The sequence below is a fragment of the Periophthalmus magnuspinnatus genome, chromosome 23, assembly GCF_009829125.3.
Source record: "Periophthalmus magnuspinnatus isolate fPerMag1 chromosome 23, fPerMag1.2.pri, whole genome shotgun sequence".
Taxonomy (NCBI): Eukaryota; Metazoa; Chordata; class Actinopteri; order Gobiiformes; family Gobiidae; genus Periophthalmus; species Periophthalmus magnuspinnatus.
Genome location: NC_047148.1, coordinates 5489143 through 5615370, shown reverse-complemented (window position 1 = coordinate 5615370; position 126228 = coordinate 5489143). Strand labels below are relative to the sequence as shown.

Genomic DNA, 126228 nt, shown 5'->3' with positions numbered 1-126228 from the left:
CGCAATCACCACCTCCTGCCGTGGATAAAAGAAGCTGAAACCAGACATTTGGGGCCAGATCGTCTGCTCGTCTTCACCCTGTTTCCAGGACCGTCTCGGACCAGAAGCTCGGGGCCAGATCGTCCGCGTGTCCAACATTCCTGCTCTCGCTCGTTCCTGCCCCTGACTCTGCGCTCCAGCTCCGGTACAGTCCACTCCTTGTCTTTGCTTCCTGTCCTGTCTTGGTCTCCGGCTTGCTTCCCGTCTCCTGCCCTGGCTCCCGCTCTTTGGATTACCCCTGCTCGGTCCTCCCCGGTCTCGTTCCCGGTCCTGTCTTGCTCCGGTCTTGGCTGTCTCCGTTCCCGCTCTGGACTACCCCTGCTCGGCTCGTCCTGTTCCCGTTCCCGATCCTGTCCCGGTCCTGGCTTTCCCCGTTCCCGCGCTACACAACGCCTGCCTGGTTTGCCTCCTGCTCCCCTGTAAATAAACACTGTAAATCTGCCCCGAGTCTGCACTCTTTGGTCCGCACCTACACCTGACGTTACGACAGGGTTGCACTTTAATGAATGGACAACAACAAATTAGTTTTAAAGGGGCAATGCATATTAAAAACAAGAAAATGCTAATGTCCATCCAACTGTACCTTGTTTATAGGTCCTATATTACAAAACTGACTCTTGTGAGCTTTAAGCCATTGTACTATAACATTTTTACCTCATCAAAACCTAGAGAGTACCTAGAGTTCAGTTTTGTTTAACACGTTTTAGAAACCCTTTATTATTTGTCTACATCCCCAAAGCTCAAAGCTGCTCTGTTCCACCTTGTGATGTCATGTAGTTGCAGTTTTCAATTTAACAGCTACCTTTTACCTTTAATTCAGTAAAGGTTGGCAATTCCACAGCTAGGTATGTTTGTGATGATGAAACAACATTATTAACATAGATCAGAAAATAGTGTAATATGGGCCTCTTAACCAAAGCCAGCCACACAACCTGTTCACATGAATCTGTTTATATAGTGGAGAAAACGGGACAGGACACACATGGGCACTTTCCATAGAGATAATATCTTAATTAGCCATGCATGCGAAATGGCCAGACAATATTGTTATTCACAGTACATACTAGATCAAATAAGTAGTGATAATGTGAATAATAATTACAGCCTAAATAGTCAAACATTCTTAACTTGTATGTATTAAAGGGCACACTTTATACTTTATTCTGATCTATGTTATAATGTTTCCTCATCACAAATACACATGGAGTTTTGTTTCATTCACACAAATCCTACATATTTAGGATAAGTTCTCTGAAATGGAAAACACTCTGTTACACCTTGTGATGTCGTGTAATAATACAGGAAGTACTCCACTGTGTTTTTAAACTCCATACACCACTAGAATCATTTGGTTTATTTCAGTCCTGAAATAGGGCTGAAATAATCGTAGCTGTTAACTTGAAAACTACCTCTACCGATGACATCAGAAGGTGGAACAGAGCATTTTGAGCTTTGCACATGTACACAGAGTAAAGGGTTACTCAAACATATGTGAATGAAACAAAACACAATTCAGGTATGTTTTTGAAGAGGTGACATTCTAACATGGATTAAAGCTCACAAGAATCAATTTTGTGTGATATAGGACCTTTAAGAATGAAAAACATTTGTTTTCACACCCTTGACCAAAGGCATGATCCACCAGTGTTTTAAAGAGACCTCAGTACATCCTATTTTCCCTGTATATATCTTCAAAGGGAAATATTATTTTTCTTCACATTGCATCAGTGCGACTTGTCCATGTTTATTAAAATGGCTCTTGCATCTCAGAAAGCTCGGTCTTTGATCCGCTCATACTTCACTCTTATCGTTGACATTTCATGCAAGCTGCGACCCATCACCTGTTGCCCAAATCAGAGTCAACTTGAAACACAAGTATATTTATCAAAAAGAACTACCCTTGAAACTTTAAAACCACTGTCCCCTGTCTCCATTCGAATGCCTTGCAAAGTCAAGGTTATAGAGCAATGCATTATGGGCTCCATGCTGCTTGCAATGGAAAGCAAATCAATAGACTGAATACTAGACCTGTCCACTGCCATACGCACACATCTGTAAGCTGGGTAATGGCTCGAAATGTGGAATTAATTTAACGTCCAGTGTAACACCCCCTTTAAAGAGCCAGTGGTTGTTCTAATGTTCTTCAAAGTCAAAATGAATGAATATGCCAGTTCGTCTGTACCCATCTCAGATATGGATCGTTGGCTTTCTCATGGCCAGTTTCAATTTATGGTTTAATTAACGTCTTGCAGCCAAAAAGAGACTCTCTCATATGTTCCATAGCAGCTGGGCCCAGATATATTATGATATTATGGGGTGAAAATGAAAAGAGGAGATTTTGACAGAGATAGTGTGTTACTTGAATGAAAAGCATATTGGGAGCAGGTCGGAGGCTTATATATTGAAAGAACTCCAATATTTTATCCCAAGCAGCCCCTTAGGTAGAAGTGTAGTTATCTGTCACATTTACTCAATATTCTTTAAAAAATATAGTAAATCTCTGCGTACTTGATATTTTTCCAAGTACCTAGTAACTTACTTGAGTAAAGTTTTCTGTATGTAAATGAGAAAAACTTTATGTTGACAAACTATTTTAACATTTCATTCAGAAACAATGCTCTCTCTCCCTTCTGTCAACGTGCCACTTAACATGTTCTATACTGAGAGTATCATCTGATCATCTGCCTCATTGTCACCATGGAAGCAGCATGACCATCTGCCACCTCAGCCTCTCCATCTTCTTGTAACATCTCAGTTGCGTGCCACTGAAACCCATTTCGAATGGACCAAAATCCATGTCTATTGCTTCAATAATCAGTTGGGACAAATTGAATTTGCACACAATTAATGAAGACCTATTTTGCAAAATCAACTTTTTTAGAGATTTTAACCATGTTATAGTTGTTTCCCCTCAACATTTACTCACCTGAAGTTGTTTTTGGAGTTATACGTGAAGGTTTGCGCAATCTTCAGTCGCTTATTTTTAAGACGCCATATTGCCGATCAATCCCTGTTTTCACTGCCACTGGCATGGTGGTATTTTTGGCAATTTTTGGTGTGAGTTATGGCCTACAGTAACCCTTCTGTTCAGAAAATAAACAATAAAAAGAACTTTGGCATGTTTCCTTGCACCAGATTAAAGATTGTGTTTTACGGTTTTGGACTGTTTTGTGTAGGGAAAAGCCCAACCAAGGACCGGAGTTGAGAATTAGCACTAGCTATACACTTTATATGAGTCGTATCAGCTGCACGCTCTGTATGACTGTTGAATAAATAAATAAATAAATAAAAATAAAACCAGATGGCAGCCAAAATGATCCATGTTCATTCCATGGTGCCTATAATCGTAATTTAACCAGTGCTCATCACAGATATGTTGTATTTGCAAAGCAGTTAATTCCTTTTTGATTCAGTGCCATAATAAAAAAGTCCCTGCTTCTATTTCAGCTGTTAGTCCATGTGTCATGTTGCCAATGGTGATTAAAGCTTTAAATTTTGCTCACTGGTGAAACTGACTCTATATCAGTCTATGGTGATTAAGTCGTCACTGGAGCACAAAGTCATCTCCTCTTTGTAAAAGGCAGCTCTTCATCTACTGACATGTTTTCAATGTATAATGGGGATTTATGTGACTAATGCTGCATACAGACACCACTTACTGTTGGCCATAGGAGTTGATGGTGTCCTCGTTGGCCAGTACAGTGCCACCAACTGTAAAAATACTATCTAATATTCTGCTCCCATATTATTGCTGAAAATATATATGATCTTCGTTTTTTTGAAGGAACATTTCAAGCATGAGTGACATGCATATTTTACACACACACACACACACACACCCCCCCCCCCCCCCACACACACACACACACACACACACACACACCCACACACACACACACACACACACACCCACACACACACACACACACACACACACACACCCACACCCACCCCCACACACACGCCAACACACCCCCACACACACCCCCACACACACACACACACACACACACACACATGAGATACAATGGCATCTGATATTGCATAGGAAATTGTTGTCTTACCTTTAGTTTAAAAATATAAACTTCAAATAAACTACATCATTCTACACAATGGCCAGATTTATGTTAATGCTACTGCCCGCTGGGAATAATCATATTTCCTGTAATAATTGTAGTAACACCACACTCTCCAGGGAATCATAGATCTCCCAAACAAAGATGAATAATAAAAAGATTAGATTGGCCCATCAGAGGAGGAAGCTGCCATTTTAAGATCTGGACTTAAGACTTAATCACTTTATCTGATTGATATTTGAAGTCATGAATCTCAATTAGGCGCCAGTAGGAGCAGTATAAACACAGAAATGATGCTGACTGTACTAGAAAAGTGTCAAAACTATAAATATAAGAAATATACGATAGCAGATAAATGTGATACAGTATATTTTTGCATGTCATATAAATGAATGAATAACCATACTTTTATGGTCAGTCCTGTTCACAAGTGGTTCCCAGACTGTTTTTGTTTCTTTAGTAATTATAGATCTGTTTCCTAGTACAATGCAAATTATAACTATATATATTTTCTGTTGTAATAAGGATGCAAATATTTTACATTCAAATACCATTCAATTCCACTGTTCTTTTACATCTGAAATCATTTGAAGTACGTCCTTGCTGTACAAAATTACATGGATCTCTCTTTTAATGTGGTTCTCTTCAAAGGTTCTCTTCAGCCCCCGATGTTTTTCCTTTTTTAAAAATCTATTTTTCCTTCCTTGTGGAGTAAGGTCCAAGGACAAATGATGCCCTAGGATTGTCTCATCGGCTTGTCTCATATTTCTTGATGACAACAGTAGCTCCACTGATCCAAAGGTTGACGGTTCAAATCCCGCTGTCGACGTAAACAATATCGGTTAAGGGGTCAGATGCAATTCCAGCCCCCTACAGATGAATGGGTAAAAAACTTAATCCACTATGCCCCCAGTGTCTGCGTACACTGGTGTGTGAATGAGTGAGTTGTTCCTTGATGTAAAGTGTGTTGAAGGTGGATTCTTGTATATACTGTACGTAAACAGTGGAAGTGCTTTCAATGGCTTACCTGCTAACCTGCCCTTAATAACATGAACATTAATAGGTATGATATATTATGCAGCATTTTAGATTCCAAACTTGTAGCTAAAATCTTTTATAATTAGATACCAACACAGCTTGAATGTGCCACAAACTCGGCATAAACCAGACCTGTGAATGCAGTTATTTCATCAAAAGATAAATTGCTGTGCACCTCGGGTCAACAGAAAAAAAAAAAAGAATTCTCTTCTTTTTAACGTGTCAGCAAGTATAACTATCCTTGAGTATGCTGAAAATGCAGGCCAACGGGTACATTCACTATCACAATTTAGCACCCAGAATAAAAAGAAAACACATGCATTTGTTTAATGCACTGCTAATTATCATTTTCGACAAAACTGAAAGGAAAAGTGCTTATATCGCAAAATACGCAATGTGTCTTTTAGTGTCATATGATCTAGTTTAGCTGATGAATTCACAATCAAAATGTATATCTTTACAGTATATTCTTTGTCTATTTAAATACTAGCCGTTGCCGCACCCCCCTGTCTTTGTCTAGCTGAATGAATATGGAACTGACTGAACAATGGTCCTTTTTAATCTGCTCAATCTCTGCTTGTATGTTCTCTATCGCCTCCTTCCAAGCTTTTCAAAATGGCTGCCCCTTTTATTCTGCACTTCCCTTTCGAACCTTGGTTAGAAAGAAACCAAGCAGTCACTCTGGTTAACCACAGATAAGAAGTTCCCAATTCACTTGTCTTATCTCAGGTATAAGAACAGGAAACCACGAAATTGTCCATTAAGCTTCTCTGATGTATTGTTCCTTTATAAGTGTATCAGCAATGAAGATCAGCTGTGCAGTGAAAATTTCTCATTATAATCTTTTTTGCTCCCTAACACTTGCATAGCTCCATATTCAAATTCTTATGGAGTCTGTAATATAAATACCTATGTAAAAACAAGGGTTGGAGTATTCATGCAACATTTTTATGGTGTGCACAGTGTTTGTCCCAATCGTTTGAGCGGAAAAATAACAATATAGAGAAGAACAAGCCTTGGATTTACATTTGTGCTTTCAAGATATCAAGCATGCTTTACATTGCATTACTGAGCCAATGTCAAGCTAGTATTGTAGCCAGAGTTGCAATGGGGCAGACAACTGAAGCAAGGCTGTCGATCCATGCCATCAGCCCCTCCGAGCACCACCAACCACTCGCTCACACACCACATTTCTTCGAGGCAATGTGAGTGAAGTGCACTTGGTTTTCCCAGAGGTCTCCCATCCAAGTACTAACCAGACCTAACCCTGCTTAGCTTCCAAGATCCAGACGAGATTCAGCATTCTCAAGATGGTATGGTTGAGCAACATAGAGAAAACAGAATGATTGCTGTGGTAAAAAAAAGAAGGTTGAAAAGAATGCAGCATACGGTTCAAGGCTTATTAACCATTAACAAAATCCTTGAATTGCACTACAGTTCACTTTCTATAACAGTGGATGGAAGTAGAAGGATTGTTGGGGTAAAAAAAAACATTAAAATAAAGTTCACGGGTTATATTTAGCCTTATATAATCTTTACACCAATGATAAATCAACCTCTGACCTATCTGAGTATGAACCATCAACAAAATCCTTCAAATCTACTGACTAAAATGTTACTTTTTATAATCTTTTAAAATTCTAACCTACAGCTTTTACCCCCATCCCCACAACCTCCTTATCACCTGGGGTTACTCAGTGGGAGCTCTAATCTGTAATGCAGTTTGATAATATATGAAATATTCAGTCTCTCCTTCCTGGTTGGTTTTCCATGGTGTCATATACGAGCCTTGAGCTTGGTTCTTTGTGCATCTGAATTGGTCGTACCTCCAGTGTGACAGGGGGTGGGGGTGGTGGGGTGGTGGGGTGCTGTGACGAGGATCTCGCTTGACAGGTGCCGCTACCACACGCTTCCTCTCACCTGAGGCACAGCGCCGCCCTTCACCGCCATCTGCCTGTCTCTCTCTCTCTGCTCTAATTGATTTGTCCTTGGATAGAAGTGTCTGTGAATACTTATGGATGGGGCCATTTTGACAGATGCCCCACGTGAGAGTGTGTATCATGCAGAAAACGGTGGGGACTTGTGTATGCGGTGCTCATGTTAGAACTGTCATTAGGAAACATGGAGCAGATTAGACAAAGCCAAAGGAATCTTATAGACAAGATAAAGCTTTTTTGATCCCATAGTAAAGACATTTCAATTCTATGTATTTCTGTAGAGCTAAATGGATCGAATTCTTGGAATATATTGTCATGGGAAAAAAACGTAAAAGTCCAATATTACGCAAAATAGATTCTCACGAGCTCTAAGCCATGTTAGAATGTTGTTGCCTCCTCAAAAACATACCTGGAGTTGTGTTTTGTTACGTTCATGCATGTTTGAGTAATCCTTTATTATTAGGCTGCCTACATCTCCAAAGCTCAAAATGCTTTGTTCCACCCTGTGATGTCATGCAGTGGTAGTTTTCAAGTTAGCAGCTACCTGTTACCTTTTTCCTCAGTAGAGATTGGAAATTCCAGGGTTGAAATATAGGTGTGGGTGTACAGAGTTTAAAAACACAATGGAGCACTTCCTGTATGACCACATGACATCACAAGGTGGAAGCACATTGTTTTCTGGTTGTGAGAAGAAGTCAACCTTAATATGCAGGACTTGTGTGTTAAACACATGTACATAAAACACAACCCAAGGTATGTTTTTCAATGAGACAACAACATTATAACTGATCAGAAAATAGTGTAATATGGACCCTTTCAATTACCCTGATATTACTTGTTATTACCCTTACGCTTATTGTAGCCATATTATCCAATAGTGATCTGGAAATTGCACTGCTGTACCAAGGACACCGCCAGCTCAGTACTTGTTATCTAGTCTGCATCATCACTCGTAACAATGGAAGCGTAGCCAGACTACAACATTCAAGACATTATTGTCCATTCATGCAACGGAGTATTTTAACCTTTGAAGACATAGGCCACATTACAAAGACACAGCTGGCGGTGCATTTTCCCTATCAGTATTTTTTAGCAGATTTTTCTCATCCTTTGAGGTTCACTGGAGTCTCATTTGTGCTCTCTAGTTTTACACCTCTCCTGTGCCCTGCAGTAGCTCCTTATATAGACCAGCTCTTGCTGTCTGTGGGGAATCTCTTGTAAACGCTTTAGGGGGTGGCCTGTGTGCTGCTTAAACACAATGAGAGCTGAAATCAAATCCTGAGTCTAATTTTCACAGATATTGTTTTGAAAAAGTAGTTAGATCAAGTGAGGACTTACTTGGTATTTTTTTTTTCTTAAAGGGTCCATATTGCTATTTTCTGTTATAATGTTGTTTGCTCATCAAAAACATACCCGGAATTGTCTTTTGTTTCATTCACACATGTTTCACACAAACCGTGCACATAGGAGTTCTTGTCTAAAAACAGAAAACACTCTGTTACACTTTGTGATGTCGTGTGGTAATACAGCAGCTCCACTGTGTTTTTAAACTCCATACACCTTCACCAGAATCATTTGGATGATTTCAGCCCTGGAATTGCCAATCTCCACTGAACTATAGGTAAAAGGTAGCTGTTAATTTTAAAACTACCGCTTCATGACATCACAAGGTTGAACTGAGAATTTTGACCTTTGGGGATGCAGACAGCCTAATAATCCAGGATTACTCAAACACGTGTTAATGAAACAAAATACAACTCCAGGGATGTTTTTAAGGAGGTAACAACATTCTAACATGGCTTAAAGCTCACAAGAGTCAATTTCAAGTGAACAATTTGCTAGAGGACAATGATATTCCTGAAAGAGAAAACTTGTAATTCCCCTAATCAACTGGCTCTAACACACAAGAGTGAAGTGGTATATTAGAACAAGAAAACATCAAAATAGATAGATTTTACCTCAAAGTTACAAAGTTGAAAATGACTTAATAAGTAAGGAACAGGGTCCATTTTAATTGCAATAATAAGATTCTGTAAGGCCTAATTGTCCTGCTAATTAAATAAATCCTTAATATGAGATACCCTCTTTCTCCCATGTGTGTGGCTCTCACTGCATTAATTGGTCTGAGCTCAGGTTCTATTCCACAGTGCCCTGATCAAACAACGAGAGGATTAATGTGTTTGTGTCTGTAAAGGTTAAATACCCGTTCAAATATTAAAGAATAATTAAGCCTTTCTTGACTTTGCTAATGAAAAACAATAAAAGGTGACCATCTCTGTGTAGTAATTTGACATTTCTTGGTATTAATAACAGTACAACAGTATCGGTAACACTGGGGAACGATGGAGGTGCCATAATGCCAATGAAAAGTCCATGACTCTGTAGTTTTGAAAGATGATTTCATGCTTCAGCCTATTAATATATATGAGATTTTAAATTTGTTATTTCAACATAAGGTTCAAGAAAGCTCCATAGTCATGACAATACAATTATATCTAAATTTTGTTCTGGTTACTTAATATTTTTTTTTTGTCACCTTCTGAGTTATAGCAATCAAGAGTTGGGAATTGTATCACTTAAAAGTTTATCACTAAGAAATAGACTTCATATATTGCTCAAACATCCCTCCAGAATACAAAAATCTCAAGAGTTCTTGCTGAACCCTAAGGCAACAATAACACAGTGGAAATTGTATCCTCAGATACTATTTCTCTGAACTGACAGAGCTCCTAGAATGGTGGGAGGAAATCGTGAGGCTACTAACAAATAAATACATAAAAAATAATTTATGTAATAAAATAAAAATGGTCTTGCCCCAGTACAGATATATTGTAAAAGCAGCACACTGTTGTCCTTTGTGCTGTTTGCAGACTTACAAGAGTTTCCACGCAAACCAAGACGTAAGATATGGAGCGCTGTTAGTATGCTAGTTGTTCTGATCTAGTGTATGGTAGAATGAATACATAAATAATTAATACAACACAGCAATTTATAATAAACATTTCAAGATCAAGCAAAACCGGATACTTTAATGCCACAGTTGCTATTTAATAATCTGGTAACATGTTTTTTAATGTTTTATATATTTTTATTTTGTTTTGTTTTTTGTGTGTATCGTATTTCACACAGGGAACCCAAGAAAACAGACAGTCTAGGCACCCAGGTATTTCCTTGTATAAATAAAGATAAAGAAAGAATGAATTAGGATACTCATGATACAGGTATTATGCACCAGGTAACTGATAAATATATTTTGACGGCTGCTAACTAGTTCTGCTTTTGTGTTTCTAAGACAAAAGGCATTCTTATACTACCCAAATAGCCCCACTGCATACAAAAAATGATTTAATTCCAAGTTTAAGATTCAATTGTTCTTTCTAACCCCCAAGGCAACAATAACATAGTTGAAGCTGTCTGGCTCACTTCTGGATGACTGAGAGATTACACCAACAGTGTAGCCCTTGAAGGACACAGAGGGAGACATTCACTATTTGAATGTTATTGTACGTTGACAATATAACCTTCATAGTACTATGCTTTGGAGCTGGAAACCACACAACATGCCCAAGAGATAGTACATGTTGAAAACGCCTCGGAAACATTTGTAAGCTCGTTTTTTTCCAGTCTATGTGGTGGTCTAGTGTTAATAGCCATGTCTGCTTCTCTCCCCTACGGCTCTCCTCCGATCGCCCCCCTCCTATCAGCGATGATAAAGAGTGGGGGGATTCAGAGCGCTGGTCCCACTGTAGCTTATTTCTTCAGCCGGACGCCCTGAAGAAGAGGGGGTGCAAGTAAATAGAGGCGGTTTAAGAGGCTCTATTCGGTGAATGGATGGATTACGTGATTATGGTGAGCCCGGAGGGGTAGCTTCCGACGTGTTAGTCCAGGTAACCAGCTGAGGAAGAGGAAGGGGGAGGGTTAGAAATATAGTAGGAAGTATAAGAAACACTTAGGAGACAATATAGTAGGAAGTATAAGAGACAGTTGGTACTCCTACCCAGTACATTTGAAGAAGCAGCTCTTTGGTTGATTTTTCTTTGGTTGGTTGATATTTTCTCTGACTTTATAATCTAGAGGAGAAATGACACAAAAATTTGACACAATGGTAATGTTATTTTGGTGTATAGAAAGAAGCAGCTTGATTTATGAAATATGGTGTACCGCTAAGACTATTTTTGGTGCATTAAAATGTTCTAAACCAGTAATTTCTTAATTGCATTCTAAAGTCACCATGAGGGCTATCTCAGTAATTTATGAAATACTGTCAACATGTGAATATTTTGCATGTTTTACTCACAACAAGAAGGTTCCAGGTTCGACTCCAGGTTGCTCAGCCCTTTCTGTGCAGAGTTTGCCTCTCTCACTGTGTCTCTAGGTTTCCTTTGAGCATTCCCCCATTAACCTTGCCTGGGATCCAGAATACACACTTTATGGTAAATCTCCTTCTTTTCAAATGGGCGTAAATGACAATTAACCAAGTACATACATGATCTGCCACATCAAAAAATAAAGGAAATAATATCATAGGGGGCTGATGAACATTTTTGGAGTATTAATGAGTGAAGGACTAAACTGTTAATCTGAGGTGAGATAAATGTGATTTTATTTGTAGCTCACGGGTGACCAGTGAGCTTCGTTTTAACAAGTGTCACTGATTGCGCAATCACGCTTGACCGGGCTTGAGATGCAATGGAGGACATGGGGACCAGGCTGATACCAATCTGTATAAAAAATACACAGCAATATCATTCTGCATTTATCAACTCAACCATCAACTCAAAACATGCACAATAGGTAAAGTAGTCCGGCCAAGTTCAGCTCAGTATCTGGAGATGAGTCCAAGCATTCTGCTATCAATCATAAAGTGAAAGAAAATACTCAAATCTCATATTGAATCTATGCATGCACAGTGCGTAATATATCTAGCTCACCTACAACTGTCACTTTATCACTCTGCTGCTTATGGAAATATTATGCATCCGATTACAACTACACCTCCAGTAATCACCAATGATGCATGTGGCTGCTGATGACTGACATGACAAATCTCCCTGTTGTTGCCACCGAATCGAACCAAATTTGGGTTTGAGAGCTCTGTGAGATTAGAGTCTGACACATAGTTTGTAGGCACTGAGTTTGTCTTCATCGACTGCTTGTTTAGATGATATTTAAGGAGCTGGGCTGTGTAAAACAGTTAATTAGCCCCATTGATTGCAGTGCTCACCGCTCTTTGTCATGCTGTCAGAGGAGGCCTGGCTCGAAAGCCTGATTTTATTGATATTTCCCCATTTCCATGTGAATCTTGTATTGATTTCATCTTTAATGACCCGGGTCTTATTTGATAATACAAAAAAACATTGGAAAAAGAATGAAATGCAGGAAAGGTCAGATAGAAATGTGGGCAATACATTTGGAATTTATGATTAGTCTAGAGTTTAGCAGTTCACATAAATTGGCATTCTGCTTTGAAGCTCCTGTTTCTTAACAGCTACGCTATAATGTTGTTTCCTCATCACATACATTACATACCTGGAGTTGTGTTTTGTTTTGTTAACACGTTTAACACACAAAACCTGCGTATTTAGTTCTCTCAAACTGAAAACTCCCCCCTTGTGTTGTCAGGTGGTAATACAAGTGCTCCAATTTATTTTTAAACTTCATACATCTTCAGTAGAACTAATTGGATAATTTCAGCCCTGGAATTCCAATCTGTACTGACCGGAAAGGTAAAAGGTAGCTGTAAACTTGAAAACTATGACTGTGAGACATCACAGGGTGGAACAGAACATTTTGAACTTTATTGATGTAGTAATAATAACAAAGGATTACGCAAATATGAATGAAACGAAGCACAAATCCAGGTATGATTTGAGTTTGTTATGCAGCATGCTGTTGTCAATAATAGCAGACTTTTCATTGTATTTTCACTTTCACAACAATGTATATACTAAATAGACCAAGACTATTAGAACAAAAGTGATGCCTGCCATTGTGTATATAAGGAAGACTTCACCGCCTGACCCAAATGTGTAAGAGTGATTATTGAGTAAGGAGGATAAATGGGAGCTGAGGGATAGTGGTTGTCACATAGTACCAGTCTGATGTTGATCTAATTTATTGTGATTTGTGCAAAAATGTTTATCTTCTGGACAGTTAAGTTCCAGGTTATATTTCTGTCTTTAGGTGGCGAGAGGAGAAATTGTTGACTAAGAAACATAACTCCGAAAGATAACATGCTTTTCCCATAAAACTGACCTGCAAAATAGATTTTCAAACTATCCCATTCTCAAATGAACCACTCTTGGTATAAGGCTTAACATCTCTGTAGTTCTTTCTTTAGGTCTTGATCAATTGTCCTGAGTAGTCCCTTTTCCGTCTCATTTCCCGTGTTAATTTGTCACAGGGACCTCCAAGCCCCGAGCACCATCTGTGAAGCTTTCATCAGACACAGAGGAGCGACTCTCCACATATTTAAGCTCAGCGCGTGGAGGCACTTTTACTCTACAAATCCTCTTGTCCATATAAATCAATGTGCTTTCATCAGAGCTAATGACTCTTGGTTAGGCCCCTGTCCCCCGCAGACCACTCAGTAGCTGTTATTATAGAGTAAGTTGGTGCACACTTCCAAGTCCATTAATGAGACAGGAGGGGATCTAATTGTCAATTTTTGATTCAAAAAGCTAAAAAATTAAAATTTATTTCTTAAAACTAGTTAGTTCTTCTTGCTTTTGATGAGGAAAATTAAATTGCCAATAAACTATACAAAAAATAGGGGTGTGTGCAACAGTGGATGAAGTGCTCAATTTTGTTACTTAAGTAAAAGTACAGATACAGAGGTGACAAGTTACTCAAGTCAAAGTATCATATGAAAAATCTACACAAGTAAAAGTGTTAATTGCCTCTTCAAAAATGTACTTAAGAATAAGTAAAAGTATTTCACATGTGTTAAGTATTTTTCACGTGTTAAATGTTGTGATATTGATTAAAAAATGATTCATATTTTGGTCAACAGCTGCAATACGAATCAATTTAATATTTTTTCTTATGAATTTTATGTATTTATTTGTGTTTGCTCAAAGCCGAAGCTGGAACTTGAAAACTTTAGTCAGAATGTGACCACAAACATGGTAAAAAATAATCCCTCAAATCATCTGAAAGTACTTTTTACTTTTCAGTCCAGTTCAAATATGTAATGGAGTAGAAAGTACAGGAAAGTAAAAAGTATCCACTGTAAAATTTACTTAAGTAAAGTACAGATACCTAAAAATTCTACTTAAGCACTGCACTTTACTACTTGTACTTCATTACCTTCCACCACTGGTTGTGTGTAAAGTAGCGACCGATGAAAGCATGGGCATTCCTCATTTATGAGGAATTGGCTTGGATGAGCAGCAAAACGTCTTCGCTCCTACAACTTTTCTATCCTGTTGACAGATTTTACATTTTGCTTTTACGATGGATCAGGTCTGGACAACTGAGGGATCACACTGACTTCTCTATATAACAATTTATCTAAAAGTTTCCTGGTTGTTTATTAACTTGGTGGGTGCTTTTCTATACTATTCATTACAGAGATTTGCCTTGTAGTGTCTGAGGGAATCAAACTTGTCACCTGCCACTCAAAAAATGTTTACTGCAACCAGTGGTGTAAAGCACTGTACATATGGGATTGTTGTGGGCATTTGTCGAATGTCTCTACCCTCTCTCTCCCCATTTCACTCTACAGTTGTCCTGAAAAACAAACAAACCTTATTCACAGCATCTCTTTCAATATTTTGTACAACTATTTAAACTTCTCCAACCTCTCTACTCTGTACCATAATATAGACAATACAGATCAAAAAAGAAGTATTCATTTTCGTGCCTCAAGTCGAGCTGCCAACACAAGCTTCATGTTGCTTTCCCTTCTCCACAGGAAGACCTATTTCACATATTGTATTGTATTGCATTGTATTTTTCCCACAACTGACAATTCTGCAATAAAATCCTTTTCTTCAGAGCAAGGTTGGGTTCCCTGGAGCTGACAGCACTGGTAATCCCATGACTTTACCTGCTGAGCCCACCAGCGCCCTGTAATAACTGAGCCCGATCCTGAGCAGTGAGCTGGATCAATACAGGAGACCAACACTGCCAAATCAAAGCCCTTACCAGAGACGTGTGTGTGTGTGTGTGTGTGTGTGTATGAAAGGAACCAGTGTCACCACATTATGAAACCCACTGCAACTCTTGCTACTGTCACAGAAGGAAAAAAAGCTACTGTGAACTCTATCTTCTTTGCCAAAGCTGTGACAAACTTTGCACAGTTATATTAGAGAGCCAGAGTTGTGCTGGATGTTGTTTTGTTTAAGGAGACAATTTATGCAAAATCAACTTTCACAAAATAATATCTAAGAACAAACTGTTGCAAATAGCCGTGCTGCTACTAAGCCATTTCATATAATGCATCACTCTCTAATTTCGCCAGCAGAGGGCGGTCTACATGCACAATATTCATATTTTAGAAGCTATACAATTCCTGCAGAAGGGACTAAAGATATTTCAAAAACTTAAAAAAGGCATACGATAAGACTTTTTTTTTTTGCTTTCACCTACCTCCTTTGACCTAAATTTCAACAAGCTGCAAAATCTAATATCTGCTGCTAATATCAAACAAAAGAACCAGCTTTAGCTTCACTGCTGCACTAACACTAGGAGTGCCCCTCTTCTAGCCTCAGCTCTCACATTCATCCTCAGCCCTCTCTTTACAGAAAAACCCTGGGAGCCTCTTTGTCCCCCGCCACCACACCACTTTTGTACATATTCTGTTCCAATTATCTCGAGTGTTAAATCTGTACCGGGCTGTGTTGCTGAATATTTTATACCCCTCATTAGGTTTGAGTTGAAGCCCTCCACTGCTGCACTACAGCCCTGTACACCTCCCGTCTTCTACAGCTCAGACTGGAGAAGATGATTCGCCGGTGTAAGGATCGCTGTTTCTATGTGACAATAGGTGGGAGCACGGCGACTGGTGAAATCATATGGGGACTTCGGGCATATAGGGCTGTGTTTGTAACAAGACAGAATATATAAGCTTACTTTAAATTGCAGATTCTAAAACAAAACCAAAAAAAAAAAAAGGGAAAAAAAAGGAAAAAATACATGTGTCCATCCAAATGAAGAGCCTGGCACAACTGAACTTCTATCTGTGCCTTTGTTTATCTCATTTTTATACAAAGGCAAGGCAAGGCAAGGCAAGTTTATTTGTATAGCACAATTCGTACACAAGGTAATTCAAAGTGCTTTACAGAATAAGAAAGACATTAAAATCACACAAATCAAACATAAATAATCACAAATAATCATCATAAAATCAACATTAAAAGAGAAGAGTGCAGAATAAAAACCTGTCAGTCATATGCACAGCTAAACAGAACTGTTTTGAGTCTGGATTTAAACATTGTCAAAGTAGAGGCCTGTCTCACATCTTCAGGAAGACTGTTCCAAGTTTTAGCTGCATAAAATTTAAACGCTGATTCCCCATGTTTAGTCCTGACTCTGGGCACCAGCAGGAGGCCGATCCCTGAAGTCCTCAAATTGCGAGATGGTTCATATGGCACTAACATATCGGAGATATACTTTGGACTTAGGCCATGGAGAGACTTATACACAAGCAGAGCTGCTTTAAAGTCTATTCTTTGAGCTACAGGAAGCCAGTGCAGAGACCTGAGCACAGGACTTATGTGCTCATACTTCCTGGTTCTAGTCAGGACCCGAGCAGCAGCGTTCTGGATGTACTGCAGCTGTGTTAAGGCTCGTTTGGAGAGGCCAGTGAGCAGGCCGTTACAGTAGTCTAACCTACTGGAGACAAATGCATGGATAAGTCTCTCTAAGTCTGGCTTTGACAGTATACCTTTGATTTTTGCAATGTTTTTTAGGTGGTAAAAAGCTGCAAAGTTAAAGCAAAAATAACGTGTGTATATATCTTATTCATTATATAGAAAAAGGAACTTCAGCAAATACTCCTGTCAGCTTCAGTATGACACAGTACCCAAACCTTGTGTATGCAAAATAAAGAGATTGGCCATTGATGAAAATGTTAATAATAATCTTTGAGAACATCTTAGGAACAAGAGGTACAAACATTTCTGTAAACCAATTTGGGGAACAGACCTAAGCTCATCTTGATTGACAGAGTTGAAAAAGAACATGAGCACCATACTGATCTTCATAAAACAACCCCCAACTGAAGATGTAGCTAAAATATGTACTTTTTGATGGAGTCCGTCACCTGCTTGTCTCCATAGAGATGTTATTGCTTTCCCTTATGACATCTGTCTCAATGGCAGACGAGCGGGCAGCATCCCTGGCTAAGTTAAAGGTCAAATTTATGGAGAGGTGACTGAGGTACTGTAACTTTTCACATTTGGATTGTGTATGTCTGATTCAGGGAGTTCATTTATACCCATTGTCCTCAAGTAACAAAACATCACTGAATATATGAATGATGAATTTACAGTTTTAATATATTTATTCACTTGTGACTGATTGTCTGTCATGTTATTGCCTTAAATGTGTATTGATGCTAAACAGCTGCAAAATAAATCTATCTATGCCTACAAATAATGTCACCTGAACCTGAAAGCCTACATGTGCAGAGAAACTCACTTGCATTCACGTCCTACCTCTGACTACTGCCTACTGTATTATTAATACTTTCTTTAATGCTGTATTCTATTCTGTAAAAGTCTTTCTCAGTAGAATGGTTTGCTGAAGATAATGTTTTGCTTTAGTTGTGCTGGGAGCTCCAAGGTCACATGTATTAAACCATCAATTACAAACCTCCTGAGATTGTTTTTCCACTAGTTGTCTGCTGTCAATTTGCTGAATAGGAAGTGAAAAATATAACAAAAGTTAATTACCAGTCTAGATGAGTCATTAACACATAATTGGAGCTGTGAATGGAGGTTTAATGAATGGAAAATTGTCATCCATTCAACTGCCTTAATCAGCCCATTTTGTCCATAATAAGACACAAGTCCTGGATGTGATCTTGGCAACTCTGATGGATCATGTTGGGGTCAAACTAGTTGTCATATGAAGTTATCATTTAAAAAAGGCCAATTGGGATATTTGCCCAGTGGTCAATGTCGGCTTCTATGTCCTATTGTTCTGTTTGTCCATTCCAGGTGCACTTTTTAAACATTTGAGGTGGATGTAGGCTTTATTTTTTCAAGATGGAGAATATCCAACCAACTGAGAAAAAAAACAAACAAAAAACACCCAAAAACACCCATATATCCAGAAAATGTGTTGACGTGCTGACACTGCACAATGTACCCCACATGGTGCAGGAGTTGAACCCACAACCTTCTAACTGTGAAGTGAAAGAAAGAATCAACAGTAACACATAGAGGGCAAGTGAGCCGACATGTACTTATGTGTTATGTTTACTATCTATTTCAGTCAAGGTATTGTGTATATTCTCAAGGGCAGCACCGTGGGACAATAAAGTATTACTTATTTCACCCAAGACTCCCATCTAATCCATCTATGATTCAGTGCAGTATACCACAATGACCCATGAATAAGATATAACAAGGAATGATTGGCAGTAATATCATATATAAAAGGATAAATCGTCAACAATCATGCCATGAACACTAAAGGTTTTCAGTGCATTTAATACAGACATGGTGATTATTAATATGCAGAATTCGCTGTTATTACCATCTACCCTCAAAGATATGTTTTGATCTAAAGGCACTGAGCTGTCTTTTGAAAAATATAAAACAGAAGAAAGAGATTCATATTCATGTTTGCATGTTTTGTTTTCTTCATGTTGTGACAATAAGTGAGGATTTAAAAGAGTAAACAACAGTTACATGGGTTCATTAATCTTCTCTACTGTAAACACTAATGGCTGAATAAACAACGAGGTGATCTCTCACTCTATTTTAATGAGGAAGACCAATTTCCCCTGTGGCCATGTGTTACAGTCCCTGATGCCACCATTTACACCAAATTATATTCGAGACTTTGTCTGGCAAATCCAGAATATCTCTCTGTATTTTTTATACACATTGATATCGTTCTGATCCCCATGCCCTCTATTGCTTCTCAAGCCTGGACAAATATGATTGTGTAATCAGATCCATTTTTTTCAGTGACACATGTGAAACAAAGAGCTCATTGGTCAACTATGATTAACAAATGAAGTCTAATTGATTTAATCTCAGATTAACAGAGGTTAGTGCTTCACTCATTGATTCTGCAGAAATCTGCAATGTTTTTCAGCCCCCAGTGATATTTGTAACTTGATTTTTCCCGATACTGGTGAACCATGTGCGTCCCCGACTGGCTAAATCCACCTGTATTGAAGCATTGAAGAAGTGTGTATTCTGGATCTCAGGGAATTTACTGGGTATTTTTATGCCAACTGAATTATTATTGGTTAGACGCAACAGTTCTGAATGTTCCATTATGTAGTGAGTGGCCAGGTTGTCGTTGAAAATGAGAATTGGTTCTCAACCGACCTACCTGGTAAAATAAAGGTTAAATAAAATAAATAAAATAGTGTGCAATTTCCCCATTGTAATATAAATGCATGAATAAAACTTGTGTTAATATTTTAACCTTGAGGATATCTGATATTGTTTTATTTTATTTTAATTACTGATTACAGGTACATCATGTAGAATTTTCAGTCTCCATGGAGATGTAATTGCTTTGCCTGCAATGTTCCACAGTATGCCATTAATTAAACTACGGTAGTTCTTCTTACATTTATTCAGTATTTACAGTACATAGCTCAAAAATACATTGAAAAACACACATTTTTACTGTAAGTATGATCGCCTCTCCACAAATTTGACCTGTACCTTGCCTTGGTGACATCTCCCCCATTGGTTTCCATGGTGGTAGATTAATTTATTGCCATTCTGTCAAACATTCCAGTCAAAGAAACAAGCATGTGGCAGAGCCTTTAGAAATAAACTACATAGTGAGAACATCTTTAAAGGGCCGATGTCACACTGTTTTCTGATCTATGTTAGAATGCCATTTCCTCATCAAACACATACCTGGAGTTGTGTTTCGTTTCATTCACACATGTATAACACACAAACCCTGCATATTTAGGTTTCTTAAACACTGTGCGCTCCACTGTGTTTTTAAACTCCATATGTCTTCATTAGTATCATTTGAATAATTTTAACTCTGGAATTATCAATCTCTACTAAATAAAAGGTAAAATTCAGCTGTTAACTTCAAAACTACTGCTTCATGACATCATGAGGTGGAACAGAGCATTTTGAGCTTTGAAGGTGTAGAAAGGATAATAAAGGAATAAAAGAATAATTCGAGGTTACTGAAACGTGAGAATAAAACAAAACTCCTCGTATGTTTTTGAGGAAGTAACAACATTTTAATGTGGCTTAAAGCTCACAAGAGTTCATTTTGCATAATATAGGATATGGGACCTTGAAGCCTAAATTTTGAAGGGGTTTTAGACATCCTCAACTTTGAAAAGAAACTTAATTTAATCATATGCCAACGAACCTGTGGATTATAACATAGCATAGCCTCCTGCTGCATCAACCAGTCAACATTCAATTACTTTTATACACACTGGGATTAATCATTTAGAACAGCATGATTGAGTACAGCAAATTAAGGCCTGGTATCCAAACCACTTGTGTCACTCATACAAGGTTGGATGGGAGAATCTGTAAGTAAAGGAGGATGTTAATATTATGCATAAAGGCGTTAGTGACAGCAGTGCCACCTTGAAATCTCTCATTAATTCTTCAGTTCAATGAGCTGTGGATCTACATAGATTGACAAGGGAAGAGGAAGCCCACCCAGTGTCTCTCTAATGCAAAGATGTAAAGCAAAACTACACTCAAGTTTCACCCATGCATCGTAATTATGCACAATATAGGCAAGATTCTCTATCTAAAGTGTTAAGCTCTCGTGTGATGTACTACGGTCACTGTTTCTGACAGGTAGCCACAGCAGCCAAAGAATGGGTCAAACGATGAGGACACATTTCCCTATGGTGACGATAAAATATACTGTTACTATAGTTGAAACAAGTGAAAACTATGTGTAAACCTGACTTATGTCAATTTTTACTTCATTTGTTAACATGTTAACTGTGTTCTTCTCTCAAACAAAAAACACTCTGTTCCATGTGGTGATACAGGAAATGCTCCACTGTGTTTTTATACTCTGTAGAACCTCAGTGGAATTATTTGGATGATTTCAGCCCTGGAATTGCCCGTCTCTACTGAATTAAACATAAAAGGTAGCTGCTTCATGACATCAGAAGGTGGAACAGAGCATTTTTGAGATTTGGAGATGTATACCAACTTATAATAAAGGGTTACTCAAACATGTATAAATGAAACAAACTCCAGGTATGTTTTTGAGGCAGTAACAACGTTCCAATATGACTTAAAGCTCACAAGAGTAATTTTTTGTAATATAGGACATTTAAGCTGCACTATGTAACTTTTCTGGAGGAGGTTATGTCACTTGTTTGTCTCAATTGAGATATTATTGTGTTGCCTGGTCCTGGAAATGAATGACTGCAGGATAGAAAAGTGAATAATACTGTGGGAAAAGGTATAAAAATCGTATGGAGAAAGGCTGGTGGTCGTCATCCAGAAAAGTTACATAGTGGACCTTTAAGGCTGAACTGACTAACTGTTATTAGGGAATATTAGGTTGCATCCAATAACAACAGACATCATTGCTTTTAATATATGAAATCATTGTTTATTTTTTAAACAAATTTCACCAGTGACAAATGCTGAAGACAAGGCCTCTTCAATGTCTTTATGGAGATAAAGCAGCAATTATATTACACATTTAAACAGTGCCTGAATTTTCAGTGAAGATAACAAGGAAGAATTGAATTTACAATAAATAAAAATGAGCTTTATGAACACAGATGTCTTTAACATTAGAATATAAACAAGACATTGGACATTTAGATAGAGCATAACATAAATTCAAGTGTTACAGAGATATAATTTTACATATGGCAAGAAAATTGTAAACCCAGCCTAAAATGAACAGGCTTCATTGGGTATGCATTTGTATAATCAGTGCTACTAAGCGTCTGAAAGTTTGGTGAGTCAAAATCACCTCAAGACATACATTTGTTGAAATTAAATTCGATAGTACACCCAGAAGATTCACAATCAGAGTAAAAAAGCCCTTACAAAACATCACTGTAAGTACAAAGAGTGAAAAATATTGTATTTTTCCCAATATAAAAAGTGCCACATTGAACGAGGCAAGAAAAGCTGCTTCATATCAATGAAACAAGTACAACATACTGTATGATGGAGTAAATGCTGACACAATACACACATACATAACTGTGTTGGTTTTTGAATTGCATTCGTTTGAACCAACATGCTACAAAAGTGTCAAAAAGCAGTGAATTAGAAAAGTCATTCCACAGTGTACAAAGTTGAGGTCTAATATTAAAGGTGTACAATGTAATCTTTCCGCTGGATGGCACCCCATCTACTCTTTTTCATGTAGATGCCATTTTTTTTTTTTGCCTGGAATAGTTCACAGTATGACATTTATCTAACTCCCTGGAGACAAGCAGGTAACGCCACCAGGTCAAATTCTGGTCAGATCTGTGAAGAGGCGACCTTGCTCACTGTAAGAATGAATGTTGTTCAAGGTACTCGGGGAAACAGCAGCTCAGATTAGAGTGTTTGTCCACTGATCCGAAGGGTGGTGGTGCGATTCCTGCTCCCACTAATGAATATTGTTGTTGTGTCCTTGGGCAAGACACTTAACCACCTCACCTCAGTATCTGTGGACACTGGTGTATGAATGTGTATGTGAATGGATGAGTGGAAAAGCGCCATATAAAAATATGACCACTGACTTTTGAGGAATAAAGCCACAAAATAAATGCAAAATAGATACATTGAATGCCATAGACTGGAAATTTACTGGCAAAGCAGTAACATCTCCACAGAAACAAGCAGGTAGCGGACCCTCCACAGGAAAAGTTACATAGTGCACCTTTAAATAGTACACTTTCGCAGTAACGGTTGATAACTGTCATTTTGAAAGGCGGTTTGGAGGTTTTGGGGAGCGCAGAGGCTACACTGTGGTGACTGAGAGGAAGGCATTATGTACTTTAGAGTCCTCCTGCACTCTGGCTCCATGGCTCATCAGCTCCTGAATAGTCATCCAGTTATCCAAGATCTTTTTGTTTCGCTTCTTCAGCATCTTCTTGTGGCTGAGCTCCAAAATATTGACTTGGTTCTTGGCTTCGGCACTGCTCCCAGGCCCCTCCCTCAGACACTCAAGCCGACTCTTCTGCATGAACTCCCTCCTTTTTCTCTGCTCCCTCGCTCTGGCCAAATGCTGCTTACGCTCCTCTTTGCTCCAGTATCGTCCCATCTTCATCTCACTCATGGCATCGTCATCAGTGGTCATGCCTCCGCTCCTCTCCTCTCTGATCCGCAGTGCCCTCTCTCTCAGAATGCGGTCGCGAGCAGGTCTTCGGGCGACGTATCGTGTCCCATCGGCTCGAACTTTGACCTTCCACTCCAGGCGGGGTTCCCCAGGGCGACCTCCGCGGTGACCTGGCTCTCTGCACAGGCTCAGCAGACTCAGCTGGCTCTGGGAGTACTCTAGGGAAGAGTGCTGTTGGAGCAGCTGCATGTAGCTCTGAAATGAAAAGAGGAACACTTTTAACACGAAGAAATGCATTTTGGTATTTGAGTATTCTGCAACTGCTATATTTGCCATGATGCTGGTCTTAATATTAACACCAACAAAACAACAAAATCTTTAAAAAGTCACAATAATTGCTACAACTCATGCATACTTAAATTAGCATAAATTGGCATGCATCTAAAAGTGCATCCTCACTGGGAAAGTCTAATAACAACACTTAAAATAATATGCTATCATTTTTTCAATTATTGTGCTTGCATTGGAGACACCACATCACCAAGACAAGGATTTGACTATTAACGGAAACGATAGACAAAGACTACAATTATGTCATAAATTACAATGGCTGATAAATGATCAAATATTCGCCTGGCTTAATGTAATGCAAACCATTAAGCAGTTTTTCACACTAGCTAATCTGAATCAGTTACTAATCAGTTGTTGAGGTTCAATATGGATTATTTTTCTTGCTGCTGAGGCCAATAAACCCACCCACCTGCAGTTGTCTGGATCCTCCTTGACAGTGATACGGACTGGTCTGATATGCTGATGAATAAGGCAGGCCCCTCCTCTCTCTCCTCCCTTTCTTCTCACACCTCTCATCATCTGCAGGTAATGCTGGGTCTGACTCGGATCTGGATGGGTTGCTTTGGTCCGGACTGCTGGATATAACTGTTCCTGGATTCGCTGATTTACTGCGACTAGGCGTTCCATGGAATTTGGAAATGGGAATGGGGCTTGATGATGTTGATGAACTGAGGTTTTTCTGGTTTGTGAGGCTGACCTGTCTTTGTAAGGAATGGTCCGGTGACTTTTCCATTCCTAAAGGTGTTGATCTTGCACTTTCTGCTGTATTATAGGCACTGGAACTATCCTTTTTCCTCTCGTTATCGGATCTTTCTGGATGTTCGTGGATGTCCGCCAATCTTCCATGCCGCTTGAGTCCGTCCTTGGGGCTTTTTCGACCTGGTGATGCCGTTTGTGTGGGTTGGCTGGACTGACGTAGCTGGTGTGCTTGCATTATACTCTGACACTCCAACTCAATACTTCTTAGCTCCTCGTTTAGCATCCTTAGCTCATGCTCAACTCCTCCTTCACTCTCTCCACTGTTCACTCCCTCTTCGTCGCCAGCGCTCTGTTCCGTCAGACTACATTCGATGCTATGTCTTATTGAATACACACCACACTCCACGCCATTCCGAATCTGGCATTTCAGCTCTAAAAGTTGTTGGAAGCGATTTTCCAAACCTAGCATCGGGCTGTTGCCATTGTCTTGTGTTTTTGATTGCGTCTTTGGAGGTTTGTTATGCGGATGATCTGCTAACCATCTCTCTCGTAAACATTGAGCAGGACTTTTTTTCTGTATTCTGGACAAAAGAGGCTGGTGATCAGGACTGTCTGTGCCGTGTCCAAACCCGCTGTCCTGGTTGTTGGAGGAACAGGTGGCGGTGTCTGTAGTCATCCCCTCCTCAAGTTGAAGCTAAGAATATACAAGAACATCACATTTTGTTACTATACTATTGAAGTACATTAGGATAAACAGCCCCAACCAATACTATAACTACAACTATAACTTATAACTTTGCAGTTCCCTAATTAATCAATTTACCATTAACGTGGGATTAAACACCTAAACTCCAGCCAAATGAGCTTTAAACTGAGCAGTGCGTGGAGGACTAAAGATGAGACAATGGGGGAGGAAGGGGATCTGAAGGACTAAAGGAGAGAGTGAGGGGGAGGGGTCTGTAGGACTAAATGGGAGAGTCTATCACTAGAAAGATAGATGGATAGACAGTGCGATAGATACTTTATTGTTACCCATTTTGGAGACATATACCTATCTAGTGAGACGGGAAGAGGGCGGGGACTGAACCAACTTGCGATTCAAACTCCGCCCCTGCAGGAATGTGCCTCTCATGATATCAGAGGCATACGATGGCATAGTTTTCTTCTAATACAGTGACAGGGTTTAACCATAGATGGCAGCACACATTGACAGTTTTAGACCACAAGCTGCACTTTAACCCACTTTTCACTAATATGGCAAAAAAGCCATTGACAGGTTTAGAGTTTGCCCCACTTTAATTGTAATAATTGTAATGCTATAATTACTCTTTCTAGTTCTCTTTCATTTGCTGCTGTAGTGATCCATTAACAAAACACTGCAATGCTCCCGTCGAAATGGCTGACATCTTCTCACCCATCTTCTACATTGTTTTGTGTCTTTCCCCTTGTCTCCTATTTCCTATCTTCTGTCAGATACGTTGTTGACAGCTCCGTGCTCCTCACCTCTTTTCTTCTGTCAAACTTCTGTTCTCTGTGTTTTCTCCTCTGCTCCAGGATCTCCATCTTTAACTCCACCAGTTCTTGTTGGTCGTCATCCAACCACACCTCCTCCTCCAACTGAAACCATAACATCTTGTCAGACTGTGGCATGTTTTTATGTTGTGCGCAGGCTCTCATGTTGCCATAGAGAGGGAACACGGGTATGGCAGGTGTCTGTGTTTATTTAATGTGACAGGTGCGGACAGGTGTTTTTGTGAGTTTACCTGCAGCTCTGGCCTTGTCACCAGTAAGATGACGCTCCTTGTGTCTTCACTTGACAATAGAGCCACTGCCTTTTCCCTGTCGTGCACTTCACAGCCATTGATCTGTTTCAAATAAAAATGGAAAATATATTAAAAAAATTATATGTTAGCAGTTTGAGTGTGTGACATGTGTTTTCGAGATCATACGTGCATATATGACTGTTTCCACAAGCTACAAAATATTATTACTGTAAATTATAGATCTTGGGAGGCTGATTTTCAATTGAATTCAGTTTTCATTTCAAATTATCTTTGCAGAACCCACAAATCAGCAGTCACCTTGCAGGGCTTCACAAAACTGTTCAACTAAAAGAACATTAGAAAATCAACCAACAAAACAGTAATTGGTCAATATAAGTTGAGCTGTTTGCCCAACAAGTGGAGGCTAGCTGGTTTCATATCTTGTTCAAGTATTGTTCTTGTGTTATTTGCTAAGACACTTTGCCCACATTGCTGCTCAAATTAACTAAAAATCTTTGTACCTAATTATCTCCAGAATTTTAGCTCTACTTGTATTCTTAAGGGTAAAATATTGCTGCCTGGTGAGCCAATACTATTCTTTTACTTTTCCTGTACTATACAAAGCCATGTCTGGCCTCATCTCTGTCATTTCCAGTGGGCATGATTGACAGGTCAATTAACCAATCAGACAAGCCATGGTCTGTACATATTAACACATGACTGAAAAAGAAAGAAATATTGCAGACATTGCACCAACACATCAGAGCCTTTAATGTTAATCTGAGTTTGATTTAAAAGGTTGATTTTGTTCACTCATCACAAATTCAGAACTGCACATCTGTCAAGCTTGGACAGACAATTCTCTACATTTTCCAAGAATCACAAAAACACAGCTTTAATTGCATATGGGTTCTATCCGAGCAACAACCTATAACGGTGCAAATTAGATTTAGCTAACAGCTGTAATTTTATCATTTTGCAATACTTTACAGCCACTTTTAAAACATATATACTCCAAAAGTCATCATCATTTGTCAAACTTGAGCAGACATTTCTTCACATTTTCCACCAACCACATAAACACAATTTTTACCATTAGCCCTGTGTGCTTCCCTCTCTCCTCCACTTCATCCTCTGCCTGCATTGTGCCATGACATCTGGCTGAGTGCGAGTGGGCGGATTGCTCCACTATTGCAGAGTCAAACTTGATGAGAATCTACTCCTCCATCCAGACACACAATTAAGTGTTGTTGGACAGGTGGCGTTCATCTTTTCCTCTCTGGAGTAATGGGGCTGTCAGGACCAGATAATAGGAGCAGCGCTATAGCCGGCCCCATACTCAGACGATCGCTCAGACTATGCTGGGGTAATGGTATCGCGTTCAGGGTTGAGATGTTGGAGCGGTGTCAAACTGCCTAATGCCTTGGTATTTGTCATTGATTTCCCTGGACTTATTAACCAGAGATGCATGGTTAGCAAAAAGGTTGATAAACAGGTTTGGTGGAGCATCCAAATTAAATCCAGGTTTTTGAAACTGGCCTATGCATGAATTAAGATGTTGCAAATACCCTGTTGACATTTCTTATGTGGTTATGTAGAGTTTGTCATTGGTTGCTTCTTGCTGTGCTCTGGCCAATTGATTAGCTCTGATTAGTATTGTTTCTTAATTGATTATGTAATTTAATACAGGTTGAAAGCCTGACTGCATAACCTTTTAGCTAAAAAATATAGTAAAGTAAAATCTTTTTATTTCCATTCTAGAGTATTTTAAAGCACTTAAAACCAAAACTTACACGGTGTTACTTTAAATGTTTCTTTTTGGGAACGTTTTCTTTCCACCAAGTATTTTAGGACAAGTGGAGGAAATCTATCTCACAGTGAACTATAGATCAGTGATTCTTAACCATAGGTAAAAATGGTTAAGAACCCCTGCTATAGATGACCATAAATATAATAATTTCAATTAATGTCACTTTATCAAAGTAGTTGATTAGTAGAGTTAGTTTCAGCTCAGTTATAAATAACCTTTAAAAAGAATCTAGCACATTTTACACATCTTGCTTACAGGCGCCCAGAGTCTTTACACAAACAGAGATGCTTACCTGTACAATCCGATCTCCCTCTTTGATACGGCCGTCTTTGGCAGCGAGACTGTGAGGCTCCACCTGCACAGACATATGAAGGAAATCCTTCATTATAAATTCTGTTTCTTCGTGTTCCACTTTGTTTTCTGTTATGTGATGTTTTGTATCAAGGGTTTTTTTTGAATATCTAGTTTATATCGAGGTGAGAGACTGCAGTTTGTCAAAGTTTACAGTTTGAAGTTAGATTGACTTTTGAGAGAGAGAAGAGAAGAGAGCAACAAAAACAAGGCCAGTCCAAAAAAGGCATTACACATTAGTTTATAGCTCAAGAAATGTGAATTCTAGATGAAGGAATCAAAATTTCATATGCATCCCAGCGGAATTGCATACACTGCTAAAACTCAGCTATCATTTCCTTGTCTTTGTTATTTTTGCTATGAAGATCTAACAAGAAAGCTACAGAGGGCAGAAATAAACCTTTATAGTTGAAAAATGAAAAGCAAATCATGCCTTTCCAGAGTCAACTAACCCTTCCGTACTGTACACATACATAATAATGAGGCATTAGCATTTCTATCCCACCTACAAAAATAGACGCGCTCGACAGTGAGCGACGGCTTTGGCAATTTGTCGAGAGTTGGCAGGTGCGAGGAGTTGTTTTGTGCTTTTTGTTTTAACATTGTTTTTGTTGTAAGTTGAGACAAAACAGGTGCAAAACCAGTAGAATGGCATCTAATACTAGGCCTGTCACGATAAATACTATATCAGCTTATTTCTCAGTGCTAGAATGTTAGAAGGAACAACTTTTTGGAGAGAAACATTTATCATGGGTTATTTTTCTTTTCCCTAGTGGGCAACTTCTTGTTATTTTTCCTGTTCTATAATTAAATTTGAGCTTTAGAAGGTTGAATGAATAATTTATATGATTCATTACCCATACAAATGAATTGCAAAGTGATTAGTTTAGCTATTCATTTAGATGTTGTGTCAGTGGAATATTACAGCTTCAATATTATTGTTTATCGTCTATATTTTGTTAAGCAATGCATCGCGCTTTGAAATTTGTTATCCTGACATGCCTATCCAATACAAGGTTCATGTCGGTAATATAGAACATCATAGTTAAAAGTGCACTGTGTAACTTTTCTGGTTAAAGCAAGACAAGGCAAGTTTATTTGTATAGCACAATTCATAGACAAAGTAATTCAGAATGTTTTACAGAATAAGAATGACATCAAAATCACAATACAACAAATCAAAACATAAATAATCTTACAAAAGACCCATTGATCCATTGTAGGGACAAAAATATGGACAAAATATGCAATTACGGCAATTTTAAAAGAACTACTTTCACTGCACTGAATATGCAATTTGCAATTTCAAAGACATGCTATATTTTCATGTATGGAACCTTTTTAAACATAAAAGCAGCATAAAAGATGTGAAATCCTCAGTATTTTCAAGTTAAAAGCCCCATTCACATTTCCTCCTCCACTTACTCCTAATGCATTTGAACTTGCACCTGGAGTAATGCTATTCATTGAGTAGGATGTGCCTTGAAAATCTCTGTCATTGTTCCTCATTAGCGGCTTCACACGAGAGACTGTTCATTCCAAGTCAAATCAAATGTGTAAAGTGCCTCTTCCTGCTTCGTTTTGAGTGTTTGGTATTCAGGCCTGGTATCAGTACAGTAAGAAAGTGTCATTTGCCATATGGTGAAAGTAATGGTGGCTGCTCAGAGCTAATTAAAGGCTTCAATTAAAACATGTTAGAGGAAGAATGGAATCGCATTTCAGACGCGACTTCATTTTTAGGTTGATAAATTTGTTTTGAATGAGTAAATGTTTTCTTTCTTGCTTCTTTAATCAGCTTCTGTTTGCAAAAATGATTATTCAAATAGGATTTTATGTTATCTTTTAATAAGCTACTGATGCACATGACTGCGCCTCAAACACAAATTGTTGCAGTATTTTCCTGTAATCATTTCAAAGTGTCATTTTGTAGTAATTAAAGCTGTACTATGTAACTTTTCGGGTAACAGGTCTGCTACCTGCTTGTCTTCATGGTGATGTTATTGCTATTATTATCTATCTCGAAGACAAGCAAGCCAAGTCACCTATAGAGAGGTGACTCTGCTTATATTTCAAGGCATTTTTGAGCAATAAAAATAATGCTGTTTAATGGCATAAACTCACAAAATATCCAAGTAAGTGGCGGATCCTCAGAAAGATCCTTTAAGTCCATACCTGGCTGACGTAAATGGCCATGTCTTCTTCGTCGTCTGTCCGGTAGCACAGCGTTAGCCCCAGTTTCTCCAGACTGTTCTGTCGACACAACTCCACCTCCTGTTCAACACAAACAAAAACATTTCTACAGTTAGTTTAGTGTTTTTGTGAATGTAGCTCATGTTTTGACAGTTTTGGTGCTCTGTAAATAATGAGCTAGAAACGTGTTAAATATGGTGACAGCAGCCCAACTATTTTGGTCTTGGTACAGGCGAATCGCAGTAGTATAAACAATTGTTACAAGAAACAAATGGGACCGATAACAAGGGAATATCACATATGTTGAACCCAAAGACTGTATAAACAAGTGGACTAAGAGAGTGTGATGTCACTCAAAGTGTTCGGCTTCAGTCAAGTGAAGCTCATCAAGGCTAGCTGTTATGGGGTGAATTTGAAGCCGAGGTTCATATTTGGAATTCTGACTGCGAGTATCATAGCAACCAAAGAGCCAGGCTGTTGAAGGTAACACCCCTTCCCGCCCACACCATTAGTTTAGCAGTGGGTGAGTGGGTGCTTGGCAACGCTGTCAATCAAACCTATTGCTAATGCTAGTGGGAGCGGCCGACGGAAATAAGGCACTTGATTTGCCTGTTATTAATTTCCATATCTTGATTTTCAGACAAAATAGTAAAGTTCACACATGCGAAAGTAGCAGTTATGGAGAGAGGAGTGACAGTTTTTCAATGTAAAGTGAATTGGAGCCAGAGTCGATGGTGCCAGAAGAGCGTCCATGTTCACTCCCTATTTGAACACCACGGCTAGCAGGTTACCTATGTCCATTTATGGTTGAACCTGATTATTTTTGTTAGTGTGTGGGTTAATTCATTTTCCATAGTAATCTTGTGCCTTATAAAGTCATTTATAGTTACAACTACCAACAACCATTCTTTGTAATTGAACAATATCACCTCTTTTTGGAACTACTGTGTCAGAGAAGATATTGTACTTTTGTTGATTTTGGTCTCATGGGTATATACAGCAATCATAGAGACATTAATAGTCCTATATTACGCACAATTGACTCTTGTGAACTTTAAGCCATGTTATAACGCTTTTACCTCATCAAACACACCCGGAATTGTGTTTTGTTCCATTCACACATGTTTCAGTAACCCTTTATTATTAATCGGTCTATATCTCTATATCTCTAAAGTTCAACAGCAGTTTTACCTTTTGTTAAGTAGAGATGAGAAATCATACACAATTCTCTGTTAAACATGTGTGAATGAAACAAAACACACCAGGTATGTTTTTGTTGAGGAAACAACGTTGATCAGAAATATAATATGGGCCCTTTAATGATAAACCAGGTCAAACAATCTATAAATAAGTAAAAGTCAAATTCCGCTGCAGATTTCACACCTGCCCTTCCTCATGAACCCAACCTTTTTCTCAACACCCCCCTTCCCCTTCCCATTGGAAAAGTCTTCAAATTTAGCCTGATCCCACCACCACCGCCGCTTCCTTTTCATCTCTGCTGTGTACTAATGTAATCACACTAAGATAACTCAACTGTGCGGTAATCCTTATTAACCCCATGCCGCTAAATTCATTTCATTGCTGTGAAGTTGTGAGGGAAGGGGGAACCCAACCTAACTCGCCTTTCCATGGGGTAAACCCGATAGCAGAGACTGGCAGGAGAAAGTAATTAATTTCTGTGGCATTTAACCCCCTTGCGCAGACAACCCTGACCTTCAAAGCTATGGGTCCATAATATTGTTGTGTTAATCTCAACAACCAGGTTTTTGCATACCACATGGATTAAGCTCTCCCTGCATGTTAATACCCTGATTGTTTGGAGGTAAGCTTAATTTTAGGTCTGTCTGATGGTAATGTGAATCCTAATGATTTCCAGATGTGCTGCCACTGTAGAGAGCCTCCATTTAGTTATAATTGGGTCATAATTTGGCACAGTGGGCGATAAATGATACACCAATATAACCATGTCAAAATCCTTTAATAGATTTTACTATGCATTACGACAAAGCGGTCTCATTATTTAGAGTACGCTGGCCATTTAAGCGCATACTGTATGAGGATATATTGAAAATGGGGGCTGTTGCACCTTTCACTGAACATTGAACATCTGTTGCTAGCATTGTAATGAGGTAGGATTCAAAACAAATTGATGCTAAAGCTAATGTTCGTTGGCTCATTGTCTCCACATTGCCCATGATGAGGTCCTTTCAGCTGTCAGTATTTCACGCAAATAGTCCTTGAAATGAACCGCTGCTGTGCGTTCAGTGTGGGTTGTTTAACATTTTTCACACAAATGAGTGCATTTAGTGAATATAGCATCATAGTAACAGGAGACAGGCTTTGTTCTCTGAATGTCATGGAAACCCATTGCAATTAATGAAATAAGATTATGAACATTAAAGGTAAGTACATTACACAGATGGGCGACAGACAGCGGAAATTAAGTAACTCATTCACAATTATGTAGCCAACTTTATCAATATTGTAGGGCAAAAGGAAAGGAAGGAAAAACACAAAATTTCTTCTTGTTGTTTATTTTCTGAACACAAGGGCTACTGTAGGCCATAACCCACACCAAAACAAGAGCCAAACAACAGCAGTCTCAATTCACTAAAGCCAGTCTCCAAAACAGACCAGCAACTGATGAATAGAACCTTCACATCAACTTGCTCGCATCGCATGGCAACCAAGTATTACACACAAAAGCAGTTACATTAACAACAACATATAAACAGTTACACGAACAACAAAAGGTGTCAACGCTGAACTAAACACAAAATATCAGATCATTACAATATTATTCTTACTTGTGTACTGTGTAATTTTGGTTCTCTCAAACAGCCATATTTGAGAATGCCAGTTTTGTTTTGATTTCAGAAGTTAAGCAAGGTTGGACCCACTGGAAGTACCAGGGTTCCACTACATTCTGTTCTTCTGCCACATTACTTAATATGAATGTGGTGTTTGAAGGGAGCTGTGAATACAATAGCAACATATCCCCGCCGTATAGAGTGAATGGATATTGTGCTGTGAAACACTTTGGATGTCTTGAAAAGTACTCTACAAGCACAATGCAAGCTCCCTACCACTAAAGACAGGTGTATTATTGGAGTTACAGTACAGGTGCAGAAATATTGGTTAGACACATTCAGTTTTCTATGGTGAAATCAATTACATTTAAAATACAATATTGAAGCTCTGGACATTTCTATAGGTGAAATGGACAGCCAAATTTTCCATTAAGAACGACTGTGAGATGAATGGTCCCCAGGCAATCTCCATCTGGTAGGCTACAATTTAACCAGATTAGCTTCTTCTCACAAAATGATAAAAGGTCTAGTTTCAATCTAGTTTTATTATTGAGTTGTTGGTCTACACGATCTTCCAGTTGATTATTATCGATCGATTTCATTCTCTTGTTGATCTTTAAAAGAAGCGCCGATCTTTGCAATTTCAAACATCTGACAACATGTACTTTTAAAACCCACGCTACAGTTTGAAGCTTTCATATTAGTGTCAGAATTGACATGGCAGTTATAATACGAGCAAAACCCGTCAGTCAAAATTAATGTTCCCGGGAATAGCAGTCTTATTGCATTTTATCCTTGAGGAAAAGCATTGATGTTACAGCGGGATACACTCAGATAGGCAGAGGTAAGGGTGCAGAGTTGGCAGGTGGGGGCAGGGACCATGACTTTGTTCTCATATAGTACAGCTATTACAACACATACAAGTCATCCACCTCTCTGATACGCTGGGGACTTTTTCATTTTAGACAGGTTTAGTTCAACAGACCACAGCTGGCAACACAGGCATCCTAATGACTAACAACGCGGCCCAGTGAACCAGGAAGTGCCTATTAAACCACAGGAGATCACCAACTGTAGCATACGCTGTCCATTACTGTCACCAAGTATGACCCCTAAGGCCCACTGTCTCACCTTGATGCATGTGTCAAGATACAGACAGAAAAAATAAGGAATTAAATGTTCTTGTGTAGTAGTATTGAGGATGACAGCATACAAAAAAACATATTGAAATTCTGGAAAAAAATATAATGGCAGGTGTTAGATCAAGCACACCTGTAGTCTACTGATAATAGTTCAGTGAGTTTTAGTGACTAAAACATGACATACTGCTGAACTGGAGTTATTATTTAGATTAGAACATGCCAAAGTCCTCATTTATCTAAACATTCATGCCTTTGGACAGAGGAATCAAATCCGCAACCTTTTTGGTACCCGCCATTGCCAGTTTGTGAATCTATAATTTGTTTCAAACTGCATCACTATTGATGTGTTTCTGGACTTTTAAATTTTGAATTGTAGCTATAACAACAGTGCTAATCTGGATGACTCTGAAACTCATAGATAGTATATTTCATGAAATAAAATTCTGCTCATTTAAAGTATCATTACTGACTGGCTTTTATCTTATTTTAAATGCCTTATTATGTTTACTGAATTATCTGTTTATACATTAGCTCTTAAAGGCTGCTTTATACTCACAACAAAATCCACTTTAGCGTCTGATAGATTTCCTTGAGAGTATTATTGTGTAGCTGATAAAGTCTTAAACATAACATAACATAATAAACATGCTTTTGTTTCCCTGTGGTCTTGAATTTTCAATGACTCTATAAATCTACTCAAGTACATCTGCAAAATGGTACGGCAGAAAAATTTTGAACAGGCTGAGATGAACGAAACTTGAAACGTATAGATACAAATTGTATTATTGTTGTTTTTACTGTGTTTGTGACCTGTAAAGTGACCTTGGGTGTTAGAAATATGTATGTATGTATGTATGTATGTATGTATGTATGTATGTATGTATGTATGTATTTTTGTATGTATGTATGTATGTATTATTATTATTATTATTATTATTATTATTATTATTATTATTATTATTATTATTATTATTATTATTATTATTATTATTATTGTTATTATTGCTGTTGTTGTTATTTTTTACCCTTCACTTGTTATATGTTATTTTGATAGTATTTTCTAAAAGTGGTTATCTTCATTAATCCCAGAGTCTCTGCAGTGCACTGGAACAGAAGACATGCTGCCCACTTTCTAAAGAGCTCAGCCAATTCTCTTGTATTGTGCAGATAGGGAATACTATTGTTGGTGAAGGACTCCTGAGTACCATCTATCAAACTGGCCTTGGATTATCCGGAGGGAGAGATTCTGAATAGACTGGAAAAATGTACCAAAGCCCAAATATAACAAGCCATGCCTCACTAGCTTTGTAAAGAATAGTACAACCACTCACAAATGTTTCTCTTGTGTGTGTTTTTTTTCAGTACCCCCCATTAGTACAAGGCTATTCTTAACCCTTTATGAATTACTAATAATACAGATAGACCTTTTAAATGGAAATTATTACTAAAGCTGGTGTTTGATTTCAAAAGGACAAAGGAGGTAATTCATTTCCAGCTTTCACAAATGCTTTGGCACATAGCTAGTATTCGCATGCATGAAATTTTGAGTCTACAGCACATGTGTCAAACTCAAGGCCCAGGAGCCAAATGTGGCCCGCCATGTCATTCTGTGTGGCCTGTGACAAGGTAAATTTAAATGTATGACTGTCTTAAAATGTCAGTTTATCAGGAGTTACGCAGTTACACAGACATATTTTTTTTATATCTTTGCAAATTGAGACAAACCATTTTGCTGATGTGGCCTTTGGTGAAATTGAGTTTGACATCCCTGGTCTACAGTATGTCTACAGTCACACAGCCAACACAAACATATGTCAAAGAGTTTTATATATATATATATATATAAAACACACACAGCTCTTTCTTCCTGGTTTGGGAATGATAAAAATGCTTCACACTTAGATGCATCATGCAGTAGTCCAAGTATCTAACATAGTACTGCATTTGAGTGTGAATTCTGTTCTCGGCATAAACATCATTGGTTGAGCACTGACCCACAGGTTGGCGGTGCAATTCCAGCTCCCACAGATGAATGACACTTAACCCACCTTGCCCCCAGTGTCTGTGTACACTGGTATATGAATGTGTGAGTGACTGGGAGAGTTGTTCCTTGATTTAAAGCAATATGAGTGCCTTAAAGGTGGTGAAGCGCTTTATAAATACATGACAATTTATCATTTACGGTATTGTTGCTGAGGGTAAACTAAAATGTTCTGCTTTACGAGAATTATGTTGTATGCTCCAGCTCTAACACACAATCGTTTCATCCATTATAGGTATGAGAACTCAAACGTTGATCACTGGTTTGGATATTCACAAGGCTAACTCATAGGGAGACACATTCAAGTTGCACCAAACATGTTTCTCTGCCACAGTGAACCAGTACTATACCTCTCTGGTCTTCTTCTGTCAGGCTTCGGTTGGCACACTATCATTGCAGTAATGTAGCAACTAGAGCTAAAGTGTAAGAATATAACAGTGCTGGAGCAACCATTTAATTAGACATGATGACTTTAAACCAAAATGACAAAAGTTTAAGTAAAGCTACATAAAATAACAATCACTTTTGCAAACCTCATATATGTATTCTTCAGTTCGGTCTCCATCCGCTGGCGTACTGGAGATGTATTCGGGACATTCATAGAACTCATGCTCCATTGTGTGGATTGAATGGCAGCTAAAAATAAAAAAGAGATATAATTAGAATGTATTTTAATGCCACTTTGTAACAAAACTTTTAAATTGACATATATGTACTCTGATACATCTGCTTTACCTCATAAATCATCCATGCTAAACTGGTAGCTTTGTAAGACTAATTGATTGCATGTCCTGGCTAACAAAGACCTATAAATAGCTGTACAATGGAGCTAGTGCCAGAATGCCTGCTCCATCAGACCATTGGCTTTTAATCGGCCCGCAAAAAGTCCCATTAAAGAAAATAGATGTAGAACGCACAGGCAATTACTGCATACCGCTTTGGCACTGCATAATGATGTCTGAGGACATACTACAACACAATGGGAATCTAAAAGACTAGTGCGCTAGCCTACAGGAAGCCTCTAGTTCAGATATAAATTTGAATTTTAGAAAACATTTTAAGTTTGTTATTACAAAAAGTCAGATTTGGAGAACAACTATCACAGCTTAACTTTCACACATTTTCATCATGCAGCATTACAATGTTTTTGCCTTTATATGAGTAAATTTGAATGAAGGTTTATCTTATCAGCTGAACTGCATCTGAGATTATGACATCATCAAAATCAAATGTGAACACGACCTATACAGAAGTGCTTTTTTCACAACCCAATTATGTCACACCAGCCATTTTGCATTGATTGCTATGTGAGCAAATGCTATAGAGCCATGTCATTCATCAAGTATATATTAGGGTTAGGATTAGGGGTAGTTTTAGGAACAGGTATTTGGTTAGGTTTAGGGCTTTGGCACATGTATGCTAACCAGGTATTAGCAAAACTGTGACAATATATGCAATGCAGAACATAACCTTGATTCAAAGACATGTGCAGTATAATGAGTGCAAATTGCCATGCACTTTGAAAGTCCTTATTTGCCCTCACCTGTCAGACAGCAGGAATGGACAGATGTCGGGGACAGGTGGGGTGGCTGGCCTCAGCTTGGCCAGAGCCATGATGTGTTCGAAGGTGATGTCCGTCTGTGTGCAGCGGTCCACCACGCACACGTCCGGAGGGGAGCTCGAGCGGGACAGGGGGACAGAGGAGCGAGAAGGGGTGTGGCGCAAAACCTGTACAACAATAGGGTCTCTCCTGAGGGCCTCCACCACCGCCCCCTCATGGTCAACCTTGGAAAAGTCACGGCCGTTCACCTGCAAGAGGAGATACACGATTGTTAAGAGTATCGTATTTGGACTAATGTAGTCACGGCAATACAAGGAAGGTGTTATCAGTGCCTACCAACCTAGATAGAGGTTGTTGGACATAGAAACGCAGCATAACACCTATACGCCAAACCAAGAAAGAATATCCTTAAAGGTGCACAATATAAATTTTCTCTTGGACGATCCACCATTTGCATGTCATAGTTGCCTGGATTGTTATTGTTAGGCCTGTCACAGTAACACATTTTAAAGTACTATATATTGCTGAAGAAAATATAGACTATAAACAAAAAATACTTAAACTAATTTAGGCCACTGACACAACAACCTTAAAGTAGAATTATCCCAAAAAAACTATTCTAAGTATATGAAATGGTTAAAAAAAATCTAATGGCAATAAATAAATAGCAGAATGATTTGCTTCTATAATGAGTCATAGAAGGAATTTATTCAACTCTCCATAGGTCAAATCTAATGGTATAATAGGAAACATGAAAAAAAGTTCTAGTACCAAGAAAAAGTCTTCCCAATAAATATTGACCCCCAAAAATGATTGTTCCATCTGTGTCATGTATTGAACGATAAGTCGATATAGTATTTACCTTGACAGGCCTATATATTGTATCTATGATCATATTCTTGTAAAACAAATCCATTTATATTTCTTTTACTTCACTGTTTCTCTCTTACGGGAAGCAAACTCAGATAAACCAGTCTCCACTCTGGAAATCCTTGAAGTTGTATTGTTAGAAATATCACTGTCTCTACAAATAGAAAAGAGAAGCTGAAGAAAGACCTTGCACATTATATCTCCCAGTGTGTAAGAGCCTCATTTAGAGCAGCACTATCTGACAGACACGAGTGCTCTTTTGCTAACAACCTGTTTCACTGTCACACCTGTCTCTGCTGCACAGGATCCAAATAAAGCAACTGCACGGGATTATTAAAAAGGGCATTTGTGATGCTACTCTTCATAGAAAGTGCACATTAGAAACTCACTTTTACTACATTTTTAAAGCAGAATTTCTAAAGCTGTCCATATATTTTCATTGTCCACAGTAACAACTATATAGATTCAGTATGTTGATGGCAGCCTACCACTTGTTCTTTATTGGTGGTGGTAAAGCTGTGTATCCTGAACATAAATTATTTTAAATACATTTGCCACAAAAGGCCTACAAACAAGCCATACTACTGCAATAAAATGGCTAATAAAGTTGCCTTATGTAACTTTTGAGATGGAGGGTCTCCCACTTGAGTCTACTTATGGCCACAGAGATGTCATTTCTTTGTCTGAAATGTTCCACAGTATGGCATTAAACTTATTTATCCGCATGCCGACACGCAGATGATGCCAGGTCAAGTTACAAGTCAGACGTGTGGAGAGACAAGCCTGCTCATAGCTAGAATTCAGCTTTTTCAAGGTATTTCTGAGCAATAAAAACACCTGTAATTGAATACATGAAAATTAGAAAATTGAACACTACAAAAAGCAATGTTATCTCCACAGAGACAAGCAGATGGCAAACCCTTCATCAGAAAAGTGACATAGAGCATCTTTAAATCTGGTCCTAAACAATGGCAACAAAACATATCGACACATTTGTATTTGGTGTAATTACTCATCATTTGCATTGATCAGCCCTACCTAGAGCCATGTTTACATTGTACTCCTCACAAAACCATTAGTGTTGTTGAACAAAGAATCATTACTCGACTGTCATAGTTAGACAAGGAGCAGATGCTGGCTCTCTCCTCGGGGAATGTGAGTTTTTCAGAGTGGCGCATCTTGGATTTGTGAGTTCAGACCAGATTTTACCCAAAGGGACCAGTGGAAATGAGGTGTTCCTGAAGTCACATGACAGCTGCCAATTTAAAGCCAGAGAGACGAGACTTGTGCCTGGGCTCCACACTGACATTCCACTCAAACCAATTACTCTGCTCCAGTGCCTAGCGCGGCTCTCAGGCTAATTTTCACTCTGTCACATCTCCTCATTGATTGTTTTTATTGATTCTGGGGAGTCTTAAAGTGTCAGGAGTGTTTGTCAAAGACTTAAATTGTGGAAGCAGGACATTTCTGTGGATCATCCAAAAAAAAAGCATTTATCTATAGATTTCAGAGAGTTTCTAATTTCAGTGACGGATTGTGTTTGGAGGTGGGTGCAACAGTTTGAAATTGATTTAAACATGAACTATTTCCTCCAATTACCTCAAACTACATCTGTTGTGCTACACACACTCTTCATTTTATATGGAGTCAGGGTTTTGCTTTGGTGAACATTCTCACATATTACGAGATAGATTGTAAACTTTATTACTAACAATTAATCAGCCAGTGTTTCTATTCATTATACTGGTGGTATTCAGCGTCAACAAAAATGTGGTTCATTAAAACATACTTGTAAATACAATTCATTCGCAACTTTTATCCTAATTCAGAACCAGTGTAATTGGCCAATTGTTTTTGCTTGTTGACAACAGCAGTCTAGGTATGGATTTGGATATAAGATAAGAGGACCTTTATTTGTCTAGCAATGGGGAGATTTCAGTGTTGCAATGCAAAGTAGAAGAAGAATAATTAAGGGCCGTCTTGAATCAATCTACAAGATGTCTTTTGCCAAGATCAAATACTTTACTTCTAGCCATCACAATGGCCATTATTTCACATTCACTGTATCGTTCAAATACCTCATACACAAAACCTAAATGCTTCTGAATGTGCTTCACTGTGTTCTTCTCATTGCTCCTAGACTGGTCTCTGCTTTTGTGCATCACTGCATAGGCATAACACTTGACCTGGGGAATATTTAGCACACTTCCTCCTGGATAATTAGCGCTATCACATTATTCACAAACAAAGCGTGCAATGGTGTTCCAGTTACTTCCAAAACGTCAAAGCAGATTCTGTATTTTGTGGAATTTGCAGAGGAATCACTGTTCATTCAGCTTTAAATATCTGATTGTTTTATACACAATAAAATACATTTTATAATCTCATTATTTGGTTGAACACACTAATCTAACCAGGAGGACATGTCTAAAAAAGTAAAAAGTGCATTGTGCTCCCATTACTCCCAATATTCTAATACACTGATGGCTTGGACACCAATCTGTGATTTGGACTAATTGGCGTAATTGTGCTGCAATACCCCATATTTGACCTTTCAATTGGTCAATCTTTACTTACAAACTAACTACCAAAATAGCTCTCATATGTGCACAGCCTGGCCAAAAAAAGTCGCCACTAAAAAAAAAACCAACACACACACACTCTAATATTTGGTTGGACTGCCTTTAGCTTTGAATATGGCATACATTTGCTGTGGCATTGTTTCTATAAGCTTCTGCAATGTAACAGTAACCAGGTTTATTTCCATCCAGCGTGGCATTCATTTTTCACCAAGATCTTGCATTGATGATGGAGTCTGTCCTCTGCATAAAGCCTTCTCCAGCACATCCCAAAGATTCTCAGTGGGGTTAAGATCTGGACTCAGCACTTGGTTTAACACACTAATTTAACCACGAGGGCATGTCTAACAAAGTGCAAAGGAAGTTCCACAACATGTTTAAGTTGTAATGAACCCCAGATGGAGGTATTTGTCTGGCATTGGAGTGACACACCTGCCCCTGACTTTACCTGCTGTTCCACTGTTCAGTATGGGCCTGCTGATGAGCTAACTGGGAGCTGATTAATGTCCACCAGCTGTGACAAAGACTGTGGATAATGGATCAGAACGAGCAGATTTTATGTGGCGCCTTCCTGTCTTTCACACATTTGGTACATCATATACACTGCATTCTCAAATCCTCGCACTTAATTAAGCCACAAATGAGATGATAAAGAGAAGTAAACAGATGAAATAGGAAGGGAGACATTGGTGCTTAGGAAGAGTAATGACCACTATTTGGATGAAAATAAATAGTTTCATTTTGTCGACTTCAACCACTGGGAAAAATACCAGTACATTTCCATGGATCTCAAGTTAAGATCTCGATTGAGTTCGTAAATGGAGAATTACACAAGGACCAAGAAAAAACAACTAAAAGTATGTTGGCATATAAACACTGTTTTATCCATAGGTTTTGAGTGATCACCGTTGTAGTTGCAATTTATAATTAAAAATAAAACATATCTTTTGAATGGTCAAAAGTCCTCAAAATGGGTTTTGAGAAGTGGTCAACAAGTCCTGAAAATGTAAAAATGGCTTATTTGTACAAAATATGATTAATTAAACAGTTGAAATTTGAATTAAGTTGTTTCCAGCTCATCAGAGCAGGTGGTATGGTTACGAACAGATACAACCCTGAGACAGCTCTGCATCAGGGTAATGGGACTTGTGCTGTAGTAATTAATTGTGATTTTTGCTAATTACAAATACATTTGCATGGTTAGAATTATGCTTAATTACTCAAATACAAGTTGATTCAATTCAGTTCAAGTTTATCTATAAAGCACATAGACAAGCAACAACTTCAGACCAAAGTGCTTCACATAAAAGTGAAGAACTTGTAATGAGTTACTTTCCACCTCTGGTTTGGAGTGTGTGGACTAAATCAGTGGTAAAATTCTTCTATGTATTACCCCACCACTATTAAGAAGTAATTCCATTTTGATTACAAGTTCTCCCTCATTACTCAAGTGTGGCCGAGCTGACATCCAGACAATATCGAGTGATTACGTCATCCACATCTTCCACCCGCGCCCTCTAAGACCACTATAAATATCCTATAGAAATGACTGTGGTCCCTGGAGAGAGCTATAATGAACCAACAATGCAGTGTAACATTCATATACAGCTCAAGTTAAAGGTTAGCGATGCCAATAAAACAGTTCCCAGGGGCCTTGAAAAGCATGTCTTCCTGTCTGTCCTGGTACTATACGCCTCAAAGGTCGGAGTTCAAAGTGAGGTGTATACAGTGGGACTGCAGCATTGATCCACAACTGCAGAGGAAATGTCATACAGTAAAAAGCAGCTATTAACTGGTGTCTTTGTTTTCTTCTTCTGGGAGGATGTTTTCAACCTTTATTTGAGAAAACCAGCGGGAATTATTATAGTATAACAAGCTTAAACTAACGTACCTCTGTATGGTATTATCTGTTTATCCTTAAAGGTACAGTATGTAACTTTCAGGAGGTGGCACGTCAACTGCATGATTACACAGAAATAGAAAAGCTATCTATTCTATTTTTTTGGCTTAAAAGTTACATACTGTGGCTTTAATGTATTAGTGATTGAGGGTGGCTGGCCCTATTCCTATCAACATTAAGTGGGAGCATACCCTGGATATTGGCCCTAGAGTCATAAATGCACATAATAGGATACAGTTGTCAAAAAATATCTATATTTTCAAAACAATAGTATCAGAATAAGTATCAAAAATTAAGAAAAACACATATATATTTTCTGTAATACTGAAAACATGCCCAAAGGTTTGGAGAAATCCAGATTGATCAAATCATCCAAAACCATTTTTGGAAGGCATGTTGGTGAATTCTAATAAAATCAAACCAAACATGGCTAAATCAATGTTAGTTACATTTGTTTTGTAGTAACAGTGAACTGTATTTCCATGTAAAAAGCAAGACTGGTTAATGGTTTACATTAGCATAAATGTTTAGGCTAGAAGCAATATGTTGTTCATATTTACTGCACCAAAACAACTTCAGGCAATGCAGCCATCAAACACTGCATTCAAAGAGGAAAACTGAAATACGCAAACAACCCATGGCTATAAGAAATGTGCTGATCTAAGCTTTATAGATCGATACAAAATAAGTTTGTAACTTAAATTAACCCTTTGCAAGATTATGTAAATTTGTCATTCTCCACTATTGTTCTCCTTTGGACGTGTGGGAAATACAAATCCTTATCAATAAATTTAAAACCGGTTTTGTGGCATTATTTTAATACGATTTATCAAGTGTTGCAGACAAGATGGCCAAATGTTGTTTCCATTCGATCCAAAGAGCGATAAGAAAAGCCACCAGGAGATAATATGTGTGTGTTAGCTGTATATAAAGAGATAAAAGCATGACAGAAAGCACTCAACCTCACTGCTAAATCTGACAGATATGGTGTTATTTTGCACAAATGGAGGGAAAGACACATATTACATCAGCCCCCTGCCTACTTCAAATAGCAATACAATAAACCGGTTTGTGTAAAGTGTTTGCCTACTGCTCTGACAATGGCGGACTGAACAATAAGCCACCTCCTTCCTTTCAATCAAAATGAGATGCACTGCTGCCTGTCTTCCCTATGCTTCATATCCTGATGTTGGCAATGCAATTTAAGGTGGAATTGTTTATATGCCATTCATAAAAAATAAAAAAATAAAAAATCTAGTGAGTGAAGCAGCTCAGGTGGCGCCTTAAAATAATCTCAGCAAATCTGATTGCATTTCTCTGTTCCCGCTTGGAGGATGCCATTCCTGTCTCATTTCAATAATGAGAGTGGAACATGCAATATCAGGCTGTGCAAGGAGAGATGGATGCATACATTTGAGGAGGTGCTACCAGTGGGCCATGTTCAGTCAACTATAGATCCTTTTGACCTGACCCAAAACTGAGATGGGATATACTGCAATGATATTTCTGCATATAAATAAATGCTATAGGAATGAAATGAATAATATAGAAGCAATGGACTTTTGTTGTATGGTTGTATTTGTCATATTTTTGCTGGCAAAACACTTATTCAGTCACAAATGTTGGTGTTGAGATTCCACAATAGCCACATCCACCCAGGGACAAACTCAGAAATATAAACCTCTCTCTTCACCACCAAATACATACTCGAACACAAGAGGGTGAAGGGATAATGTCCAACATCTTCTTGCTATGTGAAACCAAAATCCTTCTCCTAAGGGAATGGAAAACTTTACCATAGTTGCTATCCAATTGGCTTAGTTTTACTAATTCAAGTTGTGATATTATAGAAGAAATATATGGGGAAACACTGACTAAATACACAAGTACAAAACATTACGCTACTATTGATAGTTTGAGAACATTTCTTGTAAATATGAAAAAAATCCAGATAGTATATGCTTGTAAAATGAGTAATAAGATTTGTGTATATATGAATGTACAATTAGAATAGAAGTATGTAGCTACTATTTGCAGTCTTGGAAAGGCTTTGAAAGTAGGATTATCTTTAAACACCTACACCTGCTGTTTTTGTGTTGGATACTGATCACTCGAATGAAATACATCCCACTATTAGTTACAATTACATCCATCTGAAGGCCACCTAAATGGACTTCTATGCTGTAAATTACCAGCGTGATGGTTGGATCATTTTAACCTATTTTTAGCTGAGTAAGACTTGCCCACTCCATCCACCCACTCACATTCAGCAGCTGAGGCTCTGTACTCGTGGTGCATTATAGGCAGCTAATAGGGAAAAATACATGCGATTTGGCACTGTCCACTATTCAGACCAGGAGTGTTAGGATGAGATGCAGGTGATGAAAGAGGTGATAATTCATACCATTTGATCCCATTTTCTGTCATTATATCATTCGCTCCACACGGATGCTTTCAATTACACTGGGATTTTCCGGGTTCAACTTCTATTTGGTCCGAGGTACATTAGTAGGAGTGGATGGTGCAGTGTGAAAAGACTACATTATGCCGATAGGATATCTGCCTGGTCAACTGAACTTCTACAACAAGAGCGTTAGATCCCACATGTTACTATTGGACATGTTGGGTCATAGAGCTGAATATTTTTGGAGGGAAAAAAAAATGCTGACGATCATTAGATTTGTGGTCGGGAAGCAAACCAACCACATATATGCCTTAAATCATCACCGGCAAGCACTATATAGGCCTGTGCAATAATGTACAATTTTGTGACTTATGGAGACAGAAGCTAATTTAGCAATAGTTTACTCAGCATATAAATAAAGACTTTTTAAGGGAGATGAGGGAAGCAAAACTGCTATATAAGCTATTTTTGGACTTTTTATCTAATACTTAAACAGATGGATGTTCTCTTTCAAAGTTGGATGGATGTTTTCTTTCAAGAGTGTCTATAGATTAGACACTCAATCACTTCTTCAAGCTGGGTCAGTAACATAGAAAACTAGATACAGTATTTTCATCACTTTTCGTTTCCAAAGCTCCTGACTTGACTAAAAACACACATTTACATTCAGTTTTGTTATGCATTTTTGTGGCCTTTTGGCTCTTTTCCAAACAGACACTGTTGACTGTGCACCGTAATGCGCTGCTGTTTTACATTTCGGTATCGCACCAATTAATCAAAGTGACAAGGTATTTAATGAGAGGCAATTAGAGTGTTAACCAAAATGCAAATCGGATGGTGCTCGCATGAGGGGCATCAGTGTGTGTGGTGGATAGATATTGGCATGCTAGAGGATTGTGGACATATATTACATGGCTCTGAAATAAATATCATTTGCAGAGTTGCCAAGTCCACTTCCTTATCGCAACTTCTATTTTTAAAGTCACTTGCAAATTCCAAAAGTCACAGGCTGCAATTTTTGGACTTGCTTTTAACCACATTTATGTCAAAAAACCTTTTTCAGATTAAAAACCTAAAAAAATCTGAAATATAACCAGTTAAAGGCTCCACTTTCTGGAGGTGGTGCATCACCAACAGGATTACATGGACATCAGAACATTTTCCATGGAGATACATGTTTTGTGCCATACTGTGGAATATTATAGTCCAAGGAATAACATTTCCATAGTAACAAGCAGGAGGAGGAACTCGACAGATCAAATAAGAGTCAGGTTTGTCAGCTGAGTGTAAGGATTAAGTTTTTCAGTGCAAAAAAACTAGCGATGTGGCTAAAAAGTAACATACTGGGGCTTTATGGATGCTTAATGTAAAATATGCTGCTGACATGTCCATGTCAGCAGTGCTCATTCAGCAATGACACAAAACATATACCGGTAGTTGCTTCTATTTTGAGATTGTTTTCATAGGGCTGAGTTTGCTTGTTTTGGTCTTTTTTCAAAGGTCGCTTGTTGCTCTCTGAAAACGAGCAGTCTGGTCTTGGTACTTACCATGCCAGTGACTGTCATGTACAGTCTCCAGTGATGTATGACCTTGATGTATGTCCTTCACAATTTTGTGCCAAGAACAAATTGGCAAAAAAAAAAAAAAAAAAAAAGCAATTCGCTGTGCACCAGTGAGAATAAACGACTACACTAAAACATGGATTAAGTATTTCCTATTGAGATGGATGCTAGGCTTGCATGTGTCAATCCTTGCCTCTGTATCTGCGCCGTGTAGATTAGATTTAATTCTCAAATCCAGCTTCAGAACAGAAATGTAAGAACACAACAGTTTTGAAGATGAGAACAGTCATTTCAGCCTCAAATTCACCAGATTTTTTTTCTCCTCTTTCCTTAAGTCCCCATTTTCCCTTGATGTGGTAGGTTATGTTCATTGTACTGTATCCTGGTGGACTTAAAATGTGATTATGTTGGTTCGCTTTAGAGAGTTAGAACAGGTTAGCCTTCAAAAAATGCTTATGATATTAACATTAAAGTTCATTTTGAAAGAGATGTAATCATCATGAGAACAAAATTAAAGATTCTTTTAATACATTTGTGAAGTCAAACAACAGACTGGTGGTGACACTTGAAACACATTTAAACAACCAGTCACAGCTTGCCATTGTGTAAACAGGTCTAGTCCATTTAAATTCAATATTTTGCCATGTGGCCTTCGAGAGTGTCTTGTCACATGTGTAAAGAGACAGGCCTTCCCACAGGGACTTGACATTGAATTATAATTACGAGTTATCTGTCATCTCAGGTTGACAAGTGAAGGAAACAAAGACGGAATATTTTTTTATGAAGTGACATTTTGCATTGATATCTAAAACTTTTTCACTATGACTATATCTGTTTTTGTAAACACATCTTTTTAAAATGGTTGTCGGTGTCAATCTAATCTATGACTGTATCAGAAATAGTATAAAGCCGTTATTCTTCTGTATTGTCTGGGCACTGCTGTCTGTTGTCTGTCATTCTACACCAAGTCTTTTCATTTCAGTGGTTGCTTGAATATATTATGTATTAACCAAACAACAGTGAATGCTGCACACACCCTTATAACGTACTTCAAAGCTTGGAGACTTGTGCCTGTCAATCCCAGCATGCCTTGGGATCATGAGAGTGAAGAGAAATCAAAGGTTATTATCAGTCAGCGGATGCATTAACCATCTTGTTTCCTGGAAGTTCTTTGTCCAAACGCAACGCTGGCTTCCTTTCAATTAGGCGTCATGAGTACACATATATCCAACCTCTACAGCATCGGCATCTAACTTTTAGCACGTTCTTTTGATCATATGATAATTATGACTCTGCCATTCCCATACAGAAAAACATTGCTTTCTTTTGTTTTTTTAACATACAGATTTGTTTTTCTGGTTATACAGGAAAACACGACTGACGTACCTTTTACATTTGAGAACAAAAACATGTTTTGATCCACTGATCACACACAAACCTTAGGATTAATATTACGTCTGTAGTTGCACTGTTTAGGCACGTCATTCTCTTATTCAGTGTTATTTTCAGAAAGATAAAGTATGGAGTTTTTAAATCCATTGCAGTCCAATAACTTTCTTTCTTGAGCTAAAATGTGTTTAAGTCATAACCATTACTTGCTCCTTCCAACTAATTCACCAGTATTTTTTCCGCCTACCATCCTTTTGACAAAAGAAGTTGTTAACAAAGGTAGGCAGAGTAGCACTAAAGATCCCCAAGAGTATAGGTACTGATATTTCAACATAAGCGTTCACTGCCACCACCCTCTGGAGCTCACTCCAGCAACCCATCAGGAACTCACTACAGCACTAAAAACTCACCTGTTCAATCTGGCATTCCCCCTATGATTTCCACCGTTGTTTTTACTGTCTTCTTATTGTTTGCAAAGTGTCTTTGAGTGTCCAAAAAGTGCTATATAAGTCATATATTATTATTATTTTAACATTACTCAAGTATAGTGGTCCAACAATTGAATATAATGTAAATATAAAACAAATGTTCAGATAAGTTAACGCTGTTAACATGAAGTTTTTGTCACTTTTGGTCACTTGAAACACATTGAGAATAGTACAAGTAGCACTCTTCTCTTTTAATGTTAATTTTATGATGATTATTTATGTTTTGATTTGTTTGTATTGTGATTTTAATGTCTTTCTTATTCTGTAAAGCACTTTGAATTACTTTGTGTACGAATTCTGCTATACAAATAAACTTACCTTACCTACCTAGGAGTAAAAGTATGGTGAATGAAAACTGAAAAGTATCATTTCATACACTATAGTAGATGTAGTAGTATTTGAGTACCAAGCACATCTGGTTGTTTGGCTAATACATGAAATTCCTCAAGGGTTATCACAGTTACAATATCAAAAGGCATGCCTAAGAAGTAGCTAATTTATTCCCTGCTCTTATTTACCGCCCGGACGTCTGGCGGTTTCCTTCATTTTGTGTCATAAAGTGAATAATGCTCTCTGGAAGGTGGGCTCATACATCAGGGCCGTGTTCATGTGTCTATGTTTAACTAATAGGCTGCGTGTCCTGGTGGCATGGGTTATGACAAACTACATCAACAACGCATTCATTTCCTCCAATATCCCGGCAACCACATCACAATTAGCATGATCCACGAGCCTGCATCCAGCGCCTATTCCTGCCGCGCCATGTTGCCAATGCATAAATTAGCCTTTTCTTTGTCACACAGAGAGGGGGCCTTGGGGAATTAGCTGTTTGTTGGTGATGGGTGCACTGGAGGAATAATTCTCACACTGACAAATCAATACTGAAGATGTCACAATACGTCTGCTCAGGAGTGGGTTTGGAATATGTGCAAAAGGATATTAGCTCAGGGTAAATGCTTTCAATTGAGACACATACAAAGCCTAAAATTATTACTGCATTTCAATTTCTTTTATGGTTTTGCAAATGCTTAAAGGCGCACTATGTAACTTTTCTGGTAGAGGGTGGATCACCTGCACGGCTATAAACATATCGATCTCCAACGAAAGAAGTAGGTAGGTAAGTCACCAGCGTATTTTACAGGTCAGATCTGCGCACAATAATATATTCTTGAGTAACACTATTCATGAAACTGATTATTGATGAGCTTAATGCCACTGTGGAACATTCTAGGTAAAGTACTAACATCTCCATTAAGACAAGCAGGTCCTCACATTGGAAAAGTTGCATAGTACACTTTAATGTTTTAACTTAACGGGCAATCTGTGAATCTTCATACGCCACATTAATACAAAAAGAAAGGGGTGAAGAGTCTTACTCAAGGACAAATGGACAGCATGTATATAGATGGACCTGGAATCTCAACTGATTTGTGAGTGGGCATTCCAGTGAGCCACTGCGAGCCCTGCATTCATCTGCCAAGGAACTGATCTTAACTTGCAATGGTAAATATACAATGCTTAGATCTTGAAATTTTGTGGCAAATGTCATTGGGATACAATTCTGTTTTGCATAGTGCATGTCTCACTATGGCACTGACCATCCTACATTTTCATAGCTACAGATGTAATCAATCTGTATTTATTATTTTCTGCATATTTTCTGTTCATGTCTTCATATTGTTTTAACACGGATCATTTCTTGACTAATAACCTTGGCCAGCACTACAGTCCCTTCTCTATTGTTGCTGTGTGTCCTCCCTGTTGTCATTACAATGCAGTTAATCTCTCATATGCCATTAAAACAACAGCAGTGCACAGGGCCCTTAACCAGTAAAGGCCCCTTCCTCCGGCCCCTTGGCACACATTTAAACGGGTTTGAATTAGGCTCTCGGGGGTCACCGTTTAGACCTGCATAAGTCATACAAGCGACAGAGTTCACACAGGGGTTACACTTTTTCTCGTCAGTACAGCAGCAGTATATGGGCAATTTGAATCTATTTATTTCAGCCATAAATTCTCAAGAAAACTATTGAATATTTAATAAAAAACAGGAATATGAAAAAAATAATTGGTAGAAGCGAATGTGTGGTAAGACATGAGGTACAGTACATGTTTTCAAACACATTTCACAACACATCTGAACAGCAATGTTGATAATGTTATGATCTGACATTTTGTGTTTAGTTCAGAATTGACACCTTTTATTGTTCTTGTAACTGTTTATGTGTTGTTGTTGTTGTTGTTGTTTTTGTTGTTGTTGTTGTTGTTAATGCAACTGTTTTTATATTTAACACTTGGTTGCTATGCTGACAAGTTGACGTGAAGGTTCAATTTGTCAGTTACTGGTCTATTTTGGAGACTGGCTCTAGTCAGTTGAGACTGTTGTTGTTTTGCTCTTGTTTTTTGGCGTAGGTTATGGTCCACAGTAGCTGTTGTGTTCAAGGATGTTCACAAGAATGCTACAATGTGATAAATTGGTAACACTACACAAATGCAGGCATTAATAAAGCATGAACAAAGACTTAATTCATAATGCACAATTTGTTTGTTGAGAATGATTTAGGCTTAGTAACTAACACAACCCTATACTTACTAAGCCTGATTGATTTGTTTATTATAAATTCAATCTTTGTTCATCTTTGTTCAATCTTTGTTTTATTAGGGCTAATTAATAGGCCTATGAAATTATTATAAAGTATTTCCATGTTTAAAAATGATGGCAATAAAAAGTGGACCTATATAGGTAAACTGATACCTTACAAAGCAATCATATATCTCAAAAAACTCCATCACAAACCTTTGACACGGTGTAGATCAGTGTCTCTGCCCAAGAGAACAAGCGCAAGCACAGGGGATCAAACCACTAACATTTATCTGTTTGGATGTACCATTCTACAGCCACTATTTCTTGGACTAGTTTTTGTTTAAAGTCCTCCACAAATACGCAGACTTTTATTGCTCCAGGGATTAATGGCCATGTTTTTATTACTATGTGGTAAAATACAACTTTATATGGATCTATTGTAATCAAATCATTTTATGTTAAGATACAAATCACTGGAAAACGTGCTGAAATGCCATTACTTCTGTCTATAAATGCTGAAGAGAGAAACAACTGAACAAGGTTAACAATATTCTGTGGGAATCCTGGGGGAAAACTAAAATGACTATCAGTAATTCTGCAGACCAGTCCAACAGGATAATGGTTTTGAACACATGTAGCACAATTCAAAAAGCTTGTATTTTCCAGAGATGAAACTGGCACTAGCACAGTGATCTAATATTGACATGTTTGCTCATCACCATTAGCTAGTTATTATAGTTCTAAATGGTTTCAAATTACTGTAATACCTCCAAAATGACCACAGTCCAAAATGCCCTATTCACTTTCATTTGTCCAGCTACACGCTACAATCCCAGCTGTTTTGGAAATAAGAGCCAAAATGGAGGCCACAAATGTCCGTTTGAATTTGCTGACTTTAACACTATATTTTTTATGAGTAGTATGGTGTATTCAGTTTTCCCCCATCTGCCCTTTCTGCACTTCAGCTTAATTGAACAAGTGACACCCACTGGACAACAACGGTAAAGAGAAAGCCACTAGAGGTCATTTGGGACTTGATAAATGCTGACTGAATATTTACTGGTGAATTAGCATAGCGTCTCTCAGCTTAAGGCTTTTTGAATAGTGTTTGTGGAATAGTTTTATATACGGGACGCAAATTAGCGTGCAAATCTGCAGTGGGCATAAATGAGTGGGTTATTATTCAAAACAAATTCAGAGCTAAAAGGGTAAGCTATCCCCATTGGCTCAGGTCCAACGGGAAGCACATATTCCCCTGAGCATATGCGCTCGAAGGCAAAGTGTAAGTGTTCTACGCATGATTAACTAATTATGCAAAAGTTTGAAAACATTTTGCAGAGAAGGATGATAAAATATACATGTGCAAAATTCACATGAACTGCTTGAACTTAAAGCAAAATTAAGCTTTTTTTTTGTGCAGTAAAAAGTTTCTAATCCAGTGACTCTTAACACCCAAGTATCTCCATATACTCTCTTGGCCTGGGTCTGAACCAGGACACTTTTGTAAATTGGGACTAAACTGGAATTACCACTACTACAAGAGGACAAAACAGGGCTCAAACAAAAACTAATACAATGACCAAACCAGAATGAACCAAGGACTACATTACACTAGGCTCTGTATTAAAACCATGTTAGGATTCTGCTACCTCATCAAAACATACGGGAGTCGTCTTAGCTTCATTCATGCACGTTTGAGTAACCCTTTATTATTAGTCTGTCCATCTCCAAAACTCAAAATACTCTGTTCTACCTTGTGATGTCGTGAAGCGGTAGTTTTCAAGTTCACAGCTGGAAATACCCGGTCTGAAATCATCTAAATGATTCTAGTGAAGGTGTATGGAATTTAAAATGACAGTGGAACACGTCCTGTATTACAACATGACATCACCAGGTGGAACAGTGTTTTTTTGAGGGATAAGAATATGCCTAAAGCCTAAATACACAGGGCTTCTGTGTTAAGCATGTGTGACTGAAACAAAACATAACTCCAAGTATGGTTTTGATGAGGAAACAACATTATAATATAGACCAGAAATAAAAATGTAATACGGGCCTTTTAACTAATTTGAACTTTATCTCGGATGGAACTAGAGCTAAGAGTTAACTTAGCTATAATCCAAGACAAAGAGAACTAAAGCAGTTCTAAACTTAACTAAATCTGAACCCAAGATTTTACACTTACCAAACATTTGCATGGATATACCCAACAAAGACAACCCTGCACTGGTTAACCTGGACTAAAAGCTTTAACCTGAGATTTCATAAACCAAGACTGGCAAAAAGGACTAAACCTTGTCCAAGCTTCATATTTGAGTTTAAATTGGAATCCTACATACCATTTAAGAATATCCAAAGATCATAAAAGGCATAAAAGGCACAAGTACCACTCTTTGACAGCCATTGCTCTAATCTAAAGAGCATATGATCTAAAAGTTACTTCTTCATTATAGGACCGGGAAGACTCTTCCTCTAAACCTCTAGCCATTTTTAATTAGAAACATGTTACGCTCATTTAAAACACCTCACCTATTAACATTATTCACAGCTTTCCTCCTTCCGCCCTTGAATACGAAAGATGACTTCATACTCCGCCGACTCTAAGAGAGATAGAAGGGTTCTTGCTGTTGTGCTGAAAAATACCCAGCTTGTTATTGAAGTGAGCGATGTGCCGCTGCCAGTGTGCCACAATCCAACCTCAATCAAGATGTATTCACCATCTGAGGAGGAGGAAGCAGTCTACAGAACAAGGGACTGAATATTTAATCACATCCGCCATCAATGGGTTATCAGTCACACTTCAACACTTTCTGTGCTCTGGTAATTGTAGACTGATTGACTTCCCTAATCATGGCATTATGACTGAAAATGGGTCACGAGTCAAATTTATGTGTAATTTTGAACCCCAGTGTTACTGAACATGGTAATAATGAAAAGATATAGCTGGGGTAGATTTACTTTTTTGAGTGTCTGTGAGTAACATATGATTGGCGTTATACAAGACTGATGTAATGCAATGATGTAATGTTAAAATGTTAAGAAACTAATTTGATTTGTAAGATATCTGTGTAAATGTGGCGTGATTTATTTATTTTGTAGTGATTTGTTGATTTATTGTTTGGACTGCAGATGCTACATGGTTGCCTCACTGAAATAAGGTTCCGAGCTAGACTCCCGGCTGCCAGGGCCTTTCAGTAAGATGTGTACATGTTTCTCTCCATATTCTGGTGGGTTTCCTCCAAGCACTCCGGTTTCTCCCATCAACCCAAACCTTGCACCATAGGTAAAATCCTCCAGCAAAAGGCAGTACTGACCTAGAGATGGAGGGTAGGGACAATAGAGTGTATCTTAAACTAACCCTGGCATTAGCATGTGTAAAGCACCCAAAACCATTTAAATTTAGATTTACATAAGTAGAATAAGAACAGACAATATGGTCAGAACATAATTGCATCACACCAATAAAAAGGAAATTTACCATATAACCTGATCTAAATGCCTTATAAAATCATTAGTCTTATGGATAAATTATGTGAACTAAATGATCAATTGTGTTTAACAACTATAATTAAATCCTATTTTAATTTTTTTTTTTCCAAAACCCTTTTATTATTGGTACTTTCAAAAGGGAACTGTTTTGTTGTTTTTTTCCATTGTTCTCATTGTTTGCTGCTGAATCTTTACTTTCAGCATACACATTTTTCCTGCCTCCTACATCCCCCAAATGAAATGAAACTACCGTGCAAAGACATCAACCATTCCTCAAGCTTACACAAACCGCTCTACATCCTGAGGGCTTTTCACCTATCAACACATGGCTTATATAGTTACAATGTGCACTAAACGTGATCAGCACCACCCCTCCCTCACTATGCAGATGGCTTGCTGTTACTCTATCTGTAACTAGACTCGTCTATGGTCTCTGACTGAGCCCTGTAATGACTCTTCAATGCAAGTTGGTTAAGTGGGAAGGTGACACCCATACCCCAGTGGTAACCCAATCTCCTTTCAGACCACCTGGACCCAAAATGCACCCTGCGGATCTATGCGACACGCACTTGGCACTTGGAGAATGGTTTGCAAAGAGAGGCATTCAAGCTAGTGTTTTCATCAAGGCATTATGTATTATTTACATGGGACAACAAACTGTGGGCCCAGATGTCTGACTATAAAACATGATGCTTGCAATGTAGAGCTGCAGGTTGCCATGAAAAGTTACAAAATATCTCCAAAATGTGCGACATAAAAGAGAATTGTTGGCAGCAGAACAAAGAGAATGGCTGTTTTTATGTGGTGAGATTGACATTTGGTCTCGGATGAGTATCGCGTCTTCTCTGCCAAAAGAGGAATATGGTAATGAGGGATGTTAGTACTTTTATATCCAGAGGGTAAGAAGCGATTGCACTTTCTGTGTACACTCTCACGACTTTTACTGCAATAAATGTACTGTGTAAGTAGTAGTATGTCGATTTACAATCTGGTACATCCTTCATTATAAGCAGGAATCTACGTTTACCCGAGGGCAGAATGGGAAAAATTCTCCAGTCAGTACAGTTTTACAAACTTAGTTGGTGATGAAATGTCATATGAGTAGCAGAAGAACCAGTAGTTCCAGCTGTAAAAGTAGTATTGGTAATAGTAGTAGTAGTGGCAGTAGTAGTAGTAGCGGTTGTGTTATTGTAGCTCTAATCAGGTAGTTAACTGCTGTGACGGAGAGAATGGCAGAGAATAATATAGACGAGAATGACCCAAAACTAGTCTAGCAAGTAAACAAGCCTGGATTTGAACAACATTGTCCAGATTACTAGCTATGAAACCTTCAGTCATTGTAGCTGCAATAAAAGTAGCAATAGTATAGAGGTAACAATTACTTTTTGAATCAACTACTTTTAAATAGTAATTAATTTCAAATTCACCAATATATTTACATTTGAATATATGACACTATAAGTAGGGAAACTATTTGCTCTTCTGTTTCTCCATATGAGGCTTTATTGTAGTAGTAAACACACACACACACATATCCATAACAGGTCCAGATGGCTGCTTGCAACATCTGTGTAACTCCTCAAAGCAGAGCCAGCATGTGCTCTCACTGTGTATTATGGTGAGGCTGGCAAAACTTATAATATCAGTGGTAGATTTACAGTACAAATCTGATAACTAGAATATTGTAATAATTAAATCAGATTTTTGGTGTGAGTACGTTCATAAAAGAAATTAGGTCATCAATGTTCTGTCATATTAATAGTGGATTTTTAGAGTAACTGTAAAAAGTACAAACATTTTCTCATTATAATCTTTGCCACATATGTTTGCATTGTTTTATATTTTCTTCAAATCCTGCACAGGTGTGAACAAGGTGCATCACTGACAGAAACATCATGAGGTCAGATTCCTGGCTTACAGGTTGGCGGTTCAATCCCATCAAATTTCCTTGGGCTAGACACTTAATCCGCATCGCCCCCAACGCCTGTGCACTGGTGTATGTGTGTATAAGTGTGAATAGGTGAGTGGCTCCTTGATGTAAAGTGCTTTGAGTGCTGCGAAGGTGAAAAGGTGACCAAAGGAGACCTACTAATCAGATTACTCACCTCAGATGTACCTGTTTTACATGTTATTTCAGTAAATGTCAGAAATCAGACAATAATCAGATTTTGGTGCCTGAATGTATATAGAACTATGTATAGTGGATAATGAGACCAGCTTCAAAACTACAGCATCACTGGTACCTAGTCAAGAGACAATGCAACTCTCCTCTCCACTGCATTGCACTGATTGACACACGGACTTCCTATCTAGGGCACTGCAGAGGAAAAGGTTAGGCCAAAGAGTATTAATGAGAGGGGCAGGCAGACAATAACAAACTGAAGAGACAGACAGGACCAGTGATGTGGAACGGACTTGAAACAGTGTCTGTGACTAAGAGTGATGTGAGCAGGAGGAGGAGAAGGAGGAGGAGGGGTAATCTCTGTGTTTTGGAAAATGTGAGGTAAGGATGGGGGCTAAAAATACCAGGAGAATACAGGGATTATGGAGAGTGGTTAATGGGAAATTAATGGTTGTATTTGTTTTCACTCCAATTTGTTATTTGTAAGCTGCCATACGCTGGTTGTGAATACATAATGATCTGGAAAAGATGGCTTATCCAAAGCAGTTGACAAATTTATATTAGTCATTGTTTTAAATTGACGCCATCAGGCCAAGGTACAGGTCAACTCTGTGGAGAGGTGAGCCCGCTTGCAGTATAATGCATGTTTTTCATAAAGACATTTTTTTTTAAAGCAATGGAGGTTAATAAATGCAAGACAGGTATTTGTTGTAATGCCATGAATTAGAATGATAACTTCTGTAATTTTATCAGGACAAAACAGCAAATGGTATGTTGTCACATTTTTATATAGCGCTTTTCCACCTTCAAGGCCCTCAAAGTGCTGTAAAACAAGGAAGCACTCACCCACTCACACACACAGACACTGGGGGCGAGGTGGGTTAAATGTCTTGCCCAAGGACATGACGGCAGTATTCATTTGTGGGAGCTGCTTTACCAATTATGTTCATGTCAAGAGCAGGATTCAAATCACATCCTTGGGATCAGTGGACAAACTCTGTAACAACTGAGCTACTGTTGCCCTAGTAACAATATTATCTTGCGTAACTCATATTAGGTCAAACATAAAGATCACCAATGAGTCGAGCGAGGCCGGTATTTATGGGTTACTTTACACCTCAGCCTTAGATACCCTGATGCCTAATCACCCAGCACCACATGTTGTAACAAGCTTCTGATAACTTAACAAAACATTAACTGCTGACTTTTAAATAAGACTGAGCCATTATAAATACAGAAGCGGCTCACATTCTATTCCATGCTACCACATGCAGGCAGTCTGCAATTGTATGTAATTTTTTTTCACATTTCCATCACCATCTTTACATTGGTCTTTATCTATCTCTTCATTCCTTCCTTCTGTCCTCTCTCCAGCTTCCTATCATCTTGACCAGGCCACTTGGCACATTGTAGAGTATGCTAATCAACACAGGACTGATAAGAACTGATAACTCCTCTTGCTGGGTGTATGCGTAGAGTAGAGTGACATTTTTACAGAGCAGTAAAAAATCACAACAAGCCATAAAGCTGTTGAATGTTTTGTGTGGGACATGGAGGTACACAGTGTGGGCAAACAGGCAGTGTGCAGGGCTCTTGTCTCAGGGGTGGAGGGAGTGTCAGTCTCCCCAAAGAAGGGCTTTCATCCTGGGCTTATCAGAGCCAGTGCAGGGGGTATTGTTGGCTGCTGGAGCAAAAAACAGTAGACTAGAGCTGTGTCACCCCCCCATCATTTCATACCTCTCTCTACCTTGATATTGTAGTCCTCTCATACACACGGTCTAGTGAAAGCAGGTTTGGTTAAGATAGATAGGCAGTCAATCAGAAAAGCTATGCTACGTATGAATGAAATCGGGTAAGTGTATTTTTGTTGCTTATTCGGTAAAATCCTCCAGCTTTAAGGTAGTCCTGACCAAGCCTAACTCAAGATCTGGAGATGAGTCCCTGGGCGTGTCAATGTAGGACTCACTGCTCTGGACAGGTTGCTGTACCGGCATTGAAGGATGGGTCAAATACAGAGGTCAAATTTCCCTACAGATACAAAAAAAAGTGTAGAAATAGTAACATTCAAGCTGAACACAAATCACAGAGCCTTTTCTGTGGCAGACTAAGGAACATTCTCCCTCTGCCTGTTAGATCTTTAACACAGTTTAAGAGACTGAAAACCCACCTCTTCTTACTGGCATTTAATACTAGCTAGCTTTTCCCTGTGTTTGTATTCACTATATATTTGTTTTGTTTGTTTTTTTACTAGACCATATAGACCAATAATAAACATAACATAATGGTGTACACAATCACAATGAGGAGGTGCAGACTCAAACGGAAAACAGGTACAGCAAGGTAGACAACACACTAACCCAATAGATAAATACATATATGGAAGCTAATTGGAGTCATTGTTTAATAATACACGTAATATAAATCTGTCTACCACTGCATTTGCAAAATAAAAATGAAATACATAGTAGTTATATTTCCCGGGTCTTTAGGCTTTTTCTGAACCATCCTTCAATCCTGGTTAAACTCCTAGTTGTGGACCAGGGGACAGTTGTCGTAGCGATGGTACACGCAGCATATGCCCATGTAAATCTTGTGTATTACCACCCTGCTGCGCTCAGCCAGCCTCTAAAACAGTGATGGACGACACCACATGATCTGTGCTCTACACTTCATTTCCATAACGCTACATTAACATTTTAGAGCACTGCCATTACCTAAGTTTATTGTTCTGCCGAGCCAGCGCTAAAAGGGTGATCATTTTACCTGTAACATTCTGTTTTACATTTTTACAGAAACGGGCAGAAAACAAATCCATGTATAAATTCAATGACTACAAAAAATCATTCCCCGTATATCTGGAGTTGCCAAGGTTTATTCCTGGCTTAAGAACTGGATTAATCCTGGTGTGGTACCACTTTACCAAGCATGAACAAAGACTTAATTTATAATGAACAAATTGTTTATTAAGAACGACTGGCTTAGAAAGTACTTAATTAAGGCATGAAGGTTAAGAGTTAGGGTATCAGTTTGGTAGTGCTTGTGTTTATTGTATTGTGCTTGTGTCTCCTCTATAGTTATTATCTATGACACTCGTGGATCATTATGTTATAATTTGCAAATTTTAAATCACAATATTCATCTAAAATGAATGAATAAAAGAAACAAGTCAGCTGACTTTTGTGTTAGAAAACTGCAGTGCCCAATGGGATCTGACATTGCCGTTGACGTCATTACAACAAAGGGCCATCAAGTTGTTGTACCAAAGTGACTATGCAATGCAGCTGAATCCTATGCGTATCGTGAGAAAGAAAATCAACTTATAGAATGAAGTAGGTACAGAGCAGTGGGTGTATGCTGGTAAAAACTGGGATTGTTTGGGAATATGGTATCTTGAAAATAATAATAATAATAATAATACAACTTTAAGAAGGTAAATGAGAAGGGGAAACAACTATTACCTGGTTAGAAGCTCTGAAAAGTCCATTTTGCATAACAGGTCTGCTTTAATAAACTATTTGCTGATTAGGAATTAAGTCTTTGTCCAGTGTTACTATTCTGGTTTTATGCTTCGCTCCATTTATGCTCGGAAGTTTGAACTCGGACCGCGGTGTAACATTTTCTCAGAGTTTCTGTGTTCCAGTGGCCATGTCGGAAAAACAATACATTACAGTGCAATACATTTTATATGTTATTCACAACATAAAAGTTGAAATAAAAACTACGGGAAGTGTTCAAATCTGCCAAAGTGAATTGATTTTGTTGACATTAGCTCCTTAGCGTAGCATAACAGCACATTTATAACTGCGGAAGCTCTGCAGGAGCAGGTTCACAAATGTGGGTGGACAATAGGGAGCAACTACAGGGAAAATAGCTCAAGTACTACCATTATTTGAACTTGTTGGATAACAACATTCATACACAGGGCACAGCCATGTTGGATTTTCCAACTTGGAACCAGCTTGGGGTTCTCAAATGTTTTCTGAGTTTCTGAGGAGGAATTCCAAGATGGATAGGTGATCTAGTGTAAATTTACAACTCAATACTAGGAAAATCCAACCTCCAAGGGCAACTGGAATGCAGCATTAGTCCTGTCTTCCAATAGTTTTAGTTATGTTAGTTTTAGTTCAGTTATATGTTAGGCTAATAATGCACAAGTCACTTTTATTATACTATAATGCAAATAGTTACACACTTGTTTTGAGTAACTATAACTGAAAAAAAACAGACAAGGCACAAATATTTTCTATACAAGAACAAGACTTCAAGTGAAATTACTCTCACAGGTGTAAATGTCAAAACCACTCACCCATGCGGACAGACAAACAACTCCCATCTCCACAATTACAAGAAGAAATCGAAAAGGTCACTACAATCAATGCCACTGCAGATCTGAAAATCCCATCAGAAAAACAGCAGCAGTAAGTGGATAGTGAAGTGGCCACCTCTGTCCCTCTGTCCTGCTTTATCATTCACAGGAGCAATCTACATCAGATTGACCAGTCTGGTGAATGGCTTCAACACCTTTTGGCGCATTCTACAAATTTAACGCTCATAAGATTTAATCATTAGTGTGTGCTGTCATATAGATTTGGAATTGAAATGGTGAAATGGTTGGTGTAGGCAGGAGCAAATTCTGAAAATGACTGAAGGGTTATGCTCAAATGTTTTGGTATTATGTAGCACAGTGGTTCTAAAATTTTTCCCACCAAATACCAAAAGATCTAGACCAGATATATAAAAGGACAATGACAGGTATCATTTAAACCAGATTACTGCCTCTAAGCTTGAGCACCAGTAGTACATGTGCCATAGTTTGAGAACATAAGTAAGTGCTCACCAGTTGGAGCATTTGACTCAATGCAACCAACACGAGCTATAATAATTTATCTTTGATAAGCTACAACAATGTACACTCAGGGCTGGCCCAGTCTACGAGCAGACCAAGTAGCTGCTTAGGGCCTCAAGGCCACCAGAGGGCCCCCAAGAGCCCACACATTTGTATTTAAAATAATATAATATGTAAAGTTGTACTGGAAACAGTGCTCGAGTATTTACAGCAGCCTAAATATGCCTCTATAAAGATTACATTTGTTTGTTTTTTATATATAGTAGCAAAATATCTGTTACCAACATTTGTTTTTGAACCAGGCAAGTGTGGGCAGCTCTGTGTTTACACCCCCGAGGTGTGCTGAAGCAGCATAAGTACTTTTGAATGGCTGTTTTAAAAGTTATATTTAAACATTTCAGTCTTTTGGGTCATATAAATAGAACCACAGTTGGACAAGGTGAGCACAGTAATAATGTCGTCAAATGTGAGTCACCAATAGCTGAGGTACAGTCACTGCCAAGGGGCCCAGAGATACATTCTGCTTAGGGCCCTCTGAAAGCTAGGGCTGGCCCTGTGTACACCAAATCAGGTTGTAAATCTAATTTCTAAAAAGAGTCATGAATAGTGTAATAAATTGTGGAACCTGCATCCTCCAGCCTTACCCTGGATGAGCGACCCTCTACATCTCTGTGTTGACTGTGGCTCTACAAACTTGAACTTAATCTGCAGTTCTTAGCGTATCTATGGGTTTCTCTTTTTTCCACTGGGTATTTTGGAGAAGGAGAAGGGACTAAGGACATTGGATGCTCTGGAAGTTCCTCCTTTTCCTTGTTCCCTGTGAATATTGACCACTCTGCTTGTCTTTTAGTGCTTGATGACGTCACTGTTTCATTGTTCATCAACCATTTTTACTTGAGCTGACTGCTGATGTGATATGGGTATATAAAATCAAGCTGAACATTTCTGTAGTAATATTTCTGTTATATTTTTGTTACTTGGTCCCATTTTACTTTTTATGGACAGCCTCACACTATAAAAACACCCTTTATGCTCTGATTTGACAGCAGTGGTTGACGGCTAAGGCCTGCTCTGGACATATGGAGGTGACGGCTGTGAGGGCCTGACCACAGCCCTCTGCTCTGTGTGACACCGGCCGGACACTAGGGGGCGGCGTGATGGAGGGCGCTCTGTCTCGCCCCTTTCATGCTGTCCAACAGGCAGGACATGTGGCATTGCAGCTGTCTCCGGTGCACATGGACACACTAAGGCGGGGGGAATGAGCCCAATGGAAAACAGGTACAACAAGGTAAATAACAGACTAACCCAAACAACAGCTTCATTGTGGAACAGGTGGACAACATAAAATTGGTCAAAATAGATTAAAAAAAAAAAAAAAAAAGAGTAACAATTGAAGTCAACAGCAGCTGATATAATTACAGAAAAAATAGAAAACAGGCAGCCAAACCCAAACAAAATCTTCAATGTGGTATAGGCACTAAAAGTCAAATAAACTGATAGAGAAATTAAACTATGATAATTCAAGTTAGTAGGTACTTTCAAAAGTCAAAAGCACGTCAAAAGCAACAGCAATATTTAGAAGGAACTCAATTGAATACGGAACATTTCAATTAGCATAACCCCATATTCAATTGTGAAACGAAGAAGTATGTATTTAAATTTAACTAGCTCTAACAAACCCTTTGGCATAATGACAATATTCACATGCATGACTTTTAGAACATGCATGGCTATAAATCAGCTGTAAGTCACTCAATCTTTCATTTGATTTTGGTTGGAATATACCATTAGAACAGCATTTTTCATACAGCGCAGTCCAAACATAGTGCTTCTTATGGCTCTTATTTATAGGTTTGCGATCGATAAAATACTTTAATACTAGATGAGTACTATGACTGTATAAAGAAGTGTATTAAAGGACCCATAGTGAAGGTAATCGAGGCTAGCAGTTATGAGATGAATTTGGAGCTGAGTTTCATATTTGAAATGCTCCTTTCCGCCTACACCGCTGGTTTAGCTACCCTGTCAATCAAACCTGTTGCTAACGCTATTGGGAGCGACTTTGGGGAAAGAAGACACCTGATTTGTCCTTTATTAATGTTCTATCTTGATTTACAGGCACAATAGCGGAAAAAAACATACCAGGATCATGTAGAGCGGGTTAGTACAAACATTTTCAGACCAAAATGACAAGTCTGACGGCAGCTGTTAAAGAGAGAATCGTAACAGTTTTTCAATAGAAAGTGGATTGAAGTCAGAGCTGATGGAGCTGTCCATACTCACTTCCTATTTGGAATGCCGCAGCTAGCAGGTTAGCTATGTCCATTTCTATATACAGTCTATGGATGTGTACTATGCCCATTTACAAGAAGAAAGTTGGTGACCACAGCACAGAACAAGATCATTCCAATAGTTAAAAAAGTCCAAAGCGTCTCTGGAGTTTCAAATTAATAAATTAAAATATACAATATAATATGCTCAAATATACAGAATATATTCCAGAGATGATTAAAATTGGTTTATAAATTAACAAAATGTGAACTGAAGATGTTAATTTGTTCCCCATGTATTGTTAGATATAATAGTGCTGACTTCATTACAACTATGTGGGTTCACTGATAGTATGAAGGCCAGAGGCAGGGGTACAATTTAAAAGTGCCACGAGCTAAATATAAGAACAGGCTGTGTTTGTGTGTCCAGAGTGTAGCCCCGCGGTCACACACACAGTCACAAATGAAACGTTGAATGTAAAATGGTCTGACGAGAGCCATAAATCTCAAGGCAGCTGGAGCAGGCTACTGATGGGAGATAGGCCCGGAGTAGACCACAGTGAGGGGAAACACCGAGCACTGCTGCAGGCAAAACATAACTGCAAATGGACCTTGTTATGCTTGACTACATTCACAAAATACCCCAAAAGATGCTGAATACAACACTGTTCTTTTGGGGGGAGGGGTATCATTACAACAGCAATCTGCAAAATAGCTGCGATCCATTTTGGCCACATGGCAGTTTAAAGCCATTAACATCAACAAAAGTGTGCTCAAAGAAGGCACAGCTTAAAATAAGATTGGACAATTTTGGAAAATGTTGACAACCACCAAATCAAAGACCTTTGATTTCTAAAGAACACATATATTACTTTTATGCTTGTATGTATTGATTATCAGAAAGAAATGTCAGCAGCCAAGGAACATATATGGAATGACTATGATTGTATGTTCATGATTGTACATATATGGAATGACTATGGTTCTGGATTAAATTATGTGGGTGACAGTGGCTCAGTTGGTGAGTGTTTGTCCACTGATCAAAAACCACCATAAATATATGTGTGTGTATGTACATATACATATATATATATAAAATGCTTTGTTCTATTCCCAGGCCTGGTTACATTAGCAGGATTGAATCCCATCCCATGTATAAAAATCAACATGCTATTATCATGCAAATTACTAAATATATAGGCCAATGATTCCGATTTTTACAGTCACCAAACAGGTGTGAAATAACCAAATTATACTTTTGCAAAATGGGAGTGTTAGCAAGGTTCATAAAGCATTGCCTTGTCACAGTGCACCTGCGCTGGCTAACATGTATCTATGGTAAACCCACTTTGCTGTGCACTGGTATAATGAGCAGGTGGCATCCCATGGTGTGGCACTGCTGGAATACAAGAGTACAGTCACATGTACAGTGTTGAGCTTGTGCCAAATAGAATAAATGAGACCAGATTGCAGAAGGAAGACCACACAAAGAAAAAAAAAGAAAAACTAATGGGAAAGTGCACTGCAAAAAAGTTTAGTTTACTACTATTTGTTAACTTAGCTAAATTAGATTGAAACCAGTCAGGAGTGTTTTGAATTTGTTTCCCTGGACATGCATTTGCTTTGCCTAGAATGTTCCACCTTAAGGTATTAATCATGGATTTTCATGGAGATAAGTAGGTGATGCCACCAGGCCAGGTTATGTAATGTCAGATCTGAAGAGATGGGAGCCATTTCAAGTTATTTTTATAATCAGTACAACACCTGCGATTGAATGAATGCAAGTGCACATATGTAGGTCACATTAGACTTTAAATATAGACATAACTGCCTAAATAGATATTAATTCGGGTCAGTTAAATATATGGTAGGTATTGCATGTTAGCAGTATAAGATATACTAAGGATTAAAAATGGAGATGGAGAAGTGAGGATATTTTGTACAGTTTTAGCCTGAAGTTTGGGGACAGAGTCACACTGACACACTTACTGCCTGGTGTGCACTTCCCTTTCATTCTTTGGCACTTTTTTTAGCCCTGCCAATGAGCACGGTTGGTGTTTCCTGACTGTCACATAGACACCCCAGAACATTTAGCGGTAACTGGAGCACACACACACTCACACACACACCCCCACACACACACACACGCACACACATAGGAGACTGTTTTCTTGGACATATGCCACTGCAGAGGACACCTACAGAGCAAGCAGGAAAGGAGGAAACCATATGGGCATTTTGAGAGTCTAGGAGATGCACACACTTTAGTATCTTTAGAAAACGGTATGCTCATTAGTCCTGAATGAAAGCCTTGTTTTGTATTGTATTATATCTTGTCTTGTATTGATAAGATATTTTGACTACATGACACAGATAAAGCATTTACCCCTAAACCATCTAATTCCTGACATTGTAAGACTTGGGAGTCAATGCCTTTGTAGAGGTTTGCAGTCTTGACTTATGCAGATTCTGACAGGAATGGCACAAATCTAAATCTGTGTATTGTCTTTGTCTCAAGGGTCCAAAAACACAACACAAATTTTGGATTAAATCTGGACTTGATCAAGACCCAAATGAAGTAAGCCAAGTCATGGAACTAAATCTCAAACCAGAACCAACCAAACTAGGACAAGTCTGAACTTACTCAAAAATGTTTGATAAATGGGCATCTGGCTTAACACAAAACACGAAAAAACTAAATATTCTATGTTGCAATCAACATTATGCAAGGAAATTTAGTGGTCTTTTATTATTGAACATAATAAGAAATTGTGTCATTAGTAAAGCTATTGACATTTTACTGGAGTAGAAGCTTGGTTGTAAGAATGTGAAATTTTTCATACAACCAAATTTTCCTCAACACCTTTTTTATAGTATTGACCTTATTTGGCCCCACCTACTTTATTGTCTAAATTCTCCGAACCGCACTTTCTTTGCAGTGGCACTTCCAGTTAAGCGGAAATCCCACTAAATTGGAGAACATGGCAGATTTTGGCCCAAAAATTTGATATAAAGTAGGTTCTTGTGACCATCAGCTCAACACTGCACACATTCTCTGGGAGGCTTTAAAATGGCTTTGTAGTCCCTATAGAACTTATTTGCTATCAAAATTAGCAGCCCCATGCAAAAATAATACAACCTCAATGACGATGGCAGCGCCCACAGCAGCTTCATGAATAAGGTGAATACCACTTGCTCTGATATCCCTGTCAAATCCCATATCGTCGTGGTTGTCCTCCTCACACTGATCTCAGACTCATTGCATACTGCTCGTGCCTTTGTTTTATCCAGCCATTTGCCCCCTCCTCTTTGAGTTTCCTTGATTTGACATGGCTAATGTCCCCTCTGCTCTCCAGTGGGCAGACAATACAGGCACATCAGCTCATTAAAACCTACAGTCCGTTATAAGCTTTGAACCCACAACGCTGTAACTAATGTCCAACACCACATCTTTCTACCTGCAGGCGATTATGTATTCTTTACATCTCAGAGTGGATGAGATGACAAGGATTCAAAGTCAACACCATTATCCAACATTAAAGCTATCATGCTAATCATTACAATGCTCATCAAAGCTGTACTATGTAGCTTTTCTGGTGGAGGGTCTGTCACCTGTTTGTCTTCATGACGATGCTATTGCTTTGCCTGGAATGTGCTGAAGTGTGGCATTAAACTTGTCTATCTCCATGTAGACAAGCAGACACCACTAGGCGAAGTTACAGGTCAGATCTGTGGAGAGATGATCCCTGCCCTACAGCAAGAATGCAAGTTTTTGAGTTGTTTTTTTTTTTTTTTTTTTTGAGCAATAAAAAATCTATACTTGAATATATGCAAGACAAATATATTTAATGCCATACAGTGAAACAAAACAATAGAATCCCAAAAAACAAACAGATGGCAAATCCTCCAACAGAAAGTTACATAGTGGACATTTAAAAAGCTTACCAATAAAGTTTGTGTTACATTGTTGAACACTATAAGGGTATGATCGGGGATTTGAGAAATTATTCAGAAGGTTGTTATGGCTACCCCCCACTCAGCTGCAGTTTGTAACAGTGTAAGATCCTAAATCATGAATGAGTTGTCGCTACACGGCCAGGTTTCCTTCGCTACTGTACGCCACAACAAAGTCAAGCCACTGCACGTGCTCACTGCTATTAGTGCCTCACTTCTCGTAAAACCATAAAACTGATCAATAATTGATTTGAGTTCACGTATACTGGGCTCAAAAGCATAATTACAGGGAGCAAGGGACATAAACTGACACTTTTTTGCATTTTATCTAATCGACAACCAAAAGTAACACATTATTACAAGTTATCCATTCATTTAACTTATCACTGGGGAGTTAAATATATAGATAGTTCTTATTACAAAAAACATTTGCTAATTTGTCATAAAAATTCACCCTATAAACTGAAAAAATGCGAATATTTTAAGTCCATAATAACATGGGATTTCTAAGTTGCATTCATTTCTGTCATAGAAAGAAATCTATTGTCTTCAATGGGTGAAAATGGAAAAACAAGTCTCCTCCTTACAAACAAGTGAAAGGGGGTAACAGCAGAGCACATTGGCAGAGCGCTGTTTGAACCGTATTGCTTGGAGACAGTGACAGTCTGGAGAGATAGTGGTGAATGTGAATCCCTTCGGAGCAGCCAGACGATGGAGGGGAGAGAATTCGCGCAAGAAATAACTAGCTCCACTCACTTTGATGGCACAGGCTTTCATACATGTCTGAGCGCCTTGGAAGTAACTCAATTTTGAACGTTTTCTGACCCCGATTCGTCTCCCAGCTGCAACCTGTCCTCCCATAACACTTTGATATCACCACCAAATACATTTTTTTTTATGATGGATTAAGCAGGGGATTGCTTTCAGATTGGTTACTAGTATTACAGGCAGGAGTAAAGTAATAGCAAACAATCTATATAATTGGTACCTTTTAATTGATTTAGAAATGGGACATCTTTATTAATGAAGATACAGAAATAGCCCAATTAGTTGGTGAAGTGGCAAGCGCTTACTACAGAAGTTCCCGCTGTGGGTCCACATGTCTTGCACAAGGACACAACACTGGTATGATAAGAGCAGAAATACAACCTTCAACCAACTTAACCTTCCTCTTCATTATTGCCCTAAAGACTTTAATTAGTAACAATCTCTGTAAGTAATCATGCTTGCATATTGCCACCAGTCTAATAGTTGGTGGATTGTGAATGAAAAAAGCAATGCGGGTCACATGTCTTGCCCAAGAACACAACAACAATATGGTCAGAGCAGAATTACAACCAGCAACCAACTTAACCCTCATTGTTATTGCCACTTAAATAAGTGGTACATTATTTACCATCAGTCCAATAGTTTGTGAAGTGCAAAGCTTTCACTACAGATTCTTGTTGTGCATGGATAAAACAGTGTAAGTCGTGTGTCTTGCCCAAGAACACAACAACAGTAGGCTGTGTTCAGAGGGGAAATACAGCCTTCAACCAATTTAATCTTCATCATTGTTATAAAAACTTATTATTATTATTATTTTTTATTCTGTAAGTTCTCATGCTTAGGTACTGTCACACTATTACTATTTTACTCGTATTTGTATTATTGTAGTATTGCCAAAATATCCATATGAAGCAGTACATTCTACAGTACATTTATCATAACACTCTAAGATGCCACTTACCTGAGCGATCTCATACAGCAGTTTGTAGTGCTCCTCTCGTTTCTGCAAGGTGCACAAATTGCAGCCCATTCTAGTTGTCAGGGAAACCGCTCCGATGGCTTGCCGGTTCACCGTGTGTGCGTTGGGAGATAGGTCTGTATATATGTGTGCAAGCTTCCCCCTTAGGCAAAACACACACTATTTCCGTTTCCTTGGCTCTTTCCTATGTCCTTCTTCGTTATCAGTGTATCCTAGGCAATGCCCTTTGAACTTTGCAGACTTTGGCTAAATTGTGGTGCTACTGGAGTTCATCATTGCTCCTCTCCTCTGGCTCCTCTCTCCTCTCAGTGTGAGTGCACGCTGTTAAAACCATGCACTTTTGGTACAGGGGGAGAGACACACCTCCTCTAGTGGCAGGCTGCCTACACACACTCCTGCCCCGTACTACAGCTCATGCACACACAGACAGCTGATTGGTTGGTTAGAGGGAGAGGAGAGGGGAGGGGGAGAGAGGGAGGAGACTCAGCTCTATCATGGGCTCATTGAGGGGCTTGGGAGTCAGTGCATTTACGCTACAGCTGAGAGCAGATTGGGTGGATGACAAGATTGTGGTTCTTTACTAAATATCTCATTCTGTTTGTTTTATCTACATTATGGTGACATCAGCCTTATTCTCTGACAAATTTTTCAAAACTCTTTTCAAGTACGAACCAAAAAATATAAACAAAATCCAGAGTAGTGATCAGGTCCCAAAATATAAAACATGTAATACTGTTGATCCATAACAACAACCAACATAAGTGCATAGAATTCCTAGAATGTACAGTATCAACACAAAGAAACCATGCTATATTTTTTTCATTTATAAAAATATCTGTAACAAAAGGCAACCCGCCAACTAAACCAGGACAAAATTTAGGCCTAATCTGAAAATTACATATTCAACATTTGGATTAATTTGGAAGTTTAACTAAATTAATTGGTTTGAACTGAAGTACCATACAATACTGAGCATTCTGAAAGAGGGCTCACGATACTCTACTTGTCCTTACCACAGATGGGAGAACACTGCTTTCTATCCTCTTAAAAAAATGAATCCAACATCAACATAGATTACGATTAATTGTCTGAAAATAATTTGAGTTTTTTTTTTTTTTTTCAATGATCAGCTCTGAAGGCGGAGATAAGTGTGCAAAGGCATTGGACTGGTCTCTCTCTCTCTCTCTTCTCTTTCTCCCTGTCACTCTCTCTTTGTTTGTCTGGATCTCTGCCCTTACATTTCAATAGAAGAGATAATGTGGCTGCGATTGCATTTGACAGCTGGATTCTGCGTGGGCATCAATCTCATTTAGATTGGAGCAGATAGCCTCTTGCACTCACGACAGTGTTCAGGACCGGTATTTAGAGGCTTTCCATAGATTTACAGTCAAAGTGCGGCGATAGTGGTCGAGCAGATGCCGCCTCTCCGTGAGTCCAGTTAGACAAGGGCACTGGACAGAGCTGACACACAGGAAGAGGCACAGACTGCTATTGATTGGCTTCAGATTAGCTTCCAGCTCGCCTGCCCCTTTCCACAGGGGTGAGAGAATGATGGGAGGAGAGAAAGTCACAGTAGACAAAGATTGTGTAAGATGAATGAACTGAACTCTAATGGTAAAAACACACTGTAATAAATTAATATGATTGGTGGTTACACCCAAGTCTATTTATCCTGGCTGATTCATTTGAACAGGACATAACAGTCTGTCAATGTCAAGATTGTTTAAAAAAAATGTCTTGACGTTTTACAAAAATGGAAATTGTTCATATCTGCAGTGTACTGTATATGTCCACAATGCCATGGAATTTTCAGCTGTGTGGTATTAACCTTTCATGCATTAATTTAATTCTTTAAAAAAAAGTTGTGGTTTTGGTTTGTTGCCACATTTATTTGTTGCCAAGCTCAAGATCTGGAGATGGGTTCGAAGGCACTGCACTGTTGTTGCCCTCTACTCCTCTCAATATTGAAGGATTGGTCAAATGCAGATTTTCCAATTGGGTCAATAACAAAGTGTACAATAGACATTCCATTATTGGGCCCATATTACGCTATTTATGCATCCATGTTACAATGTTTCCTCATCAAAAACATACGTGGAGTTGTGTTTTGTTTCTTTCACACATGCATATTTAAGTTGAAGTCATCTCTCAAGCTGAAAACACTTTGTTCCACTTTGTGATGTCATGTGGCGATACAGGAAGTGCTCCACTGTGTATTTAAACTCCATACACTTTCATTAGAATCATGTGGGTGATTTCTGCCCTGGAATTGCCAGTCTCTATTGAACAAAAGGTAAATGGTGGCTGTTAACTTGAAAACTAAAGCTTCATGACATCACAAGGTGAAACAGAGCATTTTGAGCTTTGGAGATGTAGATAGACTAATAATAAAGGGTTACTCAAACATTTGTGAATGAAACAAAACACAACTCTGGATATGTGTTTGATGAGGTAAAAAGAGTAAATTTTACATAATACAGGACCTTTAATATATACATACACACAATTATGTAAAGACTACTACGAGGTATTAATTGCTTACATATTTAGGTCACCATGTTGCCTTTCATTGTTTTGAAAACGCTGAAACGCTATTTGAAGTGCATTAGTAGTGCACATGTTTCAAAGTCAAGGCCCGCGGGCCAAATGCGGCCCTCCACATCATTTTATGTGGCCCTCGACAGGGTAATTTAAAAGGAATGATGGTCTTAAAATCTCAATTTATCAGGAGATAGAGTTACACAGAAATCAAGAAAAACATATTTTACATCTAGGCAAATACATATGCAATATTTGTAACTTGAGTCATAAATACAGAAACACTTAATTAACAAGGTGAAAAATTTGTTAGATTTATTTTACATCTGGCCCTTTGAGAGCAGCCATTTTGCTGATGTGGCCCTCGGTGAAAATGTGTTTGATACCCCTGTTGTAGTGCATTCTTTTGTATCATGCTTTTGTATATTGGCTTGTTTTGTTAACCATAAGGAAGGTTAAAATAGTGCTCGGGAGAGATCACTCAAATATGCATAGATGACATATAAAACCTCTTGTTTTTAATGAGGGAACAATGTTATAACATGACAGAAACCTCCAAAAATGTCAGTTTAATGTTGAAATATTATGTCCGCAGTATGTGCAGCTCATTTTGACTCATGGACAAAAAGCTGTGAGAAGCTCATACAGTTGTGGTGTGACAGGTTGAGGAAAAAAACAAATTAATCAATGAAAAATAAATGAATGACGTGTTGGATCCCAGGAAATGCATGCTCCAGTTGTCAGGGAGTATAGAGGGAAAACTGAGCTGTGTCATCCTCTTATCGTCCATCACACTTGTATAAGGAGCACAGAGCTGCAGTCAAGGGCATCAGAGCAGATCAAGATCAGCCCTGATAACATTTAACCCTTTCACACTGATCGCTGCTGCTCCTGCCATGAGGTCATCTCCGTCACTGCGACGTATGTGGGACCTATGAGGAAGTGAGATCATTCATTCACTGCTTTTGGTTTGTTGGCTTTAGAATCTGTGTGGTTATGTTTACCAATGGGGTTAGTAATAGTAGCTTTAGACGGCAGCAAGGATCACATTAAAGTGGACATATTATGAGGGGTGAACATTTATGAGTTTATAAATATATTATAATGATTTACCCTCATCAAAAAATAACATAAAGGAGGTCAATAATTTGGTGAATGAACAAAATATAAACTAATAGTCTTCATCTGTCATATATTATAACTAAATTGATAAAAGCATTACATGTCCCCTTTAATACTTCTGGTAGGGGGGATTGAAGGATAGTCGGTGAATATCAACTTTTGGGGAAATTTTGCAATTTTACGTAATATCAGGCATGATTTTTGTTGTTTTTAATCAATAATAATTCATAGGCATACACCTTAAGAATGCCTGATCTAAATACTGGATGGGTGACCCCTGGGAATACAAGGTGCCATAGTCGTTCGGTCCTTAGGCAAGACCCACCTTGCTTCTAGTGTTGAAGTACAGTGGTTTATGAATGAGTGTGTTCATGACAACAAATGTGGGACAACGGTCAGAAAATTGCTCAAATCCAGCTTGTTTACACTATATCATCTATGTTTATTAGCATGCACTGTCCAAATAAATGAACAGTAAGGTCTATATGTGGTAGTTATATCTACAGAGACATCATTTTTGTTGTGATATTGTGCTGTAGCTAAACCCAGTTCCCCAGGCAGGCTTGTGCAAAAGTCTTTGTGGTGATGGTGGTGAGATACCTCCATATTCATTGCTGCCCTGAGGCAGACCAACAGCAGAGAATACCCTCTCAGCCTACGCCTTCTCCAACCACCACCAAACACACTCTATACAACCCAATTCATCATCACTTATTACATATTATAAATCCTTTGTTCTGTCTCTAGTCTCCGTAATTCTGTTGTGAATCTTATTAATTTGTAGATTGTCTATTTATTAAACTGATCTAAATCCACAGAGACAAGATGACACCACCAAGCCAGTTTTTAACATCATATCTTGGGATTTTAATTAAGAAGTGCAGAATGTGCAGTTCAAGAGACACAATTAAGGGACTGTTAGATTGTGTGAAATGAGATTGTTGTCGCAAAAGATGCTAGCTAGGCACCTCTGAGGTGCTATAGATTTTTTACACCAAAATGAGGCACCAAATGTGACAGAAGATCCTCCAGAGGAAATAGTGAATAGCCCGTCTCATCACTGACAACAGCTTATAGCGACAAATAAGGAGCTAGTTATGGACCTTTGAGATGCTACAGACTTTTTATACTAAATGTGGCGAAAGACCTTCCAGAGGCGATACTAACCGAAACACTCAAGCACAGTCAACCAAGATGGCGGTGCGACCAAGGTTTGCGGCAGCCTCTAACGACATCATTTTTTTAGTGCAACCCTTTGATTCTTTGCCATGTTAATGACCAAATAACTACTACTAACGCTCAACAACGTCCTGCCAACAGCAGTCAGGCTATTAAATCAGAGACTCTGATTGGACTCTATATTACTTTTACTGCATATACTGTTGCTCTGAATTGTAGAGGCTATGTGAAACACAATTTCTTTTTTATGTAACATAATAAACTAAACTAACTAAACTAGCTGTGTCCAACCATCAAGTGCATTTCCATTGGACTATACATGACTATACGCCCTTACAAAGAGTGACATCATCATAGTCATTTATAATGGCCTTCTATCCATTTTACTGTCTACATTAGGAGCATTTCATCATCTGTACTACTTCTCATTTCATTTCATCATTGGGCCCTGTTGGCACGTTACAAATGGGACAATGGCCAGATGTCTGTTCTCATATAAAATTAAAGATGCTCATATAACTTTAAGGGACACAGTACCAATCAATTCAAAAAGCATGTATATTTGACTATTTGGAGTGGCAATATGGAAAAAAATGTCATCATGTGCGTATTGCTATATTCTGTGTAATACATTGAGTTAACTTTGCAGTGAAGTGGACATTGGCATTTTTTCACAGGAAAGTCCAAAAGGCACATAGGGTGTCCGTCAAAGGTTAACCAAAAATAGCTGGCAGCGGACTGAAAGAGTTGTACTTCAAAGGCAGCCGACAACGCTAGATTTGCATATTGTCCTATATAAGGGTCTGAGTGAAAGTAATGGGCCACATCTCGTGTCTTGGGAGTAAAAATATAATTTCTTCCAGAAAATGCACTTGTAAATTCAAATATAATCTTTCAGATATAAAAGCGAAAAGTATGCAGCTGGTTGGTAATTATTGCGGTTGGAATCTATCTTTACTTGTTCAAAAGCTACAGTAACTCTTGACGACAGGAGCACAGTGACAGAAACTTGACTTAATAAGGAAGATGATCAAACAGTCTACCGGCGCTTAAGGCTCACATTGCGAACATCAACAAACTACTGTTAAATAAGTTACCAGCACAAACTTTTCTCGCTATTTCACATACAAAAATACCCAGAGGCAAAGTGGTACAAGCACGTCCCCGATAGAGCAGAGCAAGGGAATTGGTTGGTACACTGCCAGTATTTGTGTTGGGTTATGCATAACCAATGATGTTTTGTGTAAATCCAGTCCATGTAATTTAGCAAATTTTTGGTGGACTCTAAAAAAAGATTTTGAAATCAAGAATGACTTCCAGATTTCTTCTTTACAAATAGGATGACTAAAAATGTCGTCAGATCAACGGTAGATTTATTTTAAACCCTACACCACCAGTCCATTTCTTTATAAATACTAGAATCTCTATTAAATGGGCATTATATAGCTTTTCTAGTGGAGGGTCTGCTACTTCCTTGTCTCCGTGAAGAATTTGTTGCTTTCCCTGGAATGTTTCACAAAATGGCAGTGTATCTATTTTGCATGTACAAAAAATACACATAAAAAGAGCACTATCAGTGTATCCAAGTTTGCTTCTCCACAGATCTGACCTGTAACTGTTGTGGTGGCATCATCCAGTTGTCTCTTTCGTTTCATGATTATATTTCATCCACTGTACTGAAAATGGATCATTTAATATGTTATTATCCTGAATTTCTAAGCTAATATTATTTGATTTGAACATTTTGCACTAACACTGTAATATTTTTCTCCTTCAATTCACACAGTGATTGGTTGTCAAAACGTTATCATTTGTATAGATCTAAACTAATGGGACTCCTATGAGGTAATTCTTAGGTCAATATTACACCAATTTACTCTTGTGCAGGCTTTGAACACACCACCTGTTGGGCTGATGTGATAAAAGTTGTCCTCTAACAACCTTCAGAGGGTGCAGTACTGAAAGGATGGATCAATAAAACAAAACAGCGGAGTTCCCCGATCTATTGCATCTCAAAGTCAATGGTGAGAGCAGAGCCTGGGGGGCAGCCATATTCTCCCTATGTATATCGCACTATGGGCCATACATAATTTAACACACTGTACTATTCATCTGAGTGAAAATACAATTATAGCGCTGAGCTAAAGGCCATGGGGAAACGAGAGCTTATGATGGTAATTGAAAAGCAGCGTCCTTTTTTTTCATTTTTGTCACAGTAATTACATTGTAACTATTCATTACTGTCTAATTACTTCACAGGAGGCCAAGTTTCAGATCCAGTGCTCATAATGGTACAAAAGAGCAAAATAAAACTACCCAATTAGATGTCTCCGATGCAGAAACAAGTATCGTTTGTTGTGAAGAATATGAGAAGAAATACCGTGAATAACAGTTTTATTACGAAAACATTAGGAGCTTTTTTGCAACCTTTTTTTTTTTTTTTTTTTTTTTTTTTTTTTAAGATAGTGACCTAGATATTTGAATAAACACAGAAGTAACTTTTTCAATATAACTTAGGAATTAATGATTCGCTAACTTTTAGGTTACTGTTATTGCCTGTAATATTTCATGAACTTATCTATCTGGAATGTATTAAATTATGGGTGTTTTTATTGCTCAAATAGGCTCAAGCCTCTCCACCTCTCCACAGATCTTACTTGTAACTTGGCCTTGATGATGTCCTCCTGGTTGTCTCCAAAGAGTGTCTAGTACTATGCTGTATAACATTCTAGGCAAAGCAATGATATCTCCATATCTGCTCCTTTAAGAAACAGCATTAGCTAAAATTTCCATTATGAATGTTATGGCTATGGAGCTGCTGATCATTAATTAGTTTGGTTTAACTGTGTTGTTTCCCACTCTTCAAAAAGCACATCTTTTTTTAATGCAGCACTATTATAAAAAACACAGAAATGCAGTTCCACACTGAATAATACTGAGGTTAACATATTCATTGATGTAAGTAAGTTGTTGTGGAAACTGTGCAGTTTATGGTTTCAACCGTTGCTGTTTTTGAACCGTTCTTCAGATGAAAATGCACTCACCATGAGACGAAAGAAACCTATTCAGTATCCAGCAACAAAGGCTCCAAAGCAACCATTATGGCTAGTAATCAGTGTTGAATCAGCCTTTTAACACGTTTTCTCCCTGCTCCATTGAAGAAAGACATTTACAAAAACAGATTGGCGCACTTTCTTTTTGCCCATTGCCAAACAGTCACCTAGGGGGCTATGTTCGTGATACTTACTTGAGATAACCATTCAATATAAACTGGAACTCACCACCACTGCACAGCATGGCCAGGGGGAATATGAGACCGCAACAGCCCTTCACTCGATAAGCTGTAGCCGGAGTGGCGTCTGACCAACTGACCTCCACACAAGGGTCGCACAGGGTCACGTCACCTCTGCCCCGAACTGCTCCCATTTCAATTTGCACCTGTCCTTGTTTACAACATGTTTACACAAAGCGGAAACAGCTTAAGTTAATGTGATTGGTGGATTATCATTAAAACAATGTGATCTCACAAATGTTTAGGTTGTACAAATCCTATTACAATGGTTACAGCAGACATAATTCAAAGAATGAATGATTTAAAATAAGGCCATCAGAATACTAGACAAAAAACCTGTTAGAACATACCATTGCCAGATATTGCAGAGATTACACTTTCTTAGCTTTTAAAATTGTATTAGATTTTGTAATTTAAAATTGATGTATAAATGTTTGCACAGCAGAGCTCCAGGTGTCCTCGGTGAGCTCAAAGTCCCACTCAAAGCAGTGGGCTCCATCACACGAGGAGCTGTCCCTGAGAAAAACATCTTTTGGGGAGTCTGCATTCTCTGTCCAGGGTGCAAAGCTCTGGAACTCCTTAAGCTCTGAGCTGAAACTGGACCTTAACTGAGGTGGTTTTAAACATGAATCTGTCTTAAAGGGGAGTTAGACATGTAATTGCTGATAAACTATCAGTGAGGACCTGCATTTGCCTTTGTATATTGTTAAGTTATAATATGAACCCTGTGTGTTTTTTGCATTTCATTTGATGTTTCTAACAGTTACCTTGATGACATAGCAATGGCACATCAGCATCTCAGTAAGAAGGTCCAATTGCTGGGATGGGTGCTGCCTCTGTATCCAGACTTTTAATATTCTCCTGTGTCTGCTTAGGTTTCATATATTCCATAGCCTTCTCTCTGGGACCAAACACTTTCCCTCTATATTTGATTCAAAATTGTACAATGCAGGATTTTTTTTTTACTTAATTTTTTTTACCAACCATCATTTTCAGGGACAAATGCAGACAATGCAAATAAACAGTGTGTTTGTTAGTGGATAGATGTACACATTTAGTAAAAATATTGCTCATTGGTAGTGAATGTAGTAAAAAAATCATGAATTAGGACCTCTAAGAGAAGTCATTATCTGACAACAACTTTCATAATTACAGATAAAACTAAAATGCATGACCACAAAAATCTCATAAGCACTTTCTAATTATATTTTTGCCCTAAATAACTTAATTTGCCCCAGCAAGTTTTCAGAATTGGGTTAAAACAGTGGTGGTGGCCTCATTACATTGACCCCATACTGTTGTCCAATCACCAGTCAATCTGTGTGACAGCTGAGTCGCACACTTTCCAACGAATGTTTTGCCAATAAACGCCGCAAAGAGGAAGAGACACATTTCAGTCACATGGCCTCAGGGTGACAACACAACACACACACATTTAGGCTGGACGAGGGCCACCGGGCTTTGGTCCTGACCATGTTGTGTTAACCCAATCCACAGCTCCCATAAAACTGATTAGAGAAGGGTCCCCCCGCTGCTCCCAGGACTAATGGCACAAGTGGGCCTCTTAAACTTTCTCCCACATCTGTGCCAGTATTGAACCATGTGGATGGATGGAGCGCAGGGGTTAGGAGAACTGCCACGAGCTGTGCCCCAGGGAAAGACTGGGACAACAGTAACAGGCATGGACACGAGGTGAAAAATACTGCATTCTGTAACGTGGTATGACAGAATACACAGACATTTTTGAATGGTATATATAATATTTTAAACATAAAACATTTTTGAAAGAAAATCTTGGTCCATGACAGGATTGGAAAAGCATAGGAGACTGACTTTCCAGCTGATCATAAAAAAGCATAAGATCTGGAGATGAGTCCCTAGATACTGCAGTCCAATTGCCTACTATATAGCAATTGCTCAATTCTCCTTGCTGCAGTAATACTAAATGGTCCAAGTTTAAATCAGTTCTCACCAAATACCACCAATAGGAAAATATTTAGCCTTCCAAGTATCAGTAGATAAGGTCTTAACCAGGTCTAAACCAGGTTGGTCCAATTGAGGATGCAACTGTCCCCAATACTCATCCAGCTGGGGGTAAATTAAATGAGCCAAATAAAGCCTCTGCGTCTCCGGATGCCCAAAACGGCCAGTTGAACCTAGAGGACTTAACACTGTTGGCTTCAGAGCTGCTGTCTATGTTGAGTACCCCAGACAGTGGTGCTTCAAATGAAAAGACAAGCAGGGAGCCAGAGAACGTTGAGGTGACCAGTGAACAAGAGGTCATATGTTCGACCATTACGCAATCAGAAATCACAAGTTAGACAAATGAACCTGAGAACCCGAATGGAAGAGAGAGAAAAGCCCAGGACAAGTACACTCTTGCCCAGGACTCTCAATACAGTGGTCCCTCGCTATATCACGGTTCACCTTTCGCGGTCTCGCTGTTTTGTGGATTTTTCTGTAGACCATTGTCAATCAATCTCCTCTGTGCCATGTCTCCTGTACAGAATGCTTTCAGTGAAATTTATGTAACTTTTGATTTATTTGACTAATATTATTTTTTGTATTAACATTTATTTGGGTCATTATTATTTTACTTATTATTTTTTTACTTAATTTATTAAAAATGATTATTATTTATTGTATTATGTTGGATACATTATTTACTTTCTTCATAATAATTTTGGCTCCTACTTATTGTTGCGGTACAGCGGAGCGCACGAGATGAGATGAGTTAAGTTGTTGAATAAAGACGAGCTGTACACTGTCCTGCCATGTTGGTCTATTTAAGCAAGAAAATACATCATATTAAATCTAACTGTAACCCATCATACCCACAGCCTCAAGAGACTGGTGAGAACAATATATTAGTGATACATTTGCACAAATATTCGATCTCTAGCAGTGTCACTCTGAAGTGCTGTATGTTTGCAAGTTTTCTCCCTGACAAAACCCGCAATGCTGATGAAACGTTCTGCACCGACAAATTTCAGAAACGCTTTGGACTTAAGTGTTTCTCTGCACGGAGAGGCGCCTCTGTGGATAACGTTGGAGCAGAGGCACGTGAACAGCAGATTTAAAGTGATCATCGAGGAAAGGGAATATAATATACGAAGGTTTGAACTATGAGAGTGTTTAAACAAGAGAGAAATGTGAGAAAATGTTTATGCCTGTCTGAGAAAAGTATATAAAGTGTATGGTGAGGCATTTTACAGCCTTAAAACATATATAATAATTGCAAAAAATAAAGCTGACCATTTCGTGGATTTTGCCTATTGCGGGCTATTTTTAGAACATAACCCCCGCGATAAACGAGGGACCACTGTATAGAAAAGAATCAGAGTCTGTATCAGATAATGATCAAAACAGAAATCAACGAAGCAAATATGATCTTGGATACTTTTGGACTAAATGACTTCACTGAGCATGAGGAACAGTCTAAAGGATTGAAAATCTCGTGAGTCCCTGGACACTGTATCACAATTGCCTACTGTATAGCAGTTCAATGTTCCCTGCTGCAGTAATACTACATGATCCAAGTTTTAAATCATTTCTCAAACTTTTCACATAAAGTACCACTAACAACAAAATATTTGGCCTTGCAGGTAACAACAAAATAAACCATTTCTAAACCAGGTCTATTCTATTTAGACCAGGACTAGCCTAAGCAAGGACAACAATAAGAATTCAACTGACTCAATTGAAAATCAGCAAATCACTGCAGAGGAATCCGCTTTACATCTGAAGGAGCTTATACCACAGTTTGAGATCCTAGAAGTACAATGCTCTGATATTTGGAACATTTCAGAGTCTCAAAGTGAGTCGTCTTACTGTAGACAGGAAAAAACAGATGCTAGGTGTTCACAACTAGCTTGTGGTATGAGTTCTCTCCACTGCAGTCTTTGCACACGGGGGATTGTAAAATAAACAATCTCATACAATTCTTCTCATGTGTTTTTTGTTTTAAAAATCGTTAAAGATTGAAAAATCCTGCAGTGTGTGGCAGGCTTAAGACTTATCAATACACTAACCAATATATATTCTTTTGTGAGAAAATAATTATAGGCTAGCTTATGTTGACCATTACTCTCCATTACAGAATTTGATTGGAGTTTAACATGATTTTGTCTTCTTTCTATTTTTGTTTTTGTTCAGGTGACTTTATACCTGCAGGTGAACTTTGTTCTCATGAAAGCACAGTTTGCATTCGTGTGCCATTTCTACTTCAAAACTTCTGCTCACTCGTTCTCAGTTCTGCAGATTTTATTTTATTTCTCTTTTCCAAAAGCCAATCACACCATTTGTCCAAAGGAGGATCAGGCCAGCTGTTTCCTCATTGTGCAGGTGCTTAAGTGGATTACAGAGGGCAGGAGGCCAGTCACTCTCCCTCTGTCTCTCTTTCTCAAACACAGTCTCAACACTGCAGGCACAGACTTAACCCCAAACCTCAGATCCAAGCACAGAGGCTCATCATCTCTATGGCTTTTGGGATAAGGAGCGCTGCCATGCTTCATAGAGCACTGGCCTCATGCTGTCAAGATGCACCACAAAAATATATAGCACATAGAAGTAAACTTCTATGAGCTCCTGTCTGAACTGTGTAGTCTGAGCAAGGTGACCAAATTTTCAAAATTAAAAACTTGGACACACCTGTTTTGGGGTGGTAGGTAATAATAATATTTTAAAAAGAGCACGTAATTATTATAGAAAATAAACACCCAGAAGAAATTCAGAATGTTTTCTTACAATAAATACAATAAAATGCTTTCTAATTAGATGCAGACTGTACCCAGAGGACACATTTTCACCTCACAAGCTGCTTATTCAATACATACAAATTTAGGTACAGGCTCTTTATAACCAATTCACCAATTACATACTGATCCCCAGTAGCTGCAGTTTCACAGTAATTTCCTGAGCAATTTCACAGTACTAGTTGAGTAAAAAATGTACAAACTTGCATACCTGCGCTCATTTTATCATCTCCAACTTGTTTAACTGATTAAAAACATCAAGACGACATATTCCCTGTAGTGTTTATTTGATAAAATGCCTAGGGTAGCCTAATTTATTTTAACTTTCTTCAAGGGCAATCTTTCGGTACATTTTATCTTTTCATCAGCAAACATTTCCCTGTGTTTATTTTCTGATTTGTTTTTCCATTTGGCATATTTTGGCATAGTTGGAGGAATGCTTACCAATGCAAATTCAAGAACTTTTCCTTTATAAAATATTAAGATCCACTGGGAGTATTCAAAGTATTCCCTTTTTACCTCACCAGGATACAGTCAAATGGTAGTTTAAGCAAGTTTAATACAGCATGAACAGTGAACAGTATTAAGAGTTTAGAAGAGACCTGTCAATCAGAGACACCACATACATATTTCAACTTTTTAACTTCATGTATGGTAATCGTAAGCTTCGTTTTGACAAATTGTCATCAGGGTATGTCGGGCTAATGTTAAGAAAAAAACAATTCTTGATAATATCTGTTGAAGAAGGCAACCAAAACAAAAACACTTGATGACATTTTTTTGGCATATAGCATTTATATTATTCCCATAAATATTGAAATAAATATAAATGAGTAGACTGATTAAAAAGACATCACTGCAACAGACAAATTTACAAATTTTAGGTTCTTGGTTGTTACACTGATTTTCCTTTTATTATTTGCCTGCAAAGTCTGCTTGGCAATTCCTTTCGATTTTTATCAGCAGTTTGGATTAAAACCTTTGGCTAAAAACCTTCCCTGTTGTGAATTAATGTGCCCTTAATCTGGCCCCACATTCTGACCAAGCAATGTAAATGAACGGGTGCTGCGATTTGGGAACAGCAGATAAGTCACACCTCACTGAGCTCAGGGTAGGTGCTGTGATGTCACGTACCGGGTGACTTCCTTTCAGGGTCCCGCCAACTTTGACCCCCTCCTGTATAATCCTGATACAGGACGGGGGAGTAGCTATATAGCCCGTCACACAGATAAAGAACTGTCCATTGTCTGGTGCTTATGTTTAAGGAGTATGGACGCTTGTATAAATCTGTCAACATAAGGGGCAGTTGGGACGCAGACAAAGGGTCCATCTGGTGGTTGCACTTCAAAAAGGGTGTTTTATGGCCGACTACAGGGGTGCAAATGGGAAGGACAATGGTGCACAGTGGTAATGATAAAGACATTTAAATCTTATCTCAGACTGTAACTGGCCACTATATATTTTTCTTCTTTGTTTGTCGATTGATCTGAGGGTAATTTATATTGAACAATGCTTTCCATTGCGATTCTATTACGACCAAAGGTGTAAGTAGATTTCAATATAACAAGCTAATGTCACCTTTTATCTGAAGACAAGCTCTGAAATCTCTGTCGTCAATAAAAAAATAATAGCTCTTTCATGCTCAGTTCAAACCACTGTGTCAGGGGCGTCGGGTTTAAAAGTCTATAAGGAAGGCGCATTTAGGCTCGTCCCATGTATCCACAGCGTGTCTCAAGAATTTGACACAGGGCATCTTGAGTGTTCAGGCGGTGCATTTGAGCATTGATGCCCACGGTGTAGGTCTAGAGTTAAAAAAATATGAACACGTAATTCACAGCACATCGAGTTTTAAGATGTTTCTCTCAAATGCTAAGGGAACCAACTAGAGGCGATTGGTGTGATTTTGTCACCACGATCTGAACGCAGCATTAGAGTGGGAAACTGAGTTAACTAAAATATATTGTTAAGTTTTGTCTTGGATTGGGAAAAAAAAAGGAAAAAAGGAAAGCAAATATAAGCGATGACTGGGTATTTGAGCTCAGTGTTTAACATCATATCATGGAATTTAAACCAATGAAGAAGTGCAGCATGTGCAGTTCAAGGAACACAAATAAGGGACTGTTGGTTGGATTGAAATTAGCTGCTTATTTTTCCTGTATCCATGGAGACCATGAAAGAAGCTTACTAAGGAGCTAGTTATGGACCACTGAGATGCTACAGACTTTTTACACCAAGGGTCTCATTTATCAAACATGAGCATTGCTCACGTGCTAAAGCGATAACCACACATGGATATGCAAATTAAGTTATTTAGTGGATGCTGCCTGATTTATCACAACTTTGAGAGCTAAAACTGCATGACAATATATGTTAGAGAGACAGGTGCAAACTCTTTAGACAGGATAGCAGCTACAATTTGTCCATCAATAGGGCAAAAATGTTCTAGAGTAAGGGCAAATGTTAATTTGCAAGAAGACAAGGAGCAGAGGCAATCAAACTTTTGAGCTTGCTGAATTCTTTCGTTTACATATCAGTTTTGCAGCAACTGTATCATTTCCTAAGAGTAAATAACACCTAACACCCCCACAAATTGCACATGCCCGGAACATCTCCCGAAGGAGGTGACCAGGAGGCATCCTGAACAGATGCCCGAGCCAACTCAACTAGTTCCTCTCAATGTGTAGGAGCAGCGTCTCTACTCCGAGCTCCTCCCATGTGATTGAGCTCCTCACCCTGTCCCTACGGGTGTGCCCGACCACCCTATGGAGGAAACTAATTTCAGCCACTTGTATCCGGGATCTTGTTCTTTTGGTCATTACCCACAGCTAGGTGAGGTTAGGAGCGTAGATTGACCAGTAAATTGAGAGCTTTGCCTTCCGGCTAAGCTGCTTCTTCACCACAGCAGACCGATACATCGACTGCATCACTACAGACGCTCCACTGATCTGCCTGTCTAGCTCACACTCCATGCTTCCCTCACTCATGAACAAGACCCCGAGATACTTGAACTCTTCTACTTGATGCAGAGACTCACCACCCACCCGGAGAGGGCAAGTCACCTTTTTCCAGTCGAGAACTATGGCCTCGGATTTGGAGGAGCTGATTCTCATCCCAGCCGCTTCACACTCGGCTGCAAACCGCCCCAGTGCCTGCTGCAGGTCCTGGCTCGATGAAGCCATCAGGACAACATCATCCGCAAGAGATGAGATCCTGTGGTTCCCAAACTAGACCCCCTCCAGCCCTGACTGCCCCTAGAAATAATGTCCATAAATATAATGAACTGAACCGGTGACAAAGGGCAGCCCTGGCAGAGTCCATCAAGCACCCAGAAGAGGTCAGACTTACTGCCGGCAATGCGAACACAGTTCCTGCTCCGGTCAAACAGGACAGCCCTTAGCAAATAGCCCCAGACCCCATACTCCCGGACTCCCCCCCCCCCCCCCCCCCCAAAGGACGACATGAGGTACACAGTCGAATGCCTTCTCCAGATCCACAAAGCACATATGGACTGGTTAGGCAAACTCCCATGAGCTCTCAAGGACCCGATGGAGAGTATAGAGCTGGTCTAGTGTTCCATGACCTGGATGAAAACCACACTGCTCCTTCTGAATCCAAGGTTCGACTATCAGTCGAATGATCCACTCCAGTACTCTGGAATAGACCTTACCGGGAAGGTTGAGGAGTGTGATTCCACTGTAATTGGAACATATCATCCTTATACAGAGGGACCACCACCCCAGTCTGCCAATCCAGTGGCACTGTCCCCGACCGCCACGTGATGTCGCAGAGACGTGTCAGCCAAGACAGGCATGCTTGGCCCGCCAGTACTCGTCAGCTGCCTCAGGAGTCCCACGAGCCAACAAGGCTCAATAGGACTCCTTCTTCAGCCTATCAGCATCCCTTACGTCCAGTGTCCACTACCGGGTTTGGGGGTTGTCGCCGCAACAAGCATCGCAGACCTTACAACCACAACAAGCATCAACAATGCGGCTGCTCAGAGAACATGGCCCACTCAGAGTCCATGTCCCCAGCCTCTCCCGGTATCAGCCCCTCTCTTCACCCAAGTGTCCAAGACACACAGTCGGAGATCAGATGACACGACAACAAAGTCGATCATCGACCTCCGATCTAGGGTGTCCCAGTGCCACGTGCACCGATGGACACCCTTGTGCTCGAATATGGTGTATGTTATGGACAAACTGTGACTAGCACAGAAGTCCAATAACAAAACACTGCTCAAGTTCAGATCGGGGAGGCCATTCTTCCCAATCACATCTCAGGCTCCTTCCCCCCTAACGAGGTGACATTCCATGTCCCCAGAGCTAGTCTCCATGGCCGGATAGCCGGTCGTTGAGGCCCCTGCCTTTGACTGTCACCCAGATCTCTTCGCACCCGACCCTCACAGCTCCTCCCGCAGATGGTGTGTCCACAGGAGGACGGCCTCATGTCTCTCCTTCGCGCTGGGCCCGGCCGGGCAACGACCCAGCCTAGTCCTGGCTCCAGGGTTGGTCCCTGGTAATGCCAATCCGGGCGACGTAACTGGCCTCATTCTTACACTCATCATGGGGGGCTTCTGAACCGCTGTTAGTCTGACCTGTCCCCCAGGACCTGTTTGCCACTGGTGACCCCCAAATAGCCAGTGGTGAGAAGAACGCTTTGAAAATGTATTTAGTTACAGAATACTGAATACCTGCATTAAAATGTATTTTGTAATATATTCTGTTACGTGCACTAATCACAGTACTGTATTCTGAATACTTTGAATACTTTTTTTTTACAGAGATTAATTGAATAAATCATAGTGTAAAAAACATGACAATGGACATGTACAAGAATGACATTACCCAGTTGTACGAGCTTGCAAGGAAGTGTGACTGGCCGGTCTAGGCTGACCAGCTAATGTCTTCTGCGTTGTGGTAGCTAGACGAACTGAGCCACACAGAGGGGTTTGCCATTCGGAAGGGGGGGGGGGGGGGGGGGGGGGGGATTTATTATACACCTGTGTGAAACACATCAAAATTATAATACAGCACAGTCCAGGTCCAGCAATCCCACACATCTCCCCTCTGCTCTCCTCACAGCAACTCTATTTTATAATGATCTAATTACAAAATGAAATTAATGGTAAAAATGAAACTACAGTATAAATTGATATACAAAAATAACATTCACATACCTGTGTGAAACACATCAAAATTATAATACAGCACAGTCCAGGTCCAGCAATCCCGCACGTCTACAGAAAGAAAGTACCACAGACACGTGTGAGATTGCACTTGCTAACACAATTTCACTCGCTAGCCGTACTTTTCCTAGGTGCTGTATCCGCATATAACACGCTGTTTCACACATATCTCAACAACAGGAATAATGGCAAAGGCCTTACAACTTAGAAATAAAAACAAAAATGGTACTCTCACGAACTTTCTATGAACTATTTCACACTAAACCCGGGAACAAATCCACCACTTACCTTCTCTCTGCTCTCCTCACAGCAACTGAGGGGGAACCGTGCGACCCCGCAGGAAGTACAAGGCATCGCTAAAATAAAAGCCTCCGACAAAAACAGGCCACAATCAACTTAAGTACAATTTAAACAGAAAATAAAACGTAATTTTGGTGAAATAAAAAAACAAAACATAAAGACCACATGGGCTACAGAATCATAAAATGAGTGTTATCTTTTACAAGTCCCCAATGGAAATCCAGACAAGGACATTTCTCATGACAGTGGTCCTCTTCAATGCCTGGGATCGTGGCCACAGCAAAAAGGAAGCCAAAGAAAGGGCTGCTAGTCATGTCCTAAAGCTCCTAAAGAGCTGGTGGCTCTTCTTTACAACCCACTGTTGAAATTGCATCATGCCTGTCCAGCTCAGGTTAACAAGCAAGACATGGAGGATGAGGAGATGAAGCCTCCTGGAGCTCTGCCTGTTCCAACTGCGATTGAGGTGATGAGCAATGTCACTTCAAATGAGACAAGCAGAAGATGGTTGAGGTGACTTCACTAAATGATTTCACTGAAACTGAGGTATTCAGTCCAAAGAAGATGCCTTGTGAAGTGGAGATTGGACAAGTGGAAATCCTGCTCCAAAATGAAACCAAAGAGGTGCAGGACATCTCATCTCAGCAGGTGGACCACACTGACATAGTAAAGTCAGTTGGCATGCGGGATATCCATGTGGAGATGGAAGAACTAGAGATGTCCATTCATCAGCTGAGACCGGAGATCCGGATCCAAAATCTTGAGACCGAGGCCCATATTCCAAAGATCGAGGATCAGAACCCAGAGACTGAGTCACAAATAGAGAGTACATTCACATTCGAAGTTTGTGAAGTAGATATTATCCTGGACACTTTTGGACCAAATATAGATGACCTCATTGAACCTGGGGTGTTCAATTCAATTCAATTTATTTTTGTAACGCCCAAAATCACAACAACAGTTGTCTCGAAGGGCGTTCATGTTTTGGTTGATGGGAGAAACTGGAATACTCGGAGGAAACCCATCCAGACACGGGGAGAAACATGCAAAATTCCACACAGAAATGCCTGGGCGACCCGGGGATCAAACCAAACCTTCTTGCTGTGAGGCATGAGTGTTGCCACTCAGCCACCGTGCTGCCTACACACAAAAACAAACAGGAAACAGGAAAAATCAGACAAAACAAGAAAAATCAGCCAGGCGAGGAGTCAAAAGGAGGCTCTTTGTAATGCAGAGAATGGACCAGAGGAAATTCTGGTCCAGATTCCAGAGACCCAATTCCTGATTTCAGAAACTGAAGTCCAGATTCTTGAGAGCGAGGACCAGGACCCAGAGACTAATTCACAAATAGAGAGTCCATTCACAATTGAAATGTGTGAAGCAGATATTATCCTGGACACTTTTGGACCAAATGTAGATGATGTCATTGAACCTGGGGTCTTCAGTCAAAAGGAGGCTCTTGGTGAAATCCTGCTTCAGAATCTAGAGAAGGAAGTCCAAATTCCAGAGAGTGTTCCTGCTCTGGACAAGGAGGTGACCAGGCATGACAAAGTCACCACTGCAACTGAAATCTCCAGTGTTCTGGATATGACCCCGACTGCTGACAACACCAGTGGACACAGAAATGGCCCACAGAAGAAGAGAAATACATTGAGATTATTCTTTGACAGTAGGATTCATCCCCCCCCCCCCCCCCGTTCTGTCTTATAGTTGAAGTGTACCTATGATGAATATTACAGGCCTCTCTCATCCTTTTAAGTGATGCCACAATTGGTGGCTGACTAAATACTTGTCTCTTCAAGTCTGTAATAGCATAGTGTCATGGCATCAGTCTAAAATACTATGTTTACTACAGGCCCACTATGGCTCAGGCAGTGGCAGGGGATTAGCAGCATTTGGCCCTAACAGTCAATAAGCTCAATATAGAGCACAATGTAGAACATACAGTAATTTGGTGAATCCTGGGCCACACGGATCTATACTGCACAGATCTATTCAGGGTCCATGGGGGATTTCTGCTCCACTAAAATACAGTCAATTAGTCGTTTGAGTCCCATATTCACAGTGGATCTCTAAGGCTTTGAGGTATTTTCAATGGACTGTTGTGAAAATATGTTATATTATCTGACTTACCATTTTCAATGCTGTGTATTGATTTTTAGTTTTATTTAAGGCAAACACAAGATAAATGGATAAGATTGTGTATTACTATCCATTCTATGGTACTTCTGGCAGCACAAATGATGTGAACGATTATCATGGTGCTTACACAAATACACAATTATACGCAAAGTTGTAAATAAAAGCTATTTAGAAAGTTGGAAATCATTGTTTTTATGTTGTTTTGTTCATGTTCTTTCGCTTATCCGAGGCCGGGTCACGGGGGCAGCAGTCTAAGCAGGGACTCCCAGACTTCCCTCACCCCAGACATGTCCACTTCAATTGTGATATTTAAATTTATCAGTGTGGTTATGTTTACACTTGTATTATATTTTGTGAGTTTATTAATTTGTATTTGTAGTTTAATTATATGCATTCTTTTAATTTACATTTTAATTAGAAATTAGTGGAAAAAATATGAAAAAAAAATGATATATTGTTAATTAAACTGCATAATCTCTCCATCTTGACTTGCTTATTATAGTGAGCCCAAAGCAAAAAAAATAAAAATTTCTTAACATTTGACTCACCACAAGGACAGAGCTGTAAACATGCAGTGTGTTTATGACTATATGTGTGTCTTTAAAAATGTCTTGTTTTCTGCATCTAACAGCAGCCTTGTATATTGTTTATGGTCTAATATTGAAGCATTTTATTTTTTTTTACAGCCGCTTTGGAAGAAGGAGCACACAGGGTCAGAGAGCAGCTTTTTATTGGAACATCGCAGTGGTCAAAGTCATAATGCTGTCTAGAGAGTTTGATGGCCTCGCACTCCCACTCTCACTCTGTTATGTCAGAACTGTCCTTTCAGTAGAAATATGTATGTCAATTTGGGGAGTAAAATTAATTAATAAGTAAACGTTTGATTTCCTATTGATGCATTGTAATAGCGTAATTTATCTGGCAATGTCAAATTAAACTGCTTAAGAAATGATTATATGTATGTATATATGTGCATGCATTTGAAATATGTTTAAGAATTATACACTGCCTTGCCAAAAAAAATGTCACCAATAACTTTAACTGAGCAAATAGGTACGTGGTTGCTGCAGTTGGTCAGGTCTAGGTTCAGCAACAGTATGTGGTCAAAGAATGAGGTCCGCTGACCACCTGAATATACTGAATGACCAGGTTATTCCATCAATGGATTTTTTCTTCCCTGATGGCACAGGCATATTCTAAGATGAAAATGCCAGGATTCATTGTGCTCAAATTGTGAAAGAGTGGTTCAGGAGCATGAGACATCATTTTCACACATGGCGACCACAGAGTCCAGACCTTAACCCCATTGAGAATCTTTGGGATGTGCTGGAGAAGGCTTTGCTCAGCAGTCAGACTCTACCATCATCAATGAAAGCTCTTGGTGAAAAATGAATGCAACTCTGGATGGAAATAAATCTTGTGACACTGCAGAAGCGAAATCGAAACAATGCCACAGCGAATGCGTGCTGAAGCTAAAGGCGGTCCAATGAAATATTAGAGTGTGTGATCTTTTTTTTTTTTTTTTTGGAGATTTTTTTTTTTTTTTTTTGGCCAGACAGTGTATTAACTCATCATTTTGTAAAAGATGCACTGTGCAACTTTTCTGCTGTACATTTTGCTACCTGCAGGTTGTTATTGCTTTGCCTGGAATGCTGCAGGATTACATGTACTTATCTTGTATTTATTCAACCAGGGGTTTTCACTGATCAAAAAATCTTGAAAAACATGCATTCTTGCTGTGAGTTGATCGTGTCTCCACTGATCTAACCTGTAACTTAAGAGAAGGCAGTAAAAAAAGCTTACCTCAGAGAGTTTCAAACTTGATTTCGATACTGAGGAATAGATATTATGCAATACCAATACCAGGATGATAATAAAAAAGCTCTCTTTTTTTTGGACAATAGAACATTAAATTGTAGTACTTTCTTTTATAGTACCATGTGGTCTAATATCAATATATAATATAATACTAATCCCTCAATCGTCCAGGTAGGTTCCATAGTGGTCCATGGACGTGTACTAGTTGCTACAGTTCAGTACAACTCAATACAGCTCAAGATCAGGATTCCTGTCTGGTAAATGTGACTCAAATGAGCATCTAGTTTCTAGTTTTCTAGTTTTAGTATGTATTAGTAGCTTTTCAATACTTTGTTTTAATACTATCCTCTTCAAATTACAATCTTGTTCAATATAATCTTGTTCTTCTGTTTTAATGTTAATTTCATAGTAATTATTTGTGATTATTTATGTTTTGATTTGTGTGATTTTAATGTCCTTCTTATTTTATAAAGCACTTTGAATTACTTTGTGTACAAATTGTGCTATACAAATAAACTTCTTGCCTTACCTATATTAACACACCAGGCAAGGTGTAGGTGAAGCTCACAAGGACACAACAATTATGCAACTGAATTCCAGAGATGGAACCCCCTATCTTCAGGTGAAAAGATATCTGTTTTTTATTTCCAAATCAAATATATTTACCTTAAATCTTGCACATATAAAAATAGCAGCATTTGGAGTGCTCCGAGTTTATTTATAGTGTTTATTTTACCTCCATCTCCAGTCTTGCTCGTGCAGCAGTTGTTATGGCAACCCGGTAAAATGAGTGGTGATGACAGAGGAGCACTAAGCTGAGATCTGTCACTGAAATAGCCCCACGTAATGATGTGTGTAGCAATATGTGTAGAGTGGAGCAAACCATTACTTTCTCCTCATTCTTTGCTGTGTCCACAAAACCAGGTCCAGATCATTTGGTTTGATTTGGTCTGGGAGAAGTTGTACTCTCAACATGACAAAGAGCTGCTGTCAACCATGTGGAGATTGTGTGTCGTGCTGAGAACGAAGAAAAAATATACAAAATAAGGCTTTTGTGTTCACTCCAGTGCTCTGCTGAAAATAAGGAGCGTTGAAGGTAAAAAATAACTTGAGAAAGACTTATTATTTATGAACTTGGCACTCCTCACACCATATGCATTTTTGGCCATTTTATCTTTTTTACTGTGAACTAAAGACTGCAGATTTCAGAACACTGTTGATGGTCAAAATATGAGCAAGAGAGTTTGGATGGAAACTACATATGTTGTCACAAATTAAACTATTAGAGTTGACTTTTTTAGCTTGTGAAAATTATAAACCACAACAAAACAAAGCAACAAAAATGAAAGCAAAATTCAGGGTATACCAACGGCAGCATTTTTGATCAGTTTCTATCAAAATGAACATACAACACTTTTTCAAGTCTAAACCTAGTATTCATTCACATTTTTGTAACATTATAAGAAGAAGTAATAGATGAATTAATAATAGAAGATTATGAATTCAAAAATAGTGTTATATCCTTCTTGTGCATATCATTTTATATTCCAGTGTGCATACTACCATCCTAATTATTCACCGCAATGACTTTAGAAGTGCTTTTTACAAATTTTAAAGACCAGAGCAAAGCTTTGCCATCAGGCTAAAAAAAACAACAGCGCACCTTCTAGTTTGCTGAGGATAAAAATGGGTCCTGTACAGCTCCTATATTATACAAAATGGATTTTTGAGAGCTTTCGAGAGAGTGTTTTATTCACACATGTTTGAGTAACCCTTTATTATTAGTCTGTCTACTTCTCCAAAGGGCAAAATGCTCAGTTCCACCTTATGATGTCATGTGGTGGTAGTTTTGAAGTTGTTCAGTAGAGATTGACTCTTCCAGGTCTGAAATCATCCAAATGAGTCTAATGAAAGTATATGGACTTTAAAAATATAGTGGAGCACTTTCTGTATTGCCACATGACATCATAAGGTGGGACAGAATGTTTTGTATTTGAGAGAAGAACTCAATAAAACACAATTCAATGTACAGTTATGATGAGGAAACAATATTATAACATAGATCAGAAAATAGTGTAATATGGGCCCTTTAAATAGATGCATTTTGACCCCAAGAGCAGCTTGTATAATACATCTGTAAAATGTGGGTACAACAACTTTAAAAGCATGTGCACATCTGTCTGACACTACTTTGAAGTGATTTGACATGTCATCTTCAATTTGTTCCTTTTCCACTTTGTTGACTGTCAGTGTCAGGCCGCCGCCAAAGAGTACGGGGGCGTGTTGGGGTCACTCTGCATCACATCGGGGGTCCTCTTCAGTCAGAAAGATCAGAATACTTAAGAGGTTTAATCACAGAAGGGGGGCACTAGTTCTGTAGATCCATGGGTCAAAAAGGTCAACCAAGAGTCAAGAGTTAAAAGGAAATGGATCAGAGTATGTGAAATCTTTTAAGCTACATTTTGGGGAGACCATTTTAAGTTTGTGATGACTTTATTTATCATCCTATACTTTCTTATCAACAATTTTCTCAACTTTTATTGTTTTTTTTATCTTTTCTATAAAATGTTCCAATATCTTTTGTGTATAGCTGAGCATAGAAAATCAAGGTGTGGCGCTGGAGGCATCTCAGGTATTATATTAGATTTCCATGGTGCAGATGTTGCTTGGTGTATGCGTGCATGTGCCTCTTCACCTCAGCTAATACCAAATATTACATCAAGGCGAAATTGCTTTTTGATTGATTTTGATCCACTGACTTTCATGTGCTTCTCAACTCAAGATGAGAACAGAAGAAAGAGACACTTGTGTGAGTAATACTGAAGCTGCAATTAAAACAAGTTTGCAGTTCAAATGTTAAAGGCGCACTGTGTAACCTGACAAGAGACTCCAGGTGGAAACTATGATTTATGCTGAAATCTGGCAAATGACCTGTTTTCTTTTTTTATAAGTGAAATGTGTTTGTGCATTGTCCCTAATCAAATAAATCTATTAAAATGTTTCTATCACCAAGAGTCAAAAGACAAGTGCATGATGCCACCAGGCCAAGTTATCAGAACAGTGGAGAGGAGTCTGTATTCACAATAAGAATGCTTGTTTTAGTTTGTTTGTTTTTTTGTTTTCTTGGGGGGTTTTTTTGGGTTGATGAGCTGTGAGCTTTAAGTTATGTTATAATGTCATTACCTCGTCAAAAAAAATACCTGGACTTGTGTCATTCACTCATGAACCCTTTATTATTAGTCCGTCTACATCTCCAAAGCTCCAAATGCCCTTTTCCACCTTGTGATGCCATGAAGTGGTAATTTTCAAGTTAACAGCTACCTTTTACCTTTTGTCCAGTACAGATTGGCACATTGACTTCAGAGCACCTTTAAACCCTTTCAGGAAATATGTGACCACTTTTTATTTTTTGTGGTTACTTGACCCAGAAATCTATACATATTTTTGTTTTATGCTAATATGTGCATGTGGCATCACTGAGTGTTTTCAAGAGCAGCGAGCGACCACAACCACTCAGAGCTTTTAGACTACATGAGGTGGAACTGCCAAGCACCCTTAAGAGGCAGAGCCATGCCAAACATAATCATACCTCAATGAAATTACAGTCTAATAATTGTGTTCACAAGGCATGGCTACATGGACCAGTGGAAGAAGTGCACTATATAACTTTTTTGGTGAAGGGTGTACCATCTGTTTCCATGGAGATGTTATTGCTTTGCCTATAATATGGTACAGTAAGGTAAGAAACTCTCTCACTGCAAGGTATTTTTGAGCAATAAAAACATCCATACTGAATAAATGCTTCATGGAAAAATCCAGTGTTATGCTGTGAAACAATCCGTGTAAAGTAATACCATCGTCATGGTTACAAGCAGCCACCAAGTTAACCCCTGCACCAAGTGAAGCAAAGACATTGTTCCCTCAGACAATCAATAAATCAGTACCTTCATCCTTCCTTTCTTTGTTACTGTCTTTCTTTCTTTTTTCTCTTTTGCTATAAAATTTGTCCAAAATGATCAGATTTACACCATGGATGTCTATCACCTTGTCAGTGTCACGTTTGATCGGTTTACCATATGTCTGTTTACTCCACAGAGAATGGTTTAAAAAAAAAAAAAAAAAAAATCAGTTCTGTCAACTGGACAAAAAAGTTGTGAAATGTAAAATTTGTGTCATATTTTGAGTCATATTTTCGTTAATCGTTCAGTCCAGTTGTCAGAATTGAATTTTTCTAATACTATGGATCATACCGGGATGACTGAGGGATTACACACACATCCACACTGAATACACAAAAATACAGAAGGTGTCTGCTAATGGGCTCCAAGCTTTTGGGACAGCAGTAGGGAGATACAACAAATAAACAAAAAATAAAGATAACGTCCTTGTGGTGATTGGCAATATGCTATTTTGATAGTATTGCTATAGTGTTTATCAGTGCTTCTTTGTAAGTGCAGCTTTATGCCCATACGCAGACACTCCGGACTTCCTGTTGGTCACACTTGGAGGGGTGTGATCGGCAGGAATGGCCTCCCAGATCTGAACCCGAGTGTTTTTTTGTTATTGGACTTCTGTGCTAGCCACAGTTTGTCCATAACGAACACCATGTTTGAGCACAAGGGCGTCCATCAGTGTATGTGGCACCAGGACACCCTAGGTCAGAGGTCGATGATCGACTTTGTTGTTGTGTCTTGGACACTTGGGTGAAGAGAGGGGCTGAGCTGTAAACTGATCACCACCTGGTCGTGAGTTGGATCCACTGGCGGAGGAGGAAGCCGGACAGACCTGCCACTGCTCATGCGGTCAGAGGCAAATACTCAGGGTTGGGAGGAGTTCAGGGAGGCAATGGAGGAGGACTATCGGACGGCCTCAGAGAGATTCTGGCAAACCGTCTGACGCCTCAAGAGGAAGAAGCAGTGCTTCACCAACACTGTTTACAGTGCGGGTGGAGAGCTGCTGACCTTGACTGGGGATGTTGTCGGGTGGTGGTAGGAATACTTTGAGGATCTCCTCAATCTCACCATCACGTCTTCCGAAGAGGAAGCAGAGACTGGGGACCAAGAGGCGGACTCGACCATCACCCTGGCTGAAGTCACCAAGGTGGTTGGCAAGCTCCTCGGTGGCAAAGCTCCAGGGGTGGATGAGATCTGTCCTGAGTACCTCAAGTCTCTGGATGTTGTTGGGCTGTCTTTGCTAACACGTCTCTGCAACATCGTGTGGTGGTCGGGGACAGTGCCACTGGATTGGCAAACCGGGGTGGTGGTCTCTCTGTATAAAAAGGGGGACCAGAGGGTGTGTTCCAATCACAGGGGAATCACAATCCTCAGCCTTCCCAGTAAGATCTATTCCAGGGTACTGGAGAGGAGAATCCGATCGATAGTCGAACCTCGGATTCAGGAGGAGCAGTGTGTTTTTTTCATCCCAGTCGCAGAACACTGGACCAGCTCTATACTCTCCATCGGGTCCTCAAGGGTTCATGGGAGTTTGCCCAACCAGGCCACATGTGTTTTGTGGATCTAGATCTGGAGAAGGCATTTGACCGTGTCCATCGTGGTGTCCTTTGAGAGGTGCTCCAGGAGTATAGGGTCCGGAGCTCTTTGCAAAGGGCTGTCCGGTCCCTGTATGACCGGAGCATGAGCTGTGTTCGCATTGGCTGCAGTAAGTTAGACGTGTTCCCGGTGCATGTTGGACTCTGCCAGGGTTGCCCCGGGACAGAATTTCAAGGCGCAGCCAGGGGCTGGAGGGGGTTTGGTTTGGGAACCACAGGTTCTCATCCCTGCTCTTTGCAGATGATGTTGTCCTGATGGCTTCATTGAGCAAGGACCTGCAGCAGGCACTGAGGCGGTTTGCAGCCGAGTGTGAAGCAGCTGGGATGAGAATCAGCTCCTCCAAATCCGAGGCCATGGTTCTCGACCGGAAAAAGGTAGCTTTCCCTCTCTGTGTGGGTGTTAAGTCTCAGCCTCAAGTGGAGGAGTTCATGTATCTCGGGGTCTGAGATTGACAGGCGGATCGGTGGAGCGTCTGCAGTGATGCAGTCTCTGTATCGGTCCATTGTGGTAAAGAAGGAGCTGAGCCGGAAGGCAAAGCTCTCAATTTACCGGTCAATCTACGTTACTACCCTCACCTATGGTCATGAGCTGTGGGTAATGACCGAAAGGACAAGATCGCAGATACACGCGGCCGAAATGGGTTTTCTCCGTAGTGTGGTCGGGCGCACTCTTAGGGGTTGGTTGAAGAGCTTGGAGCTCGGAGTAGAGCCGCTGCTCCTACATGCCAAGAGGAACCAGTTGAGGTGGCTCGGGCATCTGCTCAGGTTGCCTCCTCCCTAGGGAGGTGTTCCGGGCATGTCCCACTGGGAGGAGGCCCCAGAGAAGACCCAGGACATGCTGGAGGGACTATGTCTCTCGGCTGGCCTTAGGGTCCCACAGGAGGAGCTGGAGGACGTGTCCGGGGTGAGGGAAGTCTAGGAGTTCTTGCTTAGCCCCAGCCCCGGATAAGCTGAAGAAAATTGATGGATGGATTGAAGTGTATACTTCCAGAAGAAGTTTCTCGCTCTCTCTTTGGGGCCATCTTCACTTACTTCTGGCTTTCTCCTGTTGTCTTAGTTTTTAAAGGTTTTTATAAGTGTTAAGTGTTGTATTTTATTCTGTTCTCAAGACAGCGGTCCACTGCGCGCCGCCATCTTGATGACGTCAAAGATTAGTAGTAATTATATCTTTAATACAAGCTGCTTTGTGTACATATCTGGATTCAATCAAATAGTCTAGACTCTAGAAAATCAAATCAGCTTTTTTAACATTTACCCAATTTACCCTCAATTAAAAGTCCCTGACTGAACAAAGCTGCTTATTATATCTGTGTATCATTGGTACAAGCTGAAACAAAAACGCATACCACTGAAACATGAGGGTTAAAGGGTGAGAGTGATGGAAAGGCCACTGATCACACGACAAGCTTGACTTGTGCTGCTCCAAGACAAATGGATGTTGCTCTGTCGGGACCCCATTCACTTCACTATATATGGCTTTGGTCTACGGCAAGAATGCTGTATATCTAAGGTCGCCATGCTCCTCTGCTCCCAATGCATGACAATTATTCTGCCAACCATAAAAAACAAGACAGACACCAGCTAGGAGTGTACCTACAAACTCTATCTGTCAACAAGATGTGTCAAGTTCCGTAAAATTGATTATACTGGGAAAAACTGTGCTAGCAAGCAAGTCTGGAAGTACATATTGGGATAATGGTGTGCCCTTGTTAACAAATGTCCAATGAAAAAGCAATTTATCCTGACCATGTAGCAGCTGCCAACTTCAAAATGTAACCTCCCCGTAATAAATTGTAAAGGATAGTCCAATTATCCACTGCGCTCTACCTAATATGGATTTATGTCTTTTAGCTCTGGCCTTTGTGTCCGTTCTGTGGTGTGGCAGGTCGTAAACCAGGGGTCACTAGAGGTCATCTGAACACTTGGATGACCTCCAAACATTTCAGAGGAGTGTTAGTTTTGCAGTGTGAATGTTGTTCTGTACAATCTATTCAATGTCTAACTATAGTTTTCAATAGGTCAATTATTGTTGGAATTTATGCACAAATCCCCGGATGTAATAAGCAAGCAGAGATTTCATTAAATTGGTGGCAAGCTATACTTCTGGAGAATATAGACAGAGAACAGCTGTTCTTAATATATCCTTTTAAAGGGACCATATTACACTATTTTCTGATCTGCTATCATGTTGTTTACAAATTTAAAATATACCTGGAGTTTTATTCTCTATCATTCACACATGTTTAACACACAAACTTCTTCTCGAATGAAAAACACTCTACTCCACCTTTTGTCCACGGCCAGCTCAGTGAAATTTGTGGCCAACTTCTTTGGCCTTGACCTACCAATTAGGAATCACTAACAGAGTGATTGTTATAAACAGTTACAAATTTGGATTTATAAAGTAAATCATTATCATTATCATCCAAAAAGAAAAAGGAGTTCTAAGTTTTGGTACAAGAATTACCATTTCAAAGCTAAGAAAGTCTACAAAATAGATATTGAATTTTCTCTCATAAAAGCTGATGCATAGTAAATGGATTGGATGTATTATTTAGCATGTTTTGTGGTTCACTTTCCAAGCTTCAGCGCTTTCTTTGTTCTTACTTTTCCACTTAGACCCCAATTTATTTCTCTAATTGGTGTCATAAAAGTTGTGGCTTTTAAGTTAGAACGTAAAATTCCATTCATTTCTAATTACGTGCGATTGGCTGCAGCCTGATCTCAAATACAACAGCGAAAGAAAACAAGCTCCATTATCTCCCCCCTGCAAGACACCGCGGGGCTTAAATAACAACCAGGCAATAGATTATTATGAGAAACATTAAATAATGCAATTCCATTTGGGTGAATAATGAGAGTGCTGCGATCAATAAAATTACAAATAGGATTTAATGAAAAACAAGAAAATCCTTAGATGCAGGTTTAGCTCCCACACAAGTGCTCAATGCCAAGTGCACGTACACATACAGCTGTGTAATCAATCATATTTAGGTTGGCTTACTTTAACTTTATCTATTACCTATTTTTAACACATTTATTTTTAACATATGTATTACAGCCTATATCAGTGGGACACTGACACTGTTAAGGAAACACATTACTCATTCACTTCAGATAGTTTATAGAAATCATAGACAATATATTTGAACAAGGTTAGTCTCCACATTTTGAACTATAAGTGAAGAACATGTTTAAGAAGGAACTATTACCCCCATTTTAAACCAAAACACTAACAGTAACACTAACAGTAACAACACTTTTAATTTTAGGACAATGTAGGACAATCTACACCAGCTTTGTCATGACCATCCAGCGGGCGTAATTACGCTACACATTGCTCAAATTAGGTTAGAGTTGAAATTGTTTTATCATCAAAGAAGCGTGTCCAGGTTTTTTAGCAGCATGTGGTGTCAAAATAAACTTCTGATGCCCGTTCAAATTAAGTTCTCTATACTAGGGAAAGCTCCTCCCTGAACCGCCACCTTAACGTGGTGGAGGGGCTTGAGCACCCAAATGATTCTGGGAGCTATGTTGTTGGGGGCTTCATGCCCCTGGTAGGGTCACCCATGGCAAACAGGTCCAGGGGGATGGGTCAGACTAAGAACGGTTCAGAAGCCCTTTATGAAGAGTGAAAGAACAAGGTCAGCTACGTCGCCTGGACCAGCGTCTGGAGCCAGGCCTGGGGTGGGTGCTCCAGAGTGAGTGCTTTGTGGCCCGGCCTTTCCCCACGGGGCCTGACTGGGCTCAGCCCAAAGGAGCGACATGGAGCCGTCCTCACGTGAACCCACCACCAGCAGGAGGATCCGTAAGGTGCCAGTGCATGGAGATCTGGGTGGCAGTCGAAGGTGGGGGCCTTGATGACCAGATCTCCGGACACAGAGACTGGCTCTGTGGACATGGAATGTAACCTCACTGGGGGGAAGGAGCCTGCACTTGTGCTGGAGGTTTAGTTTTAACGATTATAGTCAGCCTCACCTCCATTCACAGCTTGGGGTCTGGAACCCAACCCCTTGAGAGGAGCTGGTCTCTTCATTTCTCTGGCGTTGCCCGTGGGGAGCAGCAGCAAGCTGGGCTTGCTCACTGCCCCACAGCTCAGCCGCCATGTGTTGGAGAACACCCCAGTGAAAGAGAGAGTTGTGTCCATGCGGCTTCGAGTCAGGGACAGGTCTCTCATTGTTGTGTTGGCCTACGGGCTGAACAGCAGCGCAGACTACTTGGCCTTCTTGGAGTCCCCGGGAAGGGTACTAGACAGTGCACCGACCAGGGACTCCGTTGTTCTCCTGGGGGACTTCAATGCCCATGTGCATAACGACAGTGGAGGGGCGTGATTGGGGAGAACGGCCTCCCGATCTGAACCTGAGCGGTGTTCTGTTATTGGACTTCTATGCTAGCCACAGTTTATCCATAACAAACACCATGTTCAAGTACAAAGGCCACATATAACCATAACAATTGTTATAGCTGTGAACACTCAAAGAGAAATATATGCAATTTTACAACACATCATTGTATGTGCTCCATATGATTTGTAACTGATGCAGGGTCGTTTGCTGTTGCAGGTGAGATGTTGCATAATTATATCATTATGATGTCATTAATAGTTGAGATCAATGAAGTCCATTGTCAGCTTATTTTAAGCAACTGATTCTATGTAGTATGATTGTAATATTACACTTTAGTATTGGTAATTTAAAAAAAATAAATAAATAAAACATTTCAGAATTCATTCACATTTTACAAAAATGCTGAGGCTAGCAGCAGCATAACTCTAGTAATTGGTGCATATGTGCTTAAACATGTAAAAAATTGACATCTCAATCTCAAGATTACCATTTGGACAAAAGCATATAAAATCTACTTACTGTATATAGTCAGTTTTTATAATTACTCATTGCATTAGCTGCTGTGCCCTGGCACAGTGCAGTGAGAAACACACTTCAAAAGGCAGTAGTGGGCTGAATAATGAGAGCGCTACAGCACTGATTTTATCAACACATCTCTCTAATGTATTCTGGTGAATAATTTTACAACTGTTTTCCCCTCCAGCTTGCCTTAAAAGCTGAGCTTTTTGCACCATAATGTTAGCTGTAGTTGGAAATTTAGTCCATTTATTAATCCTGGTAATTATGACAGAATGTATTAGGCCCCTTCAAAACAATCCAGCAGCACTTAGTGACCTTCAGACTGTTTAGTGAGAGCTGCTACAAAGGAGACAAAAAGCATTCAAATAAATAGTATGTTTTTAAAAGCCTGTAGCTGCACATAAAGTTTTGTGTCACAAACAATCGGACCTATCCCAGTAGTTGGGTGTTCCTTCATAGAGCTTGGAATAGAGCTGCTGCTCCTCCACATCATGAGTCAGTTGAATTGACTTAAGCATCTGTTCCGAGTGTCTTCAGCGTGCCTCTTTGGGAGGTCACTACAATCCGCCCCTTTATTTGATTTTAAGCTAGATAGATGGTAAGATAGTTGGCTACATAACCATATTTTGCATCTATATTTTAGACGCACTGTATAACTTTCATGATGGAGGTTTTGCCATCAACTTGTTTACATGTAGATGTTGCATTACCTGGAATTTTCCATAGTACACTATTAAACATATGTTACTTGATCACATGGTTGACGGATGGCAGAAATAAGTGGTAGTAAGGTAGTAGTCAGGGAGTGCAAAACTCATAAATCACAGAAATTGCAATTATTTTGGTCAATTTAGTGAAGGCGTCTTCTAGTGCATGTTTAGTTTAGTTGTTGGTGAAAGCAGAGGGGCACAAAAGGGAGTTATATGGAGAAATTAAACAATTAAGCAGCTGTTAAAGCTGATCCATTGTCCCTCCTGACATTTTCTCCGATTTCATCAAAAACCATGACTTCATTTTGGTTGACCAGGCATGAGTCTGGATGTCTACTAGTTTTTCACCGCTAGCTGGGTCACAAGGACCATATGCTACTGTCAGAGCAGAGGATCCACCCATCCATTTTCTTACGCTTATATGGGACCGGGTTGCAGGAGCAGCAGTCTAAACAGGGACTCCCAGACTTCCCTCATCCCAGACACATCCTCCAGCTCCTCCGGTGGGACCCCAAGGTGTCCTGAGCAGATGACCAAGCTTCTCATCTATCTCTAAGGGAGCGTCCATCCACCCTACAGGGGAAACTAATTTTGACCGCTTTTATCCGTGATCTTGTCCTTTCGTCATGGTCATCACCTAAAGCTCATGACCATAGGTAAATCGAGAGATTTGCCTTTCAACTCAGCTCCTTATTTACCACAACAGTCTGATACAGTGATTGCATCACTGCAAATGTTGCACCGATCCGCCTGTCAGTCTCACGCTCCATCCTTCCCTCACTCATGAACAAGACCCCACGAACTCCTCCACTTGATGCAGAGACTCACCACCCACCCGGAGAGGGCAAGCCACCTTTTTCGGGTCAAGGACTATGGCTTTGGATTTAGAGGAGCCGCTTCACACCAAACTGCAAACCGCCCCAGTACCTGCTGCAGGTCATGGTGCAATGAAGCCATCAGGACAACATCGTCTACAGATGATGTTGTCCGACCCCTGGCTATAAATACAATGAACAGAACTGCTGACAAAAGGAAGCCCTGGGAAGAGGTCTGACTTACTGCCAGCAATGCAAACACAGCTCCTAGCATGGTCATATGTGGACTGGTTGGGCAAACTCCCATGAACCTTTGAGCACCCAATGGAGAGTATAGAGCTGGTCCAGTGTTCTGCGACCGGGACAAATACTACACTGCTCCTCCTGAATCCGAGGTTCGACTACTGATCGGATTCTTCCCTCCAGTACCCCGGAATTCACCTTATTGGGAAGGCTGAGGAGTGTGATTCCCCTGTATTTGGAACACACCCTCCTTCTTAAACAGAGGGACCACCAATGTTGCAGAGATGTGTCAGGTAACCCAGTCCCCAACATCCAGAGATTTAAGATACTTGGGATGGATCTCATCCACTCCTTACCACCGAGGAGCTTGCTAACCACCTCAGTGACTTCAGCTTGAGTGATGGATGATTCTGCCTCCAAGTCCCCAGTCTCTGCTTGCTCTTCAGAAGATGTGATGGTGGGATTGAGGAGATCTTCAAAATATCCCTTCCACCGTCTGACAACATCCCCAGTCGAGGTCAGTATGACAACAAAGTCGATCATGATCCTGATGTCCTGGTGCCATGTGCACTGATGGACACCCTTGTGCTTGAACATGATGTTTGTTATGGACAAGCTGAGTCCAATAACAGAACACTGCTCAGGTTTAGATCAGGAAGGCCATTCTTCCCGATCACCCCTCTCCAGGTGTCACTGTCGTTGAAGTCCCCCCAGTAGAACAACGTGGTCTAGGATCCCTCCCAGGGACTCCAAGAAGGCCTGGTACTCTGCACTACTGTTTGGCCCGAAGGCCGGACAGTGAGAGACAGTGAGAGACCTGTCCCCAACCAAAAGGCATAGGGACGTGACCCTCTCTTTCACCGGGGTGAACTCCCAACACATGGCGGCTGAGCTGTGGGGCAGTAAGCAAGCCCACACCAGCTTGCCGCTTCTCCTTGTGGGCAATGCCAGAGAAATGGAGAGTCCAGCCCCTCTCAAGGAGTTGGGTTCCAGAACCCATACTGCACATGGGGGGTGAGGTCAACTACATCTAAATGGTAACGCTCAAACCCACGCTCAAACAAGCTCAAACTCTTTCTACCCCAATGAGGTGACATTCCATGTCCCCAAAGCCAGTCTCCACATCTGGAGATCCGGTCGCCGAAGCCCCCGCATTTAAATGCCACCCAGATCACTCCGCACTGGCCCCTCACAGATCCTGCTGCGGGTGGTGGGTACACGTGAGGACGGTCCCATGTTGTATCTTCAGGCTGTGCCTGGGCACGTGCCATGAGGAAAGGTCTGGCCATCAGGCATTCGCACTTGAGCACCCACCCCAGATAATGCCAGTCCGGGCAATGTAACTCGCCTTGCTTGTGTCCCCATCATAAAGGGCTTCTGAACCACTCTTAGTCTGATCTGTCTCCCAGGACCTGTTTGTCATGGGTGACTCTACCAGAGGCTTGAAACCCCCGACAACATAGTTCCCAGGATCATTCGGGTGCTCAAATCCCTTCACCACATTAAGGTGGCGGTTCAAGTAGGGGACAGCAGAGGATGGCAAATGTAGTGCATTTTGAGTAACCAATGTTATTTTACATGTAGGTTGACAGTTGATGAATATGATCATGATTCTAAAGTATTTTGTGTAAATACTGTTTCAAATATGGGCTGGTCTGGGACATAATTTTTCACACATACCATATAGGCTACAGTAAAATGTTATGTTAACACTTTCTGAAGCCCTGGGTGTCACTGATGAAGGATGGGACAGTAGTGTGTGTGGCCATTGCACATGTAAAGCAGGCCTGGGAGAGGTGTGCTGACCACAGAGCTCTGCAGAGTTGCCCTGGGCTCTGTTGTATAACAAAGCATTCTTCATTATGTAGTTTATATCTGCACTCTCAATTTCAAATTCATTAACTTGCTCTTTTGTTTTCTGGGAGCTCTAACCTGAGCATCCGCAAATAATGTAAATCCCTTTAATGTCCAGATTTTAAATGAACATTCAATGTATGAATGGGGTATGTATACAGTTACCAAAAATAAATAAAAAAATTCATACACTTTTACAAAACATATTGATTTGTGCGTTACAAATAGAGTTGAAATCATGTATTTCCAGATTTGTTAGGGAACATACCACTCACTATTTTGTCCAGCATGTTCACTTATCAGAAGATTAATCGACACAGGTCCATGCAATATTTTGGAGCGGGCTGAAAGATCAAGGAGTGGTTTTGCCTTCAGACAAGTGCTGCTTCTTCTTTTCTTCATTTGTTTTCTTATTTGATATTTCTGGAGGCTTCACTGAGAACATTTTTTGGCAGGGGTCTTGGTATTCACAAAAACTGATGCCACAGTTAAGTGACTGGGGGCCGTAGGCCTACTGCTAATGTGATGAATCACATAGATTCACAGTTAACCTAGGAGGAAAGGGTGCTTGCATTGAATATAATGTTTTATAAATAAACATTGTATTCAGTGCAAGTAGACCGGCCTCATAGATATGTGTGAATGTGCAATTCATAATATGGGATAAGTGCATTTTCATCAACAATCACTGACAGTCTTTATAACATTTTAACTAACAATGTGCCTTTCACAAAGTTCTTATATGAAATGTCATACATTAGTTACATTGGGATTAATTTACCTCGTTAAAAGTGCTCACTGCAAATCCATGAGTACTGAGAGGGCTCCTCTTTTTGATGAATTACCGCTACTCATCACCGTCTTCTTCATCAACAGGTATGCGATACAAAGCTGCATTTGCTTTACACCCTTGCCTGTTAATGCAGCCAACCACACAGCACCAACTACCATTTTACCAGTGAAATCGATTGACTTAAGCCTATATATATTATACAGCTAGTCAGTTTTTTCTGTAGCTATAACGTACTCTGGCAGTATTTCCGCCACCCATTATGACAAATTGTTCCTCTGAAAAGTGTGATGACACATGCAAAGAGTAGACTGCTATAAAACTGTTTCCAACATTCTTATTTCTAAATGTAAACTTAATATACTGAGAAAAAGTAAGCACATTACCCTTTGATTAATACCAGTGAAGACTAAAGGGCCTGTGGGTTTGAGGATGTTACCATGAATGGAGGTGCATACAGATGTGTGTTATTTGTGCCTCTCTCCTTGTAGAGGGACCTGCTGACCCTGGTGCAGCAGCTGATTATATTCCAGTGCCACAGAAATATGTCTCTCATTACCAGCAGCATCACAGATTGATTACAGTCGCCTTCACTGGGGCCCACTGTGTCTGATTGGTCTGTATGGAAGATAATTGCATGTCTTGTTATTGTTGGAGGGTCTGATTTTGTTATGTGTGGACTCGTCATTCACACAAGAATCCAGTACTTCCATTAAGCTCAGGGTCAGCTCTACAGTATGCGTGCAAAGGAGAGCACTGTGTGACCCTGAAGTAAATAAGGAAAGTAGTTTTTGTTTCTAATATTATGACAGGAACAAGAATTCTCAAATTAATATATTTTCTGTATGCGCTTTATGCAGGGACAGCAGTGAAGTGAAGTGGTAGCTTTCAAGTTAACGTCTATGTTTTACCTTTAGTTCAGTAGAGATGGGCAATTCCAGGGAACAAATCATCCAAATGATTTTAGTGAAGGTGTGTGGAGTTTAAAAACACAGTGGAGCACTTTCATGACATCACAAGGTGGAACTGAGGGCTTTCTGTTTGAGAGAAGAACTGTGTGAATGAAACAAAACAAAACTCCAGGTATATTTTTGATGAGGACACATTATAATATAGATCAGAAATAGCATAATATGGGCCCTTTAAACCTCATGTGCACAATTGAATATGATTCTAACACATTTTGCTACTATTATCCCAACTTGTGGAGTGCGCCTGATTAGTTTTCTTGAGGTTATTTTGAGGATTATTTCCAACAGCTTTTGCCAGTGATTTTTGAGGATATCTTAATGACAGGCAGGTCGACCACACATCCATCTATCCTCCCCTTTCTACAATTGCCAGCTGTTATAATTGCTCATTATTGTTGGTGAGACACAGCTGTGATTGTGGTCGTTTCATAGTTCAAAGGTCAGTGAATATTCTCAAGACAGGCTTTTCTGTTTAATTTTCTGTTCAGGATATTGTTTGATCAGTAATCAACCAGGCATTAAATCAGTTTGTTTTCTTCAGAGATTTGAGGGGTCCAAAGCAGCCCCCATGAGGTAGTATTCCTTAAAGGTCCTATATTATACAAAATTAACTTGTGTGAGCTTTACGTTATGTTAGTCTGTCTATATCTCCAAAGCTAAAAATGCTCTGTTCCACCTTAGGATGTCATGTAGTTGGTAGTTTTCAAGTTTTAACAGCTATATGTTGCATTTAGTTCAGTAGATTGCCAGTTCCTGTGCTGAAATCACCCAAATGATTCTAGTGAACACAGTGGAGTGCTTCCCATCACAAGGTGGAGCGGGGAGAAGAGCTCAGCCTAAATATGCAGAATTTGTGTGTTAAATATGTGTGGATGAGGAAACAACATTATAACATCGATCAGAAAATAGCATAATATGGGCCCTTTAATGGGGTCTAATGAGTTTGGAACAACTCTGGAAAACAGTCGAAAGGAGGAGCTATGTACTGCTGTGAAGTGATTAGACAAGAGAAGTATGGTGACCTTTAAGGGGAAATTACAAACACAAAATTTGAAATATTCATACAAAAACATAAGCATAAATTGCAAAACACAGCAGGGTAGAGACCTCATTTTGGTTCAGGTCTTGGAATCTACAGTATGTGCATATTTCACATGTCTCTGCTTTGTTTTTTGTACAGAGAGAGCCACATGCATATTGTTATGTAATCTACTTCTGACACATTGTACTGATTTACATGAAAACCACAGTAATGCATCACTGCCTGCCCTCATTAACCCCCCTGTATTGACCTCTAACCCTTGACCCCATCGTAGCATCCTGTACACCCGCGCCCTTTGTCATTTTCTGTCGTCTTATCACCTCTCATCGCAACAGGTAAACCATCTTCCGATCACCTGGCCCCACTTGTTAACCTACATTTGTTGACCTCGGTTGTAATTGGATGTTATTGCAGGGAATTCAAATTTCCCTTTCAAATTCTGCATTCCCGTGTTTTTTTACCCGTTACCATTTGAAAAACCTTTTATTTCTTTGATTTGGGTGAACCTCTTTAAGACTCTAGACATGTTCAGAGTGTCCTTGAAATGATGAAGAAAGGAAGCCCTGGGACACACACTCTACTCTGCATAGATCAAAACGGCGCTAAAGACGATTTTTAAGAAGAAACTGTTAAACTGAAGACATATATCCAAAACGTAGCCCACAAAAGTCAAGGTATTTAAACTCTTAAAAGAATGAAAGCTACTTAAGGCTCTCTTCTTCAAACAGACAATATTAGCTGCTAATCTCTATGTGAGTGAATAGTGACATAAGCAGGGAGCAGGTTACTCACACAGCTAATTTGTGTAATGTTCAGGAACAATGGGATTCTACAGTGTGTGTCATCCGTCAGTGACTAATACAATGTGGATTCATGTCCTTTGGGAGTTTAACTGTTTTCTCATTCAGGCCTCTGTAACAATGGTGATGTATAGGCTCAGGCATGCCAGACCTCAACAACATCTTTATATGGGCTTATTGTGTCAGTAAACAATGAATGTGGTTAACATTGATAATAATAGATTTCCTTTGGCACTTGTCTTAGAGTATACTAAAGTACACTGGGTACCACTTATAAATAATTACACCTTAATTAGCCTAAAGAAAGCATGAACAAAGACTTAATAATGAACAAATGGTTTATTAAAGAGGGCGTATTATGCAAATTCGACTTTTTAATAATATTGCTCCCTCATCAAAAAAAAACATGCCTGAAGAGGTTTTATATGTTATACATGCATGTTTGAGTAATCTAGCGATCTTTCTCAGACTCTATTCCAACCCTCCTTATGGTTAGCAGTACGATTCTGTCCAATGCTCAGTCCACGCAGCAATTTTCCATAAGTATACAAAAATATGATACAAAAGAATACATTGCAGCTTCATAAACCTGATGCGATGTGCAGTATTTCATTAGCATAATCCGCACTGTTTTTGTTGAGATAGTGCTCTAAAGGGGGAGTGGCTTAGCACATAGAGCAAAGGTACAGGGGGCTCAGCATCAAAAACTGAAATTATTATAGAACAACTTATAAAACATGTTAATACATAGTTTTCTGCAAAGTTGGGATATACATTTAAAGGTGCTGCACCTTAAGAAATGTCTATAACTGTACAGGGGTGAGAAAAAAAAAATCAGGTACAGCCACTTTAAGGAGTTACTAAGCCTAAATTACGTCAACAATTAGTTCTTTAAGACTATTAAAGAGTTAACGTTTTTATAAAGTGTCACTGTAGACCAGGGGTGTCCAAACTATGCCCCGGGGGCCAAATGCGGCCCTCAGACCAATTTTTATTGGCCCTCAGGCCTTCAGTTGAACTGGCCCAATTGATCATAATCAGTACTTTTTATGGCAAATTTGAGTAATCCTACAAATATAACCTAAATAATATCACATTGCATTGTCATACAGACCTAATATTATATTTCAAGCCTTATTTAAAGTATGAAGTCAAAACTGTTAAAAGCACCATCTGCATTATTGACTGTATTCACCACTGGTCTGTCACCTTCTGTGTTGAATATTTTTCAAGATATGGCCCTCAGTGAAGAGTTTGTGCCCTGCTTTATAAGATCTCAAAATCTTAACAGCTAAACACTTTTACTTTTTACTCTTTAAATACACTTTTAAACAGGTATTTTAATACTTTTACTTGAGTATCTTTTGGAATTTTACTTTTACTTCAGAATTCACCAGTGTCCTTCATAATAGTGACCAGTTATACGGCAACATGTGAGTCAGGTTTGGACTGTAAAACAATAAAGCACAAATAACTAATAAATATTTTGAGTTTTATTTTGTTTTAATGCATGGGTCAAAGGTCATGTTTGGAGCTGCCTTAGCGCTGGTAATGCCGGGGCCCCTCCTCTGCTCCTCCACTCGTCATTAGTCGAGCAGGTCGTTGGCCCTGGTTTTGCCGCTCGTGCTCTGGACAGTCCCTTCACGGCTGCAGGCCTCTAAATCAGTCCAGTCTCGTTTCAGGTTAGCGATCTCAGTGTCCTGTTCTTTAAGTGTCCTGCTCATTGGCTCCATGTTCCTCTTTGCAAAGGTCAGTTCTTGTGTGAGCTGTGTGTTGTCCCTCAGTGCACTGTGAAATTGCTGTCTGATATTGTTGTGTAAACTGGTGACACTATCCAGCTCTGTCTCTTTTTTCTGGAGCTTGACTTTATACAACTCCAACTCCATTTGTGCTGTAACGTTGTTGGTGTTGTGAAGCTCCTGTTTCAGACGCATGTTCTCATGTCCTGCGCTGATGTACAGGTTTCTCACTGATGTGGGAAACCATCTCCTTCTCTTTCTCTTGGAGCAACGCAGTAACTTTTTCCAACTCCATGTCTGCCACTTTTGGTTTTGCTGGGACCTTTTTGATTTTGTGAGTTCCTTTTTCACCCCCATCATCTCCTGCAGTGACTTGAGATGCTTGATTCTTCTCTGCCGATGGGCCTCAGTCTCTTGTTGCAGTTCTTCATCCTTCTTTTGGGGTGAGGTTTTGGATCTCTAAGTCTTTCTCTTGGTCAATCCTCTCCTGAGTCTTGAGCCTGAGGTCCAGTGATCGGTTCATTTGGACCTGATTTGCGAGCTCAGCCCTCGTTCGCTCCAACTCTTGGCGGAGCGCCCTGACCAGAGCGTTCTCGTCCAGGGGTACCTCATCCAGGGGTACCTCGTCCACTGGTACCTCATCCAGGGGTAAAGGTCTGTTAAATATGTGTAAATGAAAGAAAAGAAGATGAAAATGAAGAAACAACATAATAACAGATCAGAAAACAGCGTAAAATGGGACTTTCATATCAGTCGTTTCTAAAGATGTTTGTTGCTCGATCTGTTTGTTTGTGCTTCCTCCATTACCAGCCCCCTCACTCTGGAACAGCCCACTTGAGTCTCATGTTACCTGGGTTAAACCGGACTGTCTCTGAAGGAGCACCAAAGACAGAGAGAAGGAGAAGAAGATAGAGAGAAAGAGAGAGAAGGAGACAGAGAGAGAAAATGAGACAGAAAGAGAGAGAAAGAGAGAGGGAGAGACAACAAGATAGAGAGAGAAAGAGAGAGAGAAGGAGACAGAGAGACAGAAAGAGAGAGAGAGAGAGAGTGACAGAAACAGAGGGGGGAGGAGACAGAGAGAAGGAGAGAGACAGAGAGAAAGAGACAGGGAAGGAGACAGAGACAGAGAGAGGCAGACAGAGAGAGAGAGGGAGAGACAATGAGAGAGAGAGACAGACAGAGAAAGAGGAGAAGGAGAGAGAGAAAGAAGGAAAATGAGACAGAGAGAGAAGAAGACAGAGAGAGAGAGAGAGAGACAGAGAGACAGAGAGAAGGAGACAGAGAGAGCGAAGGAGACAGAGAGAGAGAGAAGGAGACAGAGAGAAAAGGAGACAGAGAGACAGAGAGAGAGAAGGACACAGAGAGAGAGAGAAGGAGAAGAAGACAGAGAAAGAAGGAGACAGGACAGAGAGAGACAGAATGAGAGAGAGACATAGAGAGAGAGAAGAAGAAGAAGGAGACAGAGAGAGAGAGAAAAGGAGGCAGAGAGAGAGAGAAAAGGAGGCAGAGAGAGTGAGAGAAGGAAAAGGAGACATAGAGAAACAGAGACGAGAGAGAGAGAAAGAGAGAGAAGGAGAAGGAGAGAAAAATAGGACGGAGCGGAGGAGAGAGGGATAAGGAAGAGGGGGAGAGAAGAAAAGAGAAAGAGAGATGAGGAGGAAAGAAATAGTGGAGGAAGATGAGGAAGTAGGAAAGGAGGAAAAATGGAAGGAAAAGCAGAAAAAACAAAAACAAGACCTGTGTTCACCCGCTCCTGCCTAAATTAGAATGTGTAAACAGCCATCACTATAAGAAACATGTTTAAAATATGCACTGTGTCTCCATGGAAACTTTATTGCTTTGCCTAAATGTTCCACAATATGGCATAAAACATGTTTATCTTGCAATGATTTTTCATGCAGGTTTTATTGCTCAAATACACATTGGACAAACATGCATTCTTACTGTGAGTGGACTCACTTCTGCACAGATCTGACATGTAACTTGTCCTGGTGGGTTCATTACTTCTCTCCATGATGATAGATACATTTAAAGGGGCCATATTATGCTATTTTCTGATCTATGTTATAATGTTGTTTCCTTGTCACAAACAGAGCTGGAGTTGTGCTCTGTTTCAATCACAGATTTTTGAGCAACGCTGCATTATTGGGGTATTTATATCTCCCAAGATCAAAATGCTCTGTCCCACCTTGTGATGTACCTGTGCATCATGTAGTAATACAGGGAGTGCTCCACTGTATTTTTAAACTCCATACACTGTCACTAGAATCATTTGGATGATTTCAGCCCTTGGATTGCCGATCTCTACTGAACAAAAGGTAAAAGGATCTGCTGAAAACTACCACTTCATGAACAGAGCATTTTGAGCTTTGGGGATGTAGACTTAAAGCCCACAAGAGTCAGTTTTGCACAGTATAGGACCATTAATGCCATGCTGTGGAACTTGTTTCAAAATAATAATGGTTAAAGTTAAATACAGTCTACAGTGTAGACTGTATTTGTAGTAGCCTAGATCTAACTGAGTAAAACAAATAAAAAAACTTTAGTAAGCATAGATTTAAAGTGTTACTGGATACAAACCTGTCTGTGTAATCCCTCACTCATCCAGTTCTGATCCATAGCAAAAGATGAAGTTTAAATCTGTCAATTGGACAAACTGTTGTAGGAATGAAGATGTTTTGCTGCTCATCCAAGCTGCTTCTTCAGTTCTAAAATACAATGAAACTGTAAACAGCTATTGTTGTTATTAAATTTCAGTTAAACACAGCAGAAAAACTCACATTCAGTTTTATCAAGTGCCAAAAGATCCACAACTTGTAAAGGTAAATTAAACAAGGTTTTCCCTTATCTATTTTAATATAATTTTGTCATGTTTGGCGGGCCGGATTAATAAGACAAAAGGGCCATGTGTCATCCCCAGGCCGTAGTTTGCCCATGTCTGCATTAACCACTCTTTTGAAGATAGCGAAGTTCAGATCTTAGCCAGAGAAAAGAAATGGTTTGAGAGGGGAGTTAAAGAAGCTATTTTTGTTATGAAAGACTATCTTTCCTTAAACAGGAAAGGGGGCCTTAGACATCATCTGTCCCCCACCTATAACTCCATCCTCAGACCCAAACAATGAGAACAATAACAGGGTTGTTAAAGGCTGAATAGGGTAGTTTCAGCTGAAACTGGAGACAATAGCTGTTTACACTTTCAGTGTAGTTAGCCCCTCCCTTCAGATAGATATAAGGAAGTGTCCACCAGCAATCTGACCAGAACTGAAGAATGATGAGATTGGATGAGCAGCGAAACATCCTCACTCCTACAACAATTTGTCCATTTAATAGATTTAAACTTTGTCTTTTGCACTGGATACAAACCTACAGATTTTCAGTTTCTCTTTCAGCTCTGTCTAAAATGCTGTCTGATGTTGGCAGGGCTCTCTGCAGGTGTGCAGCTCGGGTAAATTGGTGCCTCAGGAGAAGAGGAGAGGAGATAAACATGCAGCCAATGAGAGCAGCCATTACTGGAGCAGGAAATGTGCTGGCATTGTTCTCAGACCAAACAGGCTAAAGTCACCTGTTAAGTGTTTTATAATGTCTTTGGCCAATGCTATTTCAAAAGTTAATTACATAAACAATGCGCTAATGCAGGTTAAATATATCACTGTTGGGAAAACTATATTAAAATCTGCAGACTTTGGTTCTTGCCTCTAACTCAAACATGCAGCCTAGCCATTAGCATTTTTCACTTAGTTAGCATAATTTGACTCCTTTGTAGCTTTGAGCTAAGAGCAGTCATTAAAAATGCATTTGTCTTGATTAAGGTGATAGCACAATAGGGCTTGTGGTTAGACACCGCACAGCAACTTTAACCTGCTGTGTGTGCACTGCCAAGTATGCTATTATGAAAATGTTATTCTCAAAGTGCCAAAAACAGGTGTCTCGGAATGAGTCTGTGGGTGGCAAATCGAAACAAGTTAAAATGACAGATTTATTGAACAGTAACATGCCAACATGAAACAAAGAAGATGAAAATGTGTTGAATTTTAACTTTTGTGAGATTGACAAGAAAATCATTATCATTAACTATATCACTCTGAAAGATGGTTAATTAAATCAGGTGAAAATGTGGCCTGGCTGTGTTCAGTTGGTTAAAAAGAAACCCATTATTATTCTCGTTCTGCTCAATACTTCTTGATTTCAGTCCTATTTGTGGTCATAGAAGGTTTTAATAGTTGGTATTCATATTAGGACTCGAGTCAAGCTAAAGTTCAATGTTTAAAGGTGCTGTAAATGATTCTTAAAATGTGAAAACTAGACTAAACTAGACTAAATCACAGTTTGCAGTGCTCCAAAGTTATTCCTCACTTTCCTTATGCATTCCGAGCATCCTAATAATTCATAGAGGCAACAGTAGCTCAGTTGGTAGACATATAAAACCTCTTCAACATAAACATCATTGGTAGAGCGGTCAGATCCCCAGACCCACAGGTTGGCGGTGCGATTCCAGCTTCCATAGATGAATTCTGTTGCTTTTGCCCATTTAAAGTGCTTTATACTTAGATGCAGACACAGTGAACTTATTTTGACCTCAAGAGTTGCTTATACTTCTGCTATGTCTGCGGTAAAACAAATTTTACTCAAATACAAAAAGGAAAAAATCAGGTACAGAGTCTTTAAAGTTCAATATTTAAATGATTTACACTTAGTTAGCCTTTCTTTTTTAATATAAAATAATCATATTCAATTATTTTATGAGATCAGTTTGACTTGCAGTTGCTTCCCAAAGATTTGATCACTTGCATTTTTACAGCTATTAAAGACTTTCAAAATGGCTTTTCAAAGTTAACTAACATTTTAAATTAAATAAATGTTTCAAATCAAAACAATTTAATTAACATTTTCTTCTAGCTTGCACAAAAGCACTTTAATCTCTCTGGCATTTCAAAGCCTGTGTGGATTTGAGCACTTCTGTTTTTTAAAAGCGCATTTGATTTAATTGGGATATAACGGCAGTTGTTAGATATTTTTTATGGACAACTTTCACTTATTGCATTTGAAATGAAAACTGTTCATCACAAAGTCAGAACAAAGAATTGAAACCACATTAAAGTTTATTACGTGGTATTTTTTTTTACTATGAGTCCCACACAGGGAGGCCATCACTCACAGCATGGACATATTTATGGCTGTTGTTTTTCAGCGGTGATAAAAGTTTACGACTAATGCAGGATTACGTGGACGTTTCTATTGCTGCGGATACAACAGACAGAACAGGCCTTAGTCTTCCAACAAACTCACTGAATACATCATTAAGAACCATTTATGCAAGGCTAGACATGCGGGGGACAGTCATTTTGAGAGATATTTTTGAAGCACAATGAAGTGAAGTGACGGAAAAAAAAAAAAATCTGATCAAACTGCAATGTTGGAAAATTCTGGCCTTGCAACTATGAAAGGTTTAGAGGGGAAAAGTTTGTGGGCAAATTGCTTTCATGTATTCAGCACATTTGTATTTCAAAAAATTTATTATTATCTTTCATTTCGAAATTCTCTGTTTTATAAAAAAAAATAATAATAATAATCTGTTTCCAAAAAAATGAGTCATTATTTATTTATTTCACTGTGTTTGCCAGCATGAGCTAAAATAAATACACCAAATTGTGATTAATTAACAGAAGAATTGTAAAACAAGGTTCACAAATATTTTAGAAAGCCGCAGGGAATATAGAGCAGCATGCTACTGCCCAAATGATTTCAAGTTTGAAGACTTCATGTATTCTTGTGATGACATCAGAGGTAGATTTCCAGACCATAAGGTTGCCGGTTCAAATCCAGGGTACATAATATCACTGTGTTGTTGGGCAAGGGACGTCACCAACTTGTGACTAGGCATGGGATAATATTGAAATTTGGTGTCACGATTATCACGGCCAAAGTAATTTGTTTTTAACGATTATATTACGATAATTATTCAAGTTGCTCACGGTTAAAAAATGTTCTGGATATGAATAATTATACTTTTAATATTATGCAGTGGTTTTATACTTAAACAACTGTTATGTTCAATTCAAGTTTGTTTATATAGCACACACAAAACAACTTCAGCTGACTATAGTACTTCACATAAAAGCCAACAAAAAACAAACATAGATAAAACGATAATAGGAAAATTGCTAGTATTAAATGCCAGGGAGAAGAGTAATAGTATTGTCCTTTGCTATAAGTGAAAAAGATTATTAGGTTGAAGCATTTTTAATTTTTATTTTTTTTAATTTATTTTTTAATTTATTTTTTGCACAACCTGGTGATAAAATGGTGATTATCTTTATTGGCAATTCTCATGATTATATAAAATTACCTATGAACGATTATTGTCGATGCTCTTCACGATAAACGATATAATTGTTTATTGTCCCATCCCTACTTGTGACTATTGTGTGTAAGTGAAGGGTGAGTGAATGACGCAATGCAAAGTGTCAAAAATAATAATAACAAAATAAAATAGCACCAAATAAATACACATTTTTTCACCAATTCTGAGACAAAACACAATAGCTGAACAACACCTGCCGCAAGAGCTAATTTGTCTGACACTGTGACATGAGTAAAACAAGATTTTAACTTAATTTGAGAGAAGAAAGTCACATTTTCCCAAAGCTCTCAGACAAAGAGCTCTACAAAACATTCTTACACACACACACACACACACACACACACACACACACACACACACACACACACACACACACATGCAATAAGCTAAACTGTCTAAAAAAGAGCACGCTTTTCCTCTGCATCTCTCTCCTCTTTGAGATGAAAAAAACTGCAGACACCTTTGAAGATGACATTTCCAACATGGCCCCCAGCAGATGTCTCTCAGCGAAACAAGGAGAATTTGAGGTTTATTTTTTGTTAGATCAAACGTCATACTTTATAGCTACACAGATGCAGTGGTTGAAAGTCACAAAGTACAAAAGTATATGCAAGTAAAAAATTGTACTGCACTAAAGTTTTTACTTTTACTTCATTGCATTTAAGAGTATGTATCTGTACTTACTCCGCTTCATCTTACAACTGTACTGAAAAGTGAAGTACTTTTCAGATGATTTTAGGGGTTATTTTGAGTGGGCTCATGGTATCATCCTGAGAGTTTTGAGCCTAATACATACAATTTGCTAGAAAAAATAAGAAACTAATGTGAATTACTGCTGACAAAATGTGCACAATATCACTATCACTTTCAGTATCACTACATTTAATGCTTTCACACTGACAGTTCTCCAAAACTGTCTGAAATACTTAAACGTTTTACTCTTATTGTTACAGCAGCCCTTCCCTATTACTCCTGGAGTACCCACCTCCTCCTCCCGTAGCTCATTGTGATTCTTACCTGTAACTAGATGATTTTTCTTTTTTTGCTACAACTTACCTGATTTTTTCTTTTTGTTTGAGATCTCCGTGCTGCTGCCTCCGGTCCTCCCTGTGCTCCAGCTCCTGCCTGCTCCTGACAACCTCTACCTGCAAGATCTTTTTTTTTTGTTAATAAACACTTTTGCACCATTGGCTGTAGTCTTTGCACCATTGGCTGTAGTCTGCTCTTGGGTTCTTTGCTTGAACACTTATATTAGATTTTTATGCGATACTTTTACTTAATTTACTTAATACGTTTTGCTCCTGTATCTGTACTTCTACTTAACTAAATTGACTACTCCATCCACCACTGCAAAGATGCTCAACACAGTAACCCGAGCTTCACTTGTTTAATCCCAGGTGGAGAGATGGAGAAGTGCACTAAATATTGCCATTTTTAAGGGCATCAGGAGGGCTAAGGGTGGAGATTGTACCCCGCTGGCACAGATTGGAGTGATCATTTTGGGGGGCATCATTCAAACCTCTATGTTCCCTCACACCCAGAGAAATGTGTCCCTATTCTTCTCTAGGTGCCGTTTGAAGCCAGAGGATGAGGTTGAACATTTTAATAAATGTAATTTTATATGTTTTATATGTTACCTAATTTTTTTCCAGGTATTTGAGCCTCAGTACAGATGTATTGGATAAGCAGCTCTTGAAGTCAAAATAAGGCAGCTACTTGCCTCATCTTATCAGAAATACAGTTCAATAATCAGGCAGTGCACGTTAGCATGCTAGTCACAGCAAACCCTACAGTGTTCTCTAAGAGTACTAGTGAAAACCTTTGTAAACTCATTGTGGTGAATAATGAGGATGCTCGGAATGCATAAGGTAAGTGAGGAACACCTTTGGACCACTGCACTTTATTCACATTTTTAAGACCGTAAAAATCAGGTACAGCACTTATGAACACAGCAACACAAACCCGTCAGTTGTTCTTTTTATGGTACAACACTTCCATAGCTTTATCTCAGTGTGCACTCTGTTTCTCTCCCTGCAGTAAATGGCCAGTGTCTCCGTATTAGCTGACGAGGTATTTTCAGCAACAAAAGCTTTTCTGGCGTTGGCTGTGTGTTTGCTGCTGTGGGCCTTTAATTGAACTGAAAGGAGACTGGGAACTGTTTAATTTGGCACCAGTGTTTCCCCAATCTGCCAGCACAAGACAGCACGGAGGAGTTGGCTGAGTTTCCAATGTGGACTGGGGGCCTATCTATACTACACAATAGTCCAACCTGTTTGTGGATATTATAGAAGGCAGACGGCTTTCAAGACATATTATACTTTTTCTCTAGAATTTAGTATTGAACTATAACATACATAGATCATGATTTTACATTGAGTTCTTTGTAAACCATAGTGCTGATCTAAAACAATGTAATAACTGAAAAGAGACAGACTGATAGGCCTCACTTTTCATAGGCATTTCACCATAGCAAGCTGCAGCTTTCCATTTTACTTATTTGTAGTTATGAAAAGTGACATTTTAAATACATACATAAAGTGTACCCTAAACATTACATATATCATTTATCAAACATTTGCTCATGAGCTAAAATTGGAGCAGCCCAGCACAATTTCTCACAGATGCAGCAGAATTTTGCTCTTATGACTGAATGAATATACAAAACAAGGTGTTTTCACCAATATGCATAAAATCTGAGGTGGTGAGCTAAAACTGTGTGATAACATAGTATGTTGCAGAGACAGAAGCAAACTTTTTACACAGCATAGCTTCTGCACTTTGTGCACCAATAAGGCATTTCATATCGATTTTAAATGCTTTAAAATGACCCACAAGGTCAGATGAGATAATATGTTTTCAAGGCAGCAGTAATAAAATGTACCTGCAACACTTTGGTCCTGACTCCCACAAGTGTTCCACTAAACACTATCCGAAAATGTTGGGAAATAGGACAAAGGTGAATTCGCGCAACCCAACAACAATTCAACAGCCACAGGAGCAGAGGCACAAACACTTTTGCACTCGCTGAATGATCTCATTTACATAAAAGTTTTGCAGAAGAAATAATATGCACACATCCCAATGGTAAACATGCAACATGCCCAAAAACACAATCTATGTATCAGTTCATACTAACAGTCTAACGTATGGATTGATAACTTAGGCCTTAGGACTTTCATTTTTCAAGTGATGTGGGTGGAGATAGCCTAAAAGCCTAAAAATGAGAGAAATCAGGATTTCTCAAACATGTAGGGATCAATGAAATAGTATTTTGCTAATGTTAAGGGAACACAACGCTCACTTAAGTTGATTTGACTAAACATGTCCCCTTTAAGCAGCAGACACTTTCAAGTAAACATTTTCACAAAGAACTTCCCCAGTTTAACAGCAGTGAGGTTTTGTTGAGAGAAAACAGAATTCACCGTGAGCAATCAATTCCACCTCTGCAATACACAATGGGAAGAGGAGTTTTCTGCACATCAATGCACTCTCTCCTGTTGTTGAGTAATAGTGAAGACACCTACATGAACCATTATCGTAGAGCAGAGGGATCCATACCCACTACACAAGTGAGAGAAGTATCTGTTATCAAGGAAACAGGATCATAAACTACCCATGCTTTGGCAATGACTCCAGGAGCTGACACTACATGGAGCCCCAGCCAATCACACAGCAGGAGGGATCACCCTGCTCTGGCTGTGCAGGGGGGTAACCTGGTTAGCTGCACCAGTCACTAAACCAAGTGCACAAATGGAGCAGGGAGATTTGGTGGCATCTTTTCATTATTTTATAATGGCCTCCTCTTCTGTACAGGATCAGCAACAGGGGGCATTCCAGTCTGGGTAACACATTTACATATGACCTTATCTGGCTCACACTTATGCAAAAAAAAAAAACAAAAAAAAAAACCCAATAACAACTATAACACAAATAACATTGAAGTCCCTCTCCTGTGGTCTTAAAGGGCCTATTTGCACTATTTTCTGATCTATGTTATAATGTTGTTTCATCCTATGTTATTTTAAATAGTTTAAACAAGCAATCAAAACATTTTCCTCACACTTTTCAAGCATCCTAGCAATTAAAACGTTTCTTTCATATTGGTATAATACAATAACTTTCTTGATTACTCTCTCATTACTGCCATCCCTTTCAAAAGAAATAAAACTTCCATTCAAAGGATTTGTTAAAAAAAAAAAGTTTTGGAAAATGTTCTCAGAAAGAATGCATTTTAAAACTCATGATAACGATGGCAAATAAAGAAACAAAGGCAACATTTGTTCACTGTACAAAGAGCAGCTAAAGTGAGCACAGAAATAAACACAGGACGAATGGTGAATAAACAACAAATGGTGAAGCCATCAAAACTTCTTTTCTCACTTTCTTAGCACATTTCTAGCATACTAATTATTCACCACAATGATGCCAGACCGGAGTTTTGATATCACGTTAATTCTAACAACAACTAGCATGTTAACACCGCAACTCCTGATTCTTGGACAATGAATTGCTTCAGCTGCAAACAGCACACAACATTCTCATTTGGACCTCAGAAACTGCTTTTAAACTGCTTTTTTTCCAAAATATCTGTACTGATACAAGACAAATACAATGAAAATATCAGCTACAGCCACTTTAATAAAATATAGACACTTTCACTATTCATTTCCTTCTCATCATATTTGACCTTGGGCAGACTGGCAGCCATCTTGTCCACCACCAAAAACAATCATACAGAAACACTATTTTCCTACATTGTTAATCAGTCGGTCGAGGGGCTGGCCAAAACAATTCCTGGACCACACACAGTAGTCTTCAAGCTCTGGACTACCCTCACAATGGAGAGTTTAAAGTCTCATCTTAAGACCCTCTTTTATTCTCCAGCTTTTTAAATCATGTGAGTGGTGTGGCCTTTGTGTCTTTGCATTTGTTTTACCTTTTTTTATTATTGGGCTATCATTCTACTTCTGTTTTGTTTCTATATTTATATACTATCCAATGTATTGTTTCATCTTACTTTGCAATTATACCCAGCACTTTGTCTTGTTTTTTAAATGTGCTATACAAAAGTTGTATTATGTATTGTATTGTTTTTAATGTAAGATGTGTGGAACATTCTAGACAAAGTAATCACATTTCCCTGGAGACAGAACCCTACATATTACATAGTGTACTTGTAATATTGATAGCAACTTTTATTATGTGCATGTGTTATGGAAACTGCCTTGTTATAAAATATGCTATACAAGTAAAGTTGGATTGGATCTCAACATTGACAACCTAGAAGTGCAGTGTTCACACATTTAAACTTAGATTGAAAGCGCGAAAATGCTAAACCCACTATTGGCGAATATACAGTGTAGTAGGAGAGTAGGTGAGATTTCACACAGCCCACTGGCCCCGTGTGAACATCAGGAGTCTATTATTAAATCTATTTACGTGGCTCAGCATGGTAGATCCAAGCCAAAGAGCCAGAGCATCTTCTGATCAAACAGAGCCTCATTGAAGAAAATAATGTGTTTATTCACTGTGTGTGGTTGTTGCCATGGTCAGAATTATATGCCCTAGGAAGAAGTACGATCAATAGACAGGTAAGTGAGTGTCATTCCAATTTGTGTATATTACAAAGACTTAGTAATGATTCATATAACATTATGTCAATCAATGTTTGCTTTTATGTTTTGTCTCACTCATTATTTAAAGAGGAGGCTTACAAGTGTCACTTTGTGGTAATGTTGTTTACCGATCAATGCTGCTTCATGCACACACAAGTATTTTTAATTAACTTACACTGGGTTTTAAAGGTCCTATATTACTCAAAATTGACTCTTGTGAACTTTAAGCCATGGTAGAATGTTGTTACTTCCTCAAAAACATATCTGGAGTATTGTTTCATTCACACATGTTTGAGTAACCCTTTATTATTAGTCTGTCTATATCTTCTTAAGCTCAAAACACCCACCTTGTGATGTCACATAGTGGTATTTTTAAAGTTAACAGCTACATTTTAGTTCAGAGATTGTAAATTCTAGGCCTGAAATTATCAATTGAAATCCATTGATTAAATAGTGAGTCACCAGGTATTTTTGATGATCAGATTTTTTTTTCATTTTTATTTTACAAGAACCAAATTCAAATTCTTCAGTTATGTCATGATTCAATTTATTCTGTTCATTTTATTTATTCTATGTGTTTATTTATTTATTTTAACCACGTATTCATGTATCAACTTCTGAGACAAGAAGAACACATGGCTAAAACATCCAGGTCAGTTGAGTTGATAGTTGAAATTCCTCCTCACTTAGTTTATGTTTTAGTTTGGAGAGAGTGGACAGTTTGTTTTGGTCAGTAGTTTGTCTGCATGCACTTCACTGATCATCAAAGTGACCACCTCACCTCTCTGATTTACCCTAATGATCCCTGGGAATGGGACTCCTCTCTGTCATAACTTATTCTTAATATAATATCCACCAGAGGAGGCGCCACACCGGCACAGTCTAATAACAACACTTATTAGTACAATACGTGATGTGGCATGGCTGCTGCCACATTATCATGGAACATTTCCTATTCACTCCAAATCAACAAAAATGTCCGTTGTTCAGAATAACTTTTACCAAAAAATAAATAGACTTGTGTTTTTAAAAAAAAACATATACAATGAAATAATTGCAATTATCACACTCATTTTAACTTGTCTGCATCTGTCACTTGTTTGTAGATGTTGCTTTGCCTAGAATGTTCCACAGTACAGCATTAAACTCATCAACATTGAAGATCTGTGTAAAGCCGACCTGCACACAGTAAGTATGCATGTTGCAACAAAAGAAACAAACCAAACCCCCCCCCCCCCCCCCCCCCCCCCCCCAAAAAAAAAAACAACAACAGACATTTAATTGAATTAAAAAGACAGACAAGTTTAATGCCATACTGTGGAACATTCCATACAGAAGCAACAACATCTCCATGGAGACAAGCAGGTGAGCAGAAGACCCACCAAAAACTTCCATAATGCACCTTTAATATTGGTACTTAACAATGTTCGTGATTCTCTTATCACCACCATCCTTTGTCACTAAGATAAAATCAAATCAAGTTTTGTTTAATATTTGTTGAAAATGTTATCAGAAAGCATGAATTTTAAAACTTTAATTTCCACCAAAAAGTCACCACAGTGATGGCAGAAGAAGAAACGAAGGCAACATTTGTTCATTGTTCAAAGAGGAGCTGAAGTGAGCATAAAAATAAACACAGGACAAATGGTGTATCAATATCCTCCTCCACAAAAGAAAACCACTCTCCCGCTCAGTGCATCTGTGCGTGTTGTGTTCGGGTGATAGCACCACTGATTTCATACAGTATATATAGGCATTTCTGCTTTCACTGTAATTTAGTTGAAGGCAAAGTCATATTATGAGAGGAATATTGGTAATGGAGAGCAGATAAAAGACATCAACAATAGACAGTGCTCTGTAAGATACATGGCTTTTGTTGTGAAGAGAGTCAGGCTTTTTCCACAATGATATTACAGCCACTGAACCATGTATAAAAAAAGTAATAACAGAAGCTGCATAATAATAATAAAAACATTCTTATTGTTCAAATGCAGGGGCTGGTGAACCTTTGTTACTAGAAAGCTGTTGCAATGAAACTCTACTGCCATCTTGTGTAATGAATTAGGCATTGCAGGTCAGGTGTTAAATAAGGAATAGGCCATATT

The 126228-nt window shown here is 39.2% G+C and overlaps 1 protein-coding gene across 1 annotated transcript; it reads right to left on the bottom strand.

The window, feature by feature from the left end:
* Positions 1-21869: 21869 nt before the first annotated feature.
* Positions 21870-70759, bottom strand: pdzrn4 (PDZ domain containing ring finger 4). Its single transcript, XM_033989889.2, has 9 exons — positions 70426-70759; positions 38222-38487; positions 37212-37314; positions 30668-30766; positions 28437-28499; positions 26335-26436; positions 26075-26188; positions 24282-25265; positions 21870-23776 (listed from the first exon to the last, which is right to left on the bottom strand). The coding sequence occupies exons 1-9, from the start codon at positions 70492-70494 to the stop codon at positions 23204-23206; spliced, it is 2373 nt and encodes a 790-aa protein (XP_033845780.1). The 5' UTR covers positions 70495-70759; the 3' UTR covers positions 21870-23203.
* Between the last annotated feature and the right edge of the window lie 55469 nt (positions 70760-126228).

Coding starts and splice junctions, on each gene's coding strand:
- pdzrn4 (XM_033989889.2), bottom strand. CDS start 70,494: ATGGGCTGCAATTTGTGCACCTTGCAGAAACGAGAGGAGCACTACAAA. Junction 26,189..26,334: donor TGACAAGGCCAGAGCTGCAG/GTAAACTCACAA, acceptor TTATGGTTTCAG/TTGGAGGAGGAGGTGTGGTT. Junction 23,777..24,281: donor GAGGATCCAGACAACTGCAG/GTGGGTGGGTTT, acceptor TTTTCATTTCAG/AGCTACATGCAGCTGCTCCA.